Below are 116,203 nucleotides of genomic sequence, written 5' to 3'. Positions count from 1 at the left end.
GAAGCAGAAGAGAATCCACTAGCAAACTTTACCATCTTACTTAGAATGAATTTCCGTCTTCATTAAACCTTCTTTTATAAAGAATTTAATCACAGCACAATGTTCAAGATTGTCTATTTTGCTAAAAGCACGCTAACTTCAATTCGCACGCATACTAAAAAAAAATTGCCGGGAAGTGAAAATTAGCATAGATTCAAACCAGGACTAGTACTACATTATCGACTAAAATTTAAAATTCTACCATTTATTTATAGGCCAGTCTCAGGGCTTTGCAACCGACATGTAGGGTGGAGTCATCACTTATGAACGTTGTACATTTTATGGATAGTCTGCAAAAATATTAAGTTCTAACTTTAAAACAGATTTCAAAAAATCATAAAAATTTTAGTTTATGATGTGATTAACAATTTTGTGATTTTTTGAAATTGATTTTAGCTAAAAACTTAAGATTTTGCACTTTGCCCATAAGTGTATGTGTATGTATTACGTCCATATGTGATACCTTCACCCTAACTGTTCTCAAGTGCTTCTACATGATCGATTTTTTCGACTGTTTGATGGTTTTGAAACACGAGAGGGCTGAGGAAAACAGTCGAGACAGAAACCGACACAAATAACGCTCGAGAATGCAGAAGCACTTGAGAACAGTACAGTGCTAAAAAAAAGAGGAAATCTTTCCCGTGAACAGTTTTTTTAGCACATGACTGTTATTAAGTGCTTCTGCATTATCGACTTTTCTTTGGATTGGTTTCTGCGTGGGCTGTTTTTCTTAGCCCTCCGTGTTCCAAAACCATCAAACAGTCGTGACAGAAACCAACACGAAAAAAATCGATCATGTAGAAGAACAAAGAACACAATGAGCACTCGATAATGCAGAAGAACTTGACATTCTCAAGTCATGTGCTAAAAATATCTTCAGAAGAAAGATTTCCTCTTTCAGTTTGCAGGGTGCTCGCAAAACGGAAGAGTGTCAGTTCGCATGTCTTTCTGCGTTATCGACTCTTCTTAGTCAGGAAGCCAGACTTCTTGTCATGACTGTTTTGTTTTTTTTTCCAGTTCTAATCGTGTTCTAAAATCACAATCCATGACAGGAACCAAACAAAGGAGAGTCGATAGCGCAGAGACACATGTGAACAGACATTTTTCCCCTTCTCAGGATTTGCCTTTTTTAATTTTCATTGGAATAGCACGATCATTCTCAATTATTTTATCCGAAAACCATGGGTGGAATGATGACCTTTCGATACTATCGAATCGATAGTATCGATAAATCAACATCTGTTAGATTAAGTGAATGTCGACCTTTTACGCATTATTCGGCCATTCTTTGTGGTTTTCTTAAAAGAATGTGACTGTTGATAAATATCTATATTAGTTACAGGAAGTCTAGCTATCGTTTAAATTTTTCTGAATCGACAGTCGATAGTGTCGAAAATAAGTTATCATGTCTCCCCAGCTTTTCGCGTACAGAGTGAAAAATTGTGAAATATTGTGATATAAGAGTGCACCAGAGGGAACTCTGATGTTCTTATAGATGATGAAACTTCACTACATCTAAAATTTCAACCGCATCTTCATTTTCATCCCAAATTTCCAAGCATTTAGTAGCAATTAGGAAAAGTTAAGTGTTAACTTTGCAGTTCCTTAGACAGACAAATATTAGAACATAATTTTTAAGTTCCATTGAAATCGTTCTTAGCAGCAACAGGTAGTGAATTAATTCATTCATGCAAATGATGTCTATTGAAAAGTTTCAAGAGGAAAGTTATCTTCTTTTGGGAAATAACGTGAGTATTCCATTTGAATTCAATTTCCCGGTGAATGGTTGAAAGGATTGTGGCTAATAGTAAGTTTGCTAATTGGATCACCACTATCTACCTCTAACATCTGCTGACGACCATATTTTGCACTCGGTGCTGATTAAATTGGCGTCAATGGCGTATCAACTTCCCTATCGGAACACATTCAACACGCCACACAGAAAAAAAGACTCGTGCCTGGTAATTTAATTGTTTATTTCTCTGAATGTTAATGATCTTGTGGAATTCAATTTATTAATCACCCCCTTCATCATTGTGATTTTATGATGACATTACATTGCAGTTTTTGCATCATTCTTCTTCTTTCCTTACAGAAAACTAACAGACGAATTTAATCTTCACCTGCTGGAATAGCGTCCTCTAGACGCCTGATAAATTTCACCCTGATTTCTGTGTTGGCGTCCCCCTTTAAATGATCCTGGGCAAACCAGCTCTGCACCTCGAGTTGGACCATTTCGAGAGCTCCACGAATGCAACCACAGAGGATTGCGCTGTACCTCAAGTTACCAATATCGCTGGGCAACTCCACAAACTCAGCCAGAGGATTGGCCTCAAAAATTAGAGAGAATTCATCACCTGTCGCAGCCCAGTTAGATATTGTTGGCTGGATATTCAGATACATCCTGAGAAGAAAGTCAACAGGACAACCTCATTATTGCCCAATTTTCCTTATAGAAAATAATTTACACTAATTCAGTGGAATATTGGTACTGTTTCAATGAAAAATGACACATATTTTTTAGCACATAACTTGTTATACCCGTATAATACAGTTGTAATGTTTCACACTAGATGTCGTGACCTCCGAGAACGTCGCACTCTTTTTGTAATAACTTTAGGTTAGTTTAGTCTCTCTTGAGTTACCAATGTAAATGGACGTGAATAAAGTTGGAGACAAAATCAAACAGGATTTCAATATTAAAGAAGAACCCGAAGTTGCTGTAGAACTCGAGGAGGGACTCAACATAACTGTTCTCACGTGCTTCTACATAATCGATTTGCCTATGTGTTGGTTCCTGTCACGACTATTTGGTAGTTTTTTAACACGGCGAGGACTAGCGAAAACAGTTTAGACAGAAACCAACACAAAGAAAAGTTGAAAATGTAGAAGCACTTGAGAACAGTCATGTGCTAAAAAAAAACTGTTCAAGCTAAAGATTTGCTGTTTTTATAGCACTTTACTGTTCTCAACTACTTTTGCCTTATCGAATTTTCTTTGTATTGGTTCCTGTCACGACTGGGGAAAACAATTCAAATCCAGTCAGAAACCAACACAAAGAAAAGTCGATAATGCAGAAGCATTTAAGAATCATGTGCTAAAACAAACTGTTCTAGGGAAAGATTTCCTCTTTCTTAGCACTTTGCTGTTGTCAAGTGTTTCTGCCTTATCGAATTTTCTATGTGTTGGTTCCTGTTACGACTATTTTTCCGAGTCCTCTCGTGTTCTAAAACCACAAACAGTCAAGACAGGAACACATACTGTAGCAATATATGCCACAGACCCACACCGACACATGCTGGAGTGCCTTCCATCGCCAGCCTCCCGGAGTAGAACCCCGGGGATCCACGAATCGAGCTACAGTAGACTCCCGCTCAATCGGGCGAAAAATTTTGTTGACAATTTACACGTTTAATTATGAAGCTAATTCGCTCAAATTCGCTGTAGTTCTTCCTATTTTATCGTGATTCTTCGTAATTGAGCACTTTTTGTGGAATTTACAAAGGCTTTGATGCCCAAATCTATCGATAAACCGGATGATATTTTGCCCCAAATGCCCAATTGAGAGAGAGTCTATTGTACCTCACAAATTCACGGTTGAAGGCCGACTGAGAAATCTATTTGTCTTCATCAGTCAGGACGGGCTTTCTTCCCCCAACTCCTCCAGGCTGAATAGTCTTACTACAATACCAACACAATTGTTCAGATCTGAACCTGAGGAAGTTAAAGAAGCTTCGAGGAAATGAAAGATTATTTAAAATATGTACAAGTACTAGCAAAACATACAAATTTATGTAACCCACATACAATATGAAAACGACAAAAATTCACCTAACATGCACTTTTCCCACCCAATTTACCACATCGCACGACACAATTCAATTTGGTATAAAAGATTGTAATTATGTGAAATAAATTCATGCGCTTAATACTTCGTCACTAAGAAGAAAAACAAATAAGTCTTTCTTTTACACGTGAGGCAGAGATTTTGAGCGCATTATCATTAATTCGCTCAGTAACTACCTCACCACCACTAAGAAGATCACTGTAGAGCGAACAGCTCGTAATCTTCTTGGCAACACTGGAATAGTCATACAACCAACTTCTTGAGCACCTACTCTTCCACTCTAAACCTTGTCCTCTACCTAACCGCCTATAAGATCCATCCCCTTCCCCTATACAACAATGAAAAGTCGATTATGTAGAAGAACTTGAGAACAGTTGTGCTAAAATTATGTTCATTTTTCATTGGAATAGCACCATACATCAAGCTTTTAGCCGCTTTTGCCCATTTTAAACTTTTGCAAAACGTTACAATAAAATGTTCTATAGTAGGGCCTACTTTAAAGCTGTGTTTCTGTATCTAGAATACACTATGAGCATTTTTGATCATGTCTTTGAAAAAAACTCGTCATTCATTCAATCATTTTCAATTTCAATGGTTTTTCCCTAACGGGGTGGGGAGCCTAGAACACCCAGGTTAACAGCCTACGCTTGTCGTTCTTCCGCTACTACAGGAAGATGTTCGAATGACTCCTCACAATGACTTTCATAGCTTCTTTGGGTAATATTTCTTTATTCACGTTATTAACATGACCATACTATCGAAGTTATAATCTCTCAACACGAAGAAACAACTCCTCGACTCTTAGCTCCTCACGAATGAATACATTCCCTTAGTGATTCCCTTAACAGCCCGAAGGTAACTCATCTCGGGATCTTAGTCATTCAGTAATTTCCCAAATTTCATGAGTCATGACCATGAAAACCGACAATTTAGAATAACGATTTACGCTCGGCCTTCAATTCGGATTCGCGACGAGAGTTATGCGTCTATCCTGACATCACTCCTGAATAACACTCCGAGATACTTGAACTTCTCTACCTGTTTCAATAGGACTCCTCTAACATGTAGAGTGCATTTTACATTACCATTACTTCCGACCTAACCACACATTTACAAAAAGAACTAAATCATCTGCAGAGGAGATGGCTCACCCTGAAATCCCCAATATGAAACGCATTCTATCCCCGACTACGTTTCATCATTTCGTCCATGCATGGTACAAACAATAATGATGATAGAACACACCCTTGACGCAGTCTAACACTCATCCGAAAGCTTTCCGACTTGGATCCGTTTACACGAGCATAGCTACTACGGTTTCTGTACAACCAATTACTCATTCAGTATCAACTCATGCGTGCAGTACATTCCAAAGTTGTTCTCTCGGTACTCGCTCATATGCTTTTCACAAATCTATGAATCAACTGTCACATAAACATACCATATCAATGTATATGTATGTTAAGTGTATGTATATTAAGCATAATTACACAATAAACGATCAGTCTATCAACGAGCCTTAAACCTTTAACTTCAACCTTCCACACAAGCCTTATCGACTATAATCTTCAAGATGAAAATCTGAACCGTGGTGCTTCTAGCAGTTCTAATACCGCATTGTTCCTCACCCAGACTGTGCCCGACTTTGCCGGGAGAACTCAGAAGAACCCAATAATTTAAGCATTCTTTCTTGTTTCCCTTCTTGAACATGGGTACGAGGACCCCAACTTACCAATCCTTTGGTACTCTCCCAATCTGCCAAACCATCTTAATGACACGCGTAAGCCAACACTCAGAAAACAGCTCTGTGGAAACGGGTCTTGATTTAGCTCTTGAAATAAGAACGGGCATTTGTGTCTTGGGTTAAAGACTATTTTACTTAAAGAAAAGCATTTATTTTAGAATACGCTTTGCCTCAAGAACGTACAGTCTTTGAATTTACATGCGTGGAAAAAATATAATTTGAAGTACTGAGTAGTTCTTAAAGCAAAGCTAAATGAGTTTTGATTCTAGTATCAAATTTTCTCTGTTATATCGCGACTAAATCGACGTACGCTCACAATTAAAAAGAGAAAATTAAATTCACATTTTTTTAATGAACCACCATTACATATACTTTTTAAACTGTAACTTGTCACATTCCCTCATTTTCTACTGAAATCCAAGCGAAATTGATCAAGTTTTATCCGACTCGAGACTCACATTTGGGAAGATATTTTTCCATCCGACTATCGATGAGTGAGATGCCTCTGAATATCGTGACATTTTTTTTTCACAAGACCACCTCGCAAAATTCTTTCAAATATTTCACTATATAAATTTTCAAAATAAAAAATCATATTTCCACAACACTCCAGAGACTCGAGCAAAGCTTATTAGACACAATGTTTTATTTTCCAGGAAAAAATGTTTTTCGTTTTTCGAGCGTATTTCACCTATTCTCCACATATTTCTTGTCGGCACTGTAATTTATTAAACCAAAAGACACTTCACTACCTGTAGAGGCTTCTGCCCACAATTTTAACTATAATTTCATTGAGAAAACTCTCGAAAACAATCACAACTTTGCGAATTAATTGCACTGTGAATTGTTTTATCTGTCATTTGACAGCACTGGAAGCCTGAAAATTTTCTAAAGAGACGGTACTCTCTCTCTCTCTCAAGACACGGCAGCTCTTAGTTGATCTGTTTTAGAAAACAGCTCTTGATTCTAAGCACAACATGTTTAGGTTGATTCGGGTCTTAAAATATTCTTACAGACAAGAGCTGTATTTTAGCAAGTCTCATACAAAGTTAGAACTGCCTTTTTCTGAGTGAACCGACCCCTGCTATACCCATGAGTTTCAGCATTTCGGGACGTATTTCGTCAATTCCTGTAGCTTTTCCATCCTTAAATTTACTGTTCCCATACAGGATTTCACTGTCTGAAGGACTACTTTTTGACAATACACTCAGGGATCCAAAATTTGGGGGATAATGCTGATCTTCTAACTAAATTCATGAGGTCTAGTGAAATCTATGAGCAATAGCGACATCAGCGCCAGTGTCAAAAATATAAAACTTCCAAACGCCATTTTACAATATGGAGAATTTTTTGTGCATACGCTTTAAAAGCCATGAGGTATTTTTGTGTATATAAATGTTAAGTAAAAATTGCAGTCTCACCGGAAAGCTTGTTGAATTTTATCTGCTGTGTCCTTCATGTCATGACACCGAAGGGAATTGGTCCTCGAGAGATAATCCTCAATAAGTCTCATGCCCATATTGTAACCCACCCTCTCCAATTGCTTGTTCACATCGTCAACATTCTCAAAGTCTCTCAGCATTTGCGACACCAAAGCGCCGTAAGTCAATGTGAGTAGCTCCGAGCTCTGCAAATCAACGAAAAACGACACTTGCTTTTTACTTCATACATGTCGCAGAAATTCTTTTTAGACCTTATCGAACGTAAAATAACGCATAGTAGTTCCTGTTGCAGAAGATTAGGCAGTAGGGGAAACAGGGCACCGTCTAACAAGGGTAGCTCCGAACGCTGCGATTCCTTAATTAAATTATTAATTCTTTCGTCTCCTTTGGGACACTGGGTACCCATAGAAACAACAATTTTTTTAGACTATCTAGAATCGATAAAAATCCGTTTCTTCTAGATAAGTACAAACTATAAACTAAACTTTGTTTTTTGAAGATTTTATTCAACAGATTTTCTCCTCATGTGTGTTCTGGAGCTGTTATTAAAAAATAGAGACACAACCTATTAAAATGAAAATTAAATTCACTAAACAATTTCACTGTAAGACTAGGCATTTTTAAAGAAATCCTTGGTGAAAGGTGTGAAAACTTTTGAAAATTCTGTACGGACAGCACTTTATATTTATCAATAACAAAAAAACAGCTGATTGAGCTTTCGAAGAGTTACAGTAGACTCTCGCTAATCCGTGGAGCGGGACCGAAACGTCACCCGGATTTTGAGAGCAAACCATTTGAAATTTAACGATTTTTTTCTGTTTACATATGTATTGCTCGTATTGCTATATAAATATCAAACTAAAATTTTTCTATTAAAGAGAAGATATTAGATTGAAACTGATTGTTATTCTTGTATTTGTTTGTTTTATATTTGCATATTCATTATCACATTCATATGATCTTTAATTTCTTTATAAATCTATTCATAAAGTTAATCAGACATTAGACAGATTTCCCATTTTTTGCAGATTAACATGGTACAACATTTCAATTATTATCACGTTTATAGCACTTCAGTTCATCTTTTATGATTTATTTTAAAATATCCAACATTATTAAAGCCCTCCTGTGGAATTAACTTTGTGGAAAATTCAATTTTTCATTTTCACACCATCAGTCTTCAGTAGAGTTCTTTCTTAAGATTAAGTTAGTTCATTAGGTTTATTTTTTAACGCAGTCTTTTAAATTGAATTTAACTGGAAAATTATTCCTTTCTTTTTTAATTCTTTGGTCAGCCTGCAACCTATAAATGGTCCTTATTGTTGAGTTGTGTTGTTTTCTCCTTGACGTATATAACTGAGTACAACATCCAAAGCCTTGAGTGCCTGTTCTGCTGAAACATGTTTCTCGTCATTGTTCTGCACTGAAGAATGAGCAAAATTAGGTTCAAAATAATCTTCGAGATCATTTTCAAGCTCTTGTTCAGAATTGACACTCTTTGTACTCGTCACTATATCAAAAATTGTGTCCTCACTAATATCCAAACAATTATCACTTTGCGACCAGTCTCTAATATCCTCCGCAGTGATAAGACCAATATGTGGCAAATCATTGGCCAACTGGATCAAGTGGTCCATGTCCACACTATCTGTATGGAATTCATCATTCAAAAATTGGTCTTCACTTAAGACGTTTGAGCTGAAGGTCGTTTCGAAAATTCCCTTCCAACTTCTGGCAATAGTATTTGCATCAACTTGGTCCCACGCTTGAGCTGTCCACAAAATTACCTTCAGGATGTCAACTGCCTTGACAGCATTCATCACATTCGGATCAATTTCAATTTGTTCGAGGACAAATTCAAGGAAAACTTTTCGATATTTTTTTTCAAAACTTCCAAGACATTTTGGTCCATGGGTTGAATTGTGGATGTAACACTAGGAGGCAGGAACATCAGACGAATCCCATCACACAAGAGTTCTCTTTCTTCCGGGTGAACTGGGGCATTATCCAGAATAAGAAGGGCCTTTTCCGGGAGACCTTCCTTCTGGAGGTATTTTCGAACTTCGGGAACAAAGTTTTGGAAAAACCACTCCTTAAATAATGCCCTCGTCATCCAGGCAGATTCTTGATTTCCATATTTCACAGGTAAATCTTGAATATGCACATTTTTTAGCGCCCTCGGATTTTTTGATTTACCAATCAGAAAAAGTGGGAGCTTATGTCGCCCACTTGCGTTCGCACAGGCCAAAAGTGTTACCCTTTCTTTGCTCTCCTTATATCCTGGGGCCTTTTTTTGAGTTCGTGCGGCAAGTGTTTTGTTCGGAAGTCTTTTAAAGTTCAACCCCGTCTCATCAGCATTATATATCTGATGAAAACTCAGATTCTCTTCTTCAATGATTTTTTGTAGGTGATTGAAAAACGTTGGTAGCAAGTCTTCCCTGGAAGACAGAGCCTCTCCACATACTGTGAGCTGCCTCACTTCGTGTTGTTTCTTCCATCGGCTAAGCCACCCTGAACTGGCAGAGAAGTTGGCAGGGCCATCATGATAGACTTTATGAAACTGAAGTGCTTTGGCTTGAAGGAGAGGTCCAGAAATTGGTACACCTACAATAAAGAATCAAATATTAGTTTTCATTACATATTACACACGCATTCGTCTATAAAAACTGCATACCCCTCTCCCTCATATTGTCGAACCAAATGAACAATGCTTCAGAAGTTTGTGTAGTTGATTCTGGTCGAATCGACACTCTCTCTCTGCATTTTTAGCATTTTGGTTGACATAGTTTCTGAAACGTTCCTCTTGGTTCATCCAATCTAGCAGGGTCTGTCTTCCGACTCCGTAAGATGCTGCCACATGTGCAACTCTCTCTCCCTTTTTCACAAGTTCTATAGCTTTTAATTTGTCGTGAATTTTGGTGGATATATGCTTGCGCTTCATTTCGCGTGCCAATGAATATCACAATGAGAAGGAAAGGAATCACAGCAGATTAGAAGATCACATTTGCTTAAACGAGCATAACCTCCAAAACAGAAAAATAATCAACAAACTTTTTAAACTTCAACTGACTCACGGATTTTTTTATGTTGCCCGGAGAAGGTGTTGCCGGATTAGCGAGAGTCTACTGTAGGCAATTTACACTGAGAAAGCTCAGTGCGATATTTTGTGCGCCAGAAGGTAGGCAATTGTCACTCAGAGAAAGCTCAGTGCGATATTTTGTGCGCCTGAGAGTAGGCAAATGACAGGGCGAGAAAGCTCAAAGAGATATTTTTATTTCGAAAGAAAAGTTTCGAATCAAAAGTCCCCCCTATAAATACCGCCTTAGGGAGCATCTAAACTGGGGGATTTTATTTCGAAACCGCCATTTTGACACAAAAGTCCCCCACTGAGCTTTAGACCGGTGCATTTTTGCCTATCTCGGCGCTTAAAATCTCCCTCTTCGAAAGCTCCATTTCTTTATGTTCGAATATTTTGACATTTCAAGCGATTTCAAATATTTTTTTTGTTTGTTTTTCAAGAGATGTTTTTCTCGTGATCTATTTTTAAAGTTATCAAAAGTCGAAAAGCAGGTGAAACAGGGACACGGTATCGATCTCTCTTCTGAATATATCGTTTAATCCTCTTAATATAGTCGAATTGTTAAATAGACATCAGAAATAAAGAAATGGATACACATAATCGTTAACGATAGTGGTTGTAATTTTTTTTTACTGTTGTGAAGTTTGTGTATTGGAAATGTTGTGTATTGGCAAAGTTGTGTATTGTCAATTTTATAAAATGGCTTCCTGTCTATAATTTTGATTGTAGAGCAATTTTGTTCGGTTTATGTGTATTATCTGTGAAAAATCTCGGTATTAAACAAAGAAAAAAAGAACAAAAAAGAAAAAAAACATGAAGAGAGGGTCTCAGACTTGAACCCAAACCTTTGCGTTGTTGATCTCGCGTTTTCCGGCCGCGCCACGAACTTGCTTACTTCTCTTAAGGAAATGGCCAAGAGTTGCATCGTCAATTTTTCTAATTTACATGATGCTTCCTCTGTTTTCTGTTATTACATTATTATTCCTCATTTTTTACGACTAAGGCATATTTTAAGAATCCAATGAATGATTCTAGAAAACAATTAGATAGTTAGAAATGCGAAAAATGACAAAAATCTTTTAGAAAAATTGCAATAGTAAACAATGAAATTTTGACAGTTCTAACACAAATTTTCCCATACACAAATTTCATTACTTAATTTTACTAGCATTATGTTAGTATCGTACTACAAATATGATAAGTAATTTTACAATTTACAACCAAAATGCTTCTGACAATACACAACTTTTCCCATACACAACTTTATTTCTCACACAATTTTTTACTGTGCAGAATAAAGTTGATTTATAGATAAATAAAAAACTTAGGATATTTTTTTTTAAATTTAGGAACAATATTAGCATAAAATCCTGCGGTAAGACGGTTTTGATATAGAGGATGGGTGCCTTTATTGGAGAATCAAAATCTACTTCTGTTTGGGCTCAGTATGGAACTTCGAAATTGAATTTGAATTCTTCGAACATCAACGAGCTTTGTAGGCGTCTTCTATAGGGTGGATTTCGAAATGCACCCCACTGTGCTATGCATCCGGTGAGTCTCGGGGAAACTCCCCTTGAGATGTCTCCGGTGATTGCCAGTGAGAATTTAGTCACTCTAAGTTACAGTGCTGTCTCGCTATATGCACAGTTTGGGTACTTTTTTTGACAGTTCTCTCTCTGAATATGCACAACTTTTTTTGAAATTCCCAACGGTTTTTTCTTTCTTTTAATAAATTAACATTTTTTTATTGTTCTAGAATTTCCCGTGTTATTTTAAATATAATATGAGACAGAAAAAATAAAATTAAGAAAAGTAAAAACAAGAAAAATTAGTTACCAAGAAAATAATTGTCTTTATTACTTTGACAAAATGTAAACAAATTGATTTTGAATGCAACCGACACAAAAGCTGTGCATATAGAGAGTGTGCATATAGAGAGACAGCACTGTAATTTTTTGCGCCAGTTCATCATTGAGAGAACTAAACTCAATTCGAAAGCTTTTTTCTTACCGACTTCCCTAAATTCTTTTTCTTTAACTCTTTCGTCTCTTTTGGGACTGTAGTACCCAAAGAAGCATATGCATATTCTAGGAAAAACAATGTTTTTTAATTATTCAGAACTGATAAAAATCCTATTCTTGTGAATGATTACAAACTATAAGGATGGCCAAATGTAAGATATTTTTTATAGGACCTCAATTAATTCCTGAGCTTAGATATTTTTGATTAACTCTTTCCGGACCGCAGCATATGCCGCAAGCCAATTTCACAATTTTTAATCAAAAATATCTAAGCTCAGGAATTAATTGAGGTCCCACAAAAAATATCTTACATTTGGACATCTTTATAGTTTGTAATCATCCACAAGAATCGGTTTTTTATCAGTTCTGAATAATTAAAAAACATTGTTTTCACAGAACATTCATATGCTGCTTTGGGTACGAGAGTCCCAAAAGAGACGAAAGAGTTAAGAAAAACAAATTTAATTTATTTTCTAATCGAAAATTCCATTAACTTTGACTCTTTCACATCTTTTGGATTTTTGTCTAAATCAGATATTTTTTGTAGGATCTGAAATCGAGCTAATTTTGATCAAAAAATCGTGGCTTGCAGCATATGCAGCGATCGGAAATTAAAAAATAAAACACAAATGTAATAGATTTTCTGTTATTTAATCTGGTTTATATCTTCAGAATTAGATATTTTTTTATACCGCTATAGAAAAAAAATACCAACAATGTGATCCCTTCTAAAAAAAAATCAATTTTGTTCCCATGAAGCATATTCTTCATGTAGATTCCGAAAAACGATATCGGTTCATTTCGGTTTATTGGGTTTCGTTTTCAAGCTACAAAAAAAAAAATGGACAAGGAGAGAACTTGCCATTGAATTCCCATCGAGCACATTCAGAGGAGTTGCAATTAGTTCTTTGATTGGCTGCTGCCCGAGTGAAACCGGCCACCCTCGCCACGGATCCTGTTCATGGCGTGCCTGTGCCTGGATTCATGGAGATACTTGGAGCGTTCCTTGGGAATGCGACCCTGGGCCTCGAGTTTGGCCCTGGCCTGTCGCCTCTTGAGGATTCGCTTGTACTGTTTGGCATTGACGTAGAGAATTTGATCCTCAGATTCGGCGCTGGCACTGCTACTGGCCGTGGTGACTGTAGAGGCGGAGGGAGTGGTCTGGGTGGTCAAGGAGGTTGGCTGATGGGTGACTTTGACACCTTGGGACTGCTGCTGAGACGCATCCGTGGCTACCATCATTACCTGTGGCTGGGCAATTGATGTGCTGGCATTTTGAGTCACCGGCAACTGCAGGAGGTTCCCATTGATGTTGATCAGCTGCGGCTGATTGGCCACAGTGCCCTCTGACACCCCAATTCCAGGCAGAGGATGCACCACTAGTGTCTGACCATCTGCCAGTTGGATAAACTGAGCCTGAGGCTGTGCAGCGGCAGTTGGTTGGACCATTAACTGGGCACCGGATTGCTGAAGCTGAGCCAGTGGGAGCATCTGCATAGGCTGTGTGCTAGTTGAAATCTGCTGGGGCAGAGCTTGCACCAGAATAGGCTGCCCGCTAGTTCCGGACAGAACCTGACTCAGTGGCAGTACCTGAAGCTGCCCAGAAGTACCGGCCATGTCAGTGCTGGCGCTTGCGTCCATGCTAAATGGCGAGGAAGGAGTCTTTTGGGCAAGTTGGGCTAGTAGTCAGACGTCTAGAAAAAGCGGAAAGAGATGAGAAGGCGTTGAGGGCGGCCAGCAATCTCACTCACTCATGGGGTACACCACAAATCAACAACCGAATGCAAACTCCTCCAAATCTGTCAAACAAACCCAAAATCTGCCCAATCTACTGTCCACGAATCATCCGGACATTAGAAAAATCCCCCCAAAAAAAAATGCCGAGAGTAAACCTTCCGGAAGGCTCCTCTGCCACTCACCACTTTCTTGGAATCCAATCGGCTGCCCTGCCTCGACATTATTCTCCTGTTCCTGAGCACTCCACAAACTGATCAAATCCAAAATTTGCCTCAAAAACTCCTTTTTCCAACAAAAATATGCAAAATAATTTTCCAAAACACAAGCCTTCTTCTTATTCTTCGCGTTTTATTCAATGGGACGTTATCCAAATTTTGTTTGGATAACGTCATTTTGACAACTACAATTTCTGTCACTAGCGCCATCTATCTGTGAACAGCGATATCACCCACGCTGATAACCGTTAGATAACCTCAAATATATTTTCCCGCCAATTGTTTATCAAACAATTCTGATTTTCAGAACCTTTTATGAGCAATTTTTGTCAAAAAACGCTTTTTTTTTTTTTAAAGAAATTGCATGCGTAGAAACATCAAAATATTGTAAAAATGCAATTTCTCTTTTTACATCGGAAATTCGTATAAATAAAGGCGCTATTATCAAAAAGAAAACTTTTCAATTTTCTCAGTTAAATAACTCAAAAACTCCATTGTGCATCGGGCTCAAATTTTATTATGTTCTAGCCGCAGATTATACCTATCAAACAAAAAATAATTAAGTCGATCGATAACCCCAGACCAGACCCGAGCTTTTTTAAGGGGTCAAAGTTCGAAAATTGACCGGCCACTAGGGTGAATGGTGGAAAGCGAGACACATTAAGAAAAAATTCAATTTCAAATGCATTTTTAAACTGAAAAATAATTATTTTTACCATTTTTTTGTATATTGCAACCGAATAATCGGAAAATTCACGGAAATTAAAAAATAACACATTTTGAAAAGATGGACAAAATTTTAGAAAGTTAGACAAAAACTTTTGGAAAGTTGGACATAGTGATATTAATGACAAAATATCATACAAAATATGTAGAAAATTAAATGTTGAGGGTTTTCTCTCTATATCTATACTTAACATTTGATGGCTATGCTAATCCCTCCTTTATGTCCGGGTAACAGTTGAGGAACGTTAATTATCAAGAACTTCCTGGACGTCCAACCAAAAAGAGGTTTTGTAAATTTCACAAACGCCTCGCGCTGTCCAGCAGTTATAGCTTTAAATCAGATGCAACTTTTTAGCACACTTCAATACCCAATCCGCCCAGGTCCTTTGCAACTTGTTTTGGGAGTTCTGTAGAGGCTCCTCTTTGTTTTTCTCCAGGTATTTTTGCAATTTTTACTACCACCTCTGTCAGAAAAAGTGGTCTTCGGAATCTGAAAATTTTGGCAGTCTTTCTCTAGGAGATTTTCTCCTTATCAGCTACTAACTGCTGTTGCAACTAATCTTGTTTTGAAAGCAACACGAAATTTAATCACTTTTCTCTCCCTTTTAAATTAATATTTCACAAATATTTTTTTATTCACCTTTTAAATGGATGTATGTCCTTCGATTTTCACTGCGGACTTAATAATATTTCACAAATTATGCCGAAAACTCAAACAAAACACTTTGATATTTTTCTAGCAAATTCCATAAGAAACAGAGAAAATTACAACTACCGTGTCACGCATGCAATATCACGCATGCAAAACATTTTTTAAAATTCTTCTTGCAAGTCACCCTTTGATTCTTTTATAACGATTTTTGCATTTTTAACTTCTGAAATAATTATAAAATTAAGTTTAATAATCTCTTTATGGAAAATTGAAATATTTAATTGATTTATTATCAAGTTTTTAAGGAGGTGTCTCACATTCCACACTGCTTTGTCCAACTTTCCAAACTGTCTCGCTTTATGCAAATAACCCTACCCAGCAAAACTTCGTTCTGCAATTCCGCAATTTTTCTTCTTCTTCCTTTTTTAACGGCCATCAATCACCAACTGCACTAGCGATCGTAACGGCAAATAACCAAAGTAATCAAAATTTGTCTCGAGTAAACGAAGTCTCACACCCGTTACCTAATGGCTGCTTCAGAGACGGTTATTTCAAATATATACATTTTATTGGAAAAATTGACGAAAATATACTTAATGACATGAAAAGAATTTTTTTTTCATAAGTAATAAATAATTTTAAAGGCCTCAGCTGAAAATCACATCGTAATTTTTTTTTGTTCTCAAGAAAATTTTTGTAAAATTTATCAAAAAATGCAGAATTTTCGATCGGGAGTATGTGTAATACTGCTATTTAATCCTTGTCTATTGACAGCATACCCTCGCAGTATATATATATATATATATATATATATATATATATATATATATAAAATATATCATGAAAATCGTGATTATAAATTCTACCAAGTTGATAAATAATTTCAGAGAAATATTCCGTCCATTTTTACAGAACGACATCTTGAGGAAAATGGCAAAAATTCATAAAATTTTCTATAGAAATTCTGCACAAAATTTTGCAGAATTTTCATACAACGATCGGATCCAGCTTTAGTACAAATAATTCTGCAGAAATTCTGCAAAATTTTCGACAGTTACTTTTTGAAGTCTGACGAATTTCTACAGAATTCTGCAGAATTTGCCGAGTAGGTAATACAAGATTTTTTTGTAGAATTAGTATAAAAGTTTTATAGAAGATTAAAAAGACATAATAACAGAATTCTATGGTATTATACTTCATTTATTAAACAAAAACATTACAGGATAATTCATTTTCATTTATGAACAGACATGCATACATAACCTCAAAATTATGTTATATGTAACGTATGTAGCCATCGATAACTCGTCCGGATTACGCCGATCCGAATTAGAGAGCGGGAACTGTATTTTTCACAAAACCGCCATTGGAAATTTTGATCAAATTTTAGAGTGTTCTAGCCGTTCTAGCCTAGGCTATGGAGTTTACAAAAAGTGGCGTGGGTTCGCTATGATTATATTAGAACCGGAGATATGAGAATATATCAGATATATGAGAATATAGCAGATATGAACGCCATATCTGCTATTCCATTTGACCGATTTTGACGAGAGCGCAAATCAAAAGCAAAGTTGTAGCAAAACGCAACAACTTTCTAGAACATTTAAACTTCGTAGGGCCAACATGGGTGCCACAGTCAAAAAACTAATTTTAATATTAAACTCAATTATTTCGACTCTTGCTCAACCGATTTTGATGATTACTTCGGCATAATTGTAGAAGATACTTATACATTTCGTCCAAACATCTTTTTTTTTTTTGCTCAGATTATGCCATCTGTGAGATTTTGTCGATTTAGTGTGAAAAACTGATTTTTCCCACAATAACACTGAGACCGCTTTTACTCGACAATGTTAAGGTTTAAAAGAAAATTTTTACAAAATTCATTCATATCTTTGATATTGTCGTAGTTCGTCACATGAACAAAATGCCCGTTGTGGTCAAAAAACGTGTTCCAAAGGTTCCAAAACCAATAAATTGAATTATCTTGGCTACCGAATAAGTGATAAGATCAAGTTTTGGGGCACAATTAACGAGGAGATTCTGGTCTATATTCCACTATCATTCAGTCCATTTACATCTATTTTGATACAAATAAAAAGTTTGCATTTTTTTTCAGAATTTTGATTGCTGTGTCATATCCAATCTTTAGTTCCAAATCGAATTTTCATGCAATTCAAGTTTTCTCACGTTAATATTCTTATATACAATAAGCTAAAATAGGTTTATCTATCCCATCTATCCATTTCATACAACTTTGCACAATTAACATCACTTTTCCGAAAAACTACTATCACAGGACGTAGAGGGGTCATCGGAAAGCATGAAAATTCGCTTGGAAATTATATTTTGGTGGAAAGAATCATGTGGAACAATTTTATCGACGATTCTTTATTTCCAAAACTCAATTCACAATTCAATTTCTCCACTTTCAGAGGTTTCTTAAAGAGAATCTCAATTACCGTAAGCTTATCTGCTTCCGTATGTTTTATAATTTTTTTTAAACAACTTGTGGGCCGTCCCCTGATGCGCGAAAAGGCTTCACTTTTAAACACAATTGACTCATTCAACAGTTCGTTCACCAATAATGATCCATTGAGCTCTATGCACTTTTCTAGGCATGCTCAGAAAATGCTGAAAAGCTATTGGCAGAAGAAAATCATTTGACTCATTTTTGTTGATTTGTTCATTACTGAAATCGCTAATTACAAATAATTTTAAACTGGAAATAGTTATAAGCATTATAAGTCCACGCAATAATTTATCGCTAGGGTTAGGGTATTCATTTTTGACCAATGATGGTTAACTCTTTCCGGACCACAACATATCCAGCGAACGAATTTCAGTAAAAATCACTTTATTGTAAGTCTTAGTGGTCAAATATGATACTTTTGTAGAGAAAGAATTTTCTCAGCCTCTGGGAAATTGGAAAACTCATGGGAACTCTCGTCCCATAAAGAACGCAAAGGATACAAACTTGGACAAACTTCAATTTTTCAAAAGCCTATAATATCAATTTTGTGAATTATTTTTGCATGTCAAATGACACCTTTACAATGTAGATCACTAAAACAAGAAGAATTATTGACCAGTATCTTGTGGGATGTACAGGAAGTGCTAAAAAGGGCACCCAGCTCCTGCTTGCCAACAGATTCCTCAAAATATTTCACAGAATAACACTTTAACACACATTTCTCTCAACAGGATGTTATTGCAGACACATTAAGCTTTCTCAAGAGCCAAAAAAACACTTCCTGGACAATCAGAATTCACCAAAAACTGGAAGAATAGGAAAAACTTCCCTGAAAGCAATCTCCCTCGCTGCCAAATGTCAAAATTATCGCCCATATTGGCGAAAATTTCGCTCTCGCTCGGAATTTTCTTACAAGGTTGGTGTCAAAAAGCAAATGGTGGGCATTGGCGGGATAACCTTACATTTGACCTCTAGATTTTTGCGGATGAGAGTACCCATAAAGTTTGAACATGTTTTTTGAAAATTTATGAAAAAATTGTTTTTCGAATTTATGCAATCTGTAATTGTTACTTATCATACTTATTGGCCCCGAGAGGTTTTCCCTTATTCTGGTCTAGAAATATCAAAAAAGTCACAATATCTGAAAGGAAGCAGAAAATCGAAAATTCACGATTTTTGACCAAAAATATCTTAGCTCAGGAGTTAATTGGGATCCTGCAAAAAAATATCCTAGATTTGGACATCCTTATAGTTTGTAATCATCCACAAGAATCTGATTTTTATCGATTCAAAATAGCCCAAAAAAATTGTTGTTTCCATGGGTACCCAGAGTTCCAAAGGAGACGAAAGAGTTAAATAACTCAAAAACTTCATTATGCATCTGGCTCAAATTTTAGTATGTTGTAGCCGCAGATTATACCTATCAACAAAAAAAATACTTAAGTCGATCGATAACTCCTGACCCGAGCTATAAGGGGTCAAAATTCGAAAATTGACCGGCCTCTATCTTCGGTTCTAACTTAACATTTTGACATAAATTTTGGGTTTTTGCGTTTCGATGCATTTGCAGATGAAAATTCAAAAAGTCACTACAGGTGGCACTGCAATAACGTCAAAATTCAAAATTATACAGTAGACTCTCTCTCAAATGAGCATTTGGGGCGAAATGTCATCCAGTTTATCGATAGATTTGGGCGTCAAAGCCTTTATAAATTCCACAAAAAGCGCTCAATTACAAAGAATCACGATAGAATAGGAAGAACACAGCGAATTTGAGCGAATTAGCTTCATAATTAAACGTGAAAATTGTTAACAAAATTTTTCGCCCGATTGAAAAAGAACCGATTGAGCGAGAGTCTACTGTACAGTAGTCCCCACTTTGATCGGGAAACAATATGACAGACAAGATGACAGATGCCCACTTCGTTATCCGGATGGATTTTTTTGAATTTGTTTAACGTCTCGAACATATAATACAAGATTTTTTTTGTAGAATTAGTATAAAAGTTTTAAAGAAGATTAAAAAAACATAATAAAAGAATTCTATGCTATTATACTTCATTTATTAAACAAAAACATCACAAGATAATTCATTTTCATTGATGAACAGACATGCATACACACCTCAAAATTATTTTATATGTAACCGTCGATATCTCGTCCGGATTACGCCGATCCGGATTAGAGAGCGGGCACTGTATTTTTCTCAAAAACGCCATTGGGAATTTTGATCAAATTTTAGAGTGTTCTAGCCTAGGCTATGGAGTTTATAAAAAGTGGCGTGGGTTCGCTGTAGTTACAATAGAACCGGAGATATGAGGGGTCAAAGTCGTTAAACACGAAATTCAAAACGCCATATTGTAAGACGTGACGTGTGTCTGTTTCGCGGCTAAAAGCCCTGCCGTTATTTTGAATCACTCACTAGACTGATTGGGTACACAAGGTGCCTTGTCCCTAGGGTTAGTCCTCTGAGTGGGAGGTGATGGGTGTGCATCTTTATCGCCCTGCAGTGAACTTGCCTACCAATGGGCGTAAGACTATGGGCAGGGAGCACTCATGCGTCATGCCTTTCTTTGGCATAACGCTCTCGTATACAATGAGTTGTTCTTCAGCCAGTGAGTACAAACGCACCCTTAACAAGAGAATCTTTGTTGGGCCACCACCACCAGTCGCGCTGCTGTGCCCGATTTCCAAGACCTCGATTATTTTAATCTCACAATATCTACGATTCCATTTCACCGATTTTGACGAGAGCGCAAATCAAAAGCAAAGTTGTAGCAAAACGCAACAACTTTCTAGAACATTTAAACTTCGTAGGGCCAATGCTATGGGTTTCACAGTCAAAAAAACACTTTTAATATTCAACTCAATTATCTCGACTCTTGCTCAACCGATTTTGATGATTACTTCGGCATAATTGTAGAAGATACTTATACATTTCGTCCAAACATCTTTTTTTTTTTTTGCTCAGATTATGCCATCTGTGAGATTTTGTCGATTTAGTGTGAAAAACTGATTTTTCCCACAATAACACTGAGACCGCTTTTACTCGACAATGTTAAGGTTTAAAAGAAAATTTTTACAAAATTCATTCATTCTTTGATATTGTCGTAGTTCGTCACATGGACAAAATGCTCGTTGTGGTCAAAAAACGTGTTCCAAAGGTTCCAAAACCAATAAATTGAATTATCTTGGCTACCGAACAAGTGATAAGATCAAGTTTTGGGGCACAATTAACGAGGAGATTCTGGTCTATATTCCACTATCATCTATCTTTCAGTTCATTTACATACTATATATTTTGACATAAATTGCAATTTTTCTGAATTTTGATTGCTGTGTCATATCCCAAGGTTTATCTTTATAACTCTCATCTTTAGTTCCAAATCGAATTTTCATGCAATCCAAGTTTGCTCACTTTAATATTCTTACCTACAATAAACTGATCTAGACTTATCTATCCATTTCATACAACTTTGCACAATTAACATAGCTTTTCCGAAAAACTACTATCACAGGACGTAGAGGGGTCAACAGAAAGCATGAAAATTCTTTTGGAAATTATATTTTGGTGGAAAGAATCATGTGGAACAATTTTATCGACGATTCTTTATTTCCAAAACTCAATTCACAATTCAATTTCCCCACTTTCAAAGATGTCTTAAAGGGAATCTCAATTACCGTAAGCTTATCTGCTTCCGTATGCTTTATATATATTTTTTTAACCAACTTGTGGGACGCCCCCTGATGCGCGAAAAGGCTCCACTTTTGAACACATTGACTCATTCAAAAGTTCGTTCACCAATGATCCATTGAGCTCTATGCACTTTTCTGGGCATGCTCAGAAAGTGCTGAAAAGCTATTGGCAGAAGAAAATCATTTGATTCATTTTTGTTAATTTGTTCATTATTAAAATCGCTAATTACTAATATTAAGTTGGAAATAGTTATAAGCGTTATAAGTCCACGCAATAATTTAGCGCTAGGATTAGGGTATTTATTTTTGACCAATGATGGTTAATATCTTTTATTAATTTAATTTTTACAAATTTGCAGATTCCATTACTTTTTTTTTAACTAAGCACTCACAGTGACTTTTATGCTCCTTATTCACCTCCACTCTTTTTGGCGTCCAATCCAAGTCTGTTATGGCCTCTACACACTAAAGAAATTTATGTACATATTGAAGGAAATCCCCTACGTTTTGTGTAGAAAAAACTTTTGAATATGGACATAAATTTCTCTAGTGTGTAGAGGCCATTAGTCGCTCGTTTTTCATACGTCTTCATCTGTCCCAATTGCCCTCTCGCGGCAATTGTTGTAAGTTTTGCCTGTCCCGTCTGTTTACACCAATTATTAAATTATAATCCTTTTTATGGTTTTATATTTACTGAAATATCATAAGGAAAATATTTATCAAAATGATTTTTACGAGCCGGATATTTTTTACTGAATTGTGTCAAATTTAAATTATAACGGTATCGGCTGATATCGATAAACCACGTGCTACTGAATTCTTTCTTTACAGTGTATCACAGGGGTGTGCAAGACCCCGTTTGCAATCGAATAAACGTCAAAATAAGTTTGTTCAGGTAACGTTTTGACCATTGACGTACAAGTTTCATTTGACGTTTGTTCAGTATTAACGGTTCTTGCATTTCTGGTGTATCGATATCCGATGAGCCATCTATCAGATTTGTAACAAACTTTTGTGACTTGATTCGATTTCTGATTTCGATGGGCCTGTATTGGGCTGGGCCTCTGGGTAATGTTTGGGAAAGGAGTACTTTGGGACAAGGCTATTTCTTAATTAATTATCAAAATAAATGGGATTAAACCACTACACAATCGTTCGGTTTATTTCTTTTTAATCAGATTCCCTGATATTTTTCTGCAGCGATGCCTTAGTTTTCTGATGGTTCTGCCTCCATTTCTTGGCTGCTGCCAAAAGAGTTTCAGTTGTATCCACCCTTGTATCTTGGCTCTCTCTCGGAGTACCAGAAATTCCCAGTTCTAGATCAACAGAACTCTGCGGAAGCTGCATTGGAAAGGATTTTGCAAGGAGTTGTGGTGATTCTCGAGAACTCGATGAATCAGTACTCCCTTCAGAATCTCCCCAGGCGGCTTTCTTTCTCTGACGTCTGATCATGGAAATAATATTACCACAGACTGGAGCTCCAGATACTATTCCCGAATTCGCTGAACGATTTTCTGGTGTTTAATTTAAAAACAATTCAGTTTATTGAACTGAAAATTTTCTAAGATTATCTTGTTATACCTGCAGTCCCTGCTGTGGAAGGTCTCACTCTAGGTAACTGTTCAAATTGATCCAGAGCCTCTTCTGCAATGTCCGGATCGGCTTTTTCAACAGCTAATGACTCTTCTGGGCTAGTCAAGCTGGAACTGTAGCACTCTGAAGATGAGGAACTGCCACAGCGATCAGGATGAAGCTGCGATCCATCCAATGTTCGCAACTGTGGAACGCACTCTTTAATTCTTTCGCGGTAGTTGTTGTAGGTTTCCACGGGATTTCCGGTCAGATTCAAATTGCGCAGTTTGGGACAGAGGGCCAGGAATGCAACAGCCTCAAAATTTCCAATTCTGTTATCTTTCAAGCTGAGCATTGATAAAATTGGAAGATTGTAGCATGGCTCTACAAATTCAATTGAATTCCCATCAGCTATTAACTCTTCCAGAGTCACAAGGCAGCTTGTACCATCAAGAGTCCTCAAGCCACAGCGACTGACATTGAGATGCCTGTAAGATGATTACTTGCTTTACTTAAATCGGGTAACACAAGGTAGAATCCCGGCTAACACAGGGTAAGCTGCTGGTACTTAAAGCTATAATTACAAGTGCTTCGGATTTTCCTCTTTCTTCTACCGAGGTAGGGACCATTTTTTGCAGGAGGGCCACAGTCTTCTGACACTACATTACAGTGCTTCCTATTCGCTAGTCCTCGTTCGCCGAGATTCACTTCAAACCACAGGTCCCAACCCAAACCCTTGGGCCTGATAAGACAGAACAACACGATGAAATCGCATCACAAGTTCACAGATAAATTAAGTTAAAATTTCTGGCCAACAGGTACGGCAAATACATAACTTAGGACGTTACAAAGGGTCGAGGTCAGGTCTCTCTCTATGAATCTCTATGAATCGATAGTGCAACTCAATGGAGCAACAGAGGACGATCATGGAGACGGCGCGGTTGAAAGCTTCCGGGTGCATATAGTACATCCAGGTACCGTTCCAGGCGGATTGCTCTCCTGGTGCCCACTACGATGGGCAGTACCACCACGGAAGCTGCTCCGTATGCCTCGCGGACGGTGGATAGCAGAGGTGTGTACTTTGTCACTTTGTCTTCCTCTCTCTTAGCAAGTCCGTCTCCATTCTCGTGGAGGACTGCTACGTCGAGAACTAAGACTCCTTCTCGGTTTTTTACCACTAGGGACTGTGGCATCCGAGTGGAAATGAATAGCAATAGATAGTTGAGTGATGGTGAACTGAACTGAACGTTCAATCGTTCAATCGTTGGTTTATATATATTTGGAATCCGATTAAGAAGACCGCTACTTCATAGTCCTAATGGACTTTGCCATCTTATTGTGGGCCTTCTCCAATGGATACGTACGTACGTGAACTTGCACTTTAAGCTTCCGGAAGATTTTCGAATAGGTTTGGCTTAGCTTTGGAGTGCTTGGAGTGACTTTGTCTCTTCGAAAGGTTATTACTGAACGGAGCCAAACTGGGCAATCATACACAAGGTGTATAATCTCTTCTCAGTCTCATTACATGTTGGCAGCCCATTGAGCTGGACACACGACAGTTAGTTGTCGCGGTCCAGTCCGTTTGATGGGCCTTTAACGTGTCTTCTCTTATTATAGACTTCCTCATTTGTGAGGAGAGCTCTGATACTGGTTCAGGTCCAATAAAAGCAATCTTAGCTCCCGCAACAGCTAGGCGGTCTGCTTTCTCATTGCCTCCAATTCAACTGTGTCAGGTATCCAGTGTAGTCCAACCTCACATATCTGTGAAGTTGATTCTAACAGCTCCTGGTATTTCGGAAACAAGAGCAGACCGCATGTTCCTTTCTAACCAGATATTATTAATTAAACTGCTTGGGGTTCGGCTTTGCGCCCGTGATCCGGAACCACTTTCTGATGCTCTGTATTATTCATTCTTTAAATTTTATATATTTCTTTTATTTGTGGCTCACTGTTTGATGTCATTTATTATTTGTATAATTCATGTTTTTATTTCTTTTCTTGTTTTTTTTCTTTTAATTACAACAATTTGTTGTGCACAGCGGCCAAACAGCTATTATGGCTAGGCCCATTTCTTACCATTAAGGCACTCATGAACAGACTCTCAATTAATAATATTGTAAAAGTGTAAACCTGACCATACAACCTATGAAGGGGTTTTCCATCGTTTTACCCTGGAGGTTGGTCACTAACGCTAAGACGGGTTAACATGAGTTATTATAAGTTATTAATGGTAATGAAAAATAAATACAATAGAATACAATATGGAAAGAATCGCGGCCTTACTATCTGAGAAGATTTGTATTTTCCTTTCCTCGACACTGGTCTCCTGCAACTATTATTATTAATCGTGTCGAGGCTTTAAAAAAATTAAGTATGTCTTGCCCAGAAACCGGCCACGTCAATGGCAAGAGGACTTGCCGACATCAAATCTTCTGCTCCACAAGGGGCAGAGGACAACGGACAAACGACAAACACACAAGTGCAACGGGGTGGTTTGGATCACCCCACAGTCACAAAAGACGTCACAATTGGAGAAACCCCATCGCTGCCTGTTATCTCTCGAACGCACTACGCCGCTTCTCAAACGATTGAGAGACTTCCATGTCTTCCAGTCTTGGTCACCACCAGGAGGAAGGCCTTCCCTTAGTTCGACAAAATCTGGTGCAAAGACTTCCTTCCACAGATTAAGTCTGGCCTCCTCCGGAGATTTGTCAAGTAGTTTCACAGAGTGGCAAAAGCTATTGCGAGACTTCAGCCTTGCTCTTGGTTTTTTGTGACCCTGGAGAAAATGCCTTGGTTCGGAAAGAACCTTGGACATCTCTCTACTGGAGATGATTTGTCTCCTCACCCGTGGTGGAGCAATTCCTGCTAAGGGATAGAGTTTGTCCACTGGAGTGCCCTTTAGGCACCCTGTGACTATACGGGTGGTATCGTTGAGAGCGACGTCAACTTGTTTGGAGTGCGCGGACCTCTCCCATACTTCAGCTGCGTACTCTGCTACAGAAGATGATAGCGCAAGAGCAGACGTACGCATCAGTTTCGGCTGAGCACCCCACTGAGCATTAACAAATTTTCGCAGTAAGTTATTTCTTGTTTTCACCTTGTTTTTAACGTTACTGCAGTGGGTCTTGTATGTGAGAGTTCTGTCGAGAGTTACTCCAAGGTACTTAGGCGTGAAATTGTGTTTCAGAAGGTTCCCCTCCCATTTTAAATTCAAGCGAGTCCTGGCCCACCTATGACGCAGATGGAAACAACATACCTATGTTTCTGAGGGGTTTGGCTTCAGTTGATTCGCCTTGTAGAATTTTGAAAATTCTGCAAGGCAGGCTTCGAGCTGTGATTCCAGGTCATCAAACGTGTTTGCTTTGACAGCTAGAGCCAAATCATCTGCGTACAGGAAGGCCTTGGATGGAGACGGCATTGGCTGGTCATTTGTATAAATGTTAAACAACGTTGGAGCCAACACACTACCTTGAGGTAGGCCATTTTTTTGCAGTCTCCATCTGCTTTTCTGGCCACGGAACTCAACAAAGAATCTGCGGTTCTCTAAAAGGACCCCAATCATCCTTGTGAGACCGTAGTCATTTGTCAGGTTGTCAGGTTGCCAATCTCCTGCAGATCGCCTAATAAGTCCTTAATAATTACTTGCGTTAGCCGAGTTAGTTCAAACACCCATTCATGGAGTGTTATTACCTTAGATTGAGATGGCATCCCAAATCCCTCAGCGAATGAATAATACTCCCATCGAGATTTAGGCTCACCAGACAAGGAACAAAAGCATGGATTCGCTGAAGACTCGTCAGGTGGGATATTACACGTAGCTTAAGCTCCTGAACAGTATCAAGGCGTTGGGCTCCTGTTACTTGATGCAGCAGCTCCTCCAGGGAGGGTTCAGTGGGCAAAACGATGGGTTCGTAGAGTGGTTCCTCGGGCAAGAAGTTAGCATATTCATTGATAATTTGCAGATGATTGTGACTTCCGGCACTTGAACTGCGACTCTCCAGGGAAAAATGAGAATCACTGGTGTCCGATGATGAAAGGCACTCATCTGATGGTAATTCTTGATGTGGCATCCTTAACACTTTTTGATTAGTTCCAATTTATTAATTTTCAGTAAACTCTTACAAAACGCTGTTGACTCTCATCTCCTTGGCAACTGTCCATTTGGGATGTGCAGAAGACAAATTGCGAGTTTCACTTTTTTTTTAACTCTTTTTTAGGATTTAGGATAATCTCACAATGTTTCGTTTTTTAATTTATAAGTTTTTAGAAAAAAATAAAAACAAAATTCAATGGAATATTTATATTTTTCAGTATCCGACTCGGTATCCGCTATAATTTAAATTTAAGTGTTGGATAAAGCGCCATCTGCAAAGCAAGCGCAGAATAAAAATTGAACGTATCACTTGGATAGAGAAAAGGAGGGGAAATAGGGGAAATGTTGGATAATGTTTGAATATTTTGTACTTTCTTCAAGGTGGTATAACAAAAAATGGAAATTGAAAGTGGAAAATCCCAGGAAAAGGCAGTGATACGGGAAGGATCAGCATTGATAGAGAGTGACGGTCATGTATTTTACAATCCAGTCCAGGAATTCAACAGAGATTGTGAGTATTTCCTCAAAAATGTACGTTAAATGGCCGTTAAAGTCTAATCCGCGTGGCTTTGTTTTGATTTTCAGTGAGTATTCTGGTGCTCTCCAGCTTTTCCAGGCTCTTCTGGCAGGAGCAGGAATCTAAAAATCAGTCCCAGAAAGAATTTCTAGATCAACCTGGTGTGAAATGCGAAGAAGGATTGCGAATCCTCGAAGCTCTCGCTGCAACGGGCTTGAGAAGTATTCGGTATGCAAAAGAAGTTCCAGGAATTCGGGAAATTCTGGCGAATGATCTCTCACGGAAGGCCGTGCAGGATATCAGGAAGAATGTGGAGAGAAATGGAGTGGAGAATCTTGTCGTGCCCAATGAAGCGGATGCCCTGATGCTAATGTACACGAGCATGAGGCCAGAAAAGAGATTCTCCGTGATAGACCTGGATCCTTATGGATGTCCAACACGCTTCCTAGATGCGGCTGTGCAGAGTATTGTGGATGGGGGTTTGCTGCTAGTGACAGCAACGGACATGGCTGTGCTGGCAGGCAATTCTCCGGAATCTTGCTTCGTGAAATACGGCTCGATATCCTTGAAATCAAAAGCTTGCCATGAGATGGCCATCAGGATCCTCCTGCGGAGCCTTGAGAGCCATGCAACGCAATATGGACGTTTTATTCAGCCCCTCTTGAGCATATCTGCAGACTTTTACATCCGGGTATTTGTCCGGGTATTCACAAGTCCAGTAAAATGCAAAAAGAGCAGCAGCAAGCAATCCCTGGTATTCCAATGTACCGGCTGTGATTCTCTCACATTGCAGCCTCTTGGGATGTTAAAACCGAATCCCACGGAGAAAAATCCAGATCAGGTGAAATATGCCATCCCAACTGGACCCTTTGTGGACTCTTCCTGCATCCACTGTGGCTTCCGGCATCACATGGGTGGTCCTATTTGGTCAGATCCCATTCACGATGTCACCTTCGTGGACAGTCTCCTGGAAGCTGTTCAGAACAGCAATTTAGGCACCAGCAAGAGACTTCTGGGCCAACTCACAGTCATCCGGGAAGAACTTCCGGATATTCCTCTGTACTACTGCGTAGACAAACTCTGCTCAACTATCAAAGTAGTCACGATGCCGGTGTTAAAATTTCGCTCTGCTCTGCTTCATGCCGGTTTCCGGGTATCCTATTCACATGCCCACAAGAATTCCCTGAAAACTGATGCTCCCAATCGCATCATGTGGGATATTCTGAGATGCTGGGCAGAGAAGAATCCCGTAAATCCAGAGAGATTTGTAGACGGAACACCGCTGAAAGCCATTTTGGAGCAGAAATCCCAGAATTCGTACAATTTCGATGACATCCATCCCGATGCCAATCCTGAGAGTCGACGGAACTGCCTTTCGCGCTTCCCCGAAAACCCAACGGCTCACTGGGGACCAGGAACTCGAGCAACGCTCATGATCAGCGGCACGGCAATGACAAAGAGTGTCAGGAATCAGAACAAAAAGACCAAGAGGCCTCGGGAAGATGAACCAACGAATGGACAGGAAGTCCAGGATGTGAAAGTGCAAAAAAGTTCATAAATCAATAAAGAATTCTTGATTATTTTGACCAGAAAACTTTACTATTTCCTCTTTTACTGGTTTTCCTATAATTTCTCGAAATTGGATGACCAAGAATAAAGCCAGTTAAATTCAGGGATGCCCTAAAAAATTGAAAAACTCACCAAATCTACGGAAATTGAAGAAATTCTATGGTTATGGCAGGAAACGTAGATTTTTGTTTTTGGGTTATGGAACAATCGAAGGACCAAAAAGCATTTTGATAATAAATCTTGCATCAAAACTAGTTGTTTTTTACGTATGTAAATTGCTACCACTCTTTCGCACAGTTCGTTCCGAATTAAAAGAATTTTTGACAAATTTACATATGTTCATTTTTTGCAAGTTTTTCAGACGTGAATTTGAATTTTGTAATGTGGTGAAATTCTCAAAATTCAACCCGGTGGAACTATACTTCGATCTTTCACAGATTTTTTAAATCCTTTGAACCACTGATATGTACCACTTATCGTAGACAAATGATACAGTGCTGTCTCTCTATATGCACAGTTTGGGTTTGGGTACTTTTTCTGACAGTTCTCTCTCTGAATATGCACAACTTTTTTTTGAAATTCCCAACGGTTTTTTTCTTTCTTTTAATAAATTATCATTTTTTTATTGTTCTAGAATTTCCCATGTTATTTTAAATATAATATGAGACAGAAAAAATAAAATTAAAAAATTTAAAAACAAGAAAAATTAGTTACAAAGAAAATAATTTTTTTTATTACTTTTCCAAAATGTAAACAAATTGATTTTGATTGCAACCGACACAAAAGCTGTGCATATAGACAGAGAGTGTGCATTGCATATAGAGAGACAGTACTGTATATGAATAAATGAATAAAATTTATTTTAACACTTTAAAGCCCGAACCAAAAAATCACGTAAAATACCAAACTGGGAGAAAATGCCAATGCAGATATTCTCAACAAAGAAGCATTTTTTCTATAGTTATTCGTTCCGTAAGACTTCTACAGCAGTTTTAGGACTCATAAATTAATTTTCCAACAAATATTTTTCCATTTTCTTGTAATTTTCATATATATATATATATTTTTAAATAGACAAAAAATTCCAAAGTTTCTTTTTCCTAGCAATTTGACAAGGATTTTAGGACTCATATCAATATTTTCCTGTAAAAATTTTCAAATTCTCATATATATTTTGCGCTTTTTTCTCGAGAAAATTTTATGTGAAATTCCAACAGGAATTCGAAAAATAAAACCAAGTCGTAAAGTGAATTTTCACCTTAATTTTCTCTACAGTACCACTTTGCAACAATTATAGGTTTTATATTACTTAATTTTCAATCATTATTTTAACATTTTCGTGTATTTTTGCGATTTTTCGAAACTTGACACAACTCAAAAAATGTTAATGTTTTTTAGGTTATGTGATATAAACCATTCAAATGTCCATTTCTGATGACAACTCCATATAAAGAATAAGGTGGCATTTTACACCAATTTGGTATTCTATGCTCATTTTTGGTTTTTTTCTATTTTTTTAAAATAGAAAAGTTATAAACTGTTTTTTTTTCACTAAACGAAATTTCTTGCGATTAAAGGCAGACACAATGTCTGAAAATCTGCTGAGACTTTCAGTAGCCTGTCTACGCATATATTTCACTCCCCACGCTCCCAAAATTATTAGAAAATACTTAGAAAAATTACACAAGTGAATACACAACAACTCTATCTAAACGAGTATTACATTTGCAAATCAATAAATTCAGAATTTTTAAAGAAATTCAGAAGAAAATAAATTCCCAAGCAAAAAATTAAACATGGCGAGCACTCAAAAAATTCAACAAAGTATTTTTCCTCGCGAAATAGAAGCAGGAAAGACACAATACAATAATACCAGGTTCGTGAAACACATCTAGAATGTTTTGCTAACATATTTCACTAGTTTATTTAGAAGAAAAAGGAAAACTTACCCCAAAAATTGCAGAAAAAATGCATCGAACAATCGATGCAGTGCCGATAAAATTGTCGCTGAGGATCGATGAGTTGATGGAAATACAGCACCTACACCACCCACTTATATGTCTGGCCGTATTTGAATTTCGCTCACTGTATATAAAAATCTCGGTAGGTTTAGTGTTAAAAAATAGTTTTAAAAAGAAATGCTTGTACCTTGTACTGTACTTATCTTTACTAACAGCGCGATGCAACTTTACAGATCTCGTCTATTAGTCTATTAACTTAAGAGATTTGCGATGCAACTTTATGAACGAGATGTCAAATCTCGTAATTTTATTAGCAGGCTCTGTTCAGAACGAGATTTTATATGAACGAGATTTGCGATGCAACCCTGAGTGGTGAATTTTATAAAATATGAATTCCAACCTCAAAACGTCTCATAACTATTGGACACTTTCAGAGGTGCCACAAAGTACGAGATTGTCTGTTTATGGGTGATTTTCGAAAGGAAAATTTAAGAAATGGTTTTCTTAATACTCATTTAACTAATTTGAAGTTGAGAAATCTTTCGTCAGAATACAATATTTTTTCTTGAAAAATGAAACATATTTTTTTTTTTGAAAATAGTGTTTTAATTATTTTTCTCAACGCTATCTCAGGCTTTTTCTTCCTCAGCTTGGTAATTCTGCTATCGGTGCAAGTTGTGAGTATATTTCTGCATCTTCTGATCGCATTTTCAAATACAGAATAATACAAAGACATCATTGGGGACAAAAAAGACTATACATTTTCGTCACTATTTAATTATATCCTATTCCTGATATAATCTTCGGACTTCCAAAGAAATTTTTGCCCAATCCCTGACAGATTATTCTTCAAAACGAATCATTGCAAAAGCATCCTCTTCACCTGTTATGCAAAGTTCTTATCCAATCTTTCCGGTGACCTCATATTCTCCGATGAGAAAATTTCTGATAAAGGAAGTGCAAGCTTTACTTGGAAGTCGCACTCTGCAAAGACAACAAATGCTTCCTGCTATTGACTTTCCACTGATCTCTGAAGATCTCTCATTCTGTAAAGAAATAAACATTAAGAAAAACCTAAACTTAACTTTTCATTGTGATTTATAGATCTCGAAGAAGTACTACTCCAAATCTCTATGTCAATCATTGTATATCTCCCTTGCACAGAGCCTGAAGAAGTGCTCAAATAAAGCACGAAACGTCGCTGGTATGCGGAAAAATTAACACCCAGTTTTTCATTTGGCTGCAATCCAAACAATTCTTCACTTACTACTCAAACTACTTAAACATTTTCCTTTGGTCACCGTTTCCTCAGAATGAACTTTTTCACTAAATATTTTCCACTTTTCTACTGGTTTTCTTTCCCGCCTTCTGCTTCCAAAAGAGAAAAATTAGCGCGAAAACTAAATGACACTCATAGCTAGCATGGTAGTCTCGTTCAAATAAACTCACCACATAGACCTTAATCTTGCATACCAAAATCTTATAATTCAAAATTTGACATCTTATCTTATAAGATACGAAAATAACACTTGGAAGGACCCTAGTGGCAGCCGCTGCCAATTTAGTTTTCAATTTAATTTTTTATAGTCAAGAATATGTCATTTCGCCTGGAGGCCTGATTGAATGCGTGCAGAATTTATCTGGCTATTTTTTCGTTATAAAATTTTTAATAAAAATTAAATATTAATATAAATAAATCGCAAAAACAAAAAACTGCACACGGAAGGACTAAGTGGCAGTTGCTGCCATATGCACTTTATATGGGAGTTTGACGTTCTGCAGATGTAATTTTCTTGATTGTTAGTGTATAAAGACCTTAAAAGAACAAATTACAAGTGTTTTTGCAAATGATTGAGAAGAATTATGGGGGAAAGTGACATGCCTTTGAATGCGTCAGTTTTTGAATGCTTCAATTTTTCTCTTATTTCCCAAAGCTAAAAATCCATTTTGTTAAGCAAAGTTAATAGAAAATAGTTAATAGTATTAACTATTGTTCATAAAGTAGAATTTTTGCTTTGAAAAATAAGAGAAAAATTGAAACATTCAATGGCTGCCGCATTCTGATAAAAATGAAAACATCGAATGGTTAAAAATCTTTAGATACAGTACCCAAGGAGATGAAATTTCTGATTCAGACACCAGAAAAGAACTGACTAAAGCTCCGAATGTTTAAATATAATTAAAAATATCAAAATATTATGTAAAATTCGATAAATGGCAGCGGCTGCTACTTGGTCCTTCCGTGACAGTTTTAGTTAGGGTTCTACCAAGTGTTAAAAAGAAATGCTTGTACTTGTACTGTACTTATCTTATAGAAAAAAAATAATGTGATTATGCGGGATATACACATGCGTACTACGTACTAGCGTACTGCTACGGCCGGGTAGTGTGGTTGATGTTGTCTGCCGGGTATTACATTTGCGCGCCTTCCGAAAAATTTCCGGCTCAAACTTCTTGCAGTTTGCAATTGTTTTTGAGAAAGCGCGACATTCATCGCAGAAAAGTGATATTTTCCTTGTTTTCCACGTATTTCATCATATTTTGTGAGTTGTAAAAGTTTACCTAGAACCATCATGGATCTCAATGAGGAGAATTTTCGCCTCTTGGCTCAGTACTTGCAGCAAACGCTGAACCCGGACCCAAACATCCGACGCCCTGGTAAGGTTATGGTCAATTTGATTATTTGGGGGACTTTTTTTTGGTAACTTTTTGTTGTTTTCTTCAGCTGAGCAGTTCTTGGAGGGTGTGGAGGGCAATCAAAACTATCCGATTCTGCTGTTGCACCTGATCGACAAGGAGGATTTGGATATGACTATCCGGGTGGCGGGATCTGTGACATTTAAGAATTATGTAAAGAGGAATTGGTACTATGATCCGGAAGAGGGTAAGCCGGACAAAATCCATGAGACAGATCGAACGGCTATTAAGACGCTGATTGTGACACTGATGCTGAAGAGTCCAACAGCGACGCAGAAGCAACTGAGCGATGCTGTGAGTATCATTGGAAAGTACGATTTTCCGGACAAGTGGCCACAGTTGATTGATGAGATGGTGGAAAAATTTGCCACTGGAGACTTCAATGTGATCAATGGGATTCTCCAGACTGGCCACAGTCTGTTCAAGAGGTATCGGTATGAGTTCAAAAGTCAGAGTCTCTGGGTGGAAATTAAGTTGGTCCTGGATAAACTGGCTAAGCCTCTGACGGATCTCCTGGTGGCCACAATGAATCTTGCCACGACTCATGCGGGAAATCAGCAAGCCCTAAAGGTCATTTATGGATCCCTCGTACTTGTGTGCAAAGTCTTCTATTCCCTGAACTATCAGGATCTTCCGGAATTCTTCGAGGACAACATGAATACCTGGATGCCCAGCTTCCACAAAATGCTCACCACGGATGTTCCTCTGCTGCGAACGCCAGATGATGAAGATGCTGGAGTTCTGGAACAGCTCAAGAGTCAAATCTGTGAAAATCTCTGCCTCTACGCCCAGAAATACGACGAAGAATTCAGCCCATTTATGCCACAATTCGTGACAGCTGTCTGGGAACTCCTGGTGAATACTGGCATCCAGACAAAGTACGATACACTCGTCTCTCATGCACTGACTTTCCTGGGAACTGTGGCAGATCGTACGCACTACAGGCATCTCTTTGAGGATCCCAATGTCCTGGCCAGTATCTGCGAGAAAGTCATCATCCCCAATATGGATTTCCGGAAGTCCGATGAGGAACTCTTCGAGGACAATCCGGAAGAGTACATCCGGCGGGATATCGAAGGATCAGACATTGATACTCGCCGACGGGCAGCCTGTGACCTGGTCAAGATCCTCTCGCAGAAGTTCGAGGCTAAAATTTTTGAGATCTTCAGTCAGTACCTCCAGGTCCTCCTCACGCGTCACTCAGAAAATCCCCAAGCCAACTGGAAGGCCAAGGATACTGCCATCTTCCTGGTCACTTCCCTAGCTTCCCGCGGAAGTACCCAAAGGCACGGAGTCACTCAAACGTCAGAACTCGTGCCCCTGCCGCAATTCTGCCAGCAGCATATCATTCCGGAATTGGAGAGGAGCAATGTCAATGAGATGCCTGTGCTCAAGGCAGACGCCCTGAAATTCCTGATCAGCTTCCGGAGCTGCCTGGAGACGTCCAGTGTCGTTGCTTGTCTGCCGCTTATCATCAGGCACTTGCAGGTTAGTCCATTAAATTCAATCCAAAGATTAAAAATTTTTAGGGGAGTTCGGGCTATTCCGTGCACCTTTTTCGGGAACATTTTTCTTTTTGACAAAAAATCAATATCGGTTACATTAATAATTTTTTCCACACATTTCGTGGAAGATATGCAATTTGAGCCTCTTATTTAGCAAAAAAAATAAATAAATTCGAAAAGATTTAGGTTATGTTAAGTATAACTTCAAAAATTCAAGACCATGTGGGAAAGAATTTATTTTCGATAATTTTGCCACTACAAAAAATGATTTGAAAGCTTCATATAGATTGCTTAAATTTTTAACCTCAAAATTAATCCATCGGACCGAAATGTCACACGGATTAATCCTTTAAAATTCAGAATGTCAAAAATCAGAGGTTAGAAAAAATCAATTTTTCTGAATTTTTAGGAGAAAACATCTTTAGAATGACGTAGGAATTTTTTTGGGCACCAGGGGTGGAATGATAACTTTTCGACACTCTCGAATCGACAGTATCGATAAATCTATATCTATTAGATTACGCGAATGTCGACTTTTTACGGATTGTTGGGTCATTCATGGAGAGATTTTTAACAGAATAATACTGTTGATAAATATCAACACTAGTTACAGGAAGTGGAGCTATCGTTTAAAGTTTTCAGAATCGACAGTCGATAGTATCGAAAATAAGTTATCATGTCACCCCAGTTTTTTTTTAACCTCCTTAAAACGATACACAACAAGGTCACAGTGAAAAATAATTAGGGTAGAGTCAGCGCTTTTGGCCATGTAAGCACTTTTGGCCACCTAAAGTAAAATCACATTGTAGGGCAATTATGAATTTATTTAGAACAGGAAAATGGGTCTTATTTCCTGACCTCTAATCTAACGAATCAGAAAACCATATTTGATTTTGTATCGACTTGATTAATTCTAAGTTATTGATAGAAATTCTCGACAAGGTAAACAAACACTAAAAAAAACATGGGATTCTTAAGAAACTTGCTAATGTTAAAAGAAATTGTTTTGCATTATTTGATATTTTTGAGGAAAGTATTTGATGTTATTGAATGAAAGTCCATTTCTTAATTAACTAAATTTTATAGTGATATCATCCTTAATAAAATTTTCTAACAAATTAAATGAAAATCGGATGTGGCTAAAAGAGCTTACTTTTTTCGGCTGTGTAAGTACTTTTGGCCATTCATTTTCCCATACATCTTACACGTGGCACATCCCGCGGATTTCAATAAAAACAATCGTGACTTTTGACTTATTTTTATATAAAATAGGAAATGTGCAAAAAGTCGTTTAAAATACTCTAATAATCACATAAAATTGGTGTTAAATAAGAATAGGACTTGTGCTGCGTATTTGTGAAAGTTTTCGAGAGATATTTCTTCTGTTATTTTATTAAAATTCTATTGGAAACAAGTGGCCAAATGTGCTTACAAAGTGGCCAAAAGTACTGAAACATGCATACACTAGATCCCGGCATTATGCACATTTTCGGGACCGAAAAAAAACGCGCGAAATGGCATTATGCATCGAGAAAATTTGCATACCTACAGGGGCTTTCTTTTGAATAAATTGACCGTTGAACGAATTTCGCGCAGAGAGTAAAAGTCGATAAAAGTAGTTCAAACAAAAAGATTCAAATGTTTCAACTAATTCAACAATATAAATGCATTAACAAACAGTACATGGCCAGAGTTCTTCAATAAATGGTTAGACTAATAAAAAAAAATACCTTAAAAAAAAGAAATTAAAATTTTGTTCTGAAAAAGTAGCAAAATGTTTTCAAATTTCCCGCGTCGCACCATAGTATGCATTCAGGCGTATTTCAAAAATGATTTCATAAATTGACTCCCGATGGTAGGCAAATTTGCATAATTGTGTGTGCATAATTCCGTCAGGTGCATAATCCCGAAGGACTTAATGCCGGGACTGAGTGTAGTTGCATAAAATGCATTTTTCACTAAAATATCCAAAAAAAAATGGGAGTTCTCTTGGATTATTAGGAAGAAACGGCTTTAAGGTATCTTTGTACAAAATTTCATTTTATTTATATAAAGATTATAAAAATTACAAGTACATGAAGCCTAAAAGTGGCCAAAAGTACTTACTCCACCCTACACCGGATTAGAACATATTTGCTTCGACAAAAATATTAAGCGAAAGTTAACCGTATTAAAAATGCTTCAGGTAATGTCACTCAAAATTTTGAAATAAAAGATTTGAAAATTGAAAAAGATTTAGAAAAATTCCAGTTGAGTGATAGCCTGGTTTTATTTTAGGTTAGGTTATGCATAACCTTAAAATTTAGAGCAATATTTTGTAAGAACAATCAGAAAAAACGGAGGTAATAATCCAAAGGTAAGAAGGCGAGGTTATGTTTGTAGACATTTTGGATTATAGCTCGGGTCAGGGGACATCGAGGGAGGAGTGCGACTCAACGTTGGAAAGGTCTCGACCTTAGCTGCAATATACTAAAATTTAAAGAAAAGGCATCGTCTAGTTTCCGAAATATTTTTAATTAAATTTTCAAAAATCGAATTTTCGATTAATTAGACTTTCGATTAAATTTGCGGAATAGGGTGTCACAAGGGTTGTAGTGCTCCACGAGAGCTTTCCAAAACGCCAAAATTTTTCAAATTCTGATAATTAGATCCGGAGATATGTCCATTTGAAAATTGAAATTTTGACCCTTTCTAGATCGGGTCAGGGGGGGCGGGAACCTCAATTTGTTTAATCGAAATCTCTTAGACGCAGCTATAACATACTAAAGTTTGAGCCCGATCGATGCCATAGGGGCTGAGTTATTGAGAGTACAAAATTTGGGAGTGTTATAAAATCGTGGATTTAATCGCATTTAACCTTTGCCGAAAACCGCATGTAGATATCTCTTTCCGTTCTTTCTCTCCAAAAGTATTAGTACACTGGATGGGACGGAACGTACATCCAAAATTTAAGCCTGATCTGACGAGGTTGGATTTCACCTGTGACCCCAAAAGTTGAGATTGTAAAGAATCTCAGCTAAAAAGCAGAGTTTTCAGCATGTTATTGCTGAATCGCTCAGCAAAAATATGCTAATCGGTCAGCACCATTCGTTCACGGACACCATAATTTTTGGCACAATCTTGTTCATTTTACTAGACTCAAAAAGATCATCAATATTAGTAACGAATTTGTTCCAAAAAATAGCTCACACTCAGTCATCCGTCACTGAAGCGAGGAGGACGCCAAATTTGTGGCAATTTTCGTGCTGGTTTCACTTTTTTAATTCGAGATTCCCTTTTCGTTATGCACGCGTCTGTATAAAACACTCTCAAGTTGATTTTTATTTGATGTTTCTTATGAACTTTCGCCACCGAAATCCATCTCGACTGAAGTATAAGCCTTAACTGTAAGACGAAATCACTTACACGGATTTATTCCCGACAATGGGAACAAAAAGCTTCCCCAAGTTTAAAATATTACCTCGTCCACGGACACCGAAAATTTTTGGAACAAATATGTTACAGATGACTTAACCGTTGACGAGAAGCTATATCGACCACAATTATCTTAAAAAAGCAGAGTTTTCAGCATATTTTTGCTGAGTCGGTCAGAAGTTTTGGAACAAAATATGCTAACCAAATATATGAAATTGGTACTGCCTCGCGAATATCGTTTCAAGATAAAGGTCTGCTTTCAGAGGATTGACACTGATATTTTTTAGGCATGACATTGACCAACAAAATGCCCTTTTGGAGAAGAATTTGCATTCGCTGTTCGTGGGGGCCAACGTGCGCTCGAAATCAACAACGACACGTTGTTTTTTTTAACTAATCTTCTTTGACGCGCGATTTCTGTAATGGTTCCCAGGCTTATTGGACTCTTCACTATTTGTAACCGATTTTTTGTGTACTTTCCCGATGCACATTATTATTCATTTTGACCCTATAGTCCAAAAATACCAAAGGAAAGCGAAAATTTGCCATCGCGGAGGTCGATACCGTAAAAAATGATGGTCCTTGACTTCCGGTGGACGTTCAAATGTTGAAATTATAGTATGACCTTTCTCTTACCTTTTGCCCATTAGAGAAACTGATAAGATGATAAACAGATTGGAACAATACCCCGGCCAGAAAACATTCTAGGCAATTCTTCGGCGTTCTAAGCAATATTGAACTATATGAAGATTACCGAAGACAATTCCTTAGTTTTTTGACTAAACTACTGACAAAAAATCCTGTGAGAGACAGTTTAGGTTACCATATTAAAAAATATCGTGTTTTTTGAGGTTAGGATGCACATAACCTAAAAATTGTCGAGTCGTAACTAAATGAGAAAATGACTCAATGTCGATTATTGCTCAGAATATTTGAAATCTAATCTAAATTGAGCTTCAAAAATTGGTTATTCCTTATTACAAGGTCGCAGTTCTAGCCCTATGTTACTTTTCTTTGCTACAACTTTGGTTTAATAAGGCACTCTAACGTTCTGAAATACTGTAAATCTTAAGCAAGGTTCAGTTTCTGTCTATGAGCCTCAAAAGTTTGAATAAGTTTTTAAGGTTATGCTTAGCATAACCTCACTTTCAACTAGATTTCATTTAAACATTATAGAGGTCAACATTAGAAAGAGGCGTGACCTTTAGTTTAAGACGGGGCTAATATGTAAAGTCCCATGATTTCTTCTAGAATAGGCGTTTCACAGTATTGCAAATGCCAATAATTTACCTTTCAGGCCCAGAGTGTCGTTGTGCACAGCTATGCTGCTTGTGCCATTGAGAAAATCCTGATGATCCGAATCCCTGGTCAGAAGTCTCCAGTAACAGCCACAGAACTGTCTCCATTGGCTGGAGATTTGTTCAGTGGACTGTTTGGGGCACTAGAGATGGCCGGTTCGATGGAGAATGAGTATGTGATGAAGGCCATCATGAGGAGTACGTCGGTTCTGCAGGAGGCCGGTCTACCTTTCATGGGTTCCATTGTACTTCCGCGTCTCACACAAATTCTCACAGTTGTCTCAAAGAATCCCTCAAAGCCCCATTTCAATCACTACCTCTTCGAAACTCTGTCGCTGTCGATAAAGATTGTGTGCAAGGCTCAGGCGAGTGCTGTTGAGTCCTTCGAAGAGGCACTGTTTCCCATCTTCCAGGCCATTCTGCAGCAGGATATCCTAGAGTTCATCCCGTATGTTTTTCAACTGCTGTCGCTGTTGCTGGAAATGAGGGAGGGAGTTTCTCAAATTCCAGAACCCTACATGGCTCTGTTCCCTTTCCTCCTATCACCGTTGCTCTGGGACCGTCCCGGGAATGTAACACCGCTCATCCGGCTGATCTGTGCATACATAAGACAGGGATCGGGGCAAATTGTAGCATACAGCAAGTTAAATGCCGTTCTGGGAGTTTTTCAGAAGATGATCGCCTCAAAGTCGAATGATCACGAAGGATTCTATCTCCTGCAGACCCTTCTCCTGCACTATCCCATGCAGGAGCTCCAACAGAGCCTCAGGCAGATCTTTGTCCTACTTTTCCAGCGACTTAGCCTCTCCAAAACAACAAAGTACATTCGCGGATTGATAATCTTCTTCAGTTTCTACGCTGGCAAAATTGGAAGTGCGAATCTTGTGCAGATGATCGATGAGATTCAGGCTCAGATGTTTGGAATGGTTCTGGATAGGGTGTTCATTCCAGAACTCAATCGAGTATCCACGGACATAGACAAGAAGATTGTAGCTATAGGGATCGCCAAGATTCTCTGTGAATGTCCAAGTATGGTGAATGAACCCTATGTCCAGTTCTGGCCACGCCTCCTGGAGTCCCTCCTGCAAATCTTCGAGGCTCAGACTGAGGGCTCTGGAGGAGGCGATGATGATTTTATTGAAGTGGAAGATACACCAGGATATCAAGTGGCCTACTCCCAGCTCAACTATGCCCAACCCAAAGTCAATGATCCGTATCCGGAAGTGACGGACGGAAGGATATTTTTGGTGCAGAATTTAGCAAAAGCATCAGTTGCACAGCCAGGAATGATTCCGCAGCTCCTCAACAAATTGCCCGTTCTGCCCAAGGAAATTCTCAACAAATACTGTGCCCAAGCAGGAGTTCAGATCCATTAGAACAATTGCGGAGAAGCTCTGAGAACTTTAAGCATTTTCTGGAATGATGCCCCTTTGTTTTTTTTTACATTTAATTAAAGAATTAATTGTAATAAATTGATACTGATTTTGTGAAATAAATTTAATTAAAAGTCATTGGTTTTTCGACTGTGGCGCCTCTGGTGTTGATCCCACGAAGTTCAAATGTTTTAGAAAGTTGTAACGCTTTCCAAGACCTTTAATTTGCGGTCTCACTCGTCAAAATCGGTCTAATAGAACCGGAGATATCGTCAGTTGGATCAGCATTTGTCGTAACTTTCTCAGCGCCTCATCAGCACTTCTTGTATAGTGTGTGTATTTCCATAGTGTTAGAAGAAGTGCTGATGAGGCGCTGAGAAAGTTACGACAAATGCTGATCCAACTGACGATATGGCGTTTTGAGTTTCGTGAATTTTCACCCCACATATCTCCGGTTCTATTATAACTACACCGAACACACGCCACCTTTTGGAAACCTCATAGCCTAGACTACAACACTCTAACATTTGATTAACTTGCACAAAGGAGTTTTTGAGAAAAATGAGTTTGAATTTTAGACCTTTTCCACTCACTATAAACCCTATCGCGATCATGTATTGCTTTCAAAATATGTAGACGTAACCAGGGGATACTAGGATTTTGAAGAAGATCTCTTCTGTAATGAACATGCAACTCGATAAGAGAGTAAAACCCGTTGAGCATTTCTGCACACCATCAACCGTTTCCAATAAATTGATCCGTTGTAGCAGCCGCTGGAAGAAGGAAATCCGTGAAAAGCTCATCTGATAACAATTCGTCGGTTGCGTCTATCTCTGCCGTATCTGCATTCGGTGCAAGCTACAATACAGACGTCCCCTCTTGCGTGAAATGCTGACACAAAAGAAATGCAGATACGACCAGAGGTAGACGCAACCGACGAATTTTAAAGGCCGGAAATGATGTCAACGTTCCGAGAAGCTACCGCCCGACTTCTCTTCAAAATTTTTGAAAGTATGCTGTTGAAAAGGATTGCACCTGCTGTAGAGGACAAGCTGATCGTAGAGCAAGCTGGGTACCGCTCTGGGAAATCCAGATCCGGTCAAGTTTTGAACCTCACTCAATTTATTGAGGATGGTTTCAAGGAAGGCAAAATCACAGGTGTTGCTTTCGTTGACCTCTCGGCAGCCTTTGACACAGTTAACCACAGAATCCTTCTCTCAAAGATCTACAATTTGACAAACGACTACAGCCTCGCATAGATGATTGGGGTTCTTTTAGAGAACCGTAGATTTTTTATTGAGTTCCGTGGTTAGAAAAGCAGGTGGTGACTGTGGTGACTGCAAAAAATGGCCTACGGCAAGGTAGTGTCCAAAGCCTTCTTGTACGTGGATGACTTGGCTCTAGCTTTTAAGGCAAACACGTTTCAAGGCGTGGAGTCCCTGTTTGAGACCTGCCTTGTGAAATTTTCCAAATTCTGCAAGGAGAATCAACTAAACCCAAATTCCTCTAAAACAGAGGTAACAGATATGACAGTATAAACTTTCATACCTTATTTCTAAATTTTATGAAAGCAAAACATGGTAAAGCTTTAGGATAGTTTACACGTGTTGATTAAAAGAAAGCTTTACACTTTACTTAACTTGAGCCTTACATGATGGTGTACCCTTTCGAGTATTCTGACTGTCAAAGTCGCCGAGAACAAAGGCATTGAGGCCATTTACATCACCGTATTAGATTGGGATTTGTTTAATTTTTCTCGATATAAACGGCAAATCCAATACGACCCCTCGTATCGAATTGGATTGGATTCAAATTGTCCCAAAATTGTCCCAAACATTTTCGGAGCGCTCGAAGCTAAATTCGGAGTTGCATTTGACGTTAAAACTAACCTCATCATTTGTGTTGTTTTGGTAAGGAAGCAGGAAGTCGCACAAAATAAAACTTTCAGGACTTTTCTTGTGTATTGGGCAAGGATATAGGCAACGACAAGTTTAAAAGAGGTGGCAAAGCAAGGAGACTAAGCTCCTCTTCTAAGTTAATCAGGAGAAGGAGTTGTTATGACGATAAACTCTAAAAAAATCGCAACCAAGAAGTTTTTGCAGAGTTCCTTAAACAATGATATGAACGTAATGTTAAGCAAATTGTGTAGTTAAATTTAAGAATCTTAGCAAAAAATCCAACTTAAAAATCGAAAATATCATTTTTAACCTCACAAAAATGGCATCCCGCTAAAAATCCAATTCAATCTCAACAGTAGTACGATGTAAACAGACAAGATTGGATTCGGAATTTTGGGACAATCCAATCTCAATCTAATGCGACGATGTAAATGGCCTCATTGACATGATTATTAATCTTGTTATTAATAATAACTCAACCCTCGGAATGGAGTGATCGTCAATGGATAATCGTGATCAGGAAGTGGCCAAACATTCGGTATACAGCTCCGAAAATCTTTTCGGCTCATTGCTTGTGATAGCCACTTCGGCTCTTACCTCTGCGTACGGCGAAATTTTGACGCGTTTTTTCACGGTCTCGCTGGTTGTGCACCTTCACCCATTTCTCCGTGTGATTTTCCCGAGAAGTGACTTGCGAGAATGGAGGTTAGTAAAATTAATTCAGAGTTATATGCCCGGTTTCTGAGCTTCTAATTTTGTAGGTCGAGGTACTATTTGCCCATAATTCCAAGTTGGTGACAAAATGCCAACTCCAGCCCAATTCGACGGTGGCAGAGGTCAAGAGGCAGGTCTACAGCGCCAAGAAATCCCTCAACGTGGACCGACAGGCTATCAGGCTGTCCGAGAAGGGAAAATCTCTGCGTGACTCTGAGACCATGCAATCCCTCAGCATTCGGGATGGGAGCAAATTGTATGTCAAGGATCTAGGACCCCAAATAGGCTGGACCACAGTTTTTCTGGCTGAATATGCTGGACCTCTTCTGGTGTACCTGTGGATCTACCAGAGACCATGGATCTTCTACGGAGACACCCGGGCGCCAATTCATCAAACAGTCCAGTAAGTTCACAATATCCCATTTCCGGACGATGATTTCCAGAATTTCATGCAAAACAGCCTTTCGTCAACATTTCCCCTACTCATTTACCTTGCTAATCAGCTTCTTCTTTTTTTTTGTTCAACACATTGCATAATTTTTCCTCACAATTTACCAATGGAAATCTTTAGTTAAAAATAACTGAAAAAAAAATCTGATTTCTCTTTTGGCAGCATCGCAGCGGCTTGCTGGACATTCCACTATGCCAAGAGATTGCTGGAAACGATCTTTGTGCACAGGTTCTCCCATGCAACGATGCCCCTGAGGAATCTCTTCAAGAACTGCGCCTACTACTGGGGCTTCACAGGTAAATTTGATTGTTTCTCGCTCAGAGATTGCTATGATCGTCAGGTCAATTTGTCCAGTTATATTTTTCTAAGCCTACTAAGCAATGACGTCAGAGATTCTAATGAGCAGATCAAGTGCGATGGAAAAAAAATCATTGACAAAACAAATAGCGATGAATTGACTTTTGAGCATTCGCGGCTATTCCAAGTTCTTTACAATACTCGGATTCTGAATGAATTTAGCATTTTCTATTACCGTTAATTACTCAGTTATGGAAAAGCTGTAAAAAAAACCACGAAAATATTCTTCAAAAATGAATGAAGCGTAAGCATCGTGTATATGCTGCATCAAAGCTGTGAGAAGCATAAACTCTACAGGAAATTTGTTTTAGGAATTATTTGGCAGCTATTGCATTTATCGTGAAATTGGATATCCTTCGATCTGTTTTGATATTTTCTTATTTAACAGGTTTTTTTCATTATTTTAAATAAAAAAAAGCTTGAGGCAAAAAATTACATATAATTTTATAGCAGAATATATAGTTTCAGTGCAAATATTCTCAACAAAAAGCAATTGTGTAATTCTTTTGCGCTTTTTTATATGATTTTTACGACATATTTAGAGTTAATCAAATTCTTGTAAACATTTTATATTTTCTTGAGGTTCTTACCCCCCTGGCATGTGGTCTGTGGATTTGATACCATAAAGCTCATTTTTACATACAAACACGTTAGGAATTTATATGCATTTGCAACCGTTACGCGAAATATCTTAAAAGTGGGGACTGATCTTCTTTTAGAAGATACTGATCCCTGTGGAGGGATAAATATAATAGATTTCTATCTAAATAAATTTTCCCTATCGGTTCTGTGAGTCAAGTAAAGGAACTGTAAGTAAAGGATCAATAGTATCCCTATTAGCAACTTCAGGAAAAATTAAATTCTTTTAGAAACTTTTTACGAGAAAACTTCGTTTCTTATTCGATTTTGATGGATTTAGACAAAAGTGTACAAAAACGTTCTCATGGATTGGAGTAGCTTTTAAGAAGAGTGTCCTAAAACGATAATTCTTAGACCAAAAAAGCTTTCAGACTATTGACATAAATCATATTTTAATCCGATTTTGATGAGTTTAACCCATTCATTACCATGGTATTATACATTATACGCAAATTGAGTGATTTTATTTAGATGATTTATTATTGGAAAATTTTTGTCCTAACTGCTGTCGGGAATGGATTTTTAGTAACTTTAGTTCTTCAATTACTTGGGAAAAATAGTCCGACAGAGATGAAAATAATTTTTTTGTTCTTTTCTCGCTTCGTGGAAAGTCATGGAAAAATTTTGCTCAAAATGGCGCACGGAAAATTTGACATCCCGTCGAATTTGTTAAAATTGGCCTTCATGCTCTTTCCTGATTTGAATTCTAGTTGCCAATTTGTTTTCTTGGATAGTTACTCTATCTAAAACAATAGAGTTTGTAATGAATTAATAAACAGAATTTAAATTCAGTGACCGTTAAGTTGTGTTTTTGACAGGGGCTCCCCGCGCCCCCATACTAGGTAAAAAAATTTCTTTTATAATTTTCAAAAAATTCATCTATTAATCTGTAGGAAACTAATCCCAAAATATGAACATTCTCTCTCAAGTATTTCTGGTACTTTGACTGAATGGGTTAAATGGTTCAAATAGCGCATAAGCAGTCTTCAAATAATTTTAAATGCATGTATTAGCCTTTCTTTGTGTGTTTGAAGAATTGCGATCAAAAGCAGCTTCAGTTTTTCTTCTCTGAAAAACTCTTAGGGCTCAAAAAGACTCAGGATGATCCTCAAGAATGTTTAGCATGTAAAATTTGGCGGTTAAGGTTTAGATCAAACTGTTTTACATTTGGGGCTTCAGATCATTGAATAGAGGTTCTTTTTATAAATTACCTTTACTTATTCCTTTGCTGCCAAATTTTTGAAGCTAAATATTCTCGAGGATCAGCTTAAGCCTATTTAGGACCTCAGAAAGATTTCAACAAGCTTTATATATTTAAAATTGAATATAAATCAATCGATAGTGATAGTGATAGTATCAATCTTTGTTCAGCTGGGGCGGTAAGTTTGAGAGGTGCTATAACAGAGACTAACTTTAAGTTACGATATCGCTATAGTTCCGCTAGGTGGAGTAGAGAGTGCTCGACGAGTTATTCCCAAAGCACAATCGAATCGAATTCTGAGTCAGTCTTTACCAGAGAGTAGAATGAGCAATGGGGCTCAAAATTCCATTGAACGAATTTTTGATTGAACGAATTTTTGAACGAAACCTATAAAATATATCTGCATATCTGAAAGCCAAAATCCCGAACGCCAAAATCTCGAATTCTTAAAAGTGTCACAGGTACTCCCACGATTGTACCCGCGCTCGCTGGAGGCAACGGGAAATCTTCTGTGTCTTAGGAAATTATTTTCAACTTTTTCCTCCATATAATTTCATCCCTTTCAGGATTTTGAAAATTCGGGATTTTGGCTGCCACCACTACTGTTTCGGCTCCAAACAGCTGAAAAGCCGAAGCTAGAGGAAGAGAATAATCTGAATCCCGTCAGATTATTCCCTTGCTCTGGTGAGAACTTCCTGGGGGATTCTTCCACTATTTGGACTGACTCTCGGCTGTTTTCACGGCCTCTAGTAACGGCTCTTTCGAGCCACCGGGCTTAAGGCAGTAATGTCCCCTTGTGTAGGCTACCCCCGGGGGTGCCTCGAGAGAGTTTAACCAAGGTTAGAAATAAATTTCCAACCTTGCAGTCCGGCAAATGAATGCCTCTAGGGAAAAAATCCTCCAGAAATATTCTCAAAGCCTGCCCTAGGTCTTAAGGCTTCTTGAAGAGAAGCCGCTGTTTCCTGGCAGTAGGGATCTAATTGGCCGCTGGTAATCCTTAGGCAATAGGATGCCGCTGGTCTTTGGGCCAAAAGGGAGATGCGATTTCTCTGGAACAAGCACTCTCGTGCTGCTAGAAGTGAAACTCAGGAATCTATCGCAATCTGATTTATTTAACAAAAATTAACCCTATTTATACAAAATCATTTTTACCCCACTTAATTACTAAGGTGAACTCCGTGAACCCATAATGCGTCATTGCAAAATTGCACATTCTTTAGTTTGCTGACGAAAAAATGCTGATCAAGAAGTGAATGAACGGGTGTCATTAGCACTAAGCATAATGACCTACTTTCAATAAGAATTTGACAATTTTCAATCTCTAATATCATAGAAACTACTTGTTAGAATGGTAGCAAATTGATATCAGATAGAGTTAAGGATATAGAAAATAGGATGGTAAAAGTTTAGGATCGTTTAGCATCCTAGTTTCTTCAATATTTGCCGTTAAAGTGAGGCTTGTTTTGTATACTTCGTGAAATGACTCGATTTAACCAAAACTAAAATCCGTATATTAGTTAAACTATTCGTCTCTAATTGAAATGACAAGACATTCCTAGTAGTAAGAGTATCTAAAAATAGTGTAGTAGTCCTTAAATCCTTTAAGTATAAGTCATTGACTTAAAAAGTAGGGGTAACGAAAACCCTTGTAAAGTCTTGGTGAAGCCAAAACTTTCCAACTTTTGTGTTGAATAATTCGTATCCTTTTAAGGATGTGAGGACTTATGATGAATATCCTGGCGATTTAACTATTCAAAAGTAGTTCGATATGAATTAAAACCCATTATTATCCCTTAAAGATTAAGAAATCCTAATTTGAAGATAATTTGTATGAAGGTGCATGTTCATCTTGAACAACTACAAACGAGAAGTCATTGATTTAACGTTTAGTTTTTGAAAATGTTTCCAAAAAGGTGGTTTCTATCACGGAGTTTGATGAAAATCATTATCACGGAGCTCATGAAAAGAATGCCAGAGAATTCATCCTTTTTAAATCCAAAAACTTCGAATTTTTGCAATTTTTTTGTGGTATAAATTCTAAGTCTTTTGATTTGAAGAGTACGAATTCTCTCGCGAACACCAAAAGATCTGCGACTTACATAGAACTCCGCCAGATAATCCAAAGATTTTTTTTTTTAATTTCTTGGATTATTTTGGAGGTCGGGTATATTCAAAAAAGTCTTTAATTTTGCCTCTTTCGACAAATAATTGATCACAAGAAATTCTGTTCCTCTGATTAAAATAATTAGAAGAGGTCGGCGGTTTCTGGGATGTATCGATGAAATGTTCGCCATGACATCCCCTAAAACATATCCAAAAATGAAATGCATCGATAGTCTGGTTCTTCAGATATTCCTGTAAGAATGATTTTTGGAGAGGACGGAAAGACGTGGAGATGAAATATGATGGTTCTGGCCTTTTTCACATTTTACTACTTTCTTTTATCATTGAATATCCTGATAGCTGTCATTCTTGCACAAACCATTCACTATTTTGTTTGAGGATGAAAAAAAAATATTTACTGAGCGCAGAATAAAACATCATAAATTTCGATTTCTTCTTGTGGGTTGTGGCGTCACAAAGACCACTTCCTATGTGAGAATTCATAAAATCTAATTTTAATTTCCTGGAAGAAATAGTATTTCAAATAATTTTTTCTTCAATTCTGAGATAAAAATAACCTCTAAAAAAATAAATGGTGATACAGATTAATATTCTTGAAGCCTTTTATGTATATTACAAGAGAACTCAGGTCATCATGATTGGCTTTAAAATTAAAGGTATCGGAGATTTTGAATCACTTTTTAAAAGGTGATTATCGCAATGAGGATTATCAAAAAAAAAAATCACAGCTTTTCTGAAAATCGGATTTGTATGCATTTTTACCACTTCTAGATTAAGAATCTCACTTATCATAAGCTTAATCAGGCTTATTATTAATTTTAAACACAGCGTCGGTTTGTGTCTTCGCTTGAAATTTTTCTAATTTTATTAAAAAAAAAATCTTTTATGTTTCCAGCTTATGTGGCTTACCATGTTAATCATCCCCTGTACACATCACCCTGCACAATGCAAGTTTACGCCGCATTGGCTGGTTTCCTGGTAAGGAAGTCGCTCTCCTTACTGCGCTCCAGGCTCCACAGAAGCTAATTTATATTGAATCTTTTGCAGATTAGCGAACTGGGTAACTTCTCTGTTCACATCAATCTGCGCAATTTGCGTCCTCCAGGAACGACAGTGCGCAAGATTCCTCGTCCTGATGCTAATCCCTTGACGGCTCTCTTCAATTTTGTCTCCTGTCCCAATTACACTTATGAATTCCTGTCGTGGCTCTCCTTCTCCCTCATGACCCAATGCCTCCCAGCGTTGGTGTTCACAGCTGCTGGCATGTACCAGATGACAATGTGGGCCCTGGGCAAGCATCGGAACTACAGGAAGGAGTTCAAGGAGTATCCTAAGCAAAGGAAGGCAATCCTGCCTTTTGTGCTGTAGACTTGAGAGGGATGGGATTTTTAAGGCGATTCCAAAGGATTTGGGTTACTTTTTTTTTAGTGGGGCTCTTTTTTATCTCGAGAATATTCAGGAATTTTCTGGTGTTTCATTCTTGCCACTAATTATTCTTCATTCCATTCAATAAAACTTTTTTTGTTAGTGAAAGACAACTAAGATTTATTTTTATTTTATTTAAAAGGTTTAAAAGTGTTTTTTTGCAATTGCTTTGTGAGATTATTCCCCGTAGAGAAGATGATTCAAGGCATTGAGGACCTCAATTTTGAATTTGTTCTTGTTTGACGGAGTTAGATTGGCCATTTCCGGGAGGAGGCTCTTGAAGAAGTGCAAGTCCGCTGTATCTTCTGCAACTTCCATTTTTTGCCATTGGACTTCTGTATTGGCTGGACTCTTGGCCGGTTCGTCATTCTTGGATTCAGCCTGGATGACCGTGTAGCGATGGGATGAAGATGAGGATTCTGCAATATTGTACAGCTCCACATGCTTCACGTCCCTCTGCTGATGCTTCTCTGTCTCCTCGGTGTTGTTCTCTCCATCCTCAAAGTACGGCTCAATGATAGAGATGGAACTGTCCTCGGCAACGGGCTTAGAAGTCTGATCCGCAGATTCTCCCGAACTCCGCCGACGTTTCAGTCTGATTACACAGGTTTTTTTCTCTCGTGGAGTCGTCAGCTTACGTGTCAGGATTCCACGTTTTGATTCACTCACCATCGGATAGGACTCCCTCAGTTTCAGGAAGGGATTTACAAATTTCATGTAATTGGCCAGGTAGTAGGGCTTCTTGGGGCTTTCTCCGTCAGAGGAATTCTGCTGACGCATGTAGCGCACGTAACTACCCCGGATCACCCGCCAACGATCCCGAGCATGGTTTGCTGAAAGCCAAGACAAGGAGTGATCACCAAAACCCAGTCAAAAGAGATTTTCGCGGGATTTTTACCTGTCATTCGCAGCTCGCTCCCGATAGCACTCCAAGCTTTCTCCACTTCCTGCTTCATATCGTACTCCTTCATGGAACTATCATATAGTAGCGGATACTTCTCCACCAACTGCACAATCTTCAAGTTCTGAATGGGATCATCCCGCATTTTTGCCTCCTTTTCTGCCTGAAATTCCACCAAAAACACTTTTCTTCAAAACTTTGCCTGAGATGATGCTTTTGCTGTCAGAAATGTCCAATAAAATTCCCATGGACATCCTAACTCCAAAATTCTCCAACGACAAATTATTTACTGGGCTCCGGCGAAATGCCGAAAAATCGAATTTCCGGAAAACAACAAACCGCTAAAGATGCTAAAGATGGCCACGACTCGCATTCCAAGTTTTGTTCTCCTTTTTTCTCATTTTTCTCAAAGAAAAAGCAGTGTTTTCTTCAATTCTCCCGTGAAAATTTGTAGTGTTCTTGTCAGTGGACATTTAAAAGCAGTGAAATGTGTGAATTACTCTGTGGTACAGCGGTAAAATTTATTAAACAAAAGCGCAGGAAGTGGCTCAAAAAGCACATTGAATTTTGCATTTTGGGCATTTTTTGCAATCTTCAATCCTCACGAATAGATTCCAAGGCGTCCAGCAGCGGTAAGTCTTCTCTTTTCTTCTTTCTGTCGCACTTGGGGCAGGGCTGCAGGGCATTGAGGCAGGAATCGTGGAAAACAGCTCCACAGATATCGCACTGAAAGAAAAAGTTGGGTTATGATCAATTGCACGACATGATACTTTTTCTGTCCAGGAATTCTAGGATTTCTTGAGGAGAGAGATGAAATTTCCAATCGCGACTATTAAAAAAATCTTGTCTGATTATTAATTTGTCGTTAAAACGATAATAGCTCACATAGCTCATTTCTGCTTGGGAGATAAAAGGGGTGAAAGTGTCTCGGATTAAGAAAATTGGTTTGTTGTACGAGATAGTTATTGTCCAGGATTAAATTTTCCGGGGATCGATAGATATCCCAGACTCTGGGAAATGGAATAATACGATCCTGCATAATTTATTTAATTTCATTAAATAGCAAAGAAAAAAAACAGTGACAAGCCCAGATAAGTTTGTGGTAATAAAGTTTCTTTACAGGTCACGGGAGTTATTGAAACTTTTAAGACTTGAGTTTTGGGGGTAGTAGGGGTGCGGTTGGCTTCAAAAAGCTTCTTATAAAATAGTCTAACTGCCATGGGAGTGGATTGCGCCATTACTATGGCCTCCTCCTAGTATAAAATCTTAATTTTACTTCTCGAAGTCAAAGAAAAAGCGCATATAAAAATCGATTTTTTCAGCTTTTTTTACTTCGAGGATTTATACCTGTTCTTCAACCGATTTTGATAAATTTGAATTTTTTGGAAAGGTCTTGAAATTTTTAACTTTTTATTTTTAGTTCATTTATAAAATAATTTTTGAATTGCCCCTAAAAACACGTAAATATTTTTCACGTGGTAAATTTGAAATGTATTTCTTATGGCTCCGTCTTTCGGCACACCCTTTCGATCAGGAAAATTACATATAGTCGAAATTCACATATCTTTCTCTCTCAAGCATTTTCCATATATCTATATAATCTCTTTTTTCTTCTTTCTTGCCATACGCGCGAGTCGATTATGTTTAAAAAAAATATGAAAATTTATCTTTCTAAACCGGAGATATTGCGTACTAAGACGGCCGAGTCTGACATTGCCGGTCTATCATTTTCGGTATCAGGGATGTTCGAAACCGGTCCCGACTAAAATGCTGTACCCCAAAATTTTGAAAGTCAGAATCACGAACTCCAAAATCCCCCGGGTCGAAATCCCGAAAGCCAAAATCCCGAAATTCGAAATCCTGAAAGACAAAATCCCGAAAAGTCAAAATTTTGAAAATCAAATTCCCGAAAAGTCAAAATCTCGAATGTGTCGAAATCCCGAAATCCGGAATCCTAAAAAGCTAAAATAACAGAAAGCCAAAATCCCTAAAATCACGAACACCAAAATTCTGAAGATCCAAAATCCTGAAAACCAAAATCCCTAAAAGCCAAAATTCCCGTAAGCCAAAATCCTGAATTTCGAAATCCCAAAAGTCAAAACCCAGAAAACCAAAACTCCGAAAAGAAAAACCCAGATATCCGCAATCCTGAAATGCCAACTTTGGGGGTCTATCTCTTCTAGTTTACGAGATATTCGCATTTAAAGATTTGCATACAAAATATGCCTAAAAAAATTTTTTTTTGATGCCAACTTTGGGGGGTCTATCTCTTCTAGTTTACGAGATATTCGCATTTAAAGATTTGCATACAATATATGCCTAAAAATTTTTTTTTGATGTCAACTTTGGGGGGTCTATCTCTTCTAGTTTACGAGATATTCGCATTTAAAGATTTGCATACAAAATATGCCTAAAAAAAAATTTTTTTTTGATGTCAACTTTGGGGGGTCTATCTCTTCTAGTTTACGAGATATTCGCATTTAAAGATTTGCATACAAAATATGCCTAAAAAGTTTTTTTTTTATGCCAACTTTGGGGGGTCTATCTCTTCTAGTTTACGAGATATTCGCATTTAAAGATTTGCATACAAAATATGCCAAAAAAAAATTTTTTTTGATGCCAACTTTGGGGGGTCTATCTCTTCTAGTTTACGAGATATTCGCATTTAAAGATTTGCATACAAAATATGCCTAAAAAAATTTTTTTTTGATGCCAACTTTGGGGGGTCTATCTCTTCTAGTTTACGAGATATTCGCATTTAAAGATTTGCATACAAAATATGCCTAAAAAATTTTTTTTGATGTCAACTTTGGGGGGTCTATCTCTTCTAGTTTACGAGATATTCGCATTTAAAGATTTGCATACAAAATATGCCTAAAAAATTTTTTTTGATGCCAACTTTGGGGGGTCTATCTCTTCTAGTTTACGAGATATTCGCATTTAAAGATTTGCATACAAAATATGCCTAAAAAAAAATTTTTTTTGATGTCAACTTTGGGGGGTCTATCTCTTCTAGTTTACGAGATATTCGCATTTAAAGATTTGCATACAAAATATGCCTAAAAAGTTTTTTTTTTATGCCAACTTTGGGGGGTCTATCTCTTCTAGTTTACGAGATATTCGCATTTAAAGATTTGCATACAAAATATGCCAAAAAAAAAATTTTTTTGATGCCAACTTTGGGGGGTCTATCTCTTCTAGTTTACGAGATATTCGCATTTAAAGATTTGCATACAAAATATGCCTAAAAAAAATTTTTTTTTGATGCCAACTTTGGGGGGTCTATCTCTTCTAGTTTACGAGATATTCGCATTTAAAGATTTGCATACAAAATATGCCTAAAAAAAAATTTTTTTTTGATGCCAACTTTGGGGAGTCTATCTCTTCTAGTTTACGAGATATTCGCATTTAAAGATTTGCATAGAAAATATGCCTAAAAAATTTTTTTTGATGTCAACTTTGGGGGGTCTATCTCTTCTAGTTTACGAGATATTCGCATTTAAAGATTTGCATACAAAATATGCCTAAAAAAAATTTTTTTTTGATGCCAACTTTGGGGGGTCTATCTCTTCTAGTTTACGAGATATTCGCATTTAAAGATTTGCATACAAAATATGCCTAAAAAAAATTTTTTTTTGATGCCAACTTTGGGGGGTCTATCTCTTCTAGTTTACGAGATATTCGCATTTAAAGATTTGCATAGAAAATATGCCTAAAAAATTTTTTTTGATGTCAACTTTGGGGGGTCTATCTCTTCTAGTTTACGAGATATTCGCATTTAAAGATTTGCATACAAAATATGCCTAAAAAATTTTTTTTGATGTCAACTTTGGGGGGTCTATCTCTTCTAGTTTACGAGATATTCGCATTTAAAGATTTGCATACAAAATATGCCTAAAAAATTTTTTTTTGATGCCAACTTTGGGGGGTCTATCTCTTCTAGTTTACGAGATATTCGCATTTAAAGATTTGCATACAAAATATGCCTAAAAAAATTTTTTTTGATGCCAACTTTGGGGGGGTCTATCTCTTCTAGTTTACGAGATATTCCCATTTAAAGATTTGCATACAAAATATGCCTAAAAAAATTTTTTTGATGCCAACTTTGGGGGGTCTATCTCTTCTAGTTTACGAGATATTCGCATTTAAAGATTTGCATACAAAATATGCCTAAAACAATTTTTTTTGATGCCAACTTTGGGGGGTGTTTCGGGAATAACTTTCCTCGTTCTATGGTCATCATCTATTCCCCAATTAGGTTTTCAATATGTTCCCAATAAGGATTTCAAGGTAGAAAGCAAACTTACTCGGAATGTGGTGTCAATGTTGAAGGGATAGAGCACCTTGTGACTCTTGCAAATCTCACAAATAAATCCCTTCTGACTGCATAGGCGACAATTCAGGATGTGCTCCTGGCCAAACTGAATAGCTTTTCGTAGGAGTTGCTTGAGGTATCCCTTTGGTATTTGTATGGTCAAGTCTCCGATTGCATATCGATGTATGTGCTCATAGAGATAAGTCTTTCCGGAAACTTGCTCCTGGAATTTCTCCATAATTTCCCGATTGCACGTAAATAGGTAGGCTCGGATGAAGTTCAGCTGAATTCTCAGGGATTGCAATTCTGCCATTTCGCTCACAGCTGAATAGATTCCCGGATTAATGATTTTCATGTCAATTATCGGTTGCAATTGGAATTCAAAGAGGAATTTGGAGACTTTCTGTGAAACTGGTAGACGCCTAAAGTCCCAGTTGTGAATGACTTTGGCTGGGATTATGTGTAGATCCTGACTCATGCACATGTCGCAGAAGTAGTTGCCGGAAAAGGAGCAGACTCTGCAAGGGTAAGGGATTGCGTTACTAATGGTCAGATTGAGGAGGGTAGGAGTATATCTTGAACTTACTGTGGTGTCTTTACGCCAATTCCAAAGGGACTGGAACATGCCTGGCACATAAATCCCTGTCGATCGAGTCCTTGTTCTCGGGCCAAGATGCAGGTCTGACTGATAAAATCACGGAGTTCGTCTATTTGAAATTTTTCCGTTAGGGAGTCAATCATTTCGAAGCTAAGGTCCTCATCGCTCTCATTTTGAGAAGATGTCCTTTCTGTGGGAGTTTTGTTGGCATTGGCTGCATATTGGGCTTCCAGTTGATCCCAGATGTGGCTCAAGTCGAAGGTTGTAGCGTAGGTGTTTCTGTCAGCGTGTTTGGCCAGGAGAGTGTTGAAGCTCTGACGATCAGCTGACGTGGATTGTGTGGAGACAATCGACTGGGTCATGCTGTTTGAACGACTAAGGATCCGATGATCCTTGGCAGCTCCTTTGTCATCAGTCGGAGATGACCAACCTTCCCTCTGATCCAGGGAATTCCCTGAAGTCTTCCTCTCCTTAATCTTTCGTTCAGCTACAATCTCATCTTCCTTGTCGTCAGATACTTTGCTCATGAGAATGTCAAAGTTCTCGTCGGCTGTCAGATCAGCTGCCCGGGGATGGTTTGTGGGGGAAGATGAGAACATTGAATTTGAGATGGTGTCCTCGTAAACTTGATCGATGGAAAGGGGTTTGGGCTGTGGGGGTAGTTCTGGCACTTCATCACTCAGAGAACTAGCTACATCAACTCCCGATGCAATTGGGTAGGATTTCAAGGGTGGAGTCCAGATGCCAGCCATCTGCAATGGCTGATCTGTCCACTGATTCAGTAGGCTGGAATTGAAGGGCAATTTGAAGCGGATGCAGCTCTCAACACCTTCAAGAATCCTCTCAGCCACCTCAAGTCTGTCATGATCCTTGAGCAGGGCGTGTCTGTTGTAATAAGGATTGAGGGCTGATGAGTCATTGCGGATGGTCTTGAGATGCGATGAGAGCAATCCATCGTTAATGAGTAGTCGAATCCAGGCACGACAGTAGCCAATATCTTTGTTCACTTGACTCAGGGATTGAATTTGATCGATAAATTGTTTGTGGGAGAATATGAGGAGGATTGGCCAGAAATTAGGTTCTGGCCTTCGGTTAATCTCATTGGCAATCACACTTATGGTCTTCCGGACAAAGGATCCCTTGATGCCATGTAGAAAAATTGCCTCGATTGTGGTACAAAAGGAATTTGTGCTTTCTGTGAGTTCCAGCAATTCTTCAACATTCCAAAAGAATTCTTTTCAGGTCAGAAGTTCTTCCCTGGTAAAAATTTCAACAGTACTTACCACAGTTATTCTCTGCATATTCAAATTGAATCTCCCGGGCATTTTCTGAGAGAGCTGATATCAGGGATTGCTTGATAACCGTCTCTCTGCCACTTAAACTATTTCTGACTCCACTAAAAAAGGATTCCATCTGTACAAAATATTGACCCAAAACACAATCGATCACAAAACATTTCTTCACAAAAACGACAAAAACAATGGCGAGCTTGCGACCAGCTGATTTTGACACTTGCCACAGAGCCTGCGCAATTCTATTGCTCTAACTCTGAAAAATAGTAATATCTATAATCTATCGATTATATAATTTCTTTAAGAACACTCCTCGTTCAGTCAAATTCAAATCAAATTGTCAAACGATGAGAGATAGCAATTTGAACTTTTTGGAGGACCCCCCTTTATGTGAAATTTGCCTTATATCCGAAATGTTTTTTTAAGATAAAGCTTATTAGTGAATTTCTCCACCTAATATTAAGATCCCTGGTCTAATTTTCTTGCACAGTAAAGGAGTTATGTATCCTAATCTTAAAATTATTGCTTAGAACAATAAATCTCCGAGTTCATCGCTCAATAATTTTGAAATCTAAAAACCTTCCATTTCAGATTTTACCAAATTAATCTAGAATGTCTCAAGACTAGATGGTGATTCAAAAAATAATCGTAAATTAATGGCATTGTTTCTCTTATTTGACTATAAGGATAATATAAATTTATATGCAGTAATTTGTGGTCTTCCAGTAGATGTCACCTCAGGAAGTTTTCTTGAAGGTTAGCATTCTATGATCTTCTATTTTAGTTCGCAATTTTATTCTTTACGACGTTTTAAGGATGAATGTCCTCTTCTTCAGATATCGAATTTTGTTGGGAAAATCACGTACAGGCGGGAAATGGTTACACTTTTTAGGATCACTTTTTTTCGATCAGTCGAATGGTGTCGATCAGTCGAATGGTGAACTTAAAAGTGCAATCTGTGATCCAAGTCCTAAAAAGTGTAACCATTTCCCGCCTGTATGTGATTTTCCCAACAAAATTCAATATCTGGTGAAGAGGACATTCATCCTCGAAACGTCGTAAAGAATAAATTTGCGAAAGTCAAGAAAGGTCTAGTGTTTTCCGTCAATTCTTGCTACACCCCATCGGACCGAAATTCTTCAAATAACGGAATTTCATATTGAAACCAAAAGTTTTTAGAATAACAAGAAGATTAGGTTAATTAATCGATAAATTTAATTTTTTATTTATTGAAACAACAAAAACCTAATAAGCCCGATTTCTGCAAAGTTTTTGAGGTTAGAATCTAATTTATATAACAATTTAGGATTTCGATTTTTCTTGCCGAAGAATTTGCGATAAAAATCAATCCAGAATTTTCTACCATATAAAATACGTGCGATAAATTATTTTTTAAGGTTAGACCTAACGTAACCTATAATTTTTTCAAATAATTCGTTGTGTTCTGGGGCTTTTGCCCTGAAAGATCCCGTAAAAAAAACCAAGACTTATCGCGGCCAATTTCCCAGCAGCGACCCAGCTCTGTACTACTAGAGAAAGACCGTAAAGAAAAACCGATGTGACACTAATTTTAACAATGGGTATTCTGAAATCATCGGAAGTGGAAAATCACTCAGGGAAAATGCTTCAACTTTTATCAGAGCTTTCGGCTCAGTCTCCAAGCCTTCATCAGTGGTCAAGTCTTTATGTTATTCTCTGAGTTTCGTTCATTTTCGTTGATTTCCGGAATCAACGCTAAGACGACGATGGCTGCCTGAGGATGGAAAAACATAGATGAAATTAAATCAAATCAAATAAGAGAACAAGTATAGCCGGTTATAAATCAATAAATCCAAAAAGGGCACTTTCCGAAGCGAAGTTATCAATTCCTTCATTGAGTGTTGAATCAAAGCTTTTTTTTTAAATGAATGTTGTGACGTCTCACTAAAGCTTGGTTAAATTTTGAATCATGCTTATGAGTGTTGGTATAAGCCTCATATTTCTATGACGAGACTAATGCTAACGCTCTAATAAGTGTTCATGGAGCGTTCCGTAAACACTCACGAGTGTTGCATGAATACTCGCGCTCGTGAGTGATCCATGAACACTCGTGCGTGTTTCATGAACACTTCATTGAAGCAAGTGTGAGTGCAGCATTTACTGTTTATCAATTTTAATGTAAAATTTCATTTCGGCTGAAGTATATGCTTAAATGTTTTCGACTTAAGGATATACTTCAGTCGAGATTATTTTCGTATGAAAAATTCATAAAGAATTTTTGTATTAAAGTCCCCAGAAGTACAACCAGTGCTTCTCGATTCCGTTTCCACGATGAAGTATCAGAACATCTAATCGATGTAATCAAATATAAATATCCTTAGGTCTAGGAATGTTTTGTGAAAACACATGCATAATATGTGTGTTACTTTTAAAAAGTTTATAAACCGATAAATTTGACCGGTCTTGGTAAGTTTGGTGTTAAATTCTCCTTTGCATTAAATTCACGTGAGTCACATATAAAAAAAAAGAAAGCGTAAAGAAAACACAATTTTCACTACAAGGCTTTCATATGCACTCAACAAGGGTTGAATCAAGCCTCAGACAGACTCATAAGGCTTGAATTTAACCTCATGAATGTTGAAACAAACCACGAGCGTAATACCAAGCCTCACCTGAGAGTTGGTTGATTCGAGTGTTGGATTTTAATTGTGACAACAATCATTTTGTGTCCTGGTACACGAAGTTACAAACTGTAGATAGAGCGAACTCACAAGTTCCAGCATTCAGCAAAATCTTATCCATTTCGTCGATCATAAAAGCAAATTGGAAAAGAAAACAACAATTCTCCAAACTCTGTTTTTATTCTCTCTTGTCCTTCCTCAACATAAACACAATTATAAATTTATTGCAATATTGCTTGTCAAACAACATTGTCAATTTTCTTTTTATTTTATAAATTATAGTAAGTGGTAATAGTTTTAAAAAAAGGCACATCAGATAAACTCGGGTTTTTCCTGCATTTAAAATAAATAGTAAAAGTTAATATGATTTTAATAACATATTTGTTAGACTCTGGTTAATCTTTTAGAAATATCTGTTTTGAGTTTTGCAAAAGTTTTTTTTTTCTTGTTAAATGTTTTCTGTTTTACTTGCGGAATGTGAAGTTGCAGAGGAGAGATTATTATTTATGTCCTAAAGGCTATGGCATGATATTGTAAACAGCACAAAGATTAGCATAGCTATGGCAAAGAAATATGTCGCGGATAAACTCAAATTCATTTGAACATCTTTTGTTTTTTTTATATGTAAAACTTGGAAAGGCAAACACTTAAGAAGCGTCCGACTTTCAGCACTGTCTGACTTTTAGCAAATTATACTATTTTAAAAATTTTGAGATTATTTTTCGAATTTGTAATTGAAAAAAAAGTTCTTTAAGTTTTCATATCGTGCGTAGCCATTAATTTAAAACAAAAATTGTAACAAATAACAGAGTAAAATTAGAATTAACAAATTCTACACTTAATGGGGAGCGAAGAACTGCTTTTGTTTTGTAAACATGTTTTCTGGGATTGTGCATATGAGTGAGCGAGACAACTATAGAATTAGGTGCAGCGCACTCATTCTGAATTGTCAAATTTGTGTTGACAAAACAAAAATAATTCAGTTTCGTCCACAATATAGAGTACAAAATAATTCACAAACATTAACTGATTGTTAGTAACTCTGATGTCATTACGAGAGAATAATTGCCACAATCTTCCTAACAATATTTTAATATTAAAATCAAAATACTTTGATTGCAAAATCTTTAACTGATAAACACTACTTTGAGATAAAAACTAATAATAACACAGAAGATATCGACTAATAGCATATTTAGCTCACAACATATTTTTTCTGTTCTTTTTTTTTATCATAACGAACTACATAACTATGATTTCCACTCAGACGATCTACTTATCAACAGAGTGATGTGAAGTTTGAAAACTCTGAAAAGGGGTTAGGTTTTTAGAGTTTAAATGCTAGACAATGCGAAGAAGTATTTTTTGGCTGATTTTAGAATTCAGACAATCTGTTCAGATTTGATCAATTCCGTGACATTTGCGTAGTCAGGAGCAAAGAATTCTGTTAGATGGCGGAAAGTAGGACGATCCTTAGGTTTGTAGTTCCAACAATTTTCCATTCTTTCGAAGATGTCATCAGGACAAAGTGATGGTTTTAGCAGACGTTTTCCCTCTTCTATTAGCTTTATAACCTGGAAAAAATAATAGGATTGATAGGTTAATAATAGGTTTTGTAGTTCAAGGACCTTATGGAGTGAGCGAGATGACTAGATTTAGTTTTCACTCATTCTCACTGAAATGTCAAAAATATGTTCAGAAAACAAAAATTATTGTGAGTTGCGCTTTTGAAACTAATGCCCAACGTATAATAACTTTTGTTTTAATAACACGTTTTCGAAACAGCATGTGGGAGTAAGTGAGATGGCTATACAGTAGACCTCTCACTTATCCGTGGACTCTTTTTCCGGGTGACATAAAAAAATCCGCGAGACAGTTGAATTTTCAAAATTTTGTTGACAAGGTAAAGTGCCCTCGAGTCGACCGGTTCCTCAATTCGACAGGTAGAGTTATTTATTCAATTTATTTATATTTTCACTAATATTTGGCGTATGATCTAACATTAATAGGTCAATTATTCCAAAAATAAATACGAATCAGTGACAATTTTATAGAAATTCACCATTAAAACATTCGAATATTGACCGAAAACCAAGTCTAAAGAACTTTTCCACCGTTTTTCTCTGGAGGTTGGTCGCCAACGCTAAGATGGCGGTGGACGCTTGTTACTTTTATTCTTTTTCTTAAGCTACAACACTATGATTTCGAGAGATTTGTGTCTCAAAATTCAAATGAATTAAATAAAAAATTTAATATGTGCCGCTCAGAGAAAAAATGGGCTATCAGAATTGGAAAATGCATAATATACCCATATATTATGTTGGGCATAATTCCCAGCGCACAGAACTTTTGTTTTGTAAACATGTGTTCGAAATTACCTATGAGAGGGAGAGAGAGAGGTGACTAGAGAGAGCTGATTTTTATTTTTTTACTCATTTAAATGTTAAAAAGAACCTAGCAAAATGGCTAGACCTGTAGAGTCGCGGCAGCTCAATGGACAAACAATGTAGGCTTTGTGAAGCAGAGGCCTTGGTTCGATCCGTGATTCCGTGACGGAAATCATATGTAACCCTATAGCCAACGGCCGCGGCGATTCCACTGGATTTCCAGCAGCCTTTTCTGCCATGTCCGCTGATTTTAACGCTAAAAATCCGCGTGGAATTCCCTGGATTTTACCGCTCAAAATCCGCGTAAGCTTCCGAGATAGAATTTGACGCTAAATTTCTTCCTAGCGTTCCATGGACGTTTGCGGAACTCTGTATAGGACCGTATAATAAGAAATATCCGCGAGTTTCCATGGACTTTTCTCTGACGAATATTTCCACGGCTTTTCCTATGGATTATTAGCGTATAATCGGCAGTCAGCCCTTTAAAAATTCGGAAAAATCCTCTATATTTCCACGAAATTATCCGTGGAAATTTCCATGCAACGGCCTTAGAGACTTCCATGGTTTAATATTACGGAGTTCCACGACTTCTCCAGTGGATTTTTTTAAAATATTTTTCTTTAAAATAATTCCAAAAATTGATTAAAAATGGCGTGGAATTTTCATATATAGAATTTCCACAAAAAACATCCACAAATAAGTGGACCATCAGTGCCAATTGGCAACTTGGAACTTGGAGAGTATTCATCTATGAGACGAACACTCAGTTGTGCAACTTTTGAGTTGAAAATATTCCTACCATATCGTTCATTTGAGTATGTCTAGCTCGCAAGAATTATAGCGTTAGAGCGAAAAATAATTGCGGAATTTTCGCGTTTTCTTCCATGGAAAATATACTCGGAATATTCAATGGAAATTTTGTTTAAATTTCCAGGGAATTTTCTTAGGTAATTGCAGGAAAATACTTCGGTATTTTTTTTTTCAAGGAAATCCACGCGAAAAAAAGCTGATAACTCCGCAGAATTCCAAGAGGAATATTAGCGTTTATTTCCCCGGAATCTCACGCGGAAAAATAGGAGAAAAATTCCATGGACTTTTCTGTTACTGTGAAACTTTGAGGAAGGCTAGAACTGGATCTTTTAGTGAATATACATTGTTTTAGTAAACAAAAGGAGATGTACGCTCTGTATAAGCGTGAAGTTTAATACTCACATCAACCCCTTTCATGTCTCCGTACGGTGGTTCTCCCAGTGTGTACATTTCCCATAGCGTTATCCCAAATGACCAGACGTCACTGGCGTGGGAAAAAGTGCCATAATTGAAGCTTTCCGGTGCATACCACTTAATGGGCCACTTGCCACCTTGACTGGCCTTGTAGTAATCATTGTCCATTGCGAGTGCACGCGACAGGCCAAAGTCAGAGATTTTTGCCTGATTCTTGGAAGCCAGTAGAATATTCCGTGCAGCTAGATCACGATGGACATAGTGCTGCTTCTCCAGATAATTCATGCCACAAGCTATCTGCGATGCCCACAGTCTCAGTTCGCAATTGGGATTGATTTTGTCACCGTTCTGATGCAAATAGTCCAACATCGAGCCGAGACCCACGAGCTCCTGAACCATCATCAGGGGAGGTCCCTTGGAGATGCCAATGAGCTTGACGATACAGTGATGCCTCAGCTGTATCATGACATTTGCTTCTCTGAGGAATTCTTCGCGATTCTTGCGACATCGCTCATCGTGGAGAGTTTTTATGGCGACTGGGATTCTTTCGGCTTCCACCTCGGGTCCCGAAAGGCTTCCCCGGTAGACACTTCCGAATTCCCCTTCGCCCAGAACTGTGTCCAATTTGAGCTCACATGCGGGAATGAAGTAGTAGGGTTTTGTTGCTTTCTGAACACTTCCTTCGTGTTCTGGTTGAGATGATGTACTGGCTGTACTGGTTTGATGCTGAAGAATACTGGCAAATTCACTTTCACTCCTCTCAGATGCCATTGAGTCCAATCGATCGAATTTGGGTGGATTTGGAGGGACGTAATTAGCATTAGATGGTAGTTCCATGAACATTGGAATTTTCTGCATAACAATGTACCCAGCTTCATTGACGACATTCCCATTGTTAACCTGTTGGGATTGACTATTGTCCACAACCATGGGTTTATCGATGAAATAAATCTCCTCTGTATCCTTATCCTTCATCTGATCATCAATTCGTGCCACGTCACTTTCAGTGAAGTACTCAAGGGAATCAAATTGTGGTTGAGTATCTGTGGATACATTGCTATTTCGAGCATCGTCAGTTTCTTGACTATTTGGGCTATGATCTCCCTCAATGTCAATGTCCACAATGGCACAATTGTTTGTTGGTGTATTGTAAAGGGTATCAAGTGGTGGTGATTGAACAAGGAAGTCCGTTGAAAATGATAAATTTTTCATGAGATTCGTATCAATTTCTAGTTGCTGATCAAAATTCTTCTGTTGTGCTTCTTCTTCCTTTTTCGCTGAATTTTTCTTACTCCGTCGCAAACTATTGAGTCCATCTATTAGGATGTTCCTCTTTGGACGCGTATGCTTGAGACTCCGGAAATCCGGTGATTTTGAAGCTTTGCGACTCGTATCGCTTTCAGGGGATGTTGGGGAGGTTCCAAAAATAGCTCCCCTGTTCATAATATCATTGGTGGGGACGGATAGATTGCGTGTCTTACGAAATGCAAATCCACTTTCCATAAAATCACTGTCACTGCGGTTCCGGGCAAAACTCCTGGCACCTTTTGGTGAATCATCAATAACATGTTCCGGACTGCTGGGTGATGTAGAGGGAGGAGCTTTGGCACGCTTGGTTTTTGGTATTGTTGATGGTAGAGGTAGGGGAGGTTTGGGTTTCGGTTTAACAGGATGGCGCAAATTTATCGGAAGACCATCGGCAAATTTTGTATAATGTTGTACTAAGTGTTCCAGGGATGTCATGTAGGGGCCCTCATCGATGTAGAGATAGTGAGACTGAAAGATTAATTTACACGTTAGATTCCCACGGTAATATCAATTAGCAGTTTTTTCTGTTGGGGTTTCTAGGAATCTTAACAAGAATTCTTAGAAAGAAGTAAACTCACCGTTTTCTGGATGATAAAGTGCTTGGGTTGGTTGTCATATAGCAGCGTCAGTACTTGACTACCTTTGTTCTTTTCGGTGTATCTCAAGAGGAAAATTCCAGAAGTGATGTCACTTTCATTGTTCTCGTCATTTGAATTACTGTCTATTCCATTTCCTTGATTTTGGCTGGAATTTTCGAGCTTTTTAGCTATTATCAAACTTCTGGCATATTCCTCAATCAGTGCCACTGCTTCGAGTCTATCCAGTGTACCGTGATACCACTGAATTCTGGAGGTTGACGGAGGAGATTCTGAGTAGTTTTCAAGGAAGTCAACTACATGGTTGTGACCCTTCTCCCGGGCAAAGTCAATTGGTAGTTCTCCGGAGGATGACCTAGGCCTTAGGGGTGCATGTGCATTCAGGAGCACCCTGACAGCCTCCAAATTTCCATGTTCCGCAGCATCATGGAGTGGAACACAGCCAGTCTCGTTATTGCGGGCCTGTATGTTGGCCTTTGAGTCGATCAGGAGTTGTATCATTGAAGCTGATTGCGTGCGGCAGGCATAGTGTAGCGGGGTGTTGCCTTTGATGTCCCGGAAGTTGATATTTGCATTGCACTCGATGATTTTCTGAAGGATTGCCTCATCGGCATATTGGCATGCGAGATGAACGGCCGTTTGACCATCTTGATTCTTGGCATCGATATTTCGGTAGCCGCATTTCAGTAATTCCGATACAACGGTGTAGTTGCCTTCCTTTGTAGCTCGATGGAGCAAGTTCATTCGGCCATGGCAGCGAGAATCGTGCGGTGGTGGATCACATTTAACAATTGCGGAGAGTTTGGTCACTAGACCGTGAGATGATTGCTGATAGTGCTCAATGAGGGAGTCTAGGCCATGGATTCTCTTGTTGTCGTCAATGGAGAAGAAAGCATCCTCTCCATGACGGCGTATTTGGTAGTGGCAGACTTGTCCTTGGTGCAGTACTGAGAGGACGTAATCCCCATTGGAGGAATTGCTCTCACGTACTAGAAAAACACCATCTCCATATCCTTCTGTAATGATATTTTGAATTGGTGTATCAAAAATTGTTCTATTGCTTTTACTGACGAAATTAACAAACTGTATGATAGTTATGACATCATGAATGGGTATACTTCTTTTCAAAAATTAATACATTCTTTCATGTTGACTCTGGAGGTGCAGGGGAAACCTAAAGAATGGGGAAGCCTGAAGCTCAATTTAGGTTATTGCTTAAGTAAGGGATTTATCTTATACGATGACCTTGTTCACTTTTGTGTAATTCGTCGGTTTAAACGTTCGAACTTCCATTAGATTTTTAGGTGCGTTTTCTCTCATATACCTTCGAATCGGTACAGAAAACCCCTCTACCGGAGAGAGGTTTGAAATCGGGATGGTTATTGTTATTATATAATTATTATTATATTTATATATAATTATATTTTCTGGTCGTGTATGGGATCGGTGATCAGATTTGCTCTCCTAGATCATATGATTTAATAACATTCGCTTTTTCAGTGGTTATTTTTTAAAGACACTTACGTCAATAAACCTACATCTGTCCGTGTATTAATGGAAGATTTCAGCCACATTTGTGCAAAAAGGGTTTGGACAATTTTGACGAAAGAATACACATATGCTAGTAAAGCCATTAGGGTTATTTGCTCGACGACCTATTCCATATAATACAACCTATAAGTTTCAATCAAAAAAGTATTTATTAGATAAAAGAAACAGTTTTCTAATTAATACAAATCTTGCATGATTTTTGGGACACCTTTTCAAACTAGAACCAAAATATCCTTCTTTAATCTTACTAATACGGTATCGGTTTTGACGCGTATAATGTCCTTCTTCGAAAGCTCCGTTTCTTTACTTTCAAATTTTCTGATACACACGGCTCTTCGTTATCCGACTGACTGGGAGACAAAATGACATATAGGTTTTTTGAATGATTAACTGTTTTTATATTTTGTGCTGTGTGAATTTATTTTCTGTCTGACAAAGAACAAGAGAATTTTCTTCATGCTGTGCTTATGTTTCATTTTTTATCACAATTACGTATTAAAAACTTCGATACAATGATAATAATACTTTAATTCACACTGGAGAAACTTCATGTTTAGTAAAAGTAATTTTGAATACATCAACCGCCAATGTTTGGCAGCTGTCACCCGGATAACGAAGTACCGGATAACGAAGAGCCGTGTGTATTCAAAATTGTTTTTAAAACAGATGTTTTTATTTTCAAGAGATGTTCTTTTCTTATAAAATACTTGGAAAAATCTTTCGCAATAACTATTTAGTTATACGAATTTATCTCGATTTAAAAAACATTCCGGTATTTGTGAGATGAAAAAGGAGAACGCCCACTCCATGCAATTATAACCAAAAAGGGTAGTAACCCTGGCTCCAATCGACTTTATTTTTGCAAAAAAGTCGATTAAATTTTCACCGTTTTGCAGATTATTTCTTTCAGAGTTATTTGATGTGCGTGACCTTGCTCCAGCTGTTAGGAAGCTTTTCTTTAATTATATCACTTAAGGATGGTCTATATTCTATATATTCGAACTATATTCGAGCAGTGAAGGCCCATAAGTGCTAGAAATAAAATTTACTAATAACGCCAAAGGCACTTCCGAAGGACAGTCTCGTGTTTATGTGAATGTAAACAACGTGTATCTGAAGTTCGAAACGTTTCGAACAAACTACGACATATTTTGAATAAAATAGAAGGTCCACCAGGCTTTCTACATTAGTCATGGCACACTTGGGAAATTTGTAACAGAGGGTGGATACAATTTATCTCAGAAACGAACCACTAAAGGTGATTTTTCGAAGGTCACTGGTACACAGCACACAGGGTGCATTTCGAAATTATATAAAAGGACACCTTTAAGAATATTTTAGGTGTAGGCTGGTAAAATCAAGGGCTATCAAGCCTAATAAAGAGTGAAGCTATTTCTTTTTCACCTTGGAAAAAATTTGCAGACATTGAACTGCGGCTCGAACAAATTGTATCGTAATTTGTTTTAGATAACTCTTTGTTCAAAATTTAGAAATATATCAGAATGATAAGTCAATTTTCTTTAGTAAAAACTAGGTTTTAGTAGGTTTAATGTCGATAGACATTTTTATTAAGAAAAATAGGAAAAAATCGAGTAGTACGAAACTTCCGTCATCCGAAGCTTCAAAAGCTTCCTCCACATCGTGAAGTGCGAACTTTTTTTTGGATTATTTACGAGATAAGCCAAAACATGGTCTTAACCCTTTAAGGACGATTGGGTCAGCAGCGGTGACCCAAAAATGAAACTTTTTCTACGGTCATTTAAAGTTGTGTTTTGCTCTAAAAAGTCAGAAAAAGTAATTTTTTCTGACCCCCGATTTTTGACCTTCTCGTCCTTAAACGGTTAAAGGAGGGACCCTGTCTTTGAGCTCATGTTCTATGCAAAATACACTATAAACAATATTACCAATGCAAACGACGATAATATTAATCATGTCGAAGCACAAATATTTTTCCTTACAATGTATTATTTTAACTGTTTTCTTTTTTTTTCACCAAAGAATGAAAGTTATTTTGTTATCAAAATAAAACCTACTCCAATATAGAATGGTCTTTATGTGAAGTGTAAACTTGATCATATTTCTGGCCTAAAAAATTATGCTTATTTTTGAGTAAATTGTTTTTCACAAATTGTAACTTTAGAGGTGCAACCTATTACAGCTAACTCGGCAAAATCTATCCCGAAATATGTGACGATAAGAGAATTTCATAAGATTACCTTCTCTTAAAATCTGTTCTGCTCTTTCGCGAGAAACTCTGCCGTGAAACCAGCACAAATTGTCCTCACGATTCATCCTTATGATGTAGGAGTTTGTCTGAAAAATTCCAAATAAAGTTTTCTATGAGAATTCGGTACAAATTCCCAGCTATAAAAAGGCATTTGATAAGTTTCAATTCCGAGAATTTACATAAACGCTTATTTCTCTACACTCTCGAATGATTTCTTGTTTTTTTTCTTCACCTCTGTTGAAATTTTGCCTCATTGATTAATGCCATTTAAGTCTATCAGTGCTGTTGTTAAAATTTCCCATGTTGACGTCATTGAACGAGATTGTCTCACTTGCTTTCTTATTCCCTTTGTTGGTATTTTTAAGACGTTCAACAAGTTGAGATCTGTCTTATTGAGATTATCTTAACATCGAGGCATAAATTTTTATTCTTGACTTTTATCAAGGGTGGGGTACAAAAAGAAGAATTTCTATCGTCCATTTCTCACTAAGATGATTTAATCACTGAAGATATAGAGAAATCAATAAACACTTGAGATACTGCAAAATTTCCTACCAATTTTTAATCCACTTCAATGGTGGTATTCACAATAATTAGTTCGTTATCTACAGAATAACATCACAAAAGTTTTCAAAAAAATTGTGATAAAAATGCACAAAAACTAAAGCTAAATTTTAGGAAAACCTTGCAAGATAATTCAGACAAAGTCCAAAGGCACCAATTCTCTAGTAAACACTCTGACTGATTGAGCAGCTTTGACAGAATCAGCCATAGCGAACCGAACTTGTGACACACGATCGTGAACCAACTTACGCACACACTTACACGATTGTAGTAAAATTACAGTGGCTGTAGTAAAAATGAGGCACTTCTTATCATTCCAACTTTACCTTTCTCATCATTTTAGCAAGAATTGCAATTAAGGCCGAGACGTTAATAAAATTTTTGACTCATTTCTTATTGTATCACTTTAGTTATTCAACAAAATACTATTTGCATGAGTTTGCATTTAAGCATAGAAACTTGTGTTATTTCGCAAAATGTATTTTTGAAATTATATTGCCAAATTCGTAATATAGTAAGGTGGGGTAACTGGATCATTTTCCGAAGAGTGTTATTTAAACGCTTGTTTTTGGACTGATGAAATTCTTTTTTACTTCTTCTAAATCCATAGAATTATTCACTGTTTCATTTAGAAACACAATATAAAAAAAAATATCAAAGATATTAAAGAAAATTTCGGCATAGTTGCATGCAAGCGTCAAAGTCTCAAGTTTGAAATGTAATATTTTAAATACAAATTGATTTTTTATTCTTTCTTCTGAAAGAGTGTTGCTTGGAATCTTCTAAAGAGTTTACCGTCTTTATTTACTCTAATACATTTTAAAATGAATAAAAATATAGATAGGGGAAGGTTTTGCACCTTCGTAACGTCGCAGGTTCGTAAATGTTGATTTTTTTCCAAGTTACTAAATAAATATCATCCATGATCATATATTCTTATAGCTAATCCCACATCTCACATTTCCGGACAACCTTGGGAGCCTAGGCCTTTTTTCCTGGGTTCTAGAAGCAAAAATAAAAAATGGGCCTAAAATCGCAATTCTGATGTGTATTATTTTATGCATTTTTTCACGCTTCAAGAGTCTTTTCGAAGAAAAACAACATTCCAAGTTATAGAAGGTTTATCAGGGTCAATATTTAACGTGAAAATCTTTCGCTAGAAGGGGGTGGAATTGTAGGCGAAGAAAAGTTCACAAAGATTGCCTTCAGTTGCAGGTTTGTAAAAATATCAGTCAAAATCATTGACTACCAACTCTGTGAATTCCAGACTGTTCTGGGACACACTGTGCACGACGCTCTGGATATTTTGACCCATCCAGAGATTCCACTGAACAAGTTGACAAGAAAATTATGATATTACAACGATTACAACATTTTTCAAGAAAATCTCGAAGAAAAACACGCACTTCCACAGCAAAGTGAGACTTCATCAGATGTTTTTGTTTCGCTTCTGTCAAATCGAACATTAAGCCTAAATCTGCTTATGGTAGGTGTGATTCCTTCATTGTCCATACGGTGCGTTTTAAGCATTTTTCATACAATTTGCTTTGTTTTCAAGCGGAGTTTTTCTCATTGAACTTTAAATTAATCACTGGTAATTCTAAGAATCACTGATGTTCAAAAAATGTTCTGTAAGACAGATTCGAAGTATTAGAGAAAATACGAGGATTACAATAGGTGTGATTGCTTCTTTCTGATTTGTGCAGTGATGAAACTAGACTATTTATAGTAGATGTGATTCTTTTATTGCCACTTCGATGTATTTCGAGTATTTTTCATAAAATTTTCCTTGTTTTAAAGTGAAACTTTCCACATTTCATTTTAAATTGATGGCTGGTCATTTTTGAAATTAGTTGTGTCCGAAATATGTTCTGTAAGACTCTTTGGAGGTGTCAAAGAAAATCAGAGGATTACAATAGGTGTGAATATAAGAGAATCACACCTAACCGAGCTCTGAACTGACTGTCAGAATGCAGGGAAAACATGGTTTTCCGAGTGCCAAAAAACATGTGTTAGAAAAATAGCTTAAAATTGATCTTTTAATGCGTGATACCTTCTACAAACAGTGAAAAGATTTAGATGAAAGTACCATCTAAGTAGTGATGCCCAAATTTTTGTTTCCGGTGTAACGTTTCCGGGGAAAATGAGGCCTACAGGGGTTGGAAGAAATGGTACGAAGCATTCCGGTACCGGATACATTCGTAAGAAATGCTACTACATTTTCATTTTCCTGTAGAGGAAAATCCAAGGATTTCCAGGAATTTTGTGAGGCAGAATTATGAACCCAATAAGTGAGAGATTTTTTTGACATAGTGATATAATTGATTACGTTTGTGTGGCATTCAGTAAAAAATCTTAAATCTTGGATTCCTTTTTTAGTACGAAGGTTCAAAACCTTCCCCTATAGCTTTGGTACCCTATTTCGGCCACCTTCATTCTCATAGTTCCTTGCCCTTCGGGAATTCTTCCAATATCTTTTTCACGTCATCTCGTTTGTCGAAGCTAGATTTTTTTGTTATTATTTTGCATTGTATAATCTCTACAGTATGTAAAAACTAAAAATTCATGGAAATTCGAGGAACAAAAAAGGTGGCCGGAATTGCAAGCTTTCCGGAATTAGGCAAGATCAATTTTCACTTACCCTAGATTACTTTAAATAGATTTTTTTGCACTTGAAAACGAAAGTATTCAGAAGAAATGTTAACTACAGCTAAGTACACTAAAGTAGTAAATGCGATTTACGTAATGACCGTTTTAAAACGGTCTTACCTGATAGAGGGTTAAGTTCATAAAGTCGGAGTGTTTAGAAAAGTTTTAGTATTTAACGAAAGGTTTCCAATTTCAAAATGCCCTGATTGATCAAATTATGAAAATCAAAATTAGTGTCCATTTCCTTTTCAAAAGATTTGTATATTATGTCTATCTCATTCTTTCGCACGTGAAATTCAATTGAGCTAAATCGAATTTGTTGTGATGTTCAAAAGAAGAAGAAGAGTGCGAAGAATGAGACAAAACATATGCAAAGCGTGTGGGAAAGAAAGGGATTCGAATTTCGACTTCATGAAATTTTCCTGATCTCAAAGGTGTACTGATGCTATAATTATTGAAAAATAAATTGTTATCGAATTTCGAAAATGGTTTTTAGATTTGAATGTTTCTAACGATGATTACTGGAGGTTTCGATATTTGAAAAAGTTGTAGTATTTTGTGGGATCCTATCCGGAAAATCAATTTTTGATCATTTTAAAATTTAGGTGTCGAAATTTTGTCTAAAGTTTCGAAAAAGAACAAGTACGCTGAAAGATTTTAAATTTTGCAAATTTTCCCATGGCATTTTACCTTTCTAGTAGAATTCTTTAAAAATTCTAGTATAAAAAATATAAAATGTATTTGTACGTATTCTATAACAATGTGATGATAATTCCCATTTTGATTTTAAATAAGACAATGAGTCGATGATTTTAAACGATAACTTATGTAAAATGAATGCGCAAAACACCGCGAATAAAATAATTTTTCGGATAAATTTTTCAATCTTGCAAAAATAAACATTCCATCAGAGAATGCGAATTTCTTTGCGAAAAAAAAATACATTTGTGCTTGAAGACGAAATTCTATTTTTACCTCTTAACATCTTGACTCTTTGGCCTGAATGTAATTATGATTCACCCTGGAGTTACATAATTTAAATTGGGAAAGAGTCGCACTGTGGATGAATTTGCAGAAAAAGACACGCACATAACATTAGCTGAATTTTATTATATAAAACTTTATGTCATTTGGTAGACATTTTATGCTGAAGAATTACTCTTGATTCTTTAAGATGGAAAAGAGGAATTATTTATTTAAAATAATAAATTTCCCTATCGAATTTTTAGTTGAGTTTACTCTTTAGAATTTATGCTAATTCGATACAATTTTTGAGGTCGTAAGTTTGATGTAATCTGTTTGGTGAAATTGAGAGATGTGCTCAATGTTGACTCATCATCTCACCTTAAGAAGAACATACTGTGACGTCATGTTTTTGGCTGGAGAGTGTCTGGCTGCCGACTTTATGGGATTAATCCGGTGTATGTGGGGTGTGAGTGAGAGCGGAAGTAAAGATTTGCCAGAGAAAAATCAGAGAAAATTCCCTTTTATCTTTATTGGCAATTTACTGATATCCGGCAAATTTAATGCAAAGGGTCATATCGTAGATACGTAGATAAATCACTCAATTTTGAGGATGCACATCAAATGGGAGATTCACATTTTTTTTCACTGATTTACGGCACAAATTTTCTTTTCCGGGGTGTTTTCCACCAAACGACCTCACAAACACGTTCTCTTGAGGCAAAAATCCGAGAATTACTCAAGAGCCGAAATGCACAGGGAGATATTGTGATTTTTTTTAAATTTATTTTTGTTTTCGCTCGAAAAGCGATTATTCGTCATCGTGCGGATTGGATGAGTCATCCAAGTCTTGTGTCTCTCTGCCGATGAAAGTTTCCTCTCTACGTTCTCACTCTCATCAACGCCACTGTTTACTTCTCTCACCGTTCAACATCCAAATGGTTTGAAGTTTGAACTTAAGTCCTCTCTTTGCTCTCACAATTTCTCATGAATATTGCTGTCCTTTTCTTCTTCTCTCTCGCTTTCTCACTCTATCTGTCTCTGTTCCTCTTACTAAAATACTTACATGTATTAGTCTCTCTGTATCAAGAATAGGGTAAAGGTGCTGAAATATGGTACGTTTGTACAAATTGACCTATCAGTACTAAGTAAAGCATTCCAGCTTTCCGGAATGCTCGAACTTACGAGATATAGCTCTTCGTAAATTAGGTCTTCGCATAACCTTTGGTCTTTATTGGTCTACTATAAATCACAAAAGCATTTGAAAGTCAAAAAAATCTGTACTTAACTGATTCATTACCGATGAAGACCAATCCAGCCGGATTCAGAAATTCAATACCTTTCCAAAAAATCCAAATTTAACCAAATCGGTTGAAAAATAAGTCCTCTAAAGTTGACATTTAACCTGCAATAATTCAAAATGGCGAATTTTCCGGTCATAGGTATGTTTGGACGAAATGTAGGACTACCTCTAAAATATAATCAAAAATCATTGAAAACTCTTGGGCCAATTTGGAGAAACACAAAAACCGAAAAAACTTGGTTTTTAGAGGATGTAAAATTGTTCAAAAATTGGTACTTAACCGGTTCATTACCGATGAAGACCGATGGAGCCGGGTTCGGAATTTCAGTACCTTCCAAAAAAACTAAATTTAACCAAATCGGTTGAAAAATAAATCCTCCAAAGTTGACCTTTAACCTACCATAATTCAAAATGGCGAATTTTCCGGTCATGGTATGTTTGGACGAAATGCTCACCTCTACCTATGGAATTTTACTGTGTCACTGGAGTTAATTCGCGCTCTTTTTTTTGGTCCCGAAAAATTTGTTCAAAGCGGAACTCCCTGTGAAAACATAATTTTTTTAATGAGATACCCAAAAAAAATCCCAGGAAGTCTCCTGGATTATTAGAAATAAATGGCTTTAAGGCAGGGGCGAGGAAGAACCATTTGAAACCGAATAGACTTCAAAATACGTTTGCCGAGATAGCGTTTTGTCAACCAAACCATTTGTCAATGAAATTTTGAAAATTCAAGTGTCTTACGGATTATTTCAGGGTTATACCGTGTGATACCGAACAAACGTCAAATGAAGCTTGTAAACCAATGGACCTCTGGATTATTTTACTTGATCCGGAGAAGGGTCCACCGGATAAGCGGGACTCTACCGTAATCTCGGTAACCCGTGTACATGAGCGTTAAAAAATACGAAAGAAAAACAAGATGAAAATAATTTAGCATTGCTCATAATCTCTTCCCCACGTGTCGTTTAATAAGGTCAACTTCCTAAAAGAAATATTTAGAAAGAATAAGCAAGAAAAAAGGCCCAAAAATGTGCTAAACTTACCCAAGAAGCAAAATAGCTGCCTTATAGAACCAAGTATTACACAATTTTTTTAGTGCACTTTTAAAAGATTAGTGAGAATTTTCTATTGAAATTCCCATAGAAGCTCTTAAGATCCTTAAGAGTGCGCCACTTATAGTAATCTCACTGATGGAACCAAGAGCGTTTTAAGAAAATAAAAAGATTTTTGGTTAAAAATAAAGCGTAATTCACAAGACAAATCTCACTTCAGATCAAATTACAAATCACAACTAACGTGAATCAACACAATATTCAATGAATATTTAATATCACATAAAAAAACATTGTTAGTAACCTCACGACAGCTAAATAAGACTGAAAAGTAAACACGAAGTTCTGTCATATTTCTTGTAAGCAATTGCTCACACTGAATTTTCAACAAAGCAATTTCAACTCAAATCATATTCAAAATTTAACGTATTTAGTGTTAAAATCTTCCAAAAAGAACAAATATTTAGATAGAATTCATTATTCATCAAATATTGGAATAAAAATCCATTATTTTAATCAATTTATTTTTAGTGTCTAATTTTACCCTCAAAGTGTCCAAATTTAGAAACTGTCCAAAATTATGAGCTTTTCCCCTAATGCCTTACTTAGGGAATTCTACTATATTAAGTAAAAATTGCCTCTTGGGTAGTGAGTTAGTAAAAGCTTTGTTATGGACGGAGCACAACTGATTTTTATTTTTCTTCAAAACATAGGGTTCAGTTCTGCAACAAAGATATGATTTTGCTAACAGAAAATCAAAACAATTTTAAAACAAGTTTGTTTTGTCACCTTAATTTTCCAAAAAATAGAAATACAGTAAAGTCCCTTAGATCTGAAATCTCTCAAAGTCGAATGGCGGTTTAATTCAAAATGTCAAATGTGAGGTTATGTTAAAAAATCTTGTTTTGAATGAAAAGTAGAAATATAGTGGACTTTCGCTAATTCGGTTTTTTTAAGACCGGCTACTTTTTAATTAGCGGCAGTTAAATTTGAAAAAAATTGTTGACATTTGTCAATTTTAACCCTTTAACGACGAGACACTTTTTACGGACTAAAAATCAACAATAAAAATTAAACTGGGAAACATAATCAATGATAAGTCTCACATCTAACCTTGGAAAGTTCAACAGAGTCTGATTCGGTGTATTTTGCGCCTCTAGGAACGATAGGGACAAAAATAGCCCAAAAATTTAGGTAATTTTTCTGACAATACCAATGAATAATATTTGTCGCTTTAATGAAAAATATTACGTATAAGTATTGTAGTTTTTATTGCCAAAAGTGTTTTGCTTAAAAAAAATTGGAAGTATAAAAAATAAATAAAATCAATTATGAATTTGAGAATTTAAAAATTCGCCATTTTTGAGCTTAAATATTTACTACATAGCAAATAGCAAGAGACTTGCAAAAAATATTCTAGATTCCTTCAACCTTCTACTTTACAATTATGTACAGACATAAGTAAAAAATAACTTTGGGTAGTCAGGAAAAATTATTTTCTTTATGGGACACCGGTGTTCCAATCGTCCTTAAAGGGTTAATAATTATCGATGAAGCAAATATGCCCAAAATGTCCGAATTTGAGAGAGTCTACTGTATAATTATAATTTAATCACACATAAATTTCGTTATAAGAATGATTGAATAAGATGCGAATAATTTAAAATCTTTTGTTCTCACATAGAAAATCTTTTATTTAGCTCCAGTATTGAATCTATAGTTCTTGCTATAGTTTGTCTAATTTTTCCAGTTCTTTTTGATGTGATAATAATTTTTTAAATATATTTTTTTCTGATTTAATAAGACAATAATTTGTACGCAGCCCATAATATTTGTTTTTGCGATAAATTTGAAATATGAATTTTTGTACAACCTTTCAAAATTATTTTATAATCATCATAGTATTCTTAACAAACCTTACGTCCAATAATTTTTAAAAACACTTGTTTTTTTTTCAGATCAATATTTCTAATGTAACGTCTAATTTATCATACAATGTATGAAGTTGTTGTTTTTTGTTGTTAGCAAATGAATCTCCATTTAAAATCTAGTCTTTATCACAATAACATTAGAGATTAGGAAAGGTGATTTAAACATAGTAATACTCCTCAACTTGTGGCGAGTTTATTTTTTTATTTTTTGATTTTATTTGTTGATAATTTTTTTGAGAAGGTTTTATGTAAAAAAAAGAAGTTGTTGACAGTAAATCCACTCAGAGAATTGTCAGGTTTTCTGAAGAGGTGTTTTTGGGTGCGATTTTTCAAGTTGCAGATGACAAAAATCCTCTCAAGTGCCAATTTGCGTGGATGGCTTTAATTCTTGTAGACACACATCGCTTCATCGGCACCATCTGGACAATCGGTGATCTTGAAGTGGAAAGTCAAAACAATTCACTTTATATTGTGATTTCTTGGATGGAAAGTCAATTTATTTCTCTTTTTGTTGTTTTGGTATTTGATTTTGTAAGGGGATGGCCATAAGTATTACCTTGTCGCACAATTGATTCACGGAAATACATCGTCCACTGACACAGCGAAGTTCACCTTCCGGACATGGGGATATGTGGGCTGTTCTGAGTGTAACGCGATCGGTACTTGAGTACTTGTAGTCCGCCTCAGAATCGCTTGTCATCATTATCTCTTTGCTGTCTTGGAAATTGGCTGGAAAAATATGTGAAATGGCAAGTGAAAGGAATTAGTTGGATATGTTGGAGGAATGGAATCTTTCATGTGTGCTTTATATTGTTGAAGATGAAATTGTTTTTGAATGAGTTGTCTGGTTGGCAGCGAGTATGAAATGAGGAAGATTCACAGTACCCAGGCTCTTGGAGTATTGTACAGCTCGCCCGGAAGCTGCTTCACTCTGAATTTCATCGTTGTCACTTTCATTTGTCTTAGCATCTGGTGTTACGGTAACACTGGGAACGGATCTTTCGAAGTGATCATCATCGGAAAAGGCATAGATATCCTTTTCTCCTTCATTGGTTTTGATGGTATCTCCTGAATTTAGACGATCATCACCCGAAATGGTGAGATATGGACGACTATTGGGGTTATTTGGTGACTGTTCGTGAACGAATGGATAAACTCTAGCATTTCCGTACGACAGTGGAAAACTCCTTGCATCCTCTTCCTCACAATCGAGTTCATCTGACGAATCTGGGCAGTCCTTGTAATGATCGCAGCGCCATTTATCCGGAATGCACTTTTCATTGGACACACACCTTCAATGACAAAAAAAATCATGGGAGAATTGCTCTGCGAGAAATTCTTTTCCACTCAAGTTCTCATACCGAAATTCATTGGTTTCGCAAAATTTGCAATTTTCTTCATCATCGCCTTCGGCACAATCTTTAATGTTGTCACACTTCCACTGGAGTGGGATGCATGTTGAGTCCAAGCATTTGAATTCGTTCTTGTAGCATTTCCCACGTCTTGTTGGATCTTCGCAAACATTGCGATCCAGTGAGTCTGGATAGCTGTCGCAATCGAACATTGTGGTGAGAATCTCAGAACTTGCAATGACATGGCTACAGGCCTCGAGGATAGCTGCAAGGGTATGGTACTTTAAAGAAAACCTGACTCTCTTACGAAAGAATTTTTGGTAACTTACACTTGCAAATCCTCTTGCACGGCTGCAGAGGATTGCCCATTTTTGTTGGTCGACATTCGGGTTCGAGGACTGTACAAACGAATTCAGCAGCTCGGATTGAGCATTGGGCTTCGATGAGGTACTGTAAATGATCCAGTTCCACTTGGCTCAGTGGTTTTCGGTTCAAAGATGTTAGGTCATAAGGTAGAACACCTCGACAGAGGGGCAATGAGGTTGATTTACAGATTCCTGAAAAAAAATTAAAAAGTGCATGTGATTAGAAAACAATATTCTGGACTTTAGAGTACCTCTTGCATTTCTAAGATCTAATATCCGGCTAGTAAAATCTAGTATCCGGATATTAGGATCCAGGAGAGATCAATGTAAAATCTAGAGGATAGTAGATTTTACCACCCGGCTATTAGAATTTACTATCCATAGGATAGTAAATTCTAAAGACGAGCTTGTTTATACTACAATTTTGGCTATCAGACCTAATATCGCGTTTGCTGGATGTCTTTTATTATCCGGTTATTAAAATTTTTGTTGCGGGATGGTAAATTTTACCAGCCTAGTTTTCTTAGTGTTGAGTTCCCCTTTTCTAAGGCAAAGAAAAGTGAAAAGTGAAAAAAAAAAACCATTTGCGCTCATTTACGCTTAAAGCTAAAATTCACGCGAGCAACCGGTATATCAGCGAATGACAATGAGGTGCATTGGAGGCGAAAGGACAAGTTGAGTGAAGAGAAGTACCAACTTATGCTCAATGAGTGGCCCCATGGGGACAAGCCTATGGCTTTTGACAATGCTCCCAAAGTCAACCTCATGTTCCCAACTTGTCCTTTTTCCCTATGCTTGGGATTACAGAGCATTCCGTAGCACAGGATTAGCCGACGCTCAATAGCTCTCAGAAGTTCCTTTCTCTAGCGCCCTAAATACTAGTCCTGTAGCATTTTGAAGCGCAGCATTAGCTGACGCTCCCAATCGCTCCAAGAATTGATTTCTTACCACGTACCGATTTCACCAATTTCGCCTCTTCAAAGCCGTGTGGGCCCAGATAATGCAATCGGCAAAGCTCTAGGATTGTTCTGTAACTTGGTGAGTAGATTCTCGTCCCAAAAAAACTGGTTCTGTAGCATTCGGTAGCGTGGTCTCTCGCGTTGGACAAGAACTACCAGTTCCCTTCGCGGATGAACGAGTAGCGTCACGACAGGTGTACGCTAGGGTGTTTAAAAAAATAGATTCTTTTGCCCCGGCCGGAAAATTGTTCTATATGATGAGACAATAAAATGCTTCTTAGACAAGAATAAGATTGGACGCTGTTTAGAGGTGGCTCAATGGCAATCTTTGTAGTGAAAAATCACGAAAATTCACAAATTCGCCAGGAATAAATTTCTCTGCGGAAGACTATTGAGAATTTCTTCTCAATATTTTAGAGGAACATTGCTCATTTAGTGGACAATGTTTTTGCAAAATTTCACTGAGATCGGATAAGAAATAGATTTTGAAAAAAAATTGGTAAGTTCAAAATGTTCAGTAATTAAAATGTACCAACTCACATATTCGCTTCTAATTCATGTTCTAGTGATCAGAAATTGAGGGCTTGTTGGAAAGCTATTGAGTTATACTACAAATTTAAGAACATACTAAGTTTGAGAAATTACCGCTAGGTGGCTCACATATGAAATTTCACTAAAAATCACCAAAATTTTACCCTAGAGTTGGTCACTTGAAAATTCATATACAGAAAACGTAACAAAACATTGAGGTGCTGTCCTTTGCTAATTGTAAAGGATAATTAGGACTACTTATCATCTATATGAGCCCTCGCTCCGACCACTAGAAATGCCTCACTTGTGTGATAGAGGCTCCTTGCAAAAATACAAAGGCTCTAGCTTAGAACAAATATACGAGATATTAACAAGATACGAGATACTAGCTTAGAACAACGAGGATATTAACACCATCGCCCTTACACGAGCCCGCATTAGAATAATTGATAAAGATCTGAATGAAACCTATATGCCTTGTCCCTGCTGGCCTAGTCCCTAATATCTTTCTCCCTTTCTGAAGGTCGTAAAAAGCCCCATTCATCACTTTTCTCAACAAATCTTCACGTTTCGGACGATTTCTGTCAAATGTCGTCACGCTGTTTGTCCGTCTGTCCGTCTCTTCGTCCGTCTGTCCGGCTGTCGCCAGCTCTAGAGGCCAAACGGTAAGAGATAGCGATTTGGGACCTTCGGGGGACCCCCCATAAGTCGAACGAAGGATCGTTACCATGCCCTTCATTTACCCCATCCCTCCCCTTCCCCATCAAAACCATGTTTTTGGGATTGGTGTAAAACGCGTTGTACGATTTTTTTCTTTTTTGGGTATGTTTTAGATATTATCTAGGTGGATAATTGACCATGTGTGAGAATTCATTTGAATCACTTCTAATAACGGTTTTTTCAAGACCAAAGGTTAAAAAAAGATCTAGAGAGCGCATTTATCAGGCGAATGGGGCCACATTTGTGCTCATTGGTAGGGTCTTGGAATTTTCGACAAAACTGGACCCGTTCCAATCGGTTTTGAACCGGTAATGAAGCGGTTCATAATCGATAACTAATTTTTATTCCAAATTCAATTATATTAGTCCTAAGTTATTTTGGGCAATGTTTGAGTGATTTATAAATCTGTTCAAATCGGTTGTGAACCGGAAATGAGCCGATAAGTAATTTTTGTCCGAAAATCATTTTTTAAATAATTTTTGGTAGGCTTTTTCATTACAGAACTTGGATAAACAAGCTCAAAAATTGTTAAAAATTATTTGTAGAATTGATTTTATTTATTGTAGCTTGGGTCTGAAGAAGGTCCTATTTCCCATGGGATCTTCTTCTAGATAAAGAGGATTAAAGGAAAGCAAGAGATGCTCTTGTTTTAGGGTTGAAAAAGTTGGAGTTCTTGTGCTTTTAATGATTTTCGGCCAATGAAATAGTTTTTAAGAAGTGAAAACACGGGATTTTGACCTTTGATCTTCTTCTCTCTTATTTCTTACCAACGTTTCGGAGCTTGATGGCTCCTTCTTCAGGTATGGATCACGATGATCAGATAGAACATAGACGATAAGACATCACGATGGTCAAATTGGCCAATCTGACCATCGTGATGTCCACTTCGTCCATTTGTGAAAAAGTAGTAGTGAACCATTTCCCTGACATCCTTTTCCCACCTTTCTTGTGCTTTTGTTTCTACTTTTTGAACAAAAATTTCACATACCATCATCACTTCCATTGGTTTTAAGTCCTTCCGTTGTATGATCAAATCGAGATATGATGGGTAATGTTGGTGATACTCGAGTTCTGTAAACGCTGGAATCAGTTGTTGAGAACAGCGATGTTGAACCATTTTGGCTCTTGACTAATTCAGCATTTAGTAACGTAAGGATTCTTTCATCTTCCTCAATTGGTATGCCGAAATTGTTTTGATGTCCAGATGTAAAACCGTACTGCTGGAGGGTTTCTCTTGTCGGTATGATGAGTTTGATAGGGTTTACCACAGTTGTGGAAGATGGTGTAGTCTGTCGAATTGTTGTTGGTCTGACGGTATCATTAGTGACATTTTCCGTTGATGATGCACTTTCAGTTGTACTTGAGGGTTTTTTCACAAAAATCGCAAAAACTTGCGAGTCATCGTTGAGTCTATTGGCCAAATCAGGTCCCTTAATCACTTCCAGTAACTCTTCTGACGTCTTATTGAGTGTCGGTCGATCAGTGACATTGAATGTATTTGCATGGCCATTTATTACTCTGTGATTCTCTTCTGCTCTCTCCCCATTCAACTTATCCAGATCATTGAAATCCACCGTCAAGTCGGATTCTATCGATGTATCTGCCAGTGAGGCTTCGTGATTCTCACTTCCAACAACATTGCTATTAATTTCACTCTCTGGCATTGGCATGGTTGCAAGAAAAGAGATCAAACAAGACAAGAAGTCAGTGTTTTATAGGTGAAAAATGCACTAATCAAGTACAGAATTGATCTTACCGACAACTATAAAGTATACAACTACTCCTAGAATTCCACATATAAATAGAAGAGCCAGAGGCCATTTGATGAATTGCCAGCATTTGCTGGTGATACTTGAAATGTGACTCCATCTCCGACGAGTGGATGATGTTGATGCAATTGGTGTCTGACTACCAGTCGCCTTCCAAAAATTTATGTTGTGCAAATTGCTTCCAATTGAATTGGAAGATGATGTGCTAGATGAATTTGTGGGTCTGGTGGGTATCCTGTAAAGGGTGTCCGGATGTGTCCCCTAAAAATAATTTAGTACAAGACATTTTTAAAAATGAGAATTATTATCTAAGTTTTTTATAAAGAAAATTGAATGCGATCTTCAATTTTAGGACAAAAAAAGGGAAAATTAATATATTTTTCAGAACGTAAAGTACTAAAACTTAAATAAAATATATTTTTTTTAATTTTTATTTTGCAAATTGATTGCCTGTAATTCGGAGATCTTATTTACATATTTAAAAAAATCATTTTGTTTCATATAAATATGTTTGCCAAAAGTTGATCCTTTTTCATACGTCAGAAGTTTGTTGCCCCATTTGGAAAAGTAACTCAAAATGGTCAAATACATGCAACTACCTTATTTTAATCCGGTTATATTTTAAAATTGTGTCGCTAGAGAGTCAAATATATGCATATACACGTGATTATAAATAATAAAAAATAATGTTTTTTTTAAATTAATTTATAATTCAAGTTAAAATAGAAAAGTTTCAAGTTTACTATTGAATAATTAATGTATAAATAACGTAACTTCCTAACTTAAATGATACTGGCTACACATATTTGATAATTTTGAGTTATACTTTTTCAAATGAGGCAACAAACTTTTGGCGTATAAAAATTTATCAACTTTCAGCAAACAATTGTTTTTTATATAAAATAAAATGAATTTTTTTTTTCAAATACATAACTAAGTTCTACGTATTACAAGCAACAAATTTAGGAAAAGAAGAATTTTGAAAAGTAATTTTTCCTATCTTTTTTTCCACCTTGTTTTCTCGAACATACATGAGGCAACAAACTTTTGACACCTAGCGTAGTTTTTGAATAATACACAAATAAGTCGGGTGACTAAAATGATTACAAGTTAGGGATTTGATGGATAGATGTAGAACAAGGTTTTATTTTTAAGGGATCAAGAAAGTGTCCAAAAAATACGTCTAAGTAACAATAGTATTACGATTCTGGGGGAAGGGTAGAACGGGTAGAACCAGTAGGGACCCTCGAACCCCTCGCAACCACAACTTACGACTTATCAGACTTACGACCGAAGGAGGGGCAAGAGAAGCTCCAAGGTCGAAGAAAACATCAGAGTTCAACATTCAATTAAACCTTTGGTTTTGAAACCAATGACAAAGTAATCAAACGATTAGTTTTTTGCAGAGTAGATTTAATCTATAACTTTGATAATTCAAAATTTTGATCTAAAATTTAATAATAATAATAATAATAAGGAAGTAAAGTGTTCAATATTGGTCGCTTTTTTAATTCTCAATATCAAATCATAAACTTTAAAAGAAATCTCACGTTTAATTAAATGTGTCTGCTCAGTAAATATTCTCCTTGAAAGAAAAATAGTTAACCTCTGAAGATCACATGGTTCTAAAAGTTACCATTATTCAAAAAGTTTGAATAATAACTTTAGAGTAAAACTATTTTAATTTAGCTATTATACTCTGAGCCTTTTGTTAAAATTCCCTTGGTAACGGTACCTTTCCAACCCTATGATCTTCAGCAACCCTAGCATCTTTTTAAGAAGAATATCTCTTTTAAGGAGACAAAAGGACGCAATACTTCTAATGAAATTAAAGGACATTCGAGAATATTTGAGGAAAATCTGGATAACTAAAAGGGAAAACGGAGATATAGGGGTATGGTTTCTTTTAGGAAAATATTCTTTAAGTTCTTATTTAGAAATAGTTCTTGGGCACTGACAACTTACGATATATCGTTATCGAGAAAGAAAGCAAGTTTTATAAAAATAAGTCTACCTATATTTTAATAATAATTTTTATTTTAAGATGTCTCAGAATCTTGACGCGACGGAGTATAAGTTTCTTCGGGAGATATGTTCAAGACACAGCAATGACTCCCAAAATACCAATGGTTTCCCGTCATACAATTTTTTCTTCATTTTATTCTCACGTAATGTTCGAAGGCTTTAAAACGCGATTAGTTTGTATGGGAGCCACCAGATAGAGCAGTCAAAGATAAAATCTAAAAATATATATTTAAAGCTTAGGTCGCATATTAACTTTTTATTAGACATGGACCCCTGTAATGGACCTAGGAAATGTGTGACTTAGGACTAGCTATTAACATATATTGCCATTAGGCCAGCTACATTAAAGGAATTGTGGGAAAAATTTAAAGTGTTCGAAACCAGAGTCTGTGTGAAGCCTGAAAGCTTTCTCCTACTTAAAAAATAGAACAAAAAAATATGTTATATTTCTATTTATAGTCATCAAGTAAGAAAACTGAAAAGCATTGTACTACGGAGTATCTATAACAAGGAAGTGGCATGAATATCCGCTTTTACAAACGTATTGAAAATTGAAAACAAAAGTATTTTTTTCAAAAGAGTTTGTTTTATCTAAAACATCAATTGTTATAAAGTGTTTCTTCCTCTGCAGACACTGAAGACTACTGGCAAAGTAATTCATATGGAAAATGCAAAAAAACATGGGAAATTTAGTTGGTCTGAAAGTTTAAAAAAGTGTATCATAGATCAAAGAAATACCATTGAGTTTGCAATAATAAATTGATAATTTCCTACTTTCGTGCTAATTCTTCGACTTTGCAATTTAGCCAGCATTTAGAGCAATTAATACGTAATATTTTTCACCATTGTAAAACAACATGTGAAACAATTCTACTTTTCCTCTTGGTATGAAAAAAAATTTAGTTGTGATGAGATTCAATCACGTTTGACGTAATATTAATCAAAAATTCACATGAGATTTGTTCCATTGTGGAGTAGGATAGGAAAAAGAGGTGCAAAAATGAAATTCTTTAGCATTCAAGGAGACCTACATTGGAGTCAACATATGTTGTGATCACAATGAACATGGAAGTATTCTCTTATATCCACTCTGGGTGAATTATGAAGACAATTTTCTTGAGCATATTCAACATCTTCGTGACATTATTACAATAAATATTGTTCCATTGCAGTGGCACAATACAATGTTACACGCACAGAAATGTTCAAACTCTTTTCTATCCATGTCCATTTGGAGTTGGATGAGAAGTGGTCAGGAAGACTTTTGCAGACGATTGCACAATCCAACATTTCCCCACGTGAATCTTCATTGCAAATAAAGAAGGAGCAAAAATATCTACATTATAAGATTGAATTTGACTCTCACTTTGAATGTGACTTGATTGAAAAATATGATTATAATGCTATCTTGTGGGAAATTTTTAACGGCATGTAATACCGTTTGTGTTTAACATAAAAATTTATTTAATCAATTTTTCGTCTTTAGAGTCCCATTTCATGATATTTTGCAATAATCGCACATGTGTAAAATAATTATTTTAGTGGTTAACTTCTTTTGCCTTGGAGAAATTTCACTTCTCTATAAATGCATACGCGATTACACCAATTGTATTTATGGTGTGTAGGTGATGAAAAAGTGGAAAATACTCTTTTTATTATGCAAGGACTTCTTTTTTATTGCATTGAAAAGGTTTTCCATCAGTTTGTGTTTGGTGTGATGCGTTTTCTAGACTAACAAAAGTACTTATATGCCGTACGTACACAATTAAATTTGTTTACTATTTACTTTTATTGTTTTCTATATGTTCTTTTCACTCTCACACGTCGCTCTATATGCGCGTGAAAAAAAACAATAAAGTCAAAAAAATCCGAGACACAAACCTGGATTATTGATTTTATAATTTAGACGAGTTCTTTGTGTTTTCAGTAAATGCATAAAATTAAACTTAATTTATTGAGTTTTAAAAATAGTTAATTGAAAGTCAGTCAAAAATTGGTATATTTCCATTCCAAGATTCCAAGTGTCAGAATTCAATTATAGCACCTCATATCACAACCAATGTTCTTTCGGATTTCTTTTCCCAAACAAAATAGATACTTATACTGCCTTCTGATGAAATTGGTAGCTCTTGCGGTTAGATTATTAGAAATAAAATCGAATCTAAAAAGGGTGGCAGAGCGTCTCAGGCTTTGCGAAGTGCTTGAACTCGTAACTTAGATGCTATACCTCGAAAGTATTTTCACATGATTTTCTGTTAACAAATTCTCAACCTAATCTCAACAGTTTAAACCTATTTAAAACGACACATAAATCATTCGAAAGATCCCCCAAAATAGTTAACAGAGTAGGGTAAAGTGGTACAAGTTGGACAATAATGGTACAAGTTGGACAATAGTACAAGTTGGACAGGGCTTTTTTCTTGATAAATTTAGTACTTCATTTTTATTTGTATATTTTTAATGCTTTGGTTTTATAATTTGGTTCTTTGTGCTTAAAAACAAATTTTGTTTTGTATTTATCAAGAAAAAAGTCATGTCCAATTTGTACCGGCGAATTGTCCAACTTGTAACACTAATTCCAAATTATATCATTTTATCCTAATAGAATTAATTTTCAGATGGAATTTATTTACCGGCTTTAACTGGTTCATTACCGATTCGTAATCATCGGTTTACAACCGATTTGAATCGATTTATAAAATCACTCAAAACATTGCTAAAATACACCTCAGGAGGAATATAATTGAATTTTGAATAAAAATAAACCGGAATAGACCGTTTCAGAATCGATAGGAACCAGATTAGTTTTATCTGGAATGCCTTTACCTTTCCAATGAGCCAAAATATGATAACATTATGAAATACCATGATACCATGATGAAATACCATATGATACCATGATGAAATGCGCTCTCTAGAGCCTTTTTAACCTTTAACCTTAAAAAGATCCCTTGTTCTCAATGATTTTCCATGAAGAAAGCTGATTAAAATTTTTTTCTAAATGTACAACTTTTTTGGGATAGGGGGAGTATCATAGTATGGTCTAGTTCCACTAAAAAATTGAAGAAAAAATCCCTGTTTCAAAGGTTTACCAATTCAAAAATACCCCAATTCCCTTTACATGTATTTTTTGCGATTTATTTATTCTGTGTTTCAAAAATTAGTTAATAAGAAAAATTAAATCGTGTTAGTAAAGCTCACTTTTTAAAGACGCTATTAGCATTAATATCTACAAAAGTAACTGTACTGAATTCCGGCCGGCTTGCAATTTCGGTCTCTTCTTTTGTTCCTCGAATTTCTTTGAATTTTTAGTTTTTGCATACTCTGTAGATTTTATTCAATGCAAAGAAACAAAAGGAAAATGTCGCTTCAACAAACGAGATTATGTGGAAAAGGCCTTTGGAAAAATTCCTGAAGGGCAAGGAACTATGAGAATCAAGGTGGCCGAAATAGTACCCAAAATTATGTCTATATTTTTATTCATTTTAAAATGTATTAAGAATAATTTTAAAGAAAACAATAACAATACACTATATACAAGGTTTTAAGCAACACTCCTAAAAAAGCAGTAACACAAAATTGAATTTGTATTAAAAATATTACATTTCAAACTTCTCGTCTGACATACGGTAAGGAAATTCGGGCCTCAGGCTTTAAATAACATCCAGCTTAAGGTATTATCATTATTACCATTATTTAGAGCCTTAACGCTAAGATTCGAACAACAGGACTTAATTCGGGACTCAATTTTTCCACGAATCTTAATGGCGGATGGACGAATGAAATTGTCTCTAGCACCTTCTGTTTTTACATCCGAATATTGCGCAAAAGAATTGTAGGAGTTAAAACGGACGTAATATATTTTATTTAACTAGCGTTAATTATTTATCACTTTAGAAAAGAAATATCCCCATAGCAAAATTCCACGGAAATTCCAGTGGAATACTAGCGTCCAAATTGCAATAATTTGTGGAATTTGACGCTAAAATTCCAAGAAGTTTTCCATGGAATTTCGAGTCGAAAATTCCATTGAAATCGTAGATCTCCATGGAATTTCAAGTACGATCCACTGGAATTCCAGCATTAAATTCCGCGGACCTCTACGGAACATTTATATGGAAAATAAAACGTAAATCGTCCGCGGGATAAGCTGGAAAAATCCAATGGAAAATTTTACTATCTTTCCATAAGGTTTTCCATATTTTTTCTACTATTTTTCTCGAAAATCTAGCAAATAAAATGATGTTGTGATAACATGGATAATTTGTTTCCAAACCTTCTGCAAAGATTTTTAGTGATTTGAAGTGATTACATTAAATATATTGCCGAGCTAAAAAAAGACTGCTTTTATGTCATTTGATGTGTGTTTTAGGAAAAAAAATATTTTTTCCTATAGGCTATAGGCCATCGCTCTATAGTCCACAATTTATCGGCCATTGATTTCAAAACACTGATTTTAAGTTAGGTTATGTTTTTTAGTACGCGACATGCAATGTTTTCATAATTATTTTAATATTTTTGGTAAACCTTATTGAGTAGTTGTGATAATTGTGATCCATAATGAAGAGAGCGAGGACAAGTACCATAATCGCAAAGAAAGTGGAAGCCGTCGAGCAATTTCAATACTAAAAGTCTTTGATAATTTTAAAAAATGACATGGACTGTGTGACCCAAGTGTCAAATCTGGAACAAAATATGGCATATAGCGAGGTTCTACTGTATCTCTAAAGTGTTGATTCGTTATCGTTGGTTTGGCAAAACATATTAGAAGAATTCTCGTGATCTTTGCTATTTCTTTAATATTTGGAAATAAAAGCATGAGATGCATGTGACAACTTCATTTTTCCTCCATTTTATTTATGTGGAAAAATCCACATAAATCCAAGTAATCCACAAACATTTTCATGGAAGTAGTCCACAGAAGAAATCTTCTATAAATCCATGGGAATTTCCTTGGAATATATTATGAAAAATTCAAGTGGATTTTTTCAAAGGAAAGATGCAGGAAAATTCCAAGCAATTTTTCGCTTTTTATTCTTACTTCGCTATTTTTTGCTATGGATATCCATCGTGCAACAAAAAACCGTTGGAAAATATTCCATTTTGTCAGTTACAGCTGACAAACACGGCCGGCAACATAATTTTCGTACTTCCAATGCTTACCACTACTAGCGTAAAACAGTGTCCTTCACGTTTTCTAAGAGGTATTTTCTATGGGAGCTTCTTAAAAGTAAGGTACATACACTGAGAAAAAAAAGAGGGTGCGATTAACTTTTTTCCTCGTAACTTTAACATTTTTTAGATGTAAAAATATATCAACATTTTTTAATGTCAATTTTGCACCTTTTCAAGGGTAAAATTAACATGAAAAAGGGTAACTTTAACCCCTAATACACCTAAAAAGCATAATATTTACACCGATTTCGGATCAATACTGCAGGGTAAAATTAACATTTCCGGAATTTTATTTTAACTTTTTCGGATTTCTCTCACAGTGTATGTAAGATAGGTGTTAATTCAGGCTGTGAATTACGTTTATCTGGTCAGACGGGTTAAGACTTTGGCGGTTGTATGCAATAATGCCGGAATTTGGTAAAGTTACCTTACACTGAGAAAAAAACAGGGTGCGATTAACTTTTTTCCTCGTAACTTTAACACTTTTTATATGTAAAAATATATCAACATTTTTTAATGTCAATTTTACACCTTTTTAATGGTAAAATTAACATTAAAAAGGGTAACTTTAACCCCTAATACACTTAAAAAGCATAATATTTACACCGATTTCGGATCGATAATGCAGGGTAAAATTAACATTTCCGGAATGTTATTTTAACTTTTTCGGATTTCTCTCAGTGTATGTAAGATAGGGGTTAATTCAGGCTATGAAGTACGTTTATCTGGTCAGACGGGTTAACACTTTGGCGGTTGTATGCAATTATGCCGGAATTTGGTAAAGTTACCTTACATATGGTTAAAATAAGATAAAACAAATAATTTTGCGTTAGTGCGTTGCTGATTAATTCTGCTGAACATAAATAATAAATTTTACGGATAGTATTTCTACTTAATTAAAAAAAATGAAATTATCAAAATTTTCTCATAATACCTCATTAATGCAGATTAATTTATCTAAGTAAATATTTCTCTTGGCGTTCTAATTTTTTAAAATAATTTTTCTTATTTTTTATTTGTTTAATTGTGTTTTCTTTTCGAAATTTATGTTTTTGTTTGTGTCTCAAGTACGCAAATGTTTTAGTACAGAATAGAGTATTGCGTGACCCATTAGAAAAACCATCAAATATTTTTGGAGCTGCAAAAATGTCTTGAATTTGAAACACTTGGAGTTCAATGTGAAATTTTCCCATGGATATTTGCTCTTGAACTGAGTCACACAGGCTGCAAAATAATTAATTATAATCTCTAGAAAAATGATTGATACTTTTTGTCGTGCCTTACGGAAATCTCATATGGCATGTAACTTACACACCTCAAAATTATTTAGTGCGTATGCCACAGGAATATAAGTGTGAAACTTTTGCTGAAATAATAACTAGGTTTTATTGGAGACAATTTGAATGACTAACTTTTATGTTAATCCTATCCATTCTATTTATTAATTTACAATAAATCATTTAAATGTCACGTTTGAAAAATCTGCAAGGAAAAAATCCATTGAGAGCTGTTGTGAGCGGTAAACAGTCTTCCATTGTGCGAGAAGAGAAGGTAATTTCAGAAGAAGGAAGTGTTAATATTTATGTTAATTTTATGTCCTATTCATTATGTCAAGAGTGTGCTCTTATTCTAAACATTCACTATGCGGATGAGGTATTACAGATTTTCACATGCAATTAATCACTTTGCATTTTTAATTGTTGCTAATGCAACAGTACCAGAAGAAGATTGAAGAGTCTTTTGAACCTTATGAACACGTGAATCCGTTGAATGCAATGAAAGTCTATTAATTTATCTTAACATCTGCATTATGGGGGATTTATTGAAATTGTGCATACATTTTTACTGGCATTGTAGAAAGGAATAATGCACTTTTGTATGGTGAGATTTTCTCCCCTTCGAGCTGGTGCAATATGCAACTGGTTGTGAATGTTCAATAAGCAAAGAGTGTATTCTTATGAAATTTATCAATAAGAATTGTAAATTGAGTTGATACTTGCAAAGATACAAATTGTGATATTATGCTGTACAAATTTGTTCATAGAGCTTAAACCAAATATGGAAAATTTTGACATTAGGATAAAAGATGATTGCTCAATGATTTTCTCGATTTTCCTTGCAATGTATAATTTTTCGATGAAGATGCACCAAACCAGGAAATTATTTGTATCTATTCAATCATTCAATCTCGCGAATTTTCCTTTCTTCTGCTGACCACAGATTTTATGTAATGTATCAATTCAATTGAAAGTCCCAAGGAAGATCTCTCTCACTCAGCTCATCTTTTCCATCCCATCACCCATTCACCACAAAATAGAAATTCCGATTGTTTTTGGGCAAAGAATTTGTTATTATGCTGTTGCCCAAGTGAAAACATGAATATTACATTTCGTGAGTTATTTTTTTTCATATCTATGTCTTGTAGAAAATACAAAATATATAATCAGGTAACAACGGAAGATAGTTCGATTAAGCAATTATTTACACGAAATCAATTTGTAGATTAAGCATCTAGGCTAGGCGTCTAGGTGCTTTAAAAGAGAAATTTAGCCAAATTCATACAGTAAGTCCTTAATTAGCACTTACTAAGTCATTAATTAAGGCATTGGTCGAAAGTAGTGACACATTGCGGTAAAGTGTGGAAATTGGAGTAGAGAAGGAGATGGGTACATATAAACCATTAGACAGATCGAGATGAATTAATTTGGCGTATCAGAAAAACATAACCTCAAAATATTATCAAATAATAATTTTCATTCTCAATACGTTTAGTAATATTTAAATCTATTTAGAGTAAAATTCAAATAATTAATTGAAAGGTTCCCCGTTTAGTCCCAAAAGCTTGTAATTCTGAAAAGTTATTTTGATCAAAGGTGTCCCATCCCAACACTTAGTTCCGTCAATATTATGTAAAAAGTGGGAGAGTCTTTAATTAAGTCGTTCATGATAAGTAACTTTTCGTGTACTTAATAGAAATTAGGGGAAATCGCGCTACCTTCGGACGACTCAAGCTTCGAACAACTCATTTTATTAAAATCCATTAAGAATAAAGAAAACAATTATCTAAAACTTGAGTTGTCCGAACGTACCACCTTTCCCCTACTCGGAAAAGAAAATGTAAAGAAACTAACTGAATATTGGGATAACAAGGGCCATAAGGACAGCGCCAACTGTCGTGTTAAGCTTGCCACCAATAGGGTGGAGTAACCACTTATCGCCACTTTTAAAAAAATGTTAAATTAATTTGATTACAACTTTTGGCCTCTTATTATAAGATATGTCAAATTTGACACAAAGTTACTGATTTTTATTAGCAATGCAAAAATAACCACTTCGTCGCCACTATTTATCAATTTTCGCCAGTTTTGTAACCACTTCTCGCCACCCTCTTGAAAACGTCCAAACTCGATTATTTTGGACAATATTATGCAAAGAATACATTCAGCATTTCTTTTTCCTCATGACCACCTTATTTATTACTCACTTTAAACGAATGTTCTTCGGTTTTATTTGGGAAATCAAATTATTAGACTATTGCAGAAAGTAAACAATGCAGATTTGGCAACTGAGAATCTACGAAGTGAAGTTAGCGTCGCCTATTGAAAAGAGATGGCGACAGGTGGTAAAACCAACTCCAGAATATTACCACTTATCGCCATGCCTCATTTTTATATAAAAATAATATAAAATAAAATATTAATGAACTAAATGTAAATTTTATCTATTCCACTAGTGTAATTAAACATTCAATAGACAAATTATTTATCCAAAAACGTAAATTTTGTTGGATGAAAATTTGATGGCCCTTGTTATATTTGGTAAGAAATATTGGATTCGATGCACTTGCTTAAAATATTGCTCTAAAAAATACTCAAAATTTTAAATCCAAAATGAATAATTTATTATTTTTCGACTCTATACAATAGCAGCAATAAAAATATAAATAACTTTGCGGCTCATTTATTTCATAAATCGTGAAAAATAGCGACTTCAATATAAGTGGCGAGAAATGGGGCACTGACTGGCGAGAAGTGGTGATTCCACCCTACTGCTTTTCATAAAATCGGAAGCGAGCATGACAGGTCTGAGGTTATACGGGCTTCAGACCTAAGGCTTAACCATATGACTTAACTTCTAAAATTTCTTATCAATCAAGATTTTTTGGAAAATTATCACTTAAGATTGGTCAACATGGGCAAGTGATCCATTAAATTTTGAAAAACCAATAAAATTGGTTGCTATTTCGAATTTTGAGACAATCGGGAACTGGACTAAACCTGAGGTCTGAAGCCGGTCTTACGCTCAGCTGGAACTTGGTTGGAATTGGTTCAAATCGGTAGTGAACCGGTAATGAACTGGTTATAAACCGATAAGTAATATTTGTGCGAAAATCAATTTTATTACTGTTAAAAGTACTTTAGGTGTCCTTTGAGTGATTAATAAATCGGTATGAATCGGTTGAGAATCGGTAAGTGGTAAATGAATCGAAGGTGCCTTTGTGGTATAACATCTAAGTCACGAGTTCGAGCATTTCGCAAAGCCTGAGACGCTTTGCCACCCCTTTTTATGGGAAAACATTCTTTTAACAAATTGACAAAATTTTGTAAAATTAATTTTTTTTTGTTTTTTAAGAAAACCTAATTAAGAACTTTCACAAATACTTAAATTAAGTACTTAGTTTTAAGGCTGAGTCATGCTATGCCATAGTGTCAACTGTCACTTAAACTATTCTCCTAATTTTATGACAATTGTTTCGACATTCATATATGTAAAAAATTAACTATTATAAATATTATAAAGAATGAAGACTTTTAAAGAATGCAGTATTAACGTTTTTAAAATTTATGATAAAAATGTGGCGTTAACATGTGGAGAATAAAATGCTTTTTTCTCATAGTATTCTTAATTTTATTATTTTCTTAATTTTTTGAAAAGTAATAGAAGTAACAAGAAAAAGAATCATTTACAATTACATATATTCTTTTTAAGCATGTTTTTAAAGCAATATTCTTGTTTTTGTGCCACAACAATTTATTCATATTTCACCGTTTTATAATGTTAATTAAAATGCAATGACCGTTGAAAATAGTAACTTAGTTTTTATTTGTATTTCTTCATTTATCGTGACATGAATCGTGTGATATGAAAGCTAAATTATTTGTGAACATATTTCAAGACACCCATAAGAAAAAGATTTCATTAAAATTGGCCAAAATATTTATGTTAACACTGCAAATAAATATATCAGGAAAAATAGAAGTACCTTTGGACGTTGCTAACTTCGGACAACTCAATTTTTTTCTGTGTTTGTAATGGTTTTGACAAATGACTTTTCAGGATACTTAAGCCATTGGTTCAGTTATTAAAATATAATATTATAAGGGGTCAAATTTATTAAAAGCATATTGAAAAAAAAATGAGTTGTTCGAAGCTTCATTCGTCCGAAGGTAGCGCGCTTTCTCCTATATTGTGTTTGTTTATTTTATTTATCGGAAATCTATGTTATTTCTAAGAAGAGTTTAAATGAAAACAAATTTGTGGTTGAGGAAGTTCTTATAAGTGTTGTAATTTTCGAGTTACTATTCATTACTGCATGTATTTTATTAGCGCAAAAAAAACCGAGGTCAATCATGCAAAAATTGAGAGGTTATTTTACCTTTTTTTGCACTCTTGTATCATCTTTTAATGTCAAATATTGGTAATTTATCGTTTGATGTTTTCTTTATCCATCCGCTTCTTGTCATTTTGACTATTCACCAGCCCCCCAATTCCGATGTCCGTCACGAAATTTATCCAGATTTTTCGGGATGGTGGTTGTGTGTGTGAAGCCGCTTCAGCTCATATTTTGTCCACTTTTGAGCAAATTATTCACATTTAAACACAGAAACACCCTTTATGAGATGAAAATTATTGTAATTTGATTTACTAAAACATTAAATTCGCGAAAAACTAGAGAAAAATCCGTGAAATTCAACGTTTGTTCTATGAGGCTGTCATTACTCAATCATGCCATTGCTCTCGCTCGCACTCTCTCGTTCACTCTTTAATTGCGGGATATTTTCAAAATCATTTCCGTTACATAGACGGCTTCATCAAATCACTCAAATTTTAATTTCTTTGTTACAAGTATGGTCCAAGGCAACAAAATAATTATTTTAAATGATTTTTCCATATGAATTTATTAATGCCTTGGGCATTTAATAAACAACTTCGTTATGAACTATAATACCTAAAGTTTTTTTTCTAAAGCACAGTGCAATAAAATGAAATCCTTTCTTGTGGGGGGTGCAAGTGGATGAGTACTTTTGTTTTCCTTTTGGTGTTTCATGAACATGTTCTTCCAAGACATTTATAGAGAAATATCACGTCAAATTTCTGAGATATCTTTAGGTAAAAATTCTCAAAAAATTAATAAACTAGCTTGTTTAAACTCGTACTTATCTCAATAATTGTACATTACAGAACGTTGGTGTCCAGAATCCAGAAATGATTTTTGCAGGAGAATTCAAGGAAAAATTCCCTAGAACAAACTAATTTTCTATCATTTAATTTTTCTTGTAATTTTCTCAATTTTTCTCATAAATCCTTGAATATTCTTCTTCAAACTTATAAATAAGGCTGTATAGGACAACTTGTGTCATTCGCGAAAATATTTCCTTGAAAAAAGAGCTGGGGCCACTGAATATCATAGGATGGGAAGGAAGAGGTAATGTTAACATCATCGTAAAACATGAACAAAATAATCTATTAAAATATGAATATTAGGTCTTTGGCTTATAAATCTTTTCTTCCTAGAGATTTCGGTGCCCTGCGCAGCGCACCTTCTTCATTGGTCGAAAATGTGAGGTTTCTGGGGATTTGGCTTTCTTGGGGCCAAAGGGATGTCTTCATTGGGTACATGCGGTACATGGGTCCTGAATCACACACTCCACGAACAATTTTACGGCGATATTTTACTTTTTACAAATAAGTTACTAAATGAGTTAAGCAAAACTTAGTTAGTAGCCAAGAAAGATTTTTATTTCATTTTGTTTAACTTGTGTAGTAACTAGTAATCTTATTTGTAAAAAGTAAAATATCGCTGTAAAATTGTTCGTGAAGTGTGTGACTCAGAACCCATGTACCCAATGAAGACATCCCTTTGGCCCCCAAGAAAGACAAAATCCCAGAAACCTGACATTTTCGACCAGTGAAGAAGTTCCGCAGGGAACCGAAAAAGCTCTGAGAAGAAATGTTTTTTATTATTCTGGGCTGAAATGTTCCATTCAACGACCGTCAGATTACTGTTGTTAATAAATTGTTACACCGGTCCCTTACCCTTATGTTCTCCGTGTTTATGATCTTCAGAGAACTTAGCTCTTTTTTCGAGAATATTTTCGTGAAAAAGACAAGTAGTCTTGCGCAATCCTTTTCGGAGATTCGACGGATATTATGGGATTTATGAAGAAAATGAAGAAAATTATAGAAAAAATTAAAATTAAAAATTAACTAGTTTAAAAATGTAGTTCTAGGAAAATCTTCATTGAATTTTTTTTCACAAATCGTTTCTGGACAACACCATCCTACTCGTTATTGAAATAACATGCATTTCATCAAATACTTTAACCCATTTCTTGAGAATTTTCACATTAAGATATTTTAGAATGTTGAAGTGATGGACCATAAGTATCTTTGTGGGTTCTGGAGACACCAAGAAACCCCAAAGTATTCATCGATAATTATTTCAATTTTTCCTCGTGGACATTAAATTTATGTAATTATATATTACATAAAATTATTAGAAACAATTTTAACAAAAATTTTTGAGCACTAAATCGTGAAATTTTCACTTAAAATGCATCTATTTTGCCATCTCACGACCTCCAGGAGCTCGCGAGATAAAATTCGCGGGATATTCAAAATAACAGCCATTATTCCGCTTTTTTGCACTACTACACATGCCATCCCTCTGAAAGCGCCACACTCTTTATCCGTGCCCACTCATACAGAGTGAAGACTCTGTGTATGATGTGTATTTCTATTTCGGAAAATCGGGAAAATTTTGACGGGATAGCAATGTGACGGCGTCAGAATTGCATCACAGATAAATTACAATGGGGTAGCCAATATAGGCAGGAACAATTCGTTTTTGTTGTCATCATGTTGATGATCATTGAAACGAGAGGATTTGCCTGTTTGAAAAGGTAATTGCCTCGAGAGATTTCTGGTCAGTATCTTTCCTGAATCACCATTCAAAAACAACAACAACATATTGCACAACGATATTTCACCCAAAAGGTATTCAAATTATCCATCGCGCCATTTATTGGAAAGAAAAGGCCTTTTTTGTAGCTCTTCCTCTGTTTTTTCTTGTTTCTCTATCAATTCACAAATCTTAACAAGATGAAATTGATGTTTTTACTGGGAAGCTTTTTTTTATTGCTAGAGCTACTGTTTAATTTAGGTTCGTGTGGTTTTTATCAAGATTTATCTCGTGATTTTGTATAAATTTAATCTTTCAAGAGAGAAAAAAAAGTCATTAACGATTTGTGAAGTGAAAGATATAATTTCAATAGTAACAATAACAACACATTCTTTTCTCCATTTCAACTTGTTAACACTCGAAATGTCCCAGAAAAAAATTCATTAAATCTTGAGCTATTCAATATTTATATTTGTTTTTTTTTTTAAACATTTGGGTATGTTTTTGCACTTTTTTGCACTTCAAAATTAGCGGTAAATATTGTTTAAGTAAGGAGGAAAAAAATCATCAAAATGTATTTAATACCATGAATTTTTTATGAGTGAATTTGTAAAATAGAGGTAATTGAAGAAATCTATGTTGAAAGCTCATCAATTTCAATGGCATCGGATGAAAATGTTTTCATTATCACATGCGTACACAAACAAAAATTTCTTTTTGAAGTTTACCTCAATTTCCTCTATATGCATATTTAGTGCTTAAGTATTATAAGAAGTGCTTTGTTTTCTGAATGTTTTTATTTCTAAATTGTAGTTAAATACGTTTTTAATTTTAGGAATGAAATGTCGTGGGGAAAGTGGTTAGCTTTCGAACATGTTATTTTTCGAATATTGCACAATTTGTCTCTCTCACGTTTTATTCTTTCAATAGAATAGAATAAATTAAAATTCGAAGACCAGAGATATTCGAATTTTATACCAAATTCGAAGATCGATACAGCCGACACTTTCGGAAACTGATCACTTTCCCCTATTACTTTTGCTTTGTAAACATTATTATTTTCGGAATTTCATGTAAAAATTTCGGAATTTCAATTTGCATGAAGAAGAAAACGAAGGCAATCCTAGTAATCTGTAGGTTGATTCGGCTGAGTTTCGGGAAGGGTTATTCGAAGACTGCAAGCCTAATCGTTCTAATCGTTTGGCCTTTTGATCTCACAGTAACGGATGGACGCAAAATCATATTGAAATAAGGGTTGAAAGCCAAGACTTCGGATTATAAAAATATAGAGGGATTATACTAATGGTTTCGCTCCGTATTATATACAAAATACACAAATAGAAGAATAATTTAAAATTAGGAAAATTTTATTACTCGGTCCTCAACTAATTTATGATTTTTTTTTGTTCAGTGAAAGACGGAAAATTTTTAGAGAAATACAAAAAATGGTTCATTCAAATTATTGGGCTTCGCAAGCCACACATTTTTGCCATCGATGCAATACATGCACTGAGAAAAAAAGAGACTGCGATTAACCTTTTTCCGTCATAACTTTAACACTTTTTGGGTGGGTGGTTGTTTAAAATGTATGTTTCTATATTACAAAAATCTCTAATTAATGAGCCAAGTAAGTTACAACAATTACTGATCCAAGCAACGAAATTAGAAAGAATGTAACAAAGGTAGGGTAAAGTCCTCTCCCTTTGAAAATTCATGTCTTCGAATAATGTGAATTTTCTTTTATTTCTCCTAAGAGACTTAGACATTTCTTTTAAAGATTAGTTAGTCTATTTTCAGTTAGGGTGACGGCATTACATATGGCCAGTCTTTACTTGTGGCCTCCTCGCAGAAATGCTCAATTTTTTCTCATAAAATGATTTCGAAGAACCACAAAATTAGGAATATTTGATATCTTATCATTAAACGTAACTTTACTACTGACTTAATGTAATAATTTCGGAAGAATATTAATTGATTTATGCAAAATACTTCACTGAGGCGGACAACGATTATAAATACGTCAAATCGTTAACAAATTTACTAACGATCTCCAAACTTTTGATGACCAAATTTTATATCTTCAATCGAAAACATTTAGTATTATCCTTCAAGAATTAGTTGCTTAGTAATTATATTTTCTTCTGCTACTCAATTTTAATAACTTTCTTACCAATTAATATAAAATAAAGACAAGGCCATAAGTTATAACCAATTTTATAGGTTTACGAACTTGTGGCCGCGATATTTGACACGTGGCGCCCTCATACGAAATGCATTACTATTTGATTTGGATAGTTGTGATAAGTGTTGTTTTGATTATTTGATTCAGCTTTTTCTGGCAAAAATCTCTTAAAATTTGATGGTAAGTGTTAAAATCCAAATGTGAAATTGTTTATAAACGAGTATTGTGTATGATCTTAGATCAAAACTATTTAAAAATGTAGATTTATCACGTGAAATTGTATTTAGCTGTAGATAACCTTACTTTTTTCTCTTAGAACTATGGCACCAGCGAAGAAACCCAAGAAGCCGAAAAAACAGCTTAAATATTCTACAGAGAGACTGCGAGAGGCATTGAGGGCCATTAGAAATGGAATGTCCACGACTAAAGCATCCCAGAGCTATAATATTCCTCGCACAACTCTCCGCAACAAAATCTCCGGAAAATCTCCAGAAGAATCTCTAGGTCACGGAGGTTTTTACAGTTTTCTGGGAAAGGAGACGGAGGAGGAGATTGTGAGATGGGTCGTGCACGCAGCTAAATGTGGATTTCCCATCACGATGGATGGGCTATTGACCACAGTAGAAAAAATCAATCTCAGTGGTGTGATACCAAAAAAGGGCTTCAAGAACGCAAAACCATCAAAACAATGGTTTTACAGTTTTCTAAAGCGCCATCCGGAAGTCAAACAAAAAAAGGCAGAATATATAAATAGAGCCAGGGGCAGTGTTACAGAAGGTAAGATTAAGCAATGGTTTGTCAATGTCGAGGAGCAACTGGGCGATGATGTCGAGGTCCTTCGTTATCCGGAAAGGGTGTTTAACATGGATGAATCCGCGTTTTGCCTAGCGCCGACGGGTGAAATTGTCCTTGGACCCACAAATCAGCACGTGTACATAGAATCATCAAAGTCCAATAAGGAATACATCACCACTTTATTCACTGTTAGTGCAAGTGGTGAATTTGCACCCCCTCTCACACTTTACAAATACGAAAGAATGCCTGCAGCAGCAGCGATATCTGCTCCTCCACACTGGGGGATTGGGAAGTCGGAGTCTGGTTGGATGCTAGCATCCACTTTTTATGAATACATAGCCAATGTATTTATCCCATACTTAAATCAGAAGAAAATTAAACGACCAGTTGCAGTATTCCTGGATGGGCATAGTTCCCACATGACGTTGCATTTGAGCAGGCTGTGTAGGGAGCATGAGATAATTCTCATTGCCCTCTATCCAAATGCGACACACATTTTGCAGCCTCTGGATGTGGCTGTGTTCAAGCCAGTCAAATCGCGTTGGCAATATTTAAAAAGGGCATGGAGGATCAACCACAATGGTCAAGAAGTCAGCAAGTTCGACGTTCCAACTCTCCTGAATGCAGTGATTTCAGAGGATCAAATGGGCAATAATATTAGATCAGGGTTTAGAGCCACTGGTTTATATCCATTTGATTCTACCAAAGTTGACTACTCGAAAATAATTGAGCGGAAAGCTTTTGCTGAAAAGGAAGACCAAACTCATACTCAGGAAACATTTGAAAAGGAAGATATCGTAAAATTTATCAAGTACATAGAATTGAAAATTGGTCCTTCCCTTTTGGATGCATTTAAGTCGACGAGAGAGAATGGAGAAGAGTGGAAAGGTGCGATTGACATGATGCAGACCTATAATATGTGGAACGAAATGACAACAGATTTGGAGAAGACAGCAATCCAAGCTCCATCTTTAGTGCGGAAGGTGTTGAGTGATACCTTGGCTAAGGCTATATATTGGCCGGAAGCTCCGAAAAAGAAAAGATGTAGGGAGGAAAACGTCCCATCTGTAATAACAGCAGACAAATGGGTAGATCATTTTGAGAAAAAAGAGGACGAAAAGAAAAGGATTGAACTTGAGAAGTTAGAAAGAAGACGACAGAATGAAGAAAAGAAAATCAAGAAAGAGGAAGAAAAACTTAAAAAGGATGAAGAGAAAAAGAATAAGCAAGTACAGAAAGTGAAATGTCCAAAGAAATCGAAAACTGTGAAAGAAAATCAATAAAACCTATGAAACAACCTAAAATCATTTTTTTCTTTCTTAATAAAATTATCATTTATTTTATTTATTGATCCCAATTTATTACTTATTTTATTATTAAATTTGTTTTGTGTCATTTAAAATTGCGGCCATAAGTCATTCCACAAGTGGCCATAAGTTCGTGAAAATGGCCACAAGTTGTGAATTTTACATAGTTGAAAAAGTCCTACTTTTTCTGGGGCTTAAGGGAATTTTCTGCTAAATTTACCTAGATATATCGAAAGAAACTGCATTACAGAAATTACAGTTAAAATTTTGTGCAAATTGGACAAAAAGGAAAGTAGCTATGAGCAAATATATCCTTAAGGTGGCCATAAGTAATTCCGTCACCCTATTGTTTACTATGTGTCAATCTCTTAAGAAAAGTAAAAGAAATTCATACAACACTGAGTGAGAGAAATCCGAAAAAGTTAAAATAACATTCCGGAAATATTAATTTTACCCTGCAGTATTGATCCGAAATCGGTGTAAATATTATGCTTTTTTAGGTGTATTAGGGGTTAAAGTTACCCTTTTTCATGCTGATTTTACCCTTAAAAGGTGTAAAATTAACATTAAAAAATGTTGATATATTTTTACACATAAAAACTGTTAAAGTTATGAGGAAAAAAAGTTAATCGCACCCCCGTTTTTTCTCAGTGAAGGCATGTACGTTCGAAGGGATAGGTACTTTCCTCCACATACCGATTAAACAGATTAATAAAAAAGAAAACCATTCATTGCCGCTTGAAACTCATGCAGCCGGTTGGTAATTTTAATACCTTTCAAAAAAATTCAAATTTAAGCAAATCGATTGGGAAATAGTTCCTCTGAGAAATGACGAACTAGCTGACGAACCAAAGAGGAAATTCGTATTGGTTGAAGGCACCCTGTGTGCGAACCATACTTACATTCCTCTAAGCTTATACAAAAATACCAAATAGTGTTTTGAGATTTATATTTTAACAAAATATGGAGCATGTCTCTTAACATTTCGATCTGTAGTGCCCTGCCCTTATCTTTAGAACAGAGGTGTGCAAGAAAGGTTTAAAATCGAACAAACGTCAAATGAAACTTGAACGTCAATGGCCAAAACGGCCAAAACGATACCTGAACAGACTTATTTTGATGTTTATTCGGTTTCAAAACGGTTCTTGTACATCCCTGCTTTAGTGAGTCAGAAATAAATTATTTTGCGTATCAATCACCGGCGTCACCAGTTATCTAACTATTCGGTCTCAAAGAGTTCAGGGAATTTTAAGAATAAAATTGACTCTAATACAGGTTATTTACAGTCTACACCATCTTTTCGTTCACCTACGAAAATAACCTTGAATTATTTCTACACTGAGATAACATTCCGGAAATGTTTATTTTACCCTTCAGTATTGATCCGAAATCGGTGTAAATGTTTTGCTTTTTAGGTGTATTAGGGGTTAAAGTTACCCTTTTTCATGTTAATTTTACCCTTAAAAAGGTGTAAAATTAACATTGAAAAATGTTGATATATTTTTACACCTAAAAAGTGTTAAAGTTATGAGGAAAAAGAGTTAATCGCACCCCCGTTTTTTCTCAGTGTAGTAACGATTTGTCAAGGTCAGGGGTTAAACAGCTCTAGAATGCGTATTTCTCAACCGATTTAAGCAAGTGTGTATTCGTTAGAAAGGTTTTGGAATATCTGACAAGTCTGAATCAGTCTGATATTGTAAATCGGTTTGATTCGATTGTGAACCGGTTAACAAAATAAGGGAAAAGAAACTTTAAATGTAGTTTATAGATAAATGAGAAACTAATTCTAGGATGAAAAATCGGGATTTCCAGCATTTCGCAAAGCAATAATACATTGTCGCCCCTTTCTTATTGATAGTTGAAGCTAATTTAAGATTTCTGTAAGCAGCTTCAGCCATTCCTTTCAATATTATAATTTTCATATGCACAGTGAACTACTTCATTTCAAGGATTCTTATGAGATAGGAAATCTCTGTATAAGAAATATTACCCTACCTCAGCTATTAGTTATAAATCAAAATGTTGCTTAATAATTAAGTGATGGATTAATTGAAAATGTAATCTTGGAAGGTATGTTTTTCTTTCATATTACTTTTATCACACGAACTAATTTAAATCTAATTATTTCAATCTCTATGAACATTGCAATCGGGGATCAGTATTAAAATCTAATTTATGTTTATGGCTACTAAAAGGTTCCCTCACAGTGGAATGCAATGAGACATGTGCAGAGATTTGGTATCTTTCGTATTTAATTAACACACCCCTTTAATTGACGTGCAATCAATGTTATTGAAATTCTTCTTTCTCCTCCGTCCCAAGTTGCTTGGGACCAAGGGAGAAGTTGCAATTGAAAGAAATTTATTAATAATCGCATCTTATCGGGCAGTCAATCGTGTTAATAAGTGTCTTATTCGATGATATCGAATGGTGTGATCGCCATGAAAGTTGCTTAAGGACATATTTAGCTCGGTGATATTTTGTGTAGAGAAGAAAAAAAAAGGCACGCAAATGGTATTTTGAGGTCTCTTTTCTCTCAATCATGCATATTTTCTTAGACTGTGCAAGATCACATCCATCAATATGACTTTACAAGGGTTTTTTTTCACTTTCAATTACGCGCAGTGGCGCACCTTTTTCGCTTATTGTGGGCGCCCATCCCATTGGTATTATTGGTGTCATCGAAAGTACAAGAAAGACCTAGTTTCAATTAATATTTTTCTCATTCTTGGAACAAAAACATTTCGATTCGACCCCTTTTGGCTCACAATCCCAAAAAAAAAAACAACATATTGAACTGTATTAATCGTGAGAAATATGCAATATGAGTGTTATTGAAAAATATCCAATTGATCAACATTTTTGTGAGAAAGACAATTTCAATTTTCTGCGTAGCAAGAAAGATGATTAAATCGAAGATAGGGTACTAATAGGTCAACTTGTCTCACATCAGAGGTGTTGATTACACTGAAGATTGTGTGGTAATACGAAACTGCTATAGAGCAGCTCTTCGTCCAATTTAACCATTTAAGACGGGCCACTTGAGGAGTTTACCACAAAAAATGTGTCTTTGATCTACATACATAGAGCTATACAAAAGAGATGGTAAGCTAGATAAATTATTAACATTTTCACGGTAATTTCTTCATAGGAGCTAGCTTTTTTTTAACTAAAAAATCAATCAGTGTGGAAAAGTCTTTTCCCTCTCGATTTTATCTTTTTATTTCACGTCTCTTAGCATTTAAAGATCAAATTATGGGTGATTTTAACCAGTGTACCGTGTTGATTTTTATTCTTTCATGAAGGTCAGATTGAGGTATATGAATAAATGTTATTTATATCTCCATAATTGTATTATTGAAAGAGAGTGTGAAATGAAGAAAAAAAAAGTTAAAGTTGAAGAAAAATTGCAAGAATGTGAAATACGGAGAGAATATTGTCGTAATTGATTTGGAAAGTTTTGATTGTGGCATATAGATAATGAACAATAAATGCGTTCTTTATACTATTGACAGAGGTATAACATTAATTTTATTATTTCTTTTATTGTTTATTTTTTTTTACTGGCCAATTGAGTAAAAATTGCGTTAAGTTGGACGGAAAGATTTGCCAATTAAAAAAAAATGGAAATTGGAAGTGTTACTTTTATTATTTGATACACTGTCAATATATTAGGATATTGGGATTGATTTTATAAAATATTTATGTCACATCGCGTATTTTGATTTGCCAGAGCTTTATGACCAACGCACAATAACTTTTGTTTGTAAACATGTTTTCAAAATTTTTCATGAGAATGAGCGAAATGACTAGATCTAGATCTCACTCACTCTCATTGAAATGTCAAAAATATATTTACTAAACAAAAATTATTGTGCGTTGGGCATTAAGCTCCAGCCAATCAGAGATCGAAGATACTTAAATATTTCGTGTAATTATGTAACATCCCCAAATTTAAAAGAGAGCATTTCCACTGTTTTTTTGAATATTAGGTAAAAGTGTAAAGACGACGATGGACGCAAGAGGAGTAGAAAGTATCACAATCAAAAAGAAAAATAATAATTACAATAAAAAACCGTAAGGAAATTGAAATTGCATCTTCAAAATTTCGTTTTTTTTATTTAATATCAAAATCCTGACTTGTTTTTAGATTTCTGTGTTGTTTTTGTTTTTAAAATGAAAGCTTTGTTGAGAGTTTTCATTCCGGAGTAAGTTGGAATCAACACTAAGACGGCGACGGCCGTAGGGTGGGTAAAAAAACAGAGAGAGCATAATAAATAAAAAAAAATGAATGAATATATAACCTTATTTTTGAATTAAATTTGCGTAGAGGGAAGTGGGGCACCTTTGAATGTGGGGTAGCTTTGAAATTGGGAGTTTTTTTCTTATTTTTAAATAAAATTGAACCTTATCATGATATAATTTAGCTGCACAAACAGATTGAGATGATATGGCTCAATTCCATTAAAAAACAAGAGAAAAATCCCAATTTCAAGCCTGTCCCACATTCAAAATTAAGGTGTCCCACTTCCCTCTATGTTGTTTTCAAAATGTTCTGTAAGACCGTCTTCAGAATACAGGTTTAGCCCAGTTCTCGAGGGTCTCAATACCTTAAACAACAACCGATATTATTGATTTTTCAAAATGTAATTGGTCATTTGCCCTTAATAATCCAATCCAAAGTCAAAATTTTCCAAAAAATCTTGACTGATAAGATATTAGAGAATTTAAGGCACAAATTCTCAAGAGGCTACTCCTTAGAACTTAGAGGCTAAACCTTAGGTCTGAAGCCCGTATAATATTCATCAGTGATTGATGAAGGAGTAACATCAATCTTCGAGCTTTTTTCATTATTTACTGTCATTTTTAATATTTTAAAGACTAAATTATTTTTGATCAGAAACAAATCTGTTTTTTTGGCCTGCAAAAAATGTAAAATTGATCTAAAGTGAATTAAAATAGGGTCTCAGTCAGTCAAAATACCTGAAGCTAAAATCTCGAAAGGAGTCAGTTGAGCTGAAATTTTAGTATGTTGTAGCTCACGTCAAGACCGTTTCAGGACATATATACTCTGACCTAGGTCAATCGATTGCTTGGATACAGAGGTTTCAAATTAAAAATTTTGACACTCCAATGAATACGAAACTATGGGGCGCTTTCTTTATTGCAACTATCACTAAAAGTGTAGCAGCGCTACCGAAGATACCTAAGATAAGATCTAACAAACAAATGAAGAACTAACTGATGTTTTTGTTTATAGCAGCAAGTTAATAGAAAATCTATAAAACAATTTCGTTCAAATATGAAAAAAATAATTAATGAATTTAGCACTTAATGTTTTGTTATTTTTCTACAAGCAAATTAATATATGAAACAAAAGCCTCAACTATTTTTAGTATTTATTAAAACATTTCGTTTAAGCTGCAGATATTCAAGATTAAATAATAAAGACCGCGAAATTTGATTATTTCAAAATTTGAAAGCTTGAGCCTCTCTATGTAGGTTATTGCTTGACCCAGACCGGAACATAGATACATTTTGAAAAGGCCTTTACATCATCTACAACGTACAAAAATTTCAGTCAAATTGGACGTGCTTTAGGTTTTGACAGTTATTCAAAATGGCGGGCAGAAAAGTCAAATCAAGATAGCGACCACGGTACCTTGTAGATTTCGTGCATTTTACCCTTAACCTTTTAAGGACGAGTAGGTCTCCGGTGACCCAAAAATGAAATTTTTCCTACGACCTTCTAAAGTCAGAAAAAGTGATTTTTTCTGACCCTCAATTATTGACCATCTCGTCCTTAAAGGGTTAAAAGTGAAGACTTAAAATAATATCTAATACGTCGAGTAGGATAAGAACGTTTTTAACTTCCAAATTTTCCTTTTGGAAATAATGTTTCACTATTATTATGCACTGAAAATCCATTAATTAGCATTAAAAAAATCATATTAACAGTCTGGTGCAGCGTTCCTTAAATTATTTCAAATCGATATAGCTTAATGGATTCATTTTGAAAAAATAAAATTAAAAAAAAAATTGTCGCGAACAAATTCCAGTTTCCATTCTTTTCTTCCGCGTGAGGGCATTGCTTTCTTCCGCAAATGACGCTAGCGACTGTTCTCAAGTTCTCAAAGTGGAAAAGTTCGACCACATTTTTTTTTTTTTTTAATTTATTATTATTACTTTAAGTACGCGGATTTTGGCAATCTTGCTGGCAAATCTATCAGTAAGCAACATTTACTTTAATAATTTCAATATTTTGATATTGGATATGATTCTTAAGCTTTCGCCTAATTTAGTAAAATTTGAAATTTCGGACAACGCAGAATTTCGAATATAGCGATTTCGAAGTACGAACATTGAAAGTTCACTAAATATCTAGCAGTGTGATTATAAATTACTATGTAGATTATTTAAGTGATTTTTATCACTGTTTATGGCCTAAAACGTAGTAACCCCATAGGTTTCTGGGTAATCTTTGATGTTATGATCTGTTAACCCGAAGAAGCAACTCCTCGATTCTGAATTTCTCACAAAGGGCAATGTTTTTACTCGATCTCGACGAGTGATTCTTTTAACCGCCCGTGATAAAACTAATGTTTAGTATGCGTCGTCGGTTGAATCGACCGTTCTATCTGTATTATATTTTTGTGTCAGCTTTTCACGCAAGAGCTCGACAATGGATTTGCCCCTAAATCGTAAAACCCCATAAATATGTTCGTATATTTTTGTTTTTCTGGCAAAATTTTACGAACAAATGACAAAATTTTTCGATCACTTTTTGTATGAAATAAACGAATATGATTTTCTAGGTAAGCTTCAGAAAAATTATTGTCAATATTTTTATATTTCTGGAACAAGGTTTTTATTTTTTTCGTGTTGATTATTATTTTTTATGGGTTGCATTTGCAATGAGATAGTAACACTTCGAAGAAAATGTTCAGTAGCACAGTTAAATTTCTCCAAGTGCAATGAAAGTGAAAAAAAAAAATTGAGAAATAAATGTTCAGAGCAACTTCCTTTCAAAATTGAGCTCATAATGCCTAATTGGAGGTAATGTTTCAATATGTCACGAAGTGAATTGACAAATAAGCTGTAACGAATATTAAAGTCCGAGACTTTATGTCGAATGGAAATCACTTATCTGCTTTGGGGCTGTCTTTAAAATATTCCAAGTATGTCCCATGTGAATGTCGTATTGCATGGAAAAATCATAAATTTTCGCACTAATATCGCCAATTGGTCTTATGGTTAATTTTGCAATGCTAATTGTTACGTTCTAGGCCTAATGGACAGAGAGTTTCAATGCTGAAATAATATATATTTGAAAAATGATGTGTTGTAAAATACAATTCGATTTCATTTCTGCTAGAATATATTTTCCCTTTTTTGCTTGGAGGTTTTCAATATCTTGGTGGGTATTAAAAGATTTTATAATAATATACCGTATGATTTACAATGGGAAAAATTCTTTTCGATGATGGAGTTTTTCCATCAAAATGATTTTGTGGTATGTGGAAGAAATAGCGATTAAAAGGTGGTTTGAAGGGGGTTGAAAGGGTGAGGGACAAAATTATTATATATTGTTTCACGATCAATACAAGAATGAAGTTTAAAAAAGTCACACGACATGATTTTGCTGGCAAAAAAGAAAATGGGATTATTGTTTTAAGTTGAATTTTTTCCCAAAGTATTGCACAAAAGTGAAGACAAACTGCGCACAGTGTGCAGAAGTATTTTCGAGAAACTAAAAGAATGGTATTTTTGTCCTCAAATCATTTCCGTTTTTTGTACTCAAATGGTAGTTCTTACCATTTCTTTGTCCATTTGAAGGATATACTGAAATCTTCCGATATCTCCGATTGAGAGATCTTTAGCACTCACAGGTTCACAATTACCGTCTGGATCTATTTCACCTGGGCACTGTGTATAATCCTCGGTGATACTTTTGAATTGGGCATTTGCGAGACTCTGTGGTTCAGTGTCAGAATCTAAATTTATTTGGGGGTTTGGCACAGTTGAAATAGCACTTGTATCCCTTTTGGGTGGTGGTGAATAGTTTTTGAACTTGTTTGATTTACAATTTTGCACATTGTACTGTTTATTCACCATAATTTTTGTAAATAATCTCTGAAGTAATTCACAATCACTGAATGGGTTTATCTTCCAAGAGATATTTATTCCTTTGGCGAAGCACGCGCTCGCGAAAGATCAGCACAACACTTAATGCACTGCTCACGCGGATGGATGGATACAAACTAAACAAGCAATATTGCCAAGAGCCAGGGAATAGTATAAGACCACCACCATCTGAAAGCTATACTCTTGGAGGCACATTCACCTAACCATCCGGTGCGATGGATCGCGAATGAGTGAGAAAGATCGGGCAATAAATCGCAAAAATAGGAACAAATGGAACGATGATGAGATAAACTTTGAATAGATACTTTGAATCAATATTTATCTATGTGTGCTGCCATGATTCGATTGTGTATCAAACTAAGAAATGTTTTAGCCAACGGGATGGTATGATGCTCTTTTGCTTCAAGCTCGGCTTTTTCGTGGTGTGCAAAGAGTGTGAGGAAGATACGTTTGGGTAGGGATTGGAATTACGGTGGGGTATTGGACTGACTCTCTTTTAATTTTCTACAATTCAACTCAGATCGCAGAAGATATAAAAAAAATCAACAGTATTTTATTAAACCCATTGAAGGCCTTAACCCATTGGTTTCAGGTTAAAAGTTTTGCGAAATCCCACTTCTTATTCTGAATTGATGATGTTCTTTTTATTTTCGGTCTACGGTCGGACAATCCAAAGGTTGAAGTCTCTATCTATTACCGTTTGGCCTCTAGGCTTCTCAATCATTTAATGAACCAGACGGATGTATGGAAAGATAAACAACATGATACCGCTTTTCTTTATCTCGGTCGGTGGCCCAGGACATATAGGTTAGCAACCTACGCTTATCGATCACTCACAACTTCAGGAAGATGTTCGCACTCGATCCCAAGGCACTCCAAGGCAAGGTCTTGAATTTTATTTAGTCTGCCCCAAGACCCCTCCACAATGGCTTCCGTCTGGGGAATCTTTCTTCATTCATGCGATGAACATGACCATACCATTGAGGTTATGTTCTGTGAACCCGAAGAAGCAACTTCTCAATTCTTAGCTTCTCACAAACGGTATCGTCCTTACTCGTCCGGAGGTACCCCATCTTGGTAGCCTTCAGTCGCAATCTTATATTTTCGGTGATTACCTAAATCTCATGACTACATTACCATATTTAAGAATACGAATAAACATGGCTGTCAAAACCGATAATACAGTAGACTCTCTCTCAATCGGGAATATGGGGCGAAATGTCATCCGGTTTATCGATAGATTTGGGCGTCAAAGCCTTTGTAAATTCCACAAAAAGCGCTCAATTATAAAGAATCACGATAAAATAGAAAGAACTACAGCGAATTTGAGCAAATTAGCTTCATAATTAAGCGTGAAAATTGTCAACAAAATTTGACGCCCGATTGAGAAAGAGCCCATTGAGTGAGAGTCTACTGTATAGAAGAACGACTCAAGCTTGGTGTTCCTCACCACGCTTCTGCCAAGCTCCTTCATTACTGCAGAACCCTTACCGATACACGATGAGAGTTGTGTATTCATCCTACTATAATTACCATTTATTGCGGACTGTAACATACTAAAATTTCATCGGAACTGATAACATGGATTTTGAGATATTGAGTACGACGCCGATAGGCTCTGGATCAAAAAGATGAAAATGAAATGAGAATAAATTGGATTGGAAAATTTTGAGTTGCGGAATTTCGATTTGTGCGTCCCTAGCGGTTGTTAGCACTAAGTTATAATGTTTTCAAAGTTGCATCATTTCACGAAACTTCTAAAAATCAAGAAGAAGACCACTTCCGGGATCATCAGTGGTGTTTTTTTTTCAAGGACAAGATAAACACAAGATTCTTTGCCAAAGTTTTTGGTGCTGCAGTACGCCTTTCTCAGTGGTCAAATTGTGATATTGTCTCTGAAAATTGTGTCAACTACCTCCACTACTCCTAATGAGAGTCCCTAATGTTGGCCTCTGACCAATGTCCAATGCAGTGCTCTCGCTAATTGAGACAATATCACAATTTGACCACTGAGAAAGGCGTACTGCAGCATCGAAGACTTTGGCAAAGAATCTTGTGTTTGTCTTGCCCCTGAAAAGAGAAAAATCACTGATGCATCCGGAAGTGGTCTTCTCCCTGATTTTTCGAATTCTGCACGTTTGTTACCACTCGAATATACGGTAAAGTGTGACCTAACGTTGGCAGTCTACCGGGGATCCTACCGGGAAAAGTTATGCCCAAGACACACTTACGACTTAAGCCGAGAGACGACTTAGTGGAAAATGACGGAAATGAAGTCTAACCATTATTTCGAATACAATTACGTTAAGCCGGCTTTCGGCTAATCCTGAGGTCTGTCAAGGCCCTTAGGATCTTCCATACAGTTTTGTAGAAACCCTAACGCCTTCCACTTGTACCATCTGTGATAAAATTTTGTTTATTAAAACAAAGTTTTAGTCTTCTAAAATAAGTCTTAGATCATAGGCAACTACATTATTTAAAAAAACAACGTTGAAAAAATATATATTGTAGATGCGGGTGACTTTGACATCCTACTGTCAGTAAGTTTTTCATAAGGGACAGTAAAACACGGTATTAACCTTTGGCTCCTTTCGCGTTTTAATTTCTTAAGCCGACGTTTCGGAGGGGTTTTCCTCCTTCTTCAGATCTACAATTTGCAATTTTTTCAAAACATTTAGATTTGCAAATTGCAGACCTGAATAAGGAGGAAAACCCCTTCGAAATGTCGGCTTAAGAAATTAAAAGGAGAAAGGAGCCAAAGGTCAATACCGTGTTTTACTGTCCCTTATACTCAGTTTACTGGCCGAAAATTATCTAGCGTAAGCTTTTCTATAATTTTCATATTTAAGAATGGTCCTCACTGATTAGACATTGTAGATTGAATCGGTAAAGATCATCATTAAGTGCTAGAATTAAAGAAAAGTTTACGAAGAAAAGGGGTCAAAATCACCTGCGGAGGACAAAGTCACCCGCAGGCACGGTATAAAAATGTTTTGGGAATTTGTGTTAAATTTCGGACAGCTTACAACATCGGACACATCCTTATTTTTCAAAATTCGATATTTTTTTAGGTTTTGTAGAAGTTGTAACAATGCCAAGGAAAAAAGTAGCGCCTCATGGATAGAGGTGATGCAGAAAGCTACGAGAAACTTGGTGTCCGATATAGCACACAAAGCAATATCTATATATTCCTTCAATTTTTAATGTATTCGGAATAATTAAAGAAAAAAAGAATTAAAATTCAATCTGTCTTAAGATTATTATATTTAAAAACTTAAGACTTCAGTGCTTATACAACATGTCCGAAGTTTGGTACAGTTTCTTTAAACCGCTTTTTCTACAATTAATATGAAAAATCGGCTTCTGGTTCATTCATTTATTCATTAGCACATAAAAAAAATGTAAATTTTAACTAATGATGTGCACAAATGGGTTAAATACTACACTGTGAGTCAGAAAAGAGCTCTTAAACCATTTCTCTGCACGATTAAAAATAGCGAAAGAAAAGGATCATCAGCAGAAGAATTGGATGTAAATTTCACTGCCTTTTCTATAAAAATAAAATCATTTTCGCCAAAGCTTCACGTTTCAGCGATCTTGCTGTTTTCACGTCTCTTGTTCGCACGATTCCCAATGTTTTGTTATGTGGAGCTCTTGGTAAAGAAATCTCTCAAGAGCATATTTCACTGTGAAAGAGAGCAAAAAAGTGTTGACTTCTGTTGTGGTAAGAACCAACGATAAAAAAAAGTAACATATGAAATTAATTGAAAGTGATTTACGCTCGATCACTGAAACCTTATGTCTATTTGGGAGCAAATAGAGTGGAATAACTTTGGAAATTGATGACGGAAAATCTGCAGAGGAAATTGATTCAAAGAGACGTGATCTTGGTAGGATGTAATAATGGACTTTTTGATCGTCAATTTTCGTGAACTATACACTAAAGGTTAATTCATTCTCATAAATTTATAATTTCCCGGTTTTAATAAACCTCTTTAAGCCTCATTTTAATGTAAAATTAAGCCCTTATGTAATAAATTTGGCAACAATCTTGTGTACTAGGTACCTGATTTCCCTTTTAGATAGAATCAAAATTATTTGAAAAAAAAAACAATTCTTTTGGTGGTTTTTTAAAGGCTAAAATGTCAGAACGTTTTACAGACTTAAGACTGAAGATTTACCTCGTCCTCTTAAATTCTTAACAGTTGTACGATTAAATTTTAAAATACCAAGGGAAAATTAATAATGGATCTGTTCAGTAATAGCTTTTCGAAAAGACAAAACCACTTCAAAGCCAAGCCAGAAACTTCGAAAATTGATCGGAAGTTTAAAGTGTAAGTTCGCGTATTCGCCGCTTTAGCGCTCGCTGCTCTTCCATTTCGAATTCAACAACAGTGCGTAAATGTTTTCTGCAAAAAGTGATTTTTAGTCATTTTGTGGAATTTTAGTATCGAAGAACTTTGAATTTTAATTTCGGTAAAATAAATGTCTTTTTCATAAATTTATTCACTCTTGTGAGAATTATCTATTTAAATTTTCGAACTTCCAACGGGTTTTTAGGGAAGTTCTCTCTGATATGTCTTCCAATTATCGGTAAGAATAAATTTCAACCGGAGAGGGCTCTCAAATCGGGAAGATTTTATTAATGAACGTGAGGTATTAGTCTTAATATAGGGGAAAGTGGTCTGCCTTT

At 36.1% G+C, this 116,203-nt stretch overlaps 11 protein-coding genes across 13 annotated transcripts; 3 read left to right on the top strand and 8 right to left on the bottom strand.

The window, feature by feature from the left end:
• Positions 1–2,151: 2,151 nt before the first annotated feature.
• On the bottom strand, positions 2,152–7,212 carry LOC129805021 (trafficking protein particle complex subunit 3-like). Its single transcript, XM_055852824.1, has 2 exons — positions 7,052–7,212; positions 2,152–2,443 (listed from the first exon to the last, which is right to left on the bottom strand). The coding sequence occupies exons 1-2, from the start codon at positions 7,210–7,212 to the stop codon at positions 2,152–2,154; spliced, it is 453 nt and encodes a 150-aa protein (XP_055708799.1).
• On the bottom strand, positions 7,200–14,293 carry LOC129802272 (nuclear transcription factor Y subunit alpha). Its single transcript, XM_055847973.1, has 3 exons — positions 14,092–14,293; positions 13,035–13,866; positions 7,200–7,257 (listed from the first exon to the last, which is right to left on the bottom strand). Exon 2 carries the CDS (start codon positions 13,811–13,813, stop codon positions 13,073–13,075), a length of 741 nt encoding a protein of 246 aa, XP_055703948.1. The 5' UTR covers positions 13,814–13,866; positions 14,092–14,293; the 3' UTR covers positions 7,200–7,257; positions 13,035–13,072.
• On the bottom strand, positions 7,819–10,279 carry LOC129802271 (jerky protein homolog-like). Its single transcript, XM_055847971.1, has 2 exons — positions 9,747–10,279; positions 7,819–9,676 (listed from the first exon to the last, which is right to left on the bottom strand). Exons 1-2 carry the CDS (start codon positions 9,757–9,759, stop codon positions 8,892–8,894), a joined length of 798 nt encoding a protein of 265 aa, XP_055703946.1. The 5' UTR covers positions 9,760–10,279; the 3' UTR covers positions 7,819–8,891.
• An 8,463-nt stretch (positions 14,294–22,756) lies between the features above and the next one.
• LOC129802252 (leucine-rich repeat-containing protein 49) lies at positions 22,757–27,563 on the bottom strand. The gene is made up of 3 exons (XM_055847934.1): positions 26,937–27,563; positions 23,253–23,731; positions 22,757–23,185 (listed from the first exon to the last, which is right to left on the bottom strand). The coding sequence occupies exons 1-3, from the start codon at positions 27,314–27,316 to the stop codon at positions 22,842–22,844; spliced, it is 1,203 nt and encodes a 400-aa protein (XP_055703909.1). The 5' UTR covers positions 27,317–27,563; the 3' UTR covers positions 22,757–22,841.
• Positions 27,564–27,687: 124 nt separating this feature from the next.
• LOC129802251 (tRNA (guanine(26)-N(2))-dimethyltransferase) lies at positions 27,688–29,450 on the top strand. The gene is made up of 2 exons (XM_055847933.1): positions 27,688–27,850; positions 27,925–29,450. The coding sequence occupies exons 1-2, from the start codon at positions 27,736–27,738 to the stop codon at positions 29,412–29,414; spliced, it is 1,605 nt and encodes a 534-aa protein (XP_055703908.1). The 5' UTR covers positions 27,688–27,735; the 3' UTR covers positions 29,415–29,450.
• A 4,363-nt stretch (positions 29,451–33,813) lies between these two features.
• LOC129802250 (exportin-2) lies at positions 33,814–41,811 on the top strand. The gene is made up of 3 exons (XM_055847932.1): positions 33,814–34,044; positions 34,112–35,571; positions 40,300–41,811. Exons 1-3 carry the CDS (start codon positions 33,960–33,962, stop codon positions 41,674–41,676), a joined length of 2,922 nt encoding a protein of 973 aa, XP_055703907.1. The 5' UTR covers positions 33,814–33,959; the 3' UTR covers positions 41,677–41,811.
• A 2,121-nt stretch (positions 41,812–43,932) lies between these two features.
• LOC129802248 (probable very-long-chain enoyl-CoA reductase art-1) lies at positions 43,933–50,595 on the top strand. The gene is made up of 5 exons (XM_055847930.1): positions 43,933–44,276; positions 44,333–44,688; positions 44,899–45,032; positions 49,953–50,035; positions 50,105–50,595. Exons 1-5 carry the CDS (start codon positions 44,271–44,273, stop codon positions 50,423–50,425), a joined length of 900 nt encoding a protein of 299 aa, XP_055703905.1. The 5' UTR covers positions 43,933–44,270; the 3' UTR covers positions 50,426–50,595.
• LOC129802249 (uncharacterized) lies at positions 50,574–51,627 on the bottom strand. Its single transcript, XM_055847931.1, has 2 exons — positions 51,381–51,627; positions 50,574–51,315 (listed from the first exon to the last, which is right to left on the bottom strand). Exons 1-2 carry the CDS (start codon positions 51,526–51,528, stop codon positions 50,660–50,662), a joined length of 804 nt encoding a protein of 267 aa, XP_055703906.1. The 5' UTR covers positions 51,529–51,627; the 3' UTR covers positions 50,574–50,659.
• Positions 51,628–51,871: 244 nt separating this feature from the next.
• LOC129802247 (pleckstrin homology domain-containing family M member 1) lies at positions 51,872–57,833 on the bottom strand. The gene is made up of 4 exons (XM_055847928.1): positions 57,580–57,833; positions 56,285–57,509; positions 55,691–56,216; positions 51,872–52,109 (listed from the first exon to the last, which is right to left on the bottom strand). The coding sequence occupies exons 1-4, from the start codon at positions 57,707–57,709 to the stop codon at positions 51,978–51,980; spliced, it is 2,013 nt and encodes a 670-aa protein (XP_055703903.1). The 5' UTR covers positions 57,710–57,833; the 3' UTR covers positions 51,872–51,977.
• Positions 57,834–60,409: 2,576 nt separating this feature from the next.
• On the bottom strand, positions 60,410–74,588 carry LOC129802246 (tyrosine-protein kinase Shark). Of its 3 annotated transcripts, none has more exons than XM_055847925.1 (5): positions 74,099–74,588; positions 69,531–69,627; positions 65,746–66,779; positions 63,848–65,635; positions 60,410–61,822 (listed from the first exon to the last, which is right to left on the bottom strand). In XM_055847925.1, exons 1-5 carry the CDS (start codon positions 74,123–74,125, stop codon positions 61,631–61,633), a joined length of 3,138 nt encoding a protein of 1,045 aa, XP_055703900.1. In that variant the 5' UTR covers positions 74,126–74,588; the 3' UTR covers positions 60,410–61,630. The 3 variants fall into 3 exon arrangements, with proteins under 3 accessions (XP_055703900.1, XP_055703901.1, XP_055703902.1); XM_055847926.1 differs by lacking the exon at positions 74,099–74,588 and adding an exon at positions 70,097–70,297; XM_055847927.1 differs by lacking the exon at positions 74,099–74,588 and adding an exon at positions 69,774–70,085.
• A 3,586-nt stretch (positions 74,589–78,174) lies between these two features.
• Positions 78,175–111,861, bottom strand: LOC129802245 (uncharacterized). The gene is made up of 8 exons (XM_055847924.1): positions 111,181–111,861; positions 83,687–83,960; positions 82,919–83,587; positions 79,685–79,912; positions 79,365–79,620; positions 78,889–79,295; positions 78,560–78,732; positions 78,175–78,438 (listed from the first exon to the last, which is right to left on the bottom strand). The coding sequence occupies exons 1-8, from the start codon at positions 111,478–111,480 to the stop codon at positions 78,385–78,387; spliced, it is 2,361 nt and encodes a 786-aa protein (XP_055703899.1). The 5' UTR covers positions 111,481–111,861; the 3' UTR covers positions 78,175–78,384.
• Between the last annotated feature and the right edge of the window lie 4,342 nt (positions 111,862–116,203).

The sequence above is a fragment of the Phlebotomus papatasi genome, chromosome 2 (genome assembly GCF_024763615.1).
Source record: "Phlebotomus papatasi isolate M1 chromosome 2, Ppap_2.1, whole genome shotgun sequence".
NCBI classification, from domain to species: Eukaryota; Metazoa; Arthropoda; class Insecta; order Diptera; family Psychodidae; genus Phlebotomus; species Phlebotomus papatasi.
The sequence above is the reverse complement of the archived record's forward strand: the minus strand, read 5'-3'. Positions and strand labels throughout refer to the sequence as shown.

Excerpts from the sequence above, each read along its gene's own strand:
- LOC129802247 (XM_055847928.1), bottom strand. The coding sequence starts at position 57,709 with ATGGAATCCTTTTTTAGTGGAGTCAGAAATAGTTTAAGTGGCAGAGAG. Across the intron at positions 57,510-57,579 it reads ATATGCAGAGAATAACTGTG|AATTGCTGGAACTCACAGAA; the intron begins GTAAGTACTGTT and ends GGAATGTTGAAG. Across the intron at positions 52,110-55,690 it reads ACATTGACACCACATTCCGA|TGCGATATCTGTGGAGCTGT; the intron begins GTAAGTTTGCTT and ends TTTTTCTTTCAG.
- LOC129802248 (XM_055847930.1), top strand. Across the intron at positions 44,689-44,898 it reads CCAATTCATCAAACAGTCCA|CATCGCAGCGGCTTGCTGGA; the intron begins GTAAGTTCACAA and ends CTCTTTTGGCAG. Across the intron at positions 45,033-49,952 it reads CTACTACTGGGGCTTCACAG|CTTATGTGGCTTACCATGTT; the intron begins GTAAATTTGATT and ends TTATGTTTCCAG.
- LOC129802272 (XM_055847973.1), bottom strand. The coding sequence starts at position 13,813 with ATGGACGCAAGCGCCAGCACTGACATGGCCGGTACTTCTGGGCAGCTT.
- LOC129802252 (XM_055847934.1), bottom strand. The coding sequence starts at position 27,316 with ATGCCACATCAAGAATTACCATCAGATGAGTGCCTTTCATCATCGGAC. Across the intron at positions 23,732-26,936 it reads GGATGCCATCTCAATCTAAG|GCATCTCAATGTCAGTCGCT; the intron begins GTAATAACACTC and ends ATCATCTTACAG. Across the intron at positions 23,186-23,252 it reads TTCCACAGCAGGGACTGCAG|AAAATCGTTCAGCGAATTCG; the intron begins GTATAACAAGAT and ends ATTAAACACCAG.
- LOC129802251 (XM_055847933.1), top strand. The coding sequence starts at position 27,736 with ATGGAAATTGAAAGTGGAAAATCCCAGGAAAAGGCAGTGATACGGGAA. Across the intron at positions 27,851-27,924 it reads CCAGGAATTCAACAGAGATT|TGAGTATTCTGGTGCTCTCC; the intron begins GTGAGTATTTCC and ends TTTGATTTTCAG.
- LOC129802246 (XM_055847925.1), bottom strand. The coding sequence starts at position 74,125 with ATGACGTCACAGTATGTTCTTCTTAAG. Across the intron at positions 69,628-74,098 it reads CACAGTATGTTCTTCTTAAG|ACAAACTCCTACATCATAAG; the intron begins GTGAGATGATGA and ends GGAATTTTTCAG. Across the intron at positions 61,823-63,847 it reads GAGACATGAAAGGGGTTGAT|GTTATAAAGCTAATAGAAGA; the intron begins GTGAGTATTAAA and ends TATTTTTTCCAG.
- LOC129802249 (XM_055847931.1), bottom strand. The coding sequence starts at position 51,528 with ATGCGGGATGATCCCATTCAGAACTTGAAGATTGTGCAGTTGGTGGAG. Across the intron at positions 51,316-51,380 it reads GAGCGAGCTGCGAATGACAG|CAAACCATGCTCGGGATCGT; the intron begins GTAAAAATCCCG and ends CTTGGCTTTCAG.
- LOC129802250 (XM_055847932.1), top strand. The coding sequence starts at position 33,960 with ATGGATCTCAATGAGGAGAATTTTCGCCTCTTGGCTCAGTACTTGCAG. Across the intron at positions 34,045-34,111 it reads CCCAAACATCCGACGCCCTG|CTGAGCAGTTCTTGGAGGGT; the intron begins GTAAGGTTATGG and ends TGTTTTCTTCAG. Across the intron at positions 35,572-40,299 it reads TTATCATCAGGCACTTGCAG|GCCCAGAGTGTCGTTGTGCA; the intron begins GTTAGTCCATTA and ends TTTACCTTTCAG.
- LOC129802245 (XM_055847924.1), bottom strand. The coding sequence starts at position 111,480 with ATGGTGAATAAACAGTACAATGTGCAAAATTGTAAATCAAACAAGTTC. Across the intron at positions 79,621-79,684 it reads GTGCAAGAGGATTTGCAAGT|CTATCCTCGAGGCCTGTAGC; the intron begins GTAAGTTACCAA and ends ATACCCTTGCAG. Across the intron at positions 78,439-78,559 it reads TGAATCAATTGTGCGACAAG|ATCACCGATTGTCCAGATGG; the intron begins GTAATACTTATG and ends TTCCACTTCAAG.
- LOC129805021 (XM_055852824.1), bottom strand. The coding sequence starts at position 7,212 with ATGCTGAGAGACTTTGAGAATGTTGACGATGTGAACAAGCAATTGGAG. Across the intron at positions 2,444-7,051 it reads AAAATTCAACAAGCTTTCCG|GATGTATCTGAATATCCAGC; the intron begins GTGAGACTGCAA and ends CTTTCTTCTCAG.